Below are 125,233 nucleotides of genomic sequence, written 5' to 3'. Positions count from 1 at the left end.
TACCAGTTTATCCATTCGCCTACTGAAGGACATCCTGGTTACTTCCAACTTTTGGCAATTATGAATAAAGCTGACATAAACACCTACATGCAGGTTTTTATGCAGACATGTTTTCAACTCCTTTGGGTAATCCAAGGAGCACAATTGCTGGATCATATGGTAAGTGTATGTTTAGTTTTCTAAAAAACTGCTATGATTTTTCCAGAGTAGCTGTACCATTTTCCATTCCCACCCACAATAAATAAGAATTCCTATTGCACCACGGCCTTGTCAGCATTTGGTGTTGTCGGTGTTTGAGATTTTGATCATTCTAGTAGGCATGTTTCAATTTGTATTTCCTTGATCACATATGATATGGATCATCTTTTCATGTGCTTATCATCCATCTGTATATATCTCCTTTGGTGTCTAGATCTTTTTCCAATTTTTTAATGAGGTTGTTAATATATTTGTTGAGTTTTCAGAGTTCTCTGTATATGCTGTGTAACAGTCCTTTAACAGTTAAGTCTTCTGAAAATATTTTCTCCTGGTCTGTGGTTTGTCTTCTCATTCTTTTGACATTATCATTTACAGAGCAATGGTTTTTAATTAAATCCACCTTATCAGTTATGTCTTCTTGAATGATGCCTTTGATTTTATATCTGAAAAGTCACTGCCAGGAGTTCTCATTGTAGTGCAGTGAGAAAACAAATCCAACCAATATCTGTGAGGATGCAGGTTAGATCTCTGACCTCACTCAGTGGGCGGGGGATCTCGCATTGCTGTGAGCTGTGGTGTAGGTCGAAGACATGGCTTGGATCCCTTGTTGCTGTGACTGTGGTGTAGGCCAGCAGCTGTAGCTCTGATTTGACACCTAGCCTGGGAAACTCCAAATGCTGTGGGTGCAGCACTAAAAAATATACCTATTTACAAAGGACTGTGTAAGGCCTACGTAGGATAATAAAATATGCACCACAGCTGAAGAAACATTTAATATTGCTGTGGTTGGGGATGAAAGTATCAAAGAAGACTTTCCAGAGAAGGTAATAATAAAAGAAGTTTAAAAGTATACAAATTTGGGGAAAAAGATATAAAATTATCTTTGTTCATAGGTGATATGATCATCTATGTAGAAAATCTGAATCAGTTAAAAAACTGCTGAAACTAATAAGCAATTATAGCCAATTGCAGGATACAAAGTTAGTGTGCAAAAGTCAATTGCTTTCCTATATACCAGCACATTGGAATTACCTGAGGAGTTTTTAAAAATACAAGGCCTGGAATCTATCCCAAGAGATTCAATTTAATTTGTCTGGGATGTGACCTGAACACAGGTGTTTTTAAAAGCTCCTGGAGTTCCCGTTGTGCGTCAGCTATAACCAACCCCACTAGTATCCACGAGGATGCGGGTTCAATCCTGACCTCGCTTAGTGGGTTAAGGATCCAGTGTTGCCACGAGGATGAACAAATGGAATTTAAAATTATAAACACAGTACCAATGTGCTGCTAAATTTAAGAACCTGTGACCTATGGGAATTGAATAAAACTCTCCTTTGCGCCCTATTTTAGTAGATACTCAGGAAAATCCCTTTTATGGGACTTGTGGCTATCTATACTATATATAATTATTTTCCTACTCATGGGAAGCAACTAGGATCAAGAGATGGTGATTATTTGCAATTGTGCTTAAACAAGAATTTGTTTATTTTTTTCCTAGGAAAGCTATATGCCTACTGTGAGATTGTCAGTATTTGCAAACAACTTGTCAAAAGCCTTTATTTAGAAACCATATTTGCTTCTTATATTTTAGGGAGAGAAAGTAGGAAAGAGGAAAAGAGAAAGGATGAAAGATCTAACTCAAATGAAGCAAGTGCACTGTGAACTTATCCCTAGTACACAAGTGTTGCCCAAGAGAAGTAATAAATGGCATTCCATTCAAAGATGTGCAAAGCTGCCTAAGCTACAAAGTTAAAGCCTGGAGCTTTTATTTAATAAGTTTCTAGAATGGTCTTCAGTATCTTCAATCTTTTTTTATTTTTTATTTTTGATTATTAGTATGGATTTTAACTAGTGACAACAAACTTCAAACCAGAGACAAAATTTGGAATGGTTAGTTAAATTTGAACACTGGGGAGTTCCCATCGTGGCTCAGTGGTTAACGAATCCAACTAGGAACCATGAGGTTGTAGATTCGATCCCTGGCCTTGCTCAGTGGGTTAAGGATCCAGCGTTGCCATAAGCTGTGGTGTAGGTTGCAGACGTGGACCGGATCCCGTGTTGCTGTGGCTCTGGTGTAGGCCAGTGGCTACAGCTCCGACTGTACCCCTAGCCTGGGAACCTCCATATGCCACGGGAGCGGCCCAAGAAATGGCAAAAACACACACACACACACAAAATTTTGAACACTGGCCATTTAGGGCACAACATTTTCACCGTTTTACTCTAAGACCATGGTATAGTATCTTCAATCTTAATGAAGATAATTCAGGAAGAAGAGAAGAGAGAAAAAAACACTAGCTGCTCTCAGGAAACAAACCTGACAAGATGGGACTCTGAGTCATCAGTTCAAACTTAAGTAACTGCAATGGGTTTAAGTATAACTCGGCTCCTTGAGGTCAAATTTCCAACAAACAAGATCTCCAGAAGTGAAGAAACGTAGATCTCATCCTCTGGTCAGAAGAAGCACCAGAACAAACCGGAAGCCCTAATTGCAAACTAGAGCAACTAATTTGCCTCAGGTGAAGCAGTATCTGTGCATTAAAAAAAAAATTAAAAATGTGAAGGGAAACAGGCTGGAACTTCATCCTTCTCTTCTGATCATCCTTAAAATCTGATGCTGCCACAATTCAAATAATCAAAAGCCATACATTTCCAGGCAGATGGAGTTAGGCTAGAGGAGAACAACTCTCCCCAATCTCAGCAACTGCATGAAATAGGAACAGTTTTCCAAAAGGAGCCTAAACTAGGGCCTGCTAAAATTAGAGATGCCTTTCTTCTTTGGGCCAGCCCTTAATTTCATTCTTCTGTTTGCAGTGAGATTTAGACTGCAAGATACCAAAAATGGTTTCAATCTTTTACTCCATTTCCAACACAAGGCCAATAAGACCTTTCCTCATGAACCTTAGCTCAAAGGATCTTATGTGAAAAATCAGTAAAACTTGAATTCATCTGGGTTCTCCTAGGTCCTGTATTCTCAGTTGCTATCTCTGCACAACATCATATCAATCCAGCCATGAAAATGAGCACCTCTTTGATACCCCCTAAAAAGTTGTCCCATCAAAATCTCATGTGGGTTTGGTAATTCTGACAAGTTTTGGATGGGGCACATCAACCCTGCACATCCTTTCCCTAACATTGCATTTGTTCTCTGCCTACCTTGACCCCTCTTCTCAAAAGAGTTAATAACCTTTTCATGTGTCAGAGAGTACTTTTATTCCCCCTCTCTGAAGCCTTGGGGCCAAGAGACATATATGCTCCTCAGAGACTCACTTGACTCAAGGGGACTTATCAAGACATCTTTCCTGGGAGTTCCTGTCATGGTGCAGTGAGTTAAGAATATGACTGTACCAGCTCAGGTTGCTGCAGAGGGGGTAGGGTCCAATTCCCAGCCTTGTGCTGCAGCTTAGAAGGATCTGCCCTTACCACAGCTGAGGTGTAGCTTGCAGCTATGGCTCAGATTCAATCCCTGGCCCCGGGAACCTACATATGCCTCAGGTGTAGCCATTTAAAAAACAAAACAAAACAGAAAAAAGACATCTATCCTAACAAAAGTAGAGGGCTTGTTAAGAGGAATTCTCATGGAGGTTAAGAGAAGAAAAATCTCCTTAAATGCTATTTATTGCCCCATACACTATATTAAACACCTTACGTACATTGAGGGAGGCAGTATTATTCCATCTCAGATAAAACAGGCTAAAAGAAGCAAAGAAATCTGCTTGAGAGCATACCAGATAGTAATTAGTGGAACTTAAAGTTTGAACCCAAGACTGACAACAGCCTATGCTAGTAATCACGACTAGAAAGCAGTAACTATGATCCTGACACTTGATGCGGGGAAAATGCAGAATACTTACTCTTGTGCTTTGTATGATATGTGGAATGCAAAAGATAAAAGGTCTCAAAAGCACGAAGGACTTAGTACTTTCAAAAGCAGCAACATAGATATAGAATACGCAAATTGTTAAAATTTATTAACTGTCTGCTACTATGAAATCTGTACTGGTGTTAATAGTTAGAAGCAACTTCCATCATGGAACATAATAATACAGTTGGCTGCGGACTGGTCATGGGAATCTAACAACACAAGCTAATAAGCACAGTTGACCCTTGAACAAGGCAGGCAGTGGGTGAGGGGAATTAGGAACATCCATCCTCTGCAAAGTTAAAAATCTGTGTATAACTTTAGGGTTGGCCCTTCAGTTTCTAATCTTGTAGTACTATAGCACCACTCGCTGAAAAAAAGTCACATACAATTGTACCCGGAGCAGTTCAAACCTCTGTTGTTCAAGGATCAATTGTACTTACTCTGAGGTGGACACTGCTTTGTTTTCTGTGAGGCACAAAATGAATCTTAAGAGATCTCTTTCCTCAAGAGCGCACTCTAATTGGCTTACAAGGCACATATCCTTGAAAGCTATTGCAAGAATACAAGAAGTATACCAAATGTTAAATGAGTGGTCCAGCTAAGTCAGCCCCCAAAGCCTAGAGTGTTTAGAGAGGTCTGCACGGAAAAAAAGTGAAATTTTAGTTAAGTTTTTAAGAACCAGGAGTTGAAGAACTGCGGGAAAAGTAGTACATTCCAGGTGTGCGAACTAAAAACTGGCTCACCGCACCTTGCTCCTGAATACAACACAGATCCTCACTCCAACACGTGGTACATCGTGATCTTTAGCAGAAAGCACCTGGCAGGCAACACAACCATTCCGGGAGTCTCGGGGCTCAAGACCCTTACGGAGGAACTTCAGGACAGCGTCCAACCCCCCCACTTCCGCTTCCGGCTCCTCAGGCTCCGCCTCAGCGGAAATGGTGTAGGGGAACAAGGGGTAAGGCCCCGCGGGCCGCGCCGGCGCACCGTGGGTCGGTGCCATGGCGCTGCCGAGTTCCTTGAACAGGTATTTGCTGCTCATGGCACAGGAGCACCTGGAATTCCGCCTACCGGTGAGTCCTCCACCGCTTTCAGCGGAAGAGGACGGCGCGGTTGGGGTTGGCGTGGGGGTGGAGGCAACCAGCTCATCCTGAGCCCGCAGGGATAGGGGGTGTCTGTGCTTGCGGGAACATCAGGAGTTCCCGCAGTCCTTGGGCCCCGGGACAGATCTGATCTCGGCGGAGGATGTGTAAGAGAGAAGTCCGAGACAGCCTCTCTCAGCCTTACTAAGCATTTTCATTCACTCCCCTGCCCAGGTGCCGGGCAGTGGAGTTAGGCAGGTAAAAATGACCCGTCCTCTTCCTGGAGGAATTCTTAGTCAAGCGGAGAATAGAGACAGCAGACAGAAATCCTCCGGGTAGTGTTTCAAGTATCGAATATTCGGGTCAGATTTAGTGGGGGTGGGAGTGGTGGTGGTGGTGGGTGATAGAGTTAGATGATGGAAAAGTTGAGGAAAGTGTTTTATTTTTTGATTCTGGAAACGTTTTCAGAGTACTTGTTATCGAATGTGCTGGGCCCTGAGGATATAACGGTGACCATGTTTGCCTTAAAGGAGTTTACTGTTTAGGCTAAGGGGTGAGCAGGTGCATAAACATAGCATTATGAAATAACGTTGGTAAACGCAGTGATATATGCAGGAAAATGTCAGAGCATATAGAAGGGAAATCTGATCCACCTGAGGGGGGGAGTGTTGGTCATTAAGATGGCTCCCAGGAGGATATGGCACTTGAACTGTAATCTAAAAGATGAGTAGGAGTTAGCTAGGCCAAAGAGAGACATAAGTAAAATAGAATTACAAGCTGTTCATTATTATTGGATTACCAAATATGTAGCAAGGGATTACAAGAAGAGAGCAGGAGAGGAGGGTAGTGTTCAGAAAATGCAGAACTTTAAATACTCTGGAGCTTGGAAGGGGACTTTATTGAAAAATTTTCAAGGAAGTGACAGAATCAGATTTTTTTAAAAAATCACTTTGGCAGCAAAATAGAGGATAGATTGGAGAAGAATAAGGAGTTAGGAATCTGTTGAAATAGTCTTATTAATAGATTAGGAAGGCCTGAACTAGGACAAGGGATAAGAGGATGGGATCGACTGGGGAAATATTTAGGTGATAAGTCATAAGGGCTTTATGATTGATTGAATGTTGAGGGAAGAGGGACCAGTCAAGGGTGATTGCTGGGATGGATATAAGGGTATTTCTATTTAAAATAGAGGGTACAGGCAGGTGTAAGATTTAAATTTTGGCTATGCTGAATTTGATATGCTGGTGTAGCATCAAATGGAGATGACCAGGAGGCACCGAATGTGAGTATGTGTAGATCTTAGAGTCTCATGGACAGGTAAATAACCTGCATATTCTGCATATGAACACTAGGAGAGAAAATTAAGTTAATCAGAGAAAGCCTAGTGTCAGAAGAGTGGTTGGGCCAAATACAGGTACTTGGAACCATTGATATTAAGGGGACATGGGCAGAGGAGATCATCAAGAAAATAGGCAAGTGTCAGAATAGGAAGTGGGTGAGACCATAGAAATCAAGAGAGTCAAGTTTTAGGATTTTGCTAGAGCTGATGTGCAGTTTTAGTGGGGAGAAGCCAGGTTTCTTGGGTTAGTGGTGGCTGGAAAACGAGGGGAGATAGATTACTTTTTAACATAAGAAGGGAAAGTAAGATTGGTTAATAATTTGAGGGGGACCTAGGGAGAATCTATATCCCTCTTGTAGAAATTGGCTTGTTTGTAGGCTGGAAGGGAAAGGGAAAATGGATATAAGGACATGGTGGGGGGTGTTGATCTTTCAATAGAAGGGGAGCATGGGGGGAGGAGAGCTAGGATGGGTGTGGGTAGCTATCCAAGGGCCTGTTTTCTGGGTAATGAATGAGTCAGGGTTATTTCTTGAGAGATGGGGGACCAAGCAGCTGAATGGAAAAATTGAGAAAAATAGTAAAACTTGAAATAATCATTGAACAAAAGAGGGAGTGAAGAGCTAAACAATTGAATAAAGAAGAACTCAGGTGTTAGAGCAATGCTGAAAACCCAGCTTTGGGTGAAGAGCATATATTTGTAATTGTGCCAAGATTTTGTGATTTTCTTCAGTTTTGTTCAACTCCATGGCCTTAGGAGTTTTGAAGGAAGATTGTGGCATTGATTCAGGACTAATGTCCTGCTAGGGAGGTGCATTGGCAAGGTGGGGGTGCAGGGACATAGATTTTCATGGAGGAAGTAATATTTTAATTAGATCTTAGTTGATGAAGGAGATATTCTGGGGATGAAAAAGACTGGAAAGCCCACTTCAGTAAGAAACTAAAACGAGCATAGAGGCACAGGTTGATTATGGTGGTTTGGGGTGTGGGATGTGTGAGAGAGGAGGATGAAGTAACAGGCAGTAAGGCTAGAGAGGTAGGTAGGATCCAGATTTTGGAGTGTTTTGAAACCATTGGGAGGAATTTTGATTTTATTTTTGTCTTTTTAGGGCTGCGTCCGAGGCACATGGAGGTTCCCAAGCTAGGGGTTGAACTGGAACTGTAGCTGCCAGTCTGTACCACAGCTCATGGCAATGCCAGATTCTTTAACCACTGAACAAGGCCAGGTTTGAACCCACATCCTCATGGTTACTAGTCAGGTTCATTACTGCCAAACCACAATGAGAACTTTGGATTTTATTTTAGGTTTAATGGGGAGGGGGCATTGACTTTTTTTTTTTTTTTCTTTTCAAGTCAGGAAGTAACAAGATTTTTTTTTTCTTTTAAATCAGGAAATGACTAGCAATCATTTGTGTTTTAGAAAGATAATTCTCGAGTACCAGAGAGAGGATACCACTTAGAGGATACTGAGGTGGAACTAGAGAGAAGCCAAGGAGTGTAAGTGCCTATATTTAGGCAATGCAGGGAGAATGGAGTGGTTAGGCTGCAGTCTTCAAAATAACATTCTTAATACTTGCTGATTTTACCTGTTTCTTCCTTCTTAAATTCTTCTTAATAAGTGTCTTTCCCTTGTGCCAGTTCAGTCTCCCAAAAGCTCAGTTCTCTTTTATGTCTTTGATGTCCCAAGGCTGGAACTCTAGTCTGGCATTCCAGACCCACAATTTTCTCCTCTGCACCCTCCTACCCCTTTTCACCACACTTGGTGCAGCAAAAATTGATTCCCCATTATTCCCTCAATTTTGCCCTCTTAATTTGGGTCTTTCCTATCCCAGTCTTCAATCTATTGATTTTTTATAGTCAGTATTCATTTAGATTTATCCACATACTTGTTTATGTTATATTCTTTTTTTTTTTTTTTTTTTGTCTTTTTGTCTTTCTAGGGCCACACCCACGGCATATAGTGGTTCCCAGGCTAGGGGTGGAATTGGAGCTACAGCTGCCGACCTACACCACAGCCACAGCAATGCTAGATCTGAGCTGGGTCTGCAACCTACACCACAGCTCATGGCAACACCAGATCCTTGACACACTGAGCGAGGCCAGGGATCAAAGCCACAACTTCATGGTTCCCAGTCAGATTTGTTTCCGCTGAGCCACGATGGGAATACCTATGTTCATATTTTTTACTTGATTCTTTTTCAAATGTGCAGTTTCCTTTTTTTCATCTTCCCAAATCCTTAATTTTGTCTTTTATCCTCTTCAGTAGACGAAGCACAGTTATGTTAAAGTATGTGACTGATAAAAGTGTCCTATGGGTCTGTTTCTTTCTCTTTCTGTTGTCGTTTTGGTCTTTTTAGGGCTGTACCTGCGGCATATGGAGGTTTCCAAGCTAGGGGTGCAATCGGAGCTGTAGCCCCTGGCCTACACCACTGCAACTCGAGATCCTAGCTGTGTCTGCAATCTACACCACAGCTCACAGCAGTGCCGGATCCTTAACCCGTTAAGCGAGGCCAGGGATCAAACCTGTGTCCTCATGGATACTAGTCAGATTCGTTTCTGCTGAGCTGCAATGGGAACTCCTGTATTGTTTCTCATGGCTCTTTTTCATATGTGTGCTGGGTGTTTTTAAAATATATGCCAGATATATTTGAAAATTTATTTGAAAAAAATGAGGGCTAGGATGATGTAAATCCTCTTGAAGATAGGAACATTAGCAATCTAGGATCACTTGAACCCATTTTCAGGCTTTAAGTTCTGTTTCTGTTCTGATTTGCACACACTGGCAGTGTGCATAGCTTTTGGGAACCCCAATCTAAACTGGGTGCTTTGTCAAACTTCCTTTCTTTCCCGTGGCTGGTCCTGTGTTCTTATTGTTCCTCTAGCTCCATTATGCTGTTGAAAGGGCTGAACACCCTCAAAACTGGTTTTGGAATTGGCAAATGTCCCAGGGAGAGAGTGGCTGCACCTTAAGATTTCTCTCCTCTCCTGGATCTTGGCTTGGTAATGATTATTATCTATTTATACCTTCAAGCAGAAATCAGGGTTTTCTAATTCTCACCAGGGCCTTAATCTAAATTACCTAGTTTGCCATCACTGGAAGTCAAAGTCCTCTCTCTGTATAGATTGTTCTTGTGTTTCAGGGCTTAAGTGAATTTCCACTAAAACTTTTTTCTAAAACTGAAGTAATCTTTTCTTCCTTTTACTCTAATGTACTTTTTTGCTTCTTTAAGAGCACTCACTCTTTTACACGTCACATTAAAGTTATGAGGTTAAATGTTATATTAGTTCTACTAGAGCTTAAGCTCCCTTAAGCTAAATATGTATTTATCTTGACATAGCAGATTAACAACTTGCACATTAGTTGTTTAATAATGGTTGAATTGAGTGGCATAGGATCTCTTTGGAGAAGGCAATCAAGAGGTCAGTCTACACTTTTGTACCTTTCTGCTGTATTAGAACTGCTAGACAGGAAAGCTGCAATGGGAAGCTGCCTTTTTGATTTAAAATGAGAATTAAGAATGCAAGTGTGGTCTGGTTTTACCTCTATGCAGTTAATCAGAGCCAATTTTAGTTGGCAGCTGCCCTGTTGTACTAAAAGTTCAGACACCTGGGTTTTATTGCTGTTCTAAAGCAAACCAAATGGTTGAAAAAGTGGCTAAACTGAAAAGCTCGTGTGAATTAATGCATCAGGTATGCCCCGGATCATGCCATATTTTTTTATCCAGTGTCTGATAAAATTGTTTTGTGCATAAGGTAAAATGATTCTCAACTGGAAAGTGAATTTTCCATATAATGAATAAAGATCTTGTGTTTTGCTTTCCCCAAGTAGGTTGTTGTTGCAATTTAATTTGTGTTTTGCTTTTAAATTTGAAACTTGGGTTATCACATTGACTCTCACTTCTAAGTCCTTGCTTAGATTCTGGGTAGTGGTGCTAATGCTGAGCTATAAAACTTCCAATAATTCTTCACCTTCTAAAAAAAATTCTCGGAGCCTTTGTGCTTTAACTTGTTGCTGATTTTTAACAGTGTATTCCAAGAGCAGCAAGCTTTCATGTCTTAAATGTTAAAGGTGATTTCATAATATACTTTAATATAGAATAAACGGTAATAATTCTAGCCCAAGTAACTCTATAACTTCATTTTTTCTTTTTAAGTATTACAACTTTGTCAGTCTTGCTTAAGTCCTTGTGTCCCTGGACTTTGAGGACAGTGTTGTGGTCCTCACCATCCTGCTTACTGTATTAACAGCCCAGGTTCTTTGCTTCTTTCTTTGCAGATCTCCTTATCTTGTGAGGTAGCTGATTTCTATTTTATATATTTATTTATTTATTTGTCTTTTTTAGGGCCACTCCCTCAGTGTATGGAGGTTCCCAGGCTAGGGGTCCAATCGGAGCTGTAGCCACCGGCCTATGCCACAGCCACAGCATCGCAAGGTCTGAGCAGCGTCTGCAACCTACACCACAGCTCACAGAAACAACAGATCCCAAACCCACTGAGCAAGGCCAGGGATCAAACTCGCAACCTCATGGTTCCTAGTTGGATTAGTTAACCACTGAACCATGACGGGAACTCCTTATTGGTCTTCTTTTAATCATAAGTTAATATTCCACTCATGATTTTAGTTTCTAGAAAAAGAATGGTTCTAAGTACAACTCGTGAACAAATAAAAATAATTTTCTGTGTTAGTAATCAAAAAATTAAATGAAAATTACCAATTTTCATCTATTTAACTTACAAAAATAGTACAATATATACTGTAAGAAGCCATAAAGTTTTTCATATCTCTGTGTATAGTAGCATTACTTATTGAATCTCTGTCCTAAAGAAAGAATCTGAAATATGAAAAAGCCTTATATTTATGAAAATAGGTATTTAGCCTTGTTTAAACTGATAAAATTGAAAACCACCTAAATGTTTAACATAATGTATATTGTTTCCTACTGAAAAACTTGCAATCCTAATGCCAAGGAGGAAAATGTTTATGGTATTAATATTCAAAGGGAAGAAATGAGAATCCTAAACATTGGTATAAACATGTTATTTCTTTTCTGAACATCTCAAATCATCTATTTTATTTTTATTGGTCCATTGTCAGATTTACTAATTTATCATTTTTGTAACTTGCTTTTTCCTTTTCAAAATCTGGGCATTCTGAAAACTTTGTTGTTGTTGTTGTTGTTGTTGTTGTTGTTGTTGTTGCTATTTCTTGCGCCGCTCCCGCGGCATATGGAGGTTCCCAGGCTAGAGGTCGAATCGGAGCTGTAGCCACCGGCCTACGCCAGAGCCACAGCAACGCGGGATCCGAGCGGTGTCTGCAACCTACACCACAGTTCATGGCAACGCCGGATCGTTAACCCACTGAGCAAGGACGGGGACCGAACCCACAACCTCATGGTTCCTAGTTGGATTCGTTAACCACTGTGCCACTACGGGAACTCCTGAAAACTTTTTTTTTTTATTGGTCTACAATTTCACAGAAATTTCATGGTTGTGACTAACATTTTTTTAGAACTCTTTTGTGTGTGTGTAAAATTTTGCAGAAATTTCATGGTTGTAACTATAACATTTTTTCAGAATTCAGAGTTGTAATTTGCCTGGTATTTGACATTTAAATGCTTTGAATAATCAACCCACTCTTTTTAAAAAATTGTAATATAACTATCTCAGTAGACTAAGTTCGCTATGTTAAAATGTATTCTCTCTCTAATATTCTCAATATAGGAAATAAAGTCTTTGCTTTCACTTTTTGGAGGTCAGTTCACCAGTAGTCAGGAAACTTATGGAAAGGTGAGTTTAATTTGTATTTTTTATTAGAGTAGTATTCTTATAAATAGAACTTTGGATTTGAAGAGAAGAGCTACAAATGTTATATTTTTATTTATATTTTTATAGTTACTTGTGTCTGGTTCTAGGAGCAATTGAATAAAAAAGATATTTTGGAAAAATTTTGGTTTTGGAAAGTTGGATTTATTTCCAGTATTCACATATTAGTTTTTAAATTTTAGTTTAGCAGTTGTACCATAATTTATATCTGTCCCTTCATTGAAAAAAGGGCTGTCTTCCCAGAAATAAACCCAAGCATCTGTGGTCATCTAGTCTATGACAAAGGAGGCAAGAACCTACAGTAGAGGTAAGACAGTCTCTTCAATAAGTGGTCCTGGGAAAACTGGACAGCTACATATAAAAGAATGATATTAGAACATTCTCTTACACCATGCACAAAAATAAACTCAAAATGGATTAAAGACCTAAATTTAAGGCAGATACTGTAAACTCCTAGAGGAAAACATAGGCAGAATGCTCTTTGACATAAATCACAGCAACGTCTTGTTTGATCCACATCCTAGAATAATGATGATAGAAATAAAATAAACCAATGGGATCTAATAAACTCGGAAGCTTTTGTACAGCAAAGAAAACCACTAAAAAAAATGAAAAGACAACCCATAGAATGAGAGAAAATCTTGGCAAATGATGCAGCAGACCATGGCCTAATCTCCAGAATATACCTACAGCTCATACAATTCAACAGCAAATACCCAAACAATCCAGTCGAAAAAAATGGACAGAAGACCTAACTAGACATTTCTCCAAAGAAGACATATGGATGGCTAGTAGGCACATGAAAAAATGCTCAACATCACAAATTATTAGAGAAATGCAGATCAGAACTACAATCAAGTACCACCTCACACCAGTCAGAATGGCCATCATTAATAAGTCTACAAATAACAAATGCTGGAGAGGGTGTGGAGAAAAGGGAAACCTCCTTCCTTGTTGGTGGGAATATAAATTGGTACAACCACTATGGAAAACAATATGGAGGTTCCTCAGAAAACTTATACAGTTTCTAAATATAGAACTACCATGTTACCTAGCAATCCCACTCCTGGGCATAGATCCAGACAAAATTCTCATTCAAAAAGATACACGCAATACTATGTTCATTGCAGCACTATTTACAATAGCCAAGACATCAAAATAACCTAAATGTCCATCAACAGATGAATGGATTAAGAAGATGTGGTAGATATACACAGTGGAATACTACTCAGCCATAAAAAAGAACAAAATAATGTCATTTGCAGCAACATGGATGCAACTAGAGATACTAAGTGAAGTAAGGAAGAGAAATGCCGTATGTATCACTTATATGTGGAATTTAAAATATGGCATGAATGAACTTAGTTACAAAATAGAAACAGACTCATGGACATAGAGAACAGACTTGTGATTGCCTAAGGACATGGGGAGAGGAGGTGGGATGGACGGGGAGTTTGGGGTTGGTAGATGCAAACTGTTTTCCATTTAGAATGAATATGTAATGAGGTCCTACTCTACAGCACAGGGAACTATGTCCAGTCTCTTGTGAAAGAACATGATGGAAGATAGGATGAGAAAAAGAATGTATACATATATGTATGACTGGGTCACCATGCTGTATAGCAGAAATTGATACAACACTTTAAGTCAACTATACTAATTAAAAAGGCTTTTATTGATATGGTATTATTGCAATTTAGAATTTAGCTGAATTCTTATAGTGATACTCATTTTAAAATTTGAAATTGTGCATGCATGAGATTGTGAGCTTATGAGCTTTGTATTTTGTATTTGACAGTTTATCAGTGTATTAGAGAATTTTGGAAAATAGAAAAAACATCATTCACAATTCTTCCTTGATGTGACTTATAATTTGGGGATAATGCCTTCTAGTCTTTTTTTCTTTCAGTTGTAATACTTTTCACATACTTTTTTTTTTTTAACCAGTGTAAACTTCTGCATCTCTTTTTAATTTGATAGCATTGATAGGCATGTTTTTCTACATAGCCTTCATCACTACCAGTGCTGTATAATATTTTCCATAAGTTAGCTCTACCATAATTTATCTACTGATTTTATTTCATTCAGGTTGCTTTTAAATTCTTCCCAATAAAAATAACACTAAGATGACCATCTTTTTTCCTGTTTGTATTATTTTGGTATTTTGGAATAAAGACTATATTGGAGTAAAGACTGGGTGTGGCAGGGAAGATTTTTTGCAAAAGATGAGAAAACAAGTTGAAAGTCCCCTAGGGTTAAACTTGTCCTCCTGGAGTTCCCGTCGTGGCGCAGTGGTTAACGAATCCGACTAGGAACCATGAGGTTGCGGGTTCGGTCCCTGCCCTTGCTCAGTGGGTTAAGGATCCGGCGTTGCCGTGAGCTGTGGTGTAGGTTGCAGACACGGCTCGGATCGCGCATTGCTGTGGCTCTGGCGTAGGCCGGTGGCTACAGCTCTGATTCGACCCCTAGCCTGGGAACCTCCATATGCCGCGGGAGCGGCCCAAGAAATAACAACAACAACAAAAAGACAAAAAAAAAAAAAAAAAAAAAAACTTGTCCTCCTGAGTGAATTTCACTTAATTGAGGAGGGAAAAAAAGAGTGTGGGTATAACTGAGGTTGAGAGTGATGAACTGAGATTAGGGTCCTGCTGCATTTTGCTGCATTCTAGCAATGGGTTATCTGGATTGATAGCTTAATAGTGCTTATAATCTTGGGTATTGAAATCCCCCTGATGTACTTGGAACTTTTTTCTTAGATAAGAAAAATAAAACTAAAGAATAATTTAATAATATACTCTATAATTTTTGATCATAGTTATTGGAAAGATCCCCTCTCCCACCCCCTCAGGTGCCCACAACTACCTAGGAAAAAAAGGGACCATTCAAAGAAATACATTATTTAAAAATAAAATAGCTGTGTTATAAGAAATAAACAACAATAAAAACTATGAGATTATACTTTGGGGTATAATATGCATTAATTCTTTTGATTAAACTACATAAGAGCAAATATAAAATTAACCTTAAGTTTAAATAACCTTAAGTTTTTGATGTTTTTATTTATTCATTTATAAAAGTGTTCTGACACTGTGCTATATTATCCTAACGGGTTAACTGTTAAAATAATTTACTGTTTTTTACTATTGGGGTGATTTTTATTTTGGTTAGAGTCATATCATGTGTTCTCACATAAAAGTAGCAAATAAGAATCTCTCCTTATTGACGTCTTAAATGAAAGCACATGAAGCCGTAAAACCTCTTAGAAGTAAGTTGTATGTTGTTATTTCTTTCAGTCTCCTTTTTGGATTCTTAGTATTCCCTCTGAAGATATTGCCAGGAACTTAATGAAACGGACAGTGTGTGCCAAGTAAGAGAAACTTATAATGTTTTCCTGCATGAGTGTAAACCATACTTCTCAGAACTACTCTGTCCTACTTTTATCTGTATTGGCAGAAAGTGGAACGGGTTGATTGTTGGGGCGAGCTCGGTTTAGCTTGTAGTTACATGTAGTTGCCACCAGATGGTGTGGGAGAACAGGAGAGTGATCTGCTACAACAAAATCTCAGTGGTGAAATGAAGAAACACTTGTTTTAGAATATTTTTTTTTAACTTCTGTATTAAGCAAGCATATGGTATAAGATGTAAACGCTGTGTTATTACATAGGATAAATGGCACATTTAATTATAACTGAAGTTTTGAAAACCTAAAAATGTTTTTCTTATAGTTGTTTTTTGATTGGATGAACAGATTGGTGAAATGTAAGACGACAAAAAGCGAGGACTACCCTGAGATATGTTTTACTGTTTTATTTGTTAGAGGAATTCTGATGATCATATCTTGATATGGACTAATATAATGATGTCATTCTTGTTTATTCTGAGTGTTTTCTAGATTTTATCATTAGTATCTGTTCTTTTTTCTTTTCCTTTTTATCTTTTTTCCCATTATTGGAAAATTTTTTTTTTGCTTTTTAGGGCCGCACCCATGGCATATGAAGGTTCCCAGGCTAGGGGTCTAATCAGAGCCACAGCTGCTGGTCTATGCCACAGCTCACAGCAATGTCAGGTCCTTAACCCACTGAGCAAGGCCAGGGATCAGAACCCGCAACTTCATGATTCCTAGTCAGATTCATTTCTGCTGCACCCATGACGGGAACTCCTCAACTAGCATTTTAAAAGTTGAACAACTTGTTATCTTTGAGTTGCTTTTTTTTTGCTACCCTCCCCCTTTATTGAACGTTTTTGATATATTTATGAAAACTTCTTTCTTAGAAATTATGTTTAATAATGCAATGCAAGTAAGAATTGCATCTAGTTTTATTAACATGGTTAGCAATGCTTCATTGTATAGTATGATATGTAATTGCTGTATTATTGAGTAGGCTGTAATCCCCATATTAAATTTACTGTATTGAAAACCAACTGCAGTACTAAATGTAACCTCTTGAATCGAAGCTTGTTAATGGGTCTTACTTATTCAATAAAAATGACCAGAAAATGGAAACAACTAAAAAACATATCCTTTGATTATTACTGTACATTAGCATATTAAAATTTATAGCTTTAAGAGGTATTTGAATTCCAAAGATAAGACTTATAGGTTTAAAATAGCTCCTTGAGAACCAAAACTCATACACTTCCTTCAGAGCTCATATCTTCTAATGCACATACTTGTGTAATGGTGCAATAAATAGTTGTGTAATAATTTATAACATTATGTAATAATTTCCCTGGCTGCTTTTTAGTCTCTGTATATTTTGCATAACTGAGGTTTTATCTTAAGTGATAGCTCAATAAGAATTGTATTACTATAGAGGCCTTCTCTCTTAATTTACTAGAAAAGGGGAAATTCATCTTCAGAGGAACAAATTCACAGTTCTAATTGTAGCATTAATTGCCTGGAACTGAAATAGAGTTTTAGAAGTGTACATTTGAAACGCACTTAAATTCAGTTTTTTTTTCCTGAAAGAATAGTGAGTGAAAGTTGATTTTGTTTGACTTATTTTTAACAGACTAATTTGGGCATATCAGAAAGAGTGAAAATTATAGGTACCTGCTTTATTAGATCTAAACATTTTGAGATATTTGCCACAGCTTTTTTTTTTTAAAGGAAATAAAAACTTAAGGAAATAAAAAAAAAATAAAAAAAGGAAATAAAAAGAAGCCGTTGGTGCTCTCTGTGTACCTTTCTCAGTTCTATTACCCTCCTTCCATCAGAGGATAATCTCTTAAGGCATTTTTATTAGTGATAAAGATTTCACTATTACAGCTATAATCAGTGACATATTTTAGGTCATATTGTTATTATATTAATATGTTGACATCCATGCTTATTTATATAGCACCCATGAGAAATGTGCAATCCATGTAAGTTTTACCATCTCTGAAATAGGGATCATAATAGTGCAGTCATATATATGAAAACTGTTTACTCTGAAAATCTAAATCATAAAAGATATTATTCTAATAATAATATATTATGTTGCAGTTATAACAAGCTTATTATATATCTAACTTTTTTATTTTGCCTATTTAAATATGTTTATTAATATTATCTAAATTCTGAAAAAGATTATATTATTTCATTTTTACTGATTCTAGGTTATCACCACAAGCATTACTTCCTGTGTAATTATTACATACATAATTATTCATTAAGGATAATTATGATTTATGGAATTGTCTGTGCTTCTCTTTCTCTCTCTCTCTTTTTTTTTTTTTTTTTTTCTTTTTTTTGGTCACCCTGCGACATACAGAGTTCCCAGGCCAGGAATCAGATCTGAGCAGAGCAGTTGTGACCTACATGGCAGCTGTGCCAACGTCGGCTCCTTTAACCACTGTGCCGGGCCAAGGGTCTAACTTGTGTCCCAGCCTTGAAGAGGCACTGCCAATCGTGCTGCACCACAGCAGGAACTCCTCTTTTTGCATTTTTATATCTGAAAAGCAGTGTCTGGGTTCTGGAATCAGATGGATTGGGTTTGAATTCTCGCTTCACCAATTGCTGTGTGACCTGAGAGAGTTATTTAATCTTTTTGAGCCTCAGTTTCCTCATTGGTTAAATGGATGATGATACTGGTGGCTACCTCACAGGGTTCCTATGAGGAATATATGAATTAGTATTAAATGGCCTTAGAACAGTCCCTGGTACTTTGAGTTATATTAAGTGTTACTCTTAGTTAAGTAAGAGTACTATTACTGCAGAGGTCCTCTTTCTATAAGTTCAGTACAAGGGAAAGGAGGAATTCATTTTTGAAGGATAATAGTCTAATCCTAACAGCAGCATTATTTACAATTATAAAGTAGTTGAATTTAGATGCACAAAACTGTGCTAATAATATAGATTGAGTTCCATTGCAGCATTCTAAGAACTGTAATTGATTACGGTGAAATTTTGCTTTATTTTTTGTGTCCTTGAAATTGACCAAAGCTTGATTTTTTTTTTATGTAGTAAAAATTTTGCTTTTGTAATAGTCATAAAACTATTACTAAATATTATTAAATAATGGCTAAATATTAATGGCAAATTTTTTTCTGATCTTTTTCCCTTTTGTTTTATGCAGAAAACATTGGGAAAGATTGCATTTCTTGCAGCTTTGTAACTGTTTCACTAAAATAATTTAAGTGATTTTACAGTGTTATTTGTGTTCTAGTAAAAAAAAAAAAGATGATATCGACAAAAACTTCAAAAAACCTTGACTTGATAAATTTTCCTACTTCTGTATAAAGTTCAACTTCTTTGTGTAATTTAGACATTAGCTATATTTGTTTCCAGGATACAAATTTCTCATTTATAGCTTAGAAAACATAGGCAATAGGAAATAATTGTTTTAGTGGACTGAGCATAAAGAACCAGTGATATATAATTGTTACCTATTTCTGTATGAACTAATTTCTTTTTCTTTTTTTTTTTTTTGTCTTTTGTCTTTTGTCTTTTTAGGGCCACACCTGCAGCATATGGAGGTTCCCAGGCTAGGGGTCCCTTCGGAGCTACAGCTGCCAGCCTGCACCACAGCCACAGCCACACCAGATCCTAGCCACGTCTGTGACCTACACCATGGCTCACTGCAACGCCGGATCCTTAACCCACTGAGCATGGCCAGAGATCAAACCCGAAACCTCATGGTTCCTAGTTCAATTCGTTTCCATTGCCGCCACAATGGGAACTCCTGAACTATTTTATTTACTGAGGTTCGTGCTAATCATTTATTTCCTAGGTCTGTATTTGAACTGTGGGGTCATGGAAAATCTCCAGAGGAGCTGTACAGTTCTCTTAAAAACTACCCTGTGGAAAAGATGGTGCGTAGTGCAATATAGTTTTATATAAGCATTTTCATAGTGCAGAATTACTAAACTTAAAGAATTCATCTGCTCTTATTTTAGGTTCCATTTCTACATTCAGATTCTACATATAAAATAAAGATTCTCACATTTAATAAAACACTGACACAAGAAGAAAAAGTCAAACGAATAGATGTAAGTAAATTTAGCAAAAAACTGAAAACCTGTGGGATTAATATAATGTAGCCACTGTTGATATGTAATAATCCTCAATGTCTATTAAATGCTTCTTTTGTACCACATTGTGTACCAAGAACTTAGCATGTTTTGTCTTATTTAATGCTGCTACCAGACTTATAAGATAGGTATTATTACATAAGCACTATTTTTCCTTTTATATTTTTATAGCACATTAGAATTCCTTTTATTTTTTTAGGCACTTGAATTTCTGCCATTTGAAGGAAAAGTGAATTTAAAGAAGCCACAACATATATTCTCTATTTTGGAGGATTATGGTTTGGACCCAAACTGTATCCCTGAGAATCCACATAATATTTATTTTGGTAGATGGGTAAGCATATTCTTTTTATCTGTTTCAGTTTTTTTTTCTTTAAAAGGTAAGGGTTAGGCCTTTGTATTTGACTCTATATCTGCAAAACTTTAAAGGAGCTGAGGAGACAGAACAGCTTTTATGGGAGTTCCCATTGTGGCGCAGCGGAAACGAATCCGACTAGGAACCATGAGGTTGTGGGTTCGATCCCTGGCCTCACTCAGTGGGTTAAGGATCCAGCTGTTGCCGTGAGCTGTGGTGTAGGATGAAGATGCAGCTCGTCTTGCGCTGCTGTGGCTGTGGCATAGGCTGGTGACTACAGCTCTGATCAGACCACTAGCCTGGGAACCAACCTCCATATGCTGCAGGTGCGGCCCTAAAAAGACAAAAAGACCAAAAAAAAGAAAAGCTGTATAAATTAAAATCAGTGGAAAATATGTGGTTATGTGTTTTGTGTTTTTCCAGAGATTCAGATGAAATGCAAGAGGTTTGTTCGATATGGGGCCTAGGTAGGAGGTGGTATACCTGGAAACCTTAACACAAGACTTGTCAGAAAATGTGAACTGCTTTGTTAATAAAGCAGCAAAAAAACAGAGTGCTGTGATGGCTGAGAATTCTCATTTGTGGAGCTCTCTGATCTAAGTCTCCTTTATGAAAAGAAATGAAATTACTGCAAAACAGTTTTGCCCTATTCCTGAGGCAGTAAGTGGGGGAATAGAAGCTGTGGCTTATATTACAGAAATTTGTTACTTAGAAAAAAAGAGATGGCTAGAGTTTACCACCAACCCCTGGAATAATTGCATTCAAATTCAATTCAAATTCACTTCGTAAAGCAAAAGTAAATGGGAGTACACTAAGAAATAAAAGATGCTTGTCCATAACTGTTGCAGTCACATTTTTATGAAGCAGCAGTAAGTGGAAAGAGATTCTCATCATCAAGATACTGTGGTTTTATTGCAAATGATTATCTTAAATCTGCCCTGTGCATTTATACTAATTTGAAAAGTATCTCTGATCTAGATTGCAGATGGACAGAGAGAGCTTATTCAGTCATACAGTGTCAAAAAGAGACACTTTATTGGAAATACAAGCATGGATGCTGGTTTATCATTCATCATGGCTAACCATGGAAAAGTGAAAGAAAATGATATTGTGTTTGATCCCTTTGTTGGAACAGGTATTTTTATTTAATTGTTAAACCGATGTAGAGATGTTACTTGTTTATATGAGTCAAGGTAATAGCAATATTTAGCTAAAAGATTAAATAGAATAGTCTTAATTATCACTAGGTAGTGGCTAAGAGACAACCACATATTTGTGTAATAGCCAGTATTTAACACTTCTGCCACTTCAAAGATGATGCTGAAAGAATTTGTGGGCTTAGAGGAACATACTATAATTGTAGAAGTGTGGTAAAACTATGTAATTAATTTAAATAGGAAACTATACTTCAATAAAAACTTTTTAAAAATGGGAAAACTCTTGAGAAAGACGTGTGACAGAATTTAAAAATGTGTTCATCTCTTAAAATTGATTAATTATGTACTTATATGGAGAAAAATGGCTAATGTGCCTTATCTTTGATTTGGTTTGTGGAAGTTCCTACATAAGTTTGAAAATAAGAACAGTAACAAAGTATCAGTGGGGCTAGAGCTTAGCTGCTAAGGCCATGACCTGGGTTCTCTGAAAACTTGATTGGATGTTCTTGTAACTTTGTATGGAAGTCCTAAAATTCCAAGTTTATTTCTTCTGACTCTGACGTGACATTTTCCTGCTTCAACCCATTTTTCTCCATCTTGCGTGTAGTTAGGGAGTATTCATATTTAGGTTTGTCTGGCTAAATTCATTGCGATTCAGATTGTGTGGAAACAAATTTTACACAGTTAAAGTTTCTCCATGTAGTCTTTTTCCATCAGAAACTCAGAAAGCAGTGATGATGCAGTGCCTACCATGTGTTGAATAGCAAACATGTCAGGTACTGCCTCTGCACTCTAATGTTACTTTCTAGTTTAATTCTTAAAACTATTGAAATGGAAGTACTTTAAGAAATCTTCCTGAGATTGTGGCACAGAAAGAGGTTAAGTGACTTGGCCAAGGTTATACAAGGTATACACTTCATGAGATTCTAACTCAAGGAGTCTACCTCCAGAGCTCAAGCTATTTACCATCACAGAGTGCCTCTCTCTGCATTAGGATCTGCCAGGCTGCTATTACTCCGTAAACTAACTTGAGGAATACAATCACATATCATTAGGAGCAAAAAGAATCAAGGTCAAGAGATTTCTGACTGATGGAATGATCTCCTTTGTTGTTGAACTCATCCACTAGTGAGTCTCTCTTCTTCCCTCTACCATTTCCTCCATATATCCCACCCCCAACATAGGACCTATTCCTTTATTTCCCATCCTTGTTGTCCTAAGTGCCCCCTTTGAACTTTTATAGGAAATAAATTTATAAATAAATTTATAATTCCAAATTTATAGGAAAGTTACAAGAATAAAAATAGAAGAACACCTACATATCCTTGACCTAGAGTAGACTATTTTTAACATTTGGCATCATCTGCTTTATCCTTTATTTTCTCATATTTATATGCACAATATTTTTTTTCTGTACCATTTGGAAGTAAGTTGCATTTATTACATCCCTTTGCCTCTCAAATATTTCATTATGTATTTCTTAAATTATATAACTACAGTATAGAATTCAGTGTTAATAACTATAATATTAACACAATACTTTAATGTTTGTATTCCATTTCTTTTAACCAATCCACTGACATCCCTTATACCATCTTTTTTCCTTTCCAGTCTAGCATCAGGTATTTTATTTTGTTGTGAATATGTCTCTGATCTCTTGATATGGAATATATCCAAAGCCTTACTTTTTCTTTCATGAAACTTGTAATTTTGAAGAATACTCTCCCACCTTTTATTTTTTATCTGGAATGTTTCTAGATTCAGGTCTGGCTGGACCACACTTGAGTGATTTTGTATCCTTGGAGCACCCATATGATGCTTTTCTTCCTCCCATTGATAATGTTAACTTTGATCAGCTGGGTAGATGGTATTTGATTTTTTTTTTCACTGTATGATTACTGTTTTTTTCCCTTACAGTTAATAGGCAGTCTATGCAAAGACACACTCAGACCATGTAAATATTCTGTTCTGCCCATCTAAATCACCTCTCACCCCTGTCTAGTTGGTAGGTTTAACATCTACTGATGATTCTTGCCTAAACCAGTCTTGACTTTGATGGTTACAAAGGGATGGTTTTCCATCTTCAGCACTCCCTTTATGTTCACCAGTTGACATTCATCCTGTTGTCTTTCTTCTTGCCTACATTATTCATTTATCTGTTATGAATTAGTAGATTCTTCCCTCTTTCTCCTAGTGGCCTGTAATTCATTTTTCATTTTTCCCCCTTAATTATTTTGTTGCTTAAATTGTCCCAGATTTTTCTAGTGAGAGTCTTTTCACTTTGGATCTGTCTTTGTGACCTGTTCCTATCTTCTTGTTTTTTTTTTTTTTTACAAATACCTCCCTACTTATGGCTCATTTTCTACCTTCTCAACCTCTGTAATCAGTCACTTCTCCAAGAAATCCTTGTTTCTTTTAGTGGGGAATTGTATTAGGGACCAAGATGTGGGTGCTGGGTATCTTTGTTTCTAGATCCTTTCAGCAGACAAGCTAGGGAATACATGTGTGTATATACACAATATGCTGTAAATGCATAGGCAACATACATGCACATATTCCTACAGATATACGTCTCATATGTGTACATATACATATTTTAGAAATCTGACTTTTAATGTATACTATACATTCCAGTCTATCCCTACAGATTTCTTTCTTGCCTACTCCCATTCCATAGTTGCATGTACTTTCTTCCACAGTGAAAACCCAGGTTCCTATCAACATCAGCATATTTATTCTTTTGTTCATTCCTATAGTATATCTAAAATAATTTAAAAATTCCCTTTCCTATACCACTGAAAATATCCTATTAAAAATACTTTCCAAAAAAAATAAATAAAAAGATGTGTTTTCAGAATACATATTCAGTTCTCTACCCCAAAAGGGGCAGTAAAGTCTTTCTTTACTGTGCTTTCTTCTTTTTCCTCTTCATTTAAAATTAGTTGAATTCATTTTTTTCAGTTTGCCCTCAATTTTAGATTTTTTACTTTTCACATTCTTGTGGTTTACTTTTATTTTTAAACATGTAGAATATTAATTTGTTCTGAAAGTCAGAACACAAAAGAAGGGATACTTAGAGAAGTTCAACTCCCTTCCATATTCTTTATATTCTGTTCCCTTCTACTTATAGGTACTTAGAGGTAACCAACGTCTCTGTTTTCTAATTGACTCTTCCTGTGTTTTTTTTTTTTTAAATAATGATACACAAATATACAGACATTTTCTTATTTCCACTTTTTCCTTACACAAAAAGTAGCTTTTAACTTTGCTTTTTTTTACTTCACAGTATTTCCTGGAAATCACTTCCTTTTAGTTCACTATCTTTATTCTTTTTTGTGGTTGTACTCCATGGGTATGTGTACTGTAAATTATTCAATCTCCTAAGCTTGGATATAGGTAGTTTCCCATATTTCACAGTTACTAATCATGCTTGCAATGAATAATCTTGTTCACAGTGTACTTTCATAATGTTGGAATTACAACTGCAGGGTAAATTCCTAGAATTAGGATTGCTAGGTTAAAAAGTGTACATGTATGTAGTTTGTTAAATGTTGCCAAATTACTGTCCATTATACCATTTTGCGTTCTTGCTAACAATATATGTGGGTCCTTATTGCCCCACCAGCAGAGTATACTGTAAGACTTTTGAAACTTGCCAATCCATTGGGTGAAAATGTTATCTCAATCTAGTAATAATTTGTAGGTCTTTTATTATGAGTGAAGTCTAACAACTTTTTATGTTTTAAGGTGTAGTTTTATAACTTTTTTGGAATTATCTTCAAATCTTTTGCCTATTTTTCTGTATACTTTTTGCTCCACTCACCTCCCATTTTTAAAAAATACTTTGTGTGTTCCCCTTTCTCCCTTTCCCTTTTTTTTATATACAAATGTATAAAATATTTTCTCTCAATTTGCCATTTATCTTTTGACTTCGCTATAATTTTGTTTGTTTTTGGCCAGGCAAGTTTTCCCTACATCTAAGTTATAGACACATGCAGCTACATTTTCTCCTGGTACTTTAGTAGTTTTGTTGTTTTTTTTTTTTTTCTGTTAGATCTCTGATGCATTTGGAGATTATTTTCTTCTGTGTTGTGAAAATGGATATAATATATCTTTTTCCAAATGTTAAATGCTCTATTAATTCTTAATCTTGTTCTTGGACTTCTAAAACCTTTCCCTGTGAAGTGATTCTTTGAGATACGTGCAAGTTTGTGTTTAATATGCACACATACATGTAGACCAGACCATCAGGGAGTTGCCGTCGTGGCTCAGTGGTTAACGAATCCGACTAGGAACCATGAGGTTGCGGGTTTGATCCCTGGCCTTGCTCAGTGGGTTAAGGATCTGGCGTTGCCGTGAGCTGTGGTGTAGGTTGCAGACGTGGCTCAGATCCCGTGTTGCTGTGGCTGTGGCCTAGGCCAGCAGCTACAGCTCCAATTAGACCCCTAGCCTGAGAGGCTCCATATGCCACAGGAGTGGCCCTAGAAATGGTAAAAAAAAAAAAAAAGGACAAAAAAAATAAAATAAAATAAAAATAGGTACCAGTGTGGGTAAAATTTCTCCCCCTTGATGTAAATGAGGCTGAGCATTTTATGAAATGTTAACTTCCATAGCAGTCAAGGTATTGACTATTGACTACCTTCAGTGTGGTAAGGGGTGTGGAGACCTGCCCTTAATTTGCTTGCGGGCAGCTCCTTAGAGTGGGTAGCATATTTTGTCATTAATTGCAATATGTCAGACCATCAATGGGAAATTGCAAGAGGAAGATCTTTGCAAAGATGTTGCTAAACTACATTTCATAATTTTTGTTTGTTGTTAAGCATAGCTTTAAGACTTTAGCTAATTTTTGGTGCTTTTGTTTTAAAAGTGGTAATGACCAGTAATTGTGAATAAGCACCAAATAGTGCTTTTTCCTCTTTCTTGGGCCTTTTGTCTTTGATGGGTAGTACCTTCTGAAGGATTAGAAAAATAAGTAGCCTTGTGCCCTCCTCCATAGTCATAGTTTTTCACAAAGTATTGGATATTTTTTCCTTCTGTTTCCTTTTTTAGTGTTTTTTAAAATTCAAGTGTATCCAATCCCTTTTCCATTTTAAAGATACAAAATCAACACATATTAGTTTCCTAACTGCTTTACCCACAGACTGCTTATGACTTGTGATTTTCTCAGCGTTATAGAGTAGGTGAGAAAGCTTCTAGGAAACTGAAAGGAGAGATATAATCTTTTCCTGCCTAAATACCTTTCCATTTTCTTTTGACAGTCTGCGCTGTTGTCTTGAATGACATTATGAGCTGCAGAAAAGCTTTCATTTCCATCTTAGCAAATACGCTTATTATCATTGTAGTAAGATTTTTTTTTTGAAAGTTGTTTATCTCCATTTTCCCAAGGGTGAAGATACATATTGTGAGTCAGCTCAGTAATTAGGAAGTACTGCTGTTCTAATATGAGCATCACTAAAGAAATGATTAGAATGCATATGTTGAGTATCTATAATGGTACAGGCCAGCCAAGCCAATGATATGATACAAGACTTGTGAATGGTATATAGCTCTTATTAACTGAGTGTGCAGCTTTACCTAATTTGTTTAATAACAAATTTTACTTTTGTTTATCTAAGTAGTAGGCTAGCGAATATTTACTTAAATTGCTGCTGACCTTAAAGGAAGTGGTATGGTATTGACTACCATAGGAGTAAAGAGCTTGAGTATTAATCCTAATTCTGTCAGTTACTACATGACATTCAGCAAGATTCTTAACTTGTCCTTGGTTCCATCATTTTAAAATGATAAGAAGTAATACGTTGGGGGATTAATTGAGGAAATATGTATATGAAATTCTTAGGAAGTTGTGTGATGCATGGTAGACATTTAGTGAACTGTATTATCATTTTTTAATTATTTTGAGTAAGCACTTAGGTGCCTTTTTGGTGAAAGATGTTAGATATAGCGAATATTGCATGGCGATGATGAACCATTTGGCCATGAATTCATTTTCAAGACCTTCTTTGGCTTATTTCTATCTAATTTGTAACTGTTGGCAAATTGTGGCAATAGTCAAGGTAACTGAGGATTAAAATTGTAAACTTCTGATTGTTTATAATGAAAATAATTGGTACAAGTTTCTGCTGATAGCTGTAGATGCTATGGTGGGATTTTATGATGTAGCTCTGTAGTGTTAGCTCTAGCTCCTTTTCCCTTTCCCCTCAAATGAGTCACCTCCTGTAGTAATTGAGAAGACAACTAGGAGACTGTTGCGTACTTCTTGGCCTGTTCCACATTCAAATGGCCCATAGGTGTATGGAAAGGAGTAAAAATTTGAAATTTTCTTATTGCAGAATGATAGACATGGGAGGGAGCAAGGTGTTGGGAAACCCACTGTCCTAGCTCTGGGAAGAAACCGTGGGGAGGAAAAGAAAGTTTGGAGAATGATAATGGATCTCTGTAGGTCTTTGTAGTAATCTCTGGTTCCCCATTCTATCTGCAGCTCTTTGCAGTCCTCTTTTCTTGAGTCTCATAGTTTGGTAGAATTTCTGTTTTCTGGCAATATCCTTTTGCTCAAGCTGCTGGTTAATTTATTAGAGTTCTTTTTCTTCTTTTTTTTTTTTTTTTAAAGATAACATAGGTGAAATAGTATCACTATTTTTCATTGTTTTCTTTCAGCAAAACCAAAGCCCAGTTCTCATTTTCACTCTTTTATAAAACTTTCCACCTAAATCTCTACAGATAAAAATCATAAATTAGTTTCTATATCATAAAGTTCATTTCTGTATCATAAAGTTTATTTTGTCCTTTTGCCTGTAAGATACTACCCTAACCTTTAAGTGGTTATTATTTCAGTAATAAGAAATTAAAACACTGAATTGCCAATCCAGATCACATATGTGCTATTTTTACACTTGATAACATAAGAAATTAGGTTGAGCCAGGTTACCTGCCTCCCTCAACACTTCACCCCTCCTTTTTTTTTTTTTTTTTAATTACTTCTTCCACCAAAAAGCTTCCAAGGAGACTCCAAGTGAGGTAAAACTAAATGCAGAAATGCTTCATTTTAATTGGAAAAAAAGAAAAAAAAACAACTAGATGATTAACAATGATTACTCATTGACCAGTTCAGAGAAGCTCATTTATAGTGATTTTATTTAAAACTTGAAAAGCTTTTAAAAGGCACAGAGTTAACTAACAGATGTAGTCTAACAGATTATTCATCTCCTTTCAGCAATGTATTCTAAATTGGGTCTTCTCAAAACTCACTCTAACCAAATGGATAAGGTTCTGTTTAAGGAAGCGCAGGAAAGCTTTTCTGTTCCCCTTGACAACTAGTTCTTCTAGGTGAGTATCTGCCTTGATTGGCAGAATTGTAGTAATTCCTTGTATTTTGGGTGAAGTGATTTTGTGAGTATTTTAAGTCATCACATGCAGTACCTTTCCTACATATGAACTGTTTCATTTATAGACTAAGCATTATGAAGTCTTACTTTATCTCTGCAAACAAATGGCCTTTTGTAGTTAGTATGAGGGAACCTAGGTTTTGGTTTCTGCTGTACTTTTAGTCTTCTGTTTCTCTTATGCAGGGCTCCACTAGGAAGTAGTCAGTTACAATATTTTTCATTGAGCAAAGTATTTTGAAGTACATGTTACCAAACTATGTTTTAAATGACTATGGAAGAAACACCACTAATTTATAGATTTTGACCCTCTGGAGGCACTACCCATCTTAATTTTAGAGGCTACACTTTGAAAGGATATAGTGGAAAGAGCTCTAGTTATTTCCCCATATCTAAATTTGTGCATAGTCTTAAAAGTATATTTCTGTATATTTCTGATTTCAGTTTGACTGACAGACATTTCTACAGTATAAGCTATTAGGACTTGCCCAAACACTAAGACCGTTTTTAATTTGGATGATTAAAAAAAGTGAAATTCACTGAAAAAGTACAATTATTAAAATAGCAAAAGTATTATTACCTTTTATTTTAAAGGGTTTCATTAATCTCTAATCTTTATTAGGATTTTTCTTCATATGTGAACTGGTCTAATCAAGTTGTGTTGAGACATTTGTTCTTTGATCACAGCCCAGAAAATTTGTTGTGTTAACAGTTTTTGTATATATCTGAATAGTTATTTAGAAATTTGTATTTACAGTTTAAAATGAGATAATTAATTCCACTGGTTATAGGAGTAACTATTTCTTGTCCTTATGTTTTAATTTTTGTAAGGGTTAATGTCTTATATATTTATTATGCCCTCTCTAAGTTATTTGAAGTTCTGACTTCAGTGAGAATTGAGCCCAATTGTCAGAACTTATTGCCAGCTCTTTTTGTAGCAGTCTTATATGCTCATTTGTAAGAAAAGAGCAAACTGCTTTGGTATATGTTTCTCAAAATCAGATGAAAATATCTAAATACATATTATTTTGATCAAGAAAATGATAATTTTCCCTAAGCAGTGCTGTTTATGATAATAATGCCAGGGCATATGTTAATCCCCTGCTTTGTGACTGATGTGATGAACACAGCTCAGGGGGTTGTTTCTTCAGTTCTGAAGCTGCTAAATATGGCCAGGACCAGTGTCATTCTAAGGTGCTCTTCCTGCAGCTAGTTTCTAAGGATCTAGATCAGATTAAGTAGGGGAAAAAATAAGAGCCTGGGACTTTCTGGTTAACAGATTACAATTATGTGACTTTTCAGGTGGCCTTCTGATAGCATCTGCTCATTTTGGTGCATATGTATGTGGGACAGACATAGACTACAACACCATTCATGGCTTGGGTGAGTAGTGGTTCTAGACCATGGTATGGTCTTTGCTCTTTTACTAACTGTGCCTTTAAAATAGTTATATATGATATTATACATCTATTTTTAATATTAAAATACAGAGTTAGGATATAGGTTAGTTTTACTTATTTTAGTAACAATAAGACTTCATTGGGTATCCATTTTTTATGAAGTGATCTAATGTGTACAGAATGACCTCCTGGGGGAACACAAAGATGAATAAGAAAAGCCCTCCTCTCAGAGCTATTTTTGGTCTTAGATTTTGAAAAAGTGGGCAATCAGTAAGGTTGTAAAACTTCAGTGTTGGGAAAGAAGTAGGAGAGGGACTAGCCATTTGAAATCAGCATATTCATGTTAATAAAGCATACAGTTTTTACTTAAAAAATTATCACCATTCTTTTATTCAACAATCATATGTTGAGTATATAATCAATTAATTTCTAGTCTTTGAGTAACATATATGTTTTTAATTTTATAACTGACCAAAACATCTTTGAAACAGTTAAGGTTGCAGTAACTTTAAAGATTCTGCACTAGACTGGGAGTAACTTGACAAAAGCATCTGCTTGCTTTTGAGGCAATTTTGGAAAATACTTTAAAATATAGAAGCTTTGTTAATGAAGTGTGTGACTAGATGAAATTGAATCAAACTGGGAAAGTATTTCTTTATAGCTGTATAGTATTAAAAATATAAAGTTTCTTTGATTTTGAAATTGTATTTATGTTGATATTTCATTGTTGTAACTAGAATCAGTCTATAAAACATGATTTTCCTTTTTCTCATCCAGTGTAAATTGTTATATAGGTGAGAGTTTATCATACTTTCTTTTCTTTTTTTTTTTTTTTTTTTTGTCTTTTTGCTATTTCTTGGGCTGCTCCCGCGGCATATGGAGGTTCCAAGGCTAGGGGTCCAATCGGAGCTGTAGCCACCGGCCTATGCCAGAGCCACAGCAACGCAGGATCCGAGCCGCGTCTGCAATCTACACCACAGCTCACGGCAACGCCGGATCGTTAACCCACTGAGCAAGGGCAGGGACTGAACCCGCAACCTCATGGTTCCTAGTCGGATTCGTTAACCACTGCGCCACGATGGGAACTCCACTTTATTTTCTTTTACTGAAGCAATTTGATATATTGTATTTAATGAACTGTTTTCCTACCATAGTAATTCCTATTACTAAGGAATTTAGTAATATCATATGGAGAAGAGTAACATTTTATAAAGTTCATCTAAATGGGCTAACCAGAAAAAGATAGTCAAAAAGATAGTCTTTGTCTGCAATATGTTAGAGCAGACAAAGTGCTGAGCAGAATTATTCGTTTGCTTTTAGTAGAAGCAGTATGTTTGCTTTAAGGATATTGTCCTATATATTTTATTTAAGTTTTTATTTTTTAGAGTTATGTTTAAAAGTTACGTGATGCCCCTTTTAGTCTTGGATAGAATTATGATTGAGGAGGAGTTTCTTCACAGCCTACCCAAAATGCTGGTAGATATGCCCTCTGATTGCTGTGTTTCTAATCTCTTACTATACTCGCGAATATTTCCAAGTTTCTTCTATTTTAAAAATACAAAACCTTTTCTATCGATCCTGTAGGAGCCCTTCTAGCTACTGCTTTGTTTTCCTCTTCCTTTTGCCAAAGTGCTTCTTAAAAATACTAGTATTTACTTACTATTTCCTCTTCATCTCTGTCTTATGCTCATTATTTCCCGGCTTCTATGCCTACTGAAAACTCTTACCAAAGCCATAGGTCTATAGTATTCGATACTGTTGACCTTCGTAAAGCCTCCCTTGGTTTCCTCAGACAATGGGTGGTCCTTTGATTTCTTTGACTAGTTCATCTCAATTTCCTCAGGGCCCCGGAGTTTTCCTCAGTGTCTGGTTGGATGTGACTTTTCTCCAGGCATCTCTCCGCAGCCCCTTCACCTACCATATTGCATGTTGTGCAGAGTCATGTCATTTTTCTCCTTTTGAGTTTTAGGTTTCATTTTTATTGTGAAGTAGGTCATAATACAGAAGAGTTTATAAAAATAGAAGAAGAGTAATTATAGAACAGACACGTAATTGCCACCTACATTAACGAAAAATGTCATTCATTCTTATGGATTTGATTTAAGTTTTATATACTGATATCTCCCAAGTGTATATATTCTGGCCTCTAACTACCTGCTGAATATCTCTAAATCTTTTGTAGGAACCTCAAGGTGTATCAAGATTGATATATCTCAGATGAATCTCATCTTTCTTCCTTGATTTGTTTTTCCTCTTAGTTTCTCTGATCTTCACTGATGATATCATCATCCACTCATGACTCCTAAATGAAAACTTTTGAACCCATCCTTGAGCCCCCACTTTCACCTTCCATCTCTTGGGTCTCCATTTTTGCCTCCTCTCTTCACGGTCACAGCTCCTGCATTTCCCAAGTTAGCGCTCGCCATTTCTGTTCTGTTTATCTGGTTTATCAGTATTTCTGCACTACTAGAAGAAAGGGACCATGTTCTGTTCCACTCTGTATCTTACTGGTGCTTTGAACTCAAGTACTGAACAGTGGTTTTTTTTTTTTTTTTTTTTTGCTATTTCTTGGGCCGCTCCCGCGGCATATGGAGGTTCCCAGGCTAGGGGTCCAATCGGAGCTGTAGCCACCGGCCCACGCCAGAGCCACAGCAACGCGGGATCCGAGCTGCGTCTGCAACCTACACCACAGCTCACAGCAACGCTGGATCGTTAACCCACTGAGCAAGGGCAGGGACCGAACCCGCAACCTCATGGTTCCTAGTTGGATTCGTTAACCACTGTGCCACGACGGGAACTCCTGAACAGTTGTTTTAAGGCAATTTTATAGGGAAGGATACAGAACAAGATCAGTTAGGTGTCAGTACAGTTTACTGTTCACAATATTTTTTGTAATAAGTTAAAGTGAAAATAATTGTAAAATAAAATTAAGATTTTAAATGAAAGCAAGTTTTATTTGAGTAAATATAGGCGTAGATGTGTTAAACATTACTTTTAGCTAAGTGATGAGAGACATGAATGTGGTTAGTGCTATCTTCACTTTTTCTTTCCCTTCAGGAAAGGCTAGTAGGAAAAACCAGAAATGGAGAGGACCAGATGAAAACATTAGGGCAAATCTTCGTCAATACGGTTTAGAGAAGTATTACCTTGATGTCCTGGTTTCAGATGCATCTAAACCTTCCTGGAGGAAGGGCGCATATTTTGATGCAATCATCACTGATCGTAAGTTTATTTTTATGCAAAAGTAGGAATAGGGTTAGTTTCCTAAAGTCATTTACGTTGAAAGTATAAAATATATTAGCACAACAGAAAAAACCAGCTGTACTAGTGTTTCCCCCCACCCTTGGGAAGGAAATAATTATGAATATAGGGCAGAATGCTAATTTAACTAAGTGGTTTTGTTTTTTTTAAACTATATATAACTTGTCATTCCTTTTTCTCTTTGGATTTTTTTTTAAGACATTCATTTGTTTTATAGTTGACTGTAATTGGTTGTTAGTATATCAACTGGAGCCAAAATATCGTTTGTAATTTTGGTATCAGATTTTAAAGAAGAAAGTTTCCGATATCTCACCTTTCTCTATGTGTAAGCTTTTGTGTTTTTATTTTTTTTGGTTTGCTTTTTTGTTGTTGTTATTGTCATGCCCATTGTAATGGCATCTCCTTTCTGGAGTTACAGGACATGTGGGGTTCTGTAAACTACTGGGTTTCAGGAACGTGCATGAGAACTTGTTTTCCCATGCCTCATGAGTTCTTAGGCTTTCAGGCATCCTATCTAAGATAGATCTGTCTTTCTATAATATTTGGCAGTAAATCTGTAGATAGTGGCAAACTGTATCTCAACCCTTCCATCTCAGACCTTTTCAGTTCTTTGGTAACTTAGATGATCTCAAATCTAACAAAAGAAAAATTATCAAGGCATTATAACATCAGTATGAATATACTTATGAAAATTGGGTGACTGTTTATTATCATTCTACCTTATTATTTGCTCTCACTTTGTGTGTACTTATAAAAATAGGTTATTTTTTTCATGATCAGTTGAGAGTAAGTTGTATACATCATGGCCCTTTACCCCTGTTTACTTCAGTGTGTATTTCCTAAGAATAGGGATAATCTCTTAGCCAAAGTAGTTATCAGTTTCAGTACTTCATAGTTTCTCATTCGGTTTTATCAGTTGACCCAGTAATATCCTTCTTAGCATGTTTTTCCCTGAACTGCAATATCCAGTCTAGTGTCAGATATTGCATTTAGTAATCATATCTTGTAGGCCTTCGTTAATTTGTAACACTTTCACAATCTTTGTCTATCTTTTGTGACGTTGATATTCCGAAGAGCACAGTCACCTGCCTGCCCTTCCAGTGTTTTAAATTGAATGTCCCTTTTTTTATGCATTCTCAGCTGGAATATTGCATAGGTGATGTATCCTTCTCAGGGTATCACATCTGGAAGCACATGATTTTCATCTGCTTCTCGGTGGTGAGTAGGTGACTTTTGACTATCTGTGTTTTCTGTCTAGCTCCATATGGTATTAGAGAATCTACAAGAAGAACAGGGTCACAGAAGGAAATACCAAAGAGCATAGAAAAATGGTAAGTGAAAGTTAAATATGATGTGTTAACTACCTTGAGCAGAAGCATATTTCTTCTTTTCAGTGAACTTAGTTAAATAGTTTTTCACTGACTTTGAAATTTTGTTTTCTTTGTCTAGTCCAGAAAGCCATGTTCCTGTTTCCTTGAGTTATCATCTGAGTGATATGTTTTTTGACCTGTTAAACTTTGCAGCTGAAACTCTCATATTAGGTGGAAGACTAGTCTACTGGTTACCAGTGTACACACCAGAGTACGTAATATTAAATAATTTTACTTTTAATTTCATTTTTCTTATGGTATTTGTATATCTAGCATGCTTTTTTTTATCTTTAATCATATTTAGAGTAAATATCTTTGTATTTAATGTATGTGATAGCCTTCATTTAACAGCATGTGTATAAAACAGCTTCTTCCTCTTATTGATTAAACTGCTTTGAACTTTTTATTTTACATCAGGGATATGGTCTTCAATCTTCATGTAAGGCCCTTGAGCTAAGACTGGTTTTTACCTTTTTAAAGGGCTGTTAGAAAAGAAAACACACAAACAAAAAAGAAGAACATGTCTTAGAAACAGATGTGGCCCACGAAAGTTAAAATATTTACTGTCTGGCCCTTAAGAGCAAAAGTTAGCCCCTGTTGTAATCACACTTAGCTTAGGACCTACATGTCAGCTGTTCAATAGCTCTGTTGCCGGGCCACAAATGTAGGTAATTTTTATCAACTTAGCTGAGTGATTCATGTGTCTACTACTGGTTAGCTTTAATATATATGTATTGGCTATCATGATCACCTTAAGTGCAGTAAAATATTTTTCCAAAGTAGGAAATATGCATATACTTAAAGACCTGATTGTGTTCAACATTATTTGTTTGGGTTTTATTATTATATAGTAATTATAAACGGAGTTGAAATAGCTCTGTTTATAAACAACAATGAAAGAGAGAATGTGTTGAATAAAACAGGATCTTTAGATTTGAAAGGCAATATCAAAGAGTTCCTGTTGTGGTACATTGGAAATGAATCCAACTAGTATCCATGAGGACCCAGGTTCAATCCTTGGCCTTGCTTAGTGGGTCAGGGAATCTGGCGTTGCAGTGAGCTGTGGCGTAGGTCACAGGCGTGGCTTGGATCCTGCACTGCTGTAGCTGTGGTGTAGGCTGGCAGCTGTAGCTCCAATTTGACCCCTAGCCTGGCAACTTCCATATGTCGCAAGTGTGGCCCTAAAAAGAAAAAAAAAAAGAAGGGCAGTATCAAGCTTAAAGTTTGGTTATTTCTTCAATCTGGCATAGAAATCTTTAAAAAAATATTTTAAGGAGTTCCTGATGGCCTACTAGTTAAGGATTTGGTGTTGTCACTGCTGTGGCTTGGGTTCAATCCCTGGCCTAGGAACTTATGCATGCACAGGTGTGGCCAAAAAAGATTATTTTAATTTCTATATTTACTATACCTAATTGTACTAAAAGCATTTTAGAACAGTGTTAATTCATCTGTTTTTTTTTTTTTTTTTTTAAATGGCCGCACCTGCTGCATATAAAAGTTCTTGGGCTAAGGGTTGAATTGCAATTGAATTGCAAGCCTGTGCCACAGCAACACCAGATCCAAGCTGCACTGGTTCCTTAATCTACTGGATGAGCCCAGTGATTGAACCCACATTCTCGTGGACATTATATTGGGTTCTTAACCTGCTGAGCCACAACGGTTACTCCTTGTCTGTCTTTTCAGAATGGTAGGTGGTCCCTCAACAGTTGGAAGCCATGCTTTTTTGTTGTTTGATTTATAAATGTTGTATTGGGAGCTACCATGACCTAGCTTTAGTTGTGCATTTTGTTTATCAGTTAATAAGACTGTGCACATGCATACCCAGATCCCTTAACACTGGCTTTATATTCTCTTGCCAGTGATAATCTCATTTCTCTTAATTTTAGAAATGAGAAAAAATAATTCCAAGGAATGAAATGACTTTTCTAAGTTAAAAGCTAGCTAGTTAATTGGTTTCTTTATTCCTAGTGCTATGTTCACTTAATTCAAGGTCCTGCCAGATCTCAGGTACCTGGTATGTGAAACGACAGATGGGGTTTATTAATTCTTTTAGAGAAGAACACATTTGTTTATTTCTATGCAAAAGTGATTTTTGCCTCAGTAGCAAGCTTACTTATCTTTTTGTTTTAGTTCAAGTTTCAGGACTGGAATTTTTTTTTTTTTTTTTTTTTTTTGTCTTTTTAGGGTCACACCAGTGGCATATGGAGGTTCTCAGGCTAGGGGTCCAGTTGGAGCTGTAGCCACAGGCCTACGCCACAGCCACAGCAACACGGGATCTGAGCTGCATCTGTGACCTACACCACAGCTTATGGCAATGCCAGATCCTTAACCCACTGAGCAAGGCCAGGGATCGAACCCATGTCCTCTTGGATGCTAGTTGGGTTCATTAACTGCTGAGCCACGACAGGAATGCCTTTTTTTTTTATTTTTGGACTGGAATTTTTTAAAAATTTATTATGGAATTAATTTTAAATTTATAGAAGAGTTTCAAATATGGCACCAAAAACTCCCCTCTCTCCACTCATCCAGATTTTCTAACTGCTAATATAATCCTCCTCTACCCTCCTTTCCTCACCCGTTATATTAATCACATACCCATTATCATTAATCTTTTTTGGAACTTTGTGAGAAGATACAGATATGATGCCCCATCACCCCTGCATATTTCATTGCTATTTGTCATAAGTAAGAGCTTTCTTGTCAAACTGCCATCAACCCCTGAAGTCTAGAAATCAGCATTGATAATGCCGCTGTCCAGTTCATGAACCCCGTTCAAATATTACCAGTTGAAATCTATCCAGGAAAATGTGCTATATTGACCCGTTATGCCATTCCTTTACATTCTGGAATATTCTCTCAGTCTTTCCTTATTTTTTGAGTCCTTAACAGTTTTAAAGAGTACATGGCTTATATTAGGAAGATTGATCCTTAACCAGGGTCCATCTGATGTTTCTTCCTTGACCAGACTCATGATGCTCTTTTCGTGGTAAGAATACCACAAAAATGATACTGTGTTCTTAGTGCACTGCGTTAATGGGCACACAAAACCAACTCCTGCTGGAGATCTTAAACTTGATTATCTGGTTATGTTGTTCTTTGTTAGAGTTCCTCCTCTGTGAGTCATCATTTTCTTTTTTGATTGGTATTTCCCCGGGGGAGAGATCCTAAGATTACACCAGTGTCTTATTCCTCATTAGATCACTGCTCACATTGACAACAGCATGTAGACAACCACCATGATGCGTTTCCATCATTCCTTCTGCATTTGAAAGTTGGTATTCTACTATAAAGATATAAATTTATTAATTTATATTGGTATGGAGTCATAGATTCCTATATTATTTATTGGGTTATAATTTATTACTATCATTTTGTTGATCAAATTGTCCCAAATTTGATCATCAAGAGTCCCTTTAAGGTGGATCCTCTGTCCTTTAGAAATATCCCCGTTAGTTTTTATTATAATTTTAGTTTAATTACAATTAAAATTAAATGTAGTTATGAATATCTTTTGTAATTCTTTAATTTCTTTTTATAAAGGGTGAAATTGGAGGTACTTTCATCTATTTTAGTATTTCTGAAGACCTTAAAAAATGGCTGCTGGATATTTCTTAAGTAGCTTTTAATAATTTCGACAAGGGGAAATTCCTAGCTCATAGAAACAAACGGAGATTTTAGAAGTAGAAAAGGAAGGTGTGCTTTTCACTTTTTTAAATTTTATGTGTTTAATCAAAGGACAGATTTCCTCCACGCTAGCACACACGTGGGAAGACTGCTATGGCATTTACTTCCCTGACTTATTTGTCCCTAGCGGGAGTTATTTCCAGGTGGTCCGATGTTCATCACTAGACTTCTGTTGTGCCTTATCCTCCCCTTAACCCAAAGTGATCTTATTAATGAACTTAGTTTGTCTTGAGTTTATATTAGGAAAAGAACTGTTTTCACTTTTGCAGCAAACATAGTCTAAAATCTTAACTCTTTTTTAAACACAGTTATTAGATGAGCTTAAGACTAAACATCTGCAAAAATTTGAAATAAAGTTCTTACTTCTGAATCAGTTTGCAATTACTTTGGTTATGTTGTATTGCAAATAGACTTTTTTATTAGAGTTAAGAATAAAGAATATGGAGTTCCTGTTGTGGCTCAGCGGAAGCAAATCTGACTAGTATCCATGAGGACACAGGTTCGATCCCTGGCCTCGTTTGGTAGATTAAATATCCAGCCAGTAGGTTAAGCATCTGGAGTTACCATGAGCTGTGGTATAGGTCACAGATGCGGCTCAGATCTGGCATTGCTGTGGCTGTGGTATAGGCTGGTGGCTACAGCTCTGATTAGACCCTTAGCCTGGGAACCTCCATATGCCCTGGGTGCGGCCCTAAAAAGACAAATAAATAAATAAATAAATAATTCATTCATTCATTTAAAAATTGTGCCTTAGCAGAGTTTAATTTTAAAAACTTTGGCATTTTTGGTAAAGTGAATGTAGGCTTTTAGTACTACTATTGAATTAATTTGTTCAACCAAATCCTGCTGTATGATTGGAGTTTAAAAATAAGAATTGAACATTATAATCAAGTTCAAGTATTATTCATGAAACCCAGGACATTTTGAAAGGTATAAGACATAATAAAAACAAAATACTACCTAAAAGCTTAGTTATTTGTGAAGAATTGTCAGAACTGATAATTAAAGAAAGATTTTTTTTCACTGTTTGGCAATTTAAATTGTGGTGGAGAAACTGCTACTCAACAGATTCTGCTTCCTCTAATATAGATTCTCCCCACGCTAGTATTTTGGATTTTTGGCCAGCATCAAGACACTCTGTACACTTTACATAATCTGTCCACATTGCTTGATACATTCTTTTCCTCAGCTGTAAAATTCTCACCATCTTTCAAGGTTTAACTTAATTGTCACCACTTCTGTGACACTTTCCCAAGCCTTTCGGCAGAATTAATAACTTCTTCATCTGTGTTCTAGTATTTTACTCCTATCACTCACAGAGACTTAGCACATAAAGTCACTGTAGATTGTTGGTACTTGTGCATCTATTATTCACAGTTTTAACTGTTTGCAAATGACCCTGAAGGTCTGTGAATTCATGTGGGCAGCCCATACATTCAACTTGTGTGTTTGGTGTTAGAGAAGTTTACTAAAGCTATTGAGTGAATGTAGCTCTTTGCCCAGGTTCCACTTATCTATATACTCATCATTTACAGACAGATAACTCTCTTGAAGTGATTGGAAACTGTGTTTCTTTGTGAAAGATGTCCTTTAATAGAAATCTCGCTGCTGCTGCTGCTGCTGCTGGTGACAAAAATGATGACAGTGAAGAAGTCCAATAAAAGTACTTCAAAGTAGATTTGGTGATACATTTTAATTGTGATAAAATGAATTTTGTGCTGGCTCAGCAGTGAACAGAACATGCTTTTCACCTTTCATCTAGGAAACAAACAAACAAAAAAATGATTCTCTTTAAATTGTTTTTAGTAAGTCTCCAGTCAGCACGAAATCTTTCTCAAATGGGAAGTGAAATTCTAGTGATATTTGGAAATAGGCAGGAAGATTCCCAGGAAAATAAATGACTGTCAAAACTGATTGATGGAAAAGCTAGGGACCTATATACATAGCATAGGTTTTTTTTTCTTTTTTTAATAAAAGTTGAAATGTAATGTTTATACCATGAATATCACCCTTTTAAAGTGTACAGCTCCGTGGTTTTTAGTATATCCCCAAAGTTATGCAACCACCACTGTCCAATTCCAGAACATTTTCATTACCCCTCAAAGAAACCCCCTACACACACAAGCAATCACTAAGACTCTTGTCCCTAGCAACCACTTAGCTATCTCTTTGGATTTACATATTGAGGCTGATTAAGATTTTAAATAGATGCTTAGGCTATATAGGGGGATAATAGTGAAAACAGGGAATTAAGATGATACCATATTATTGTAATAGTCTAAACATAATACATATTTATAGCTGCTACTTAAGAGATTGCAGATGATACACTGCTATGAAATATATTAGTAAGTATATAGTAAGTAATTTTTAACTGCTGTTTTAAAATATTTTAGTATGATATTTTGGGAGTACACAGTTAAATTGATTGGCTCATTCATTTAATAGAATAATGGTTAAAAACAAGTTTGTTAACGATAGTGATGACCTAAATAATGTTCCTTCATGCTTAAACTCAAAGATCAAGTCACAAAGATAATCTGTGTTTTCCTGTTGTTAAACCAAATGCCAATGACTTATTTTCACCAGTTTAGCATTATTGATGTCAGAAATATTTTTAAAGTTATATTGATTTTGTACTTTGATTTAATTTGTAAATTTGGTTTTGGTTTTATAGTTATGTAAAATATAACTATATATAAATTGTATAAGCATAAGGAATTTATGTTTGTATACATTTAAGTAACATTTTAATAAAAATATACCCTGTCAACTTTGCCAGGTAATAAGATCTTTTTTCTTTAAAAAAGAGTACATTACTGAATTTGACAGTTTCAGATATCTTTAAACCCTGCTGTTTGCAAGCCTAAGGTCAAAACCATATCTTCTCTTTGTTACCATTATTTTAGTCAACTGTGGTGTAGAATATATTCTTTGATATCATAAATGCTTTTTATGAAAGATTCCAGATTTGAGGTCAGCTGATGTTGTAGGAGCACATTTCTGACTGTACAGTCAGCACTAGAGAATTACTAGGTGAGATGAAATCCGACATGGTCATTATTTGTGGGAAAGCCATAAGGAAGGAGGCAGAGAATGACTTCAAGAGAATTCCTTCCACTGATAGTAAAGTGAGGTACATTCTGAATGTTGCTTGGTAAGTGAGTGATGAAGGTTTTGAGCATGTGTCTGAGGTAACGAGGGAGAGCTTGTTGGAGGTCACAGGGACCTAAAGAAGTCAGTTGAAGAGTGGTGGAGAAGACAGTGTTCATGCATCAGGACAGGCTGGCTGAGATAGCAGTCCGGTACTGGAAGTGCTGATCAGCACCTTTCCCTTTTAGATCAGAGCTTAAAAATTTCCCACGTGAGAAATGTTTGCAGAGACTATGTAGAAAGATAGGAAGATTTGCAAAGAAAAAATAAAAACTGGCAATCATAATGTTCTTAAAGGTACCCATACCCAGTGAGCCCCCTCTCCTGACTGTCCTGCTTTCTAGATGTTACCATCTCCATTCATTTAGTACCTGGGCTGCATAGCAGCAGGGACCACTGCTCGTTATCTCGGCTTCAGTTTTATTTCAGGTTAAGGTGATCAGAGGTGATGTTGTCTGTAGTGCTTATTTTAGTGGTAGTTTATTTGAATAATCTATAACAAAGTTATTAGAAGTCTCAAGATGTCATTAACGTTTTACAGGGACATTTCATGTTCAGGGGAAAGTGTATGCTGTAGTGGACTTTATACTTTGGGTATTTATAAAAATCCCTAGTCGAATCAGTCCCTAATGAGTATCAGGGGGTTATTGTGAAATGTCTGTCTTATGTGATTTTGTGGAATCCTTTAGAGTAGAATCATCTTGTATTTTTGTGGTTTAAGTGTGTGGCATTCTTCAATAAAACATGCTTGTATTCTCTAGATAAAGAAGATTGAACTTTGTTTTTTAGATGTAGTATTAAAATACCTTTTTTATTTTATTTTATTTTTTTTAGGGCTACAGCTGTGGCATATGGAACTTTTCCCAGGTTAAGGGTCAAATGGGAGCTACAGCTGCTGACCTGCACCACAGCCACAGCAACACTGGATCTGAGCAACATCTGCAACCTAGACCACAGCTCTCGGCAATGCTGGATTCTTAACCCACTGAGTGCGACCAGGGTCAAACTGCATCCTCATGGATACTAGTCAGGAATATTTCTGCTAAGCCACAATGGGAACTCCTAAAATACTTTGCTTTTTAAAAATGTAGGATTTTTATGGATTACATGGGCAGCTTGTATGAAATAAAATGGTACCTCCCGTATCACACTGGATAACCCCTTCTGTGAGGGCTCCACATGGGATTGCTAATAACACTTAGCTGGTCTTTCTTCAGATACACTGAAGAGATGGTACCTTGGCACCCTTGCTTGAAACTCATCAGCAACTGTGAGCAGAAGCTTTCTAGTCATACATCGAGGCGCTTGATAACAATGGAAAAAGTGAAGGAATTTGAGGTAAATGATCCTAATGTTTTCAGATAAATTCTGAAAGAATTAGCAGATATTTGTAGTTTTTCTCTAATGAAGTTTGGAAATGTTATTTTTAATTTTTTAAAAAATTATTAAGTTCAGGGACAGGCAGAAGTTGAGGAGGTGACACTTGTTGAGGTTTAGAGTGTAGGAATAGAATATAGAAGTTCAATAGAAGAAGAGAAGTAAAAGTTAACCTTCTCAGGCTTTATTTGACATCCTTGGGCTAACTCAGTTATGGAACAGAGCACTTTTTCTTTAACAACTGTTGTCTAATTAGCAATGTACTCATTACCATTTTTCTCCAAAGGCAGAACCTACTTGACTGCAGACTATACTGAAGAGGAAATGTCATTTTATGTAGAGCAGAAAGAAATTCGCCCCTGTTAGGACCCAACACGTGTGTTCTTGCACACTTTCTCTCTTTCTTATACCCACACAGTTCAGTTAAGCTTGTGAAGAAAGAACAAACATCTGTTATGTCTAGGTCAGAATTGATATAAATAGTGCCTTGTGATGGACCTTAATTCAATCTACAGAATGTTCCTTGGGCCATACTTATCTGAATTGACCACCATGCTCCCATATTCACAAGAAACTTGTGTGAGCCCCATCTTCGCTTTGGATCTATAGGGAAAGCAAAAAAGAACAGGGTGTTAACCACCTGAGGATTTTGTCTTACTCATCTTTCCTGTGCATTTGATTTTTTTCATCTAATTCACAGCTTATGGAATCTTTCACAGTAATGAAAGCTAATGTTCATAGAGTGCCTTTTGCATATATTATTTTACGTATTTCTTATTTTTGTCCTTTTAATTTCCATTTTCTGTCTGTGTCTACTTTAGACTCCTATACCATTTACCTGGTTTATGCTGATAGTCTCCTAAATTATCTGTGTCCATTTTTCACACCTCTAGTTCTTATTTGGTAAATAAATCTTTCTAAAACACTGCATTCATTAATTCACTTCTTTATGCAAAAATTTTAGAGGCTCATTTTTATTACCAAGTAAGAATTTACAGTGTGACAAGCTTTCCTCGATAATTGGGGTCCAGTATTATGACATTTCTGAAAGCTATGTTTGTGTGTGCATGTGTATGTGTGTGTGTGTGTGTGTGTGTGTGTATACATATACATATATAGTATAGGTATGTGTGCTGTGTTTTTTCTGTGAGGTGTTCATGCCAATTATATTTGTTATGGCCCTTATATAATCTAATTAAGTATTGGACCAGTGAAATAGGTATAGAAGAATAAAGTTGTTATTTCTGTAGAAATGGTTATGGGTGGTTTAGAAAGATAGGACAAAGTGAGTTGCTAAAAAAGCATCTTGGATTGAAAATGGTTGAGATAACTCTAACAGTTTGGAAAAAAATTAACTATAATCAAGGTGTCTCTACTCAGATTGCTTTGTAAGAGACTGAGTTCTTGCATTGTTTTACAAAAGCCGAAACCAGAAATCTTTGTAGGTTTTAATTCTGTGTCAGAAGATTAATAAATGAACATACAATTTTTTTTTTTTTTTTTTTGTCTTTTTAGAGCCACACCTGTACATATGGAAGTTCCCAGGCTAGGGGTCAAATTGGAACTGCAGCTGCCAGCTTGTGCCACTGCCACAGCAACACCAGATTTGAGCTGCATCTACAACCTATACCAGAGCGCACAGCAACACCAGATCCTTAACGCTCTGAGCGAGGCCAGGGATCAAACACATGTCCTCATGGATACTAGTCAGATTGTTTCCACTGAGCCATGATGGGAACTCCGACCATACAATTTTTTAAGTTGAAATAAGGTGTTTAATGTATTAATAAGGCATTTTAATGTTTTCCTTTTACTAACTTTCTCAATTAACTAACTATAGTCTACTCAGCCTGCTGAAACAGAATACAGTAGGCAGAGTGGCTTAATAACAATTCGATCTTGTCACACTCTGGAGGCTGGAAGTCCAAGATCAAGGTGCCAGCAGGTTTGGTTTCTGATGAGACCTCTTCCTGGCTTGGAGACAGCCACCTTCTTTCTGTGTCCTCTGTACATAAACACTGCTGGTGTGTCTTCCTCTCAGAAGGACATCGTTAGGGTCCCACCTTTATGACCTCATTTAACTTCACTCACCTACCTTTTACACCTTATGTCCCAGTACAGAAATTTTAGGGATTAGAAATTCAACATATGAATTTTAGGGGCACACAGTCCATAACACTGTGATTACCATTATCTGTCACATTGAATAAGAGGCTTCTGTTGTGTGTTAGAATGTGTGTTTTTCATACCCTCCCAGTCAGTTACTTCCCATGTATTGATTTGTCTTTTAGTATTTTGAGGGAAGTGAGACATTTGATAATTCAAATAGTAGCATTACAGCTCTTAGAAATCACAGCAGTTAATGTATTTATTTGAGTTAGTAATAATAAAAGTAGTAACTAACATTGCCAGCTATATGAACAATAGATATGAAAATTAGATTTTGACATTTTATCTTTAAAATTAGAAAGTAAAGTGAATGTGGCAGACATTAGTGTTCTTTTTCGTAATGAGGTATGATTGATGTATTAGTTTCTCATCTGTACAATATGATTTGATATTTGTATACATTATGAAATGATTACCACAGTAAGTCTAGTTAACATTCACCACGATACATAATTATAAAGTTTTTTTTTTTCTTGTGATGAGAACTTGTGGATCTACTTTCTAAGCAACTTTCAGATATGCAAACAGTATTTTTAACTATAGTCACCATGCTGTGTACTATATCCCCATGACTTATTTATTGAATAAGCTGGAAGTTTGTACATTTTGACCCCCTCCACTGTGTCTCTCCACCCCCACCCCCTGGCTCCTTGACAACCACCAGTCTGTTTTCTGTATCTACGAGCTTGGTTTTTTGTTTATTTTTTAGATTCTACATATAAGTGAGATCATATGGTATCTGTCTTTCTCTGACTTATTTCACTTAGCTTAATGCTCTCGAGGTTCATCCATGTTGTCGCAAATGGCGAGATTCCATTCTGTTTAATGGCTGAATAGTATTCCATTATACATATGTGTGTGTGTATATAGATACATCTCACATCTTTATCCATTCATCCATCAGTGGACACTTAGGTTGCTTCCATATCTTGTCTATTTCAAATAACTCTGCTGTGAACATTGGGGTGTATGTGTCTTTTTGGATTAATATTTTCATTTTACTCAGATACATACCAGAAATGGAATTGCTGGATCATATGGCAGTTATGTTTTTATAATTTCATACTGTTTTCTGTAGTGGCTGCACCAGTTTTTATCCTACCAACAATGCACATGAGTTGCCTTTTCTTTACATATTATTTCTTTTGGATAATAGCCATTCTAACAGGTTTGAGGTGATACCTCATTGTGGTTTTGATTTTCATTTCCCTGATTAGTGATGTTGAGCATCTCTTCAAATACCTGTTGCCATCTGTATATTGTTTTGGAAAAATGTCTATTTAGATCCTCTGTCCGTCTTTTTAATCTTTTTTTTTTTTTGGCTTTTGAGTTGTATGCGTTCTTCATATATTTTGGATATTAACCCCTTATCAGATAATTTGCGAATCTTTCCTCCCATTTGGTAGGTTGATGATTTCCTTTGCTGTGCAGAAACTTTTTAATTTGATAGTCTCATTTGTTTATTTTTGCTTTTTGTTCCCTTTTGCTTTTTAGGGCCGCACATGCAGCATATGGAAGTTGCCAGGCTAGGAGTCAAATTGGAACTGAAGCTGCCAACCTATACATGGGATCCGAGCCTTGTCTGAGACCTACAGCATAGCTCATGGCAACGCCAGATCCTTAACCACTGAGCAAGACCAGGGATAAAAACCACATCTTCATGGATACTAGTCAGGTTCGTTACTACTGAGCCATAACAGGAACTCCTATTGCCTTAGTTTTTGAAGTGAGATCCAAAAGATCACCACCAAGTTTGATGTGAAGGAGCTTACTGTCTTTGTTTTCTAAGAGTCTTATGGTTTTAGGCCTTATATTCAAGTCTTTAATCCATTTTACTTAATTTCTGTGTATGGTATAAGAGGATAGAGTCTCATTCTTTTGCATGTGGCTTTCCAGCTTTCCCAATACCATTTATTGAAGACTTTTTCCATTATATATTCTTGACTCTTTTGTCATAAATTAATTGACTATAAAAGTATGGGTTTAAACACTTATGGGCTCTATTTTGTTCCATTGATCTGTATATCTTTTCATGCCATACTGTTGTAATTGCTATAGCTTTGTAATATAGTTTGAAATCAACACACATGATGCCTCCAACTTTGTTCTTCTTTCTCAAGATTGCTTTGGCTGTTTGGGTTCTTTTTGCAGTTTCATAGAAATTTTAGGATTGTCCTCTTTTTTTGAAAAGCATCATTGGAATTTTAATAAGATAGCACTGAATCTGTAGTATGGACATTTTAACAATGTTAATTTTTCCAGTCCATGAGTATGGAATATCTATCCATTTATTTGTGTCTTTTTCTGTTTCTTTCTTTAATGTCTTCTAGTTTTCAGATCTTTCACTTCCTTGGTTAAGTTTATTCCTGGGTATTCTATTCTTTTTGATACAAATATAAATGGGATTGTTCCTTAATTTCTGTTTCTGATAATTTATTAGTATATAGAAACAGTTGATTTTGTATTCTGCAACTTTACTAAATCTGAAACTACTATTTATTCTGACAGTTTTTTAGTGGAGTGTTTAGGGTTTTCTATATGTAGTATCAAGTCATCTGCAAACAGTAACAGTTTTATTTTTTCCCTTCCGGTTTGGATGTCTTTTATACCTTGTTCTTGCTGAATTGCTTTGACTAGGACTTCCAATACTGTGTTGAATAAAAATGTAAAAATTGGTCATCCTATCTTCTTCCTGATCTTAGAAGAAAAGCTTTCAGCTTTTCACTCTTGAGTTGGGTGTTAGCTGTGGCCTTGTCACACATGACCTTTATTATGTTACATGCAGTACACTCCCTCTATATCAACTTTGTTGAGAGTTTTTAATCATCAATGGATGTTGAATTTTATCAAATGCTTTTTTCTGCAGCTACTGAGATGATATTTTTTTTCTTCATTTTGTTAATGTGGTATGTCACATTGATTGATTTGTGGGTGTTGGACCCTTCTTACATCCCTGAAATAAATCCAACTTGATCATGGTTTATGATTCTTTTAATATATCATTTAATTTGGTTTGTACTGTTTTGTTGAGTTTTATATCTGTATTCATTAGGGATATTGGCCTGTAATTTTCTTTTCTAGTGGTATCCTTGCCTAGTTTTGGATAATTGCCTCATTGAATAAGTTTGGAAGTGTTCCTTCCTCCTCTGTATTTTGAAAGACTTTGAAAAAGATAGTATTAGTTCTTCTTTGAATACTTGGTAGAATCTACCAAGGAAGTCATATGGTCCTCTGCTTTGGTTTGTTGGAAGATTTCTGATCACAGATTCAATCTCTACTAGTAGTTGGTTTATTCAGATTTTCTGTTTCTTCATGACTTAATCTTGGAATGTTTTATGTTTCTAGGAATTTGTGCATTTCTTCCAGGTTGTGCAATTTGTTGGCATATGATTATTGACAGTGGTCTCTTATGATCCTTTGTATTTCTGTGGTATTAGTTTAAAATCTGTTCTTTCAGCTCTGGTTTTATTTATCTGAGCCTTTTTTTTTTTTTTTTTTCTTGCTGAGTCTAGCTAAAGGCTTGTCAGTTTTATTTATGTTTTCAAACAACCAGCTCTTAGTTTCATTCATTTTTCTGTGTTTAGTCTCTATTTCATTTATTTAGATTTTTTTAGATTTTTTAAAATAATGATCTTTATTTTTTCCATTATAGCTGGTTTACAGTGTTCTGTCAATTTTCTACTGTACAGCAAGGTGACCCTGTCACAATACATTATACATGCTTTTCTCACATTACCATGCTCCATCACAAGTGACCAGACATAGTTTCCAGTGCTGTACAGCAGGATCCCATTGCTTATCCATTCCAAAGGCAATAGTTTACATCTAATAACCCCAAATTCCCAGTCCCTCCCACTCCCTCCCCCTCCCTCTTGGCAACCACAAGTCTGTTCTCCATGTTCCATGATTTTCTTTTCTGTGGAAATGTTCATTTGTGCCATATATTAGATTCCAGATATAAGTGAAATCATATGGTATTTGTCTTTCTCTTTCTGACTTACTTCTTTTAGTATGAGAGCCTCTAGTTCCGCTCATGTTGCTGCAAGTGGCATTATTTTCATTCTTTTTTCTGGCTGAGTAGTATTCCATTCTGTATATATACCGCATCTTCTTAATCCATTCATCTGTTGATGGACATTTAGGTTGTTTCCATGTCTTGGCTATTGTGAACAGAGCTGAAGTGAACATGCGGGTGCATATGTCTTTTTCAAGGAAAGTTTTGTATGGATATATGCTCAAGAGTGGGATTGTGGTCATATGGTAGGTCTATGTATAGTTTTCTAAGGTACCTCCATACTGTTTTCCATCGTGGTTGTACCAGTTTACATTCCCACCAACAGAGCAGGAGGGTTTCTACTTCATTTATTTCTGTTCTGATTTTTATTTCCTTTCTTATATTAACTCTGGACTTTGTTCTTTTTCTAGTTTGTTGAGGTATAAAGTTAGATAGTTTAATTAAGATGTGCTTTAATACATTAAAAAACAAATATTGCCTATAGATTTTGCAGTTTTAAGTCTTGATATTAGAAAGTACAGTGAGTGATATCAGCAGTCTTTATTTTGTGGCCTCCATGGAAGTATGATGATTGTGATGGCATGAGTATTATTCCAAAGAATTGGAAGAAGAAAAATCTAGAGAAAAACTTCAAAAATTAGTGGAGCCACATAATAAATCATTTATTTCTGTCTTAAAAATGGCAAAATTAAGACCCATTGTGGATAGTTTCACATTTACTTCCCATGAATTTCATTTGTTTAAAAAAGTGTAGGAGTTCCCATCGTGGCGCAGCAGAAATGAATCCAACTAGGAACCATGAGGTGGCGGGTTCGATCCGTGGCCTGGCTCAGTGGGTTAAGGATCTGGTGTTGCCATGAGCTGTGGTGTAGGTTGCAGATGCAGCTCAGATCCTGTGTGGCTCCGATTGTACCCCTAGCCTGGGAACCTACGTGTGTTGCAAGTGCAGCCCTGAAAAGACAAAAAAAAGGAAAAAGAAAGTGTAGTATGATTTCTGGATTTATAATATTTCCCTAAATAAATGTGATACACAGAAGAAATAGAAAATGATCTAAGGATACTTCTGAAAATATTTCTCCTATATAAAAATGAAAAATAGGAGTTCCCGTCGTGGCGCAGTGGTTAACAAATCCGACTAGGAACCATGAGGTTGCGAGTTCGGTCCCTGGCCTTGCTCAGTGGGTTAAGGATCCGGCGTTGCCGTGAGCTGTGGTGTAGGTTGCAGACGCGGCTCGGATCCTGCGTTGCTGTGGCTCTGGCGTAGGCCGGAGGCTACAGCTCCAATTCGACCCCTAGCATGGGAACCTCCATATGCCGCGGGAGCGGCCCAAGAAATAGCAAAAAAAGACAAAAAAAAAAAAAAGAAAAAAGAAAAATAAGGGCACTCACCTTAGATATTTTTAGCTTTTTAATTTTCTTTACATTTGTAGCTTCTTTTTTGAATTATTTATTTAAATTGAAGTATACAGTGTCATGTGAGTTTCAGGTGATTCATCCTTTTTCAGATTTTTTTCCCTTGTAGGTTATTACGAAACATTGAGTATAGTTCCCTGTGCTCTACAGTAGCCCTGTGCTATACAGTAGGCCCTATCTATTTTATGTATGGTAGTGTATATATATTAATCCCATCCGCCCAATTTTTCCCTCCCTCCCAATTTATCCCTACCCCCTTTGATAATTACAAGTTTACTTTCTGTGGTCTGTGGGTCTGTTTCTGTTTTATAAATAAGTTCATTTGTATTTTTTTTTATTCCACATATAAGCAATATCCTATGATATTTGCCTCTCTCTGGCTTATTTCGCTTAGTATGATAATCTCTGGGACCATGCATATTGCTGAAAATGGCATTATTTCATTCTTTTTTATGAGTAATTGTCCATTGAGTGTGCATATATGTGTGCCATATCTTCTTTATACATTCATCTATCAATGGACATTTAGGTTACTTCCTGTCTTGGCTATTATAAATAGTGCTGCAGTGAACATGGGGGGCACATATCTTTTCAAATTAGAGCTTTCTCTAGATATATGCCCAGGCATGGGATTGCAGTATCATACCATAACTGTTTTTAATTTTTTAAGGAACCTCCATACTGTTCTCCATAGCAGCTGTACCAATGTGCATTCCCACCAACAGTGTAGGAGGGTTCCTTTTTCTCCATGCTCTCTCCAGTATTTATTAGTAGTAGACTTTTTAATGATGGCCATTCTAATCGGAGTGAGGTGATACCTCATTGTGGTTTTGATTTGCATTTCTCTAATAATTAGTGATGTTGAGCATCTTTTCATGTGCTGTTTGTATGTCGTCTTTGGAAAAATATCTATTTATGTCTTCAAGGCAGTGTTCATTTTTGTTAGGTTGCTTTTTATCATTTTACTTTTGTCCTTCCACATTAATTTATAAAACAAGGCAAAACCCTATTGCTTGAGTAATTTTTTGAAATGGTCTTCACTTTATAAAATCAATTTTAATCAGTGAGTTTTAACTTGTATGTGTTTATTATGACTGAAATTACTTTGTCATGTTAAAATAATCATTTTTTGTTTTTAATTAATTACTTCATTTTTTACTTTCTGTTTTCATGGAAAGGAGTGTATATAATTGCAGCAAGATTCCGGTCCTTTATAATGCAAGTGATGACATGAAATTGTCAAACAGTTCTCATACACATCTAACAAATTATTCTCGACCTTGTTCAGTGTTGTTGATTTTGGCAATGGAAGACTATTAATTTTAGATTTTTACACTTTTGTATACTGTGTCTCTTCATTTTTGATTTGTCACTGTTAAGTTTAACTTCAGTATAACTTTTGGCCCACTTGATATGTTATTATAAAGTGTTCTCCCTCTCCCCCCGCCTTTAAAATATAAACATACGCTATAAATGAAAAAACTATCTAAAAATATAGATATTTCATAAAATTTTTTATCTCTACATCATTGGCTATAGTTTTTAGACTTACTGAACATTAGTAATAAGGAAGAAAATTTTCGCTAACCATGTTAAACTTATGAAGATGCCTGATAAGAGAAACCATTTTTTTTTGTCATTATTCCCTGTTGATGAAGTCCAAAAGCTAAGTGAATGATAAATAGCACTTTTATAATGCTTTATTTTTTACAGAGGTTTCACATCCATTTGACCTTATTTTGCCCATGTTAGAGATGAGAAAGTGGCTTAGGACTAGCCCAGTCCACTTAAATAGGAAGTGACCAATTTGAAACCAAAATTCCTCTTTGTAGCTGAAATTCTATGTCCCTTTTTTTTTTACATCATGTTGCCTCTTTATCAAAACACAATTCTACCTTTAGTATATGCCAAGATTAAAAGGCAGATATTCTTGAGTGGCATGTAACAAGTTTCTTTTAAAGATAGTCTTTCCTCATTGATCATGGGGTTATGGTAGAAAAATGTGATTTGTTTTACTAGGACTCATTTTTCCTATTGAGAGAACATGTAGTCGATGCTGCTATATGTAGTTGTGGTCACTCCTGTAAAACATTTTTGTCATACAAAATTTATAGGAGAAAAATGCTGATCTCTAGAGATCAGCACGTGTTCAGAATATGAGTTGTCCAGAACATTTCAGAATACAAGGGTAGTAGTTTGTCTTCAGTGAAAGTTGCCTAAAACAATACTCTCGATGTTTTATACCAGTATACTTGGACAAATGAATGTGTACCCAAAACAGCCATTTTCAAGACTTCCTTGACATTTTTTTGAAAAACATTCATGCAACTTTTATATGCTCTAGTACTTGGTTAAATATAAGAAAATTATCTTAAATTGCCATTGCACTAAATGGTTTATCATGTGCCCTGCTTGTTTTGTGGCTTATTTACTTGACATGCTCCCTTACACTGCTAGTAATTTGAGAAGTACTGAGGTATAGGCAAGTTTAATTTTAGATATCATATGGACATTAATTAAGCTAAAGTTATGCTATTGTCTGAATCAGTTGTCATTTTTTTATAACTAGCTAATATAGTTCAGATGATAGGGAATATTGGGAGGTCATAGTGGCAGGTGATGAAAGTTAATTTAATGTTTTATTTTGGACTGAATGAAAGAGTCCAGTAACATGAAGCCTATGAATGCTTCATTAATCAGAATGGACAGTGGGCAACATTGAGAAACTTACTAGAGGACTGAAAGATTTTGAAGCTGTGGAGGCAGAAAAAAAAAAAAAAGATGAACCTTATAACAACAGTCTTTTAAATGGGGAAGGGAGAGAAGAGAAACTGAGTTCACTTGTCTGAGAAAATGACTTAAAATTGGCTTGAAGTGAAAGAAATTCATCTTTGTGTAAGAAGTTTATATAGTGGAATGACAGTAGTGTTGCAGATCAGAAACTGGTGTTTTGCTGACGTAACACCTGTGCCTATTTCCACTATGCGTTAACCTTTCCCGGGATTAATGTTGTTGTTTTTCACTTGGCAGCCATTTGAATTAAAGGTGGTTTCTTCCAGTTGATCTTTCTTTCTGAAATATTTTTGTTTTTTGCCTATCTCTTGCCAGGACAGTTGGGTATTTTCCTTTTGATTAGAGCAATTAAAGGTTAGAGGTTAGGTATGAAATATGAGAATTAGGTATGAAGTATTTCGATCATATAATATTCCTGGTAGAAATATGTGCCACTTCATTTATCAGTGAGAAAAATAGGACGGTGATACTAAGTGAGAACATGGTAGCTGGATATGAACTCAGTCTAGGTCTTAATACAGTCTTCATTACCATCAAAGTGTGTGTCTTTCTGTGTGTGAGAGAGCAATGGTGAAAGCTGGAGAAAGCAAGAGAATCTTTTTTGTATTGCAAATCAGAAGGAAGATTTTTTATGTAAAAATTTTGTTTCAGAGTTCCTGTCATGGCTCAGTGGTTAACAATTTTGACTAGGAACCATGAGATTGTGGTAGGTTCAATTCCTGGCCTCGCTCAGTGGCTTAAGGATCCAGTGTTGCCCTGAGCTGTGGTGTAGGTTGCAGACAGGGCTCGCATCTGGCACTGCTGTGGCTCTGGCGTAGGATGGAGGCTACAGCTCCGATTCAACCCCTAGCCTGGGACTCTCCATATGCCGCGGGTGTGGCCCTAAGAAAAGACAAAGACAAAAAAAAAAAAAAATGTTTCAACTTGAGATATTTGAAAGAGGCTTATAAGAGCAGATAGAAATCTGATGATGCTGATTATAATATTAATTCAGTTTTAAGGATCACATCATCTACTTAGTTCTGAATGAATTGCTTTTGCTGTTAGCGGTACTTTTCCTTGAATTTAAATTTTAGAGGGTCATTTGACATTTTCTTTTATACTTCTACAACTAAATGATTTTGCCAAACTGGATTTTTTTGTTAAAATAATGCTATCATAATAGTTTTAAATTACTGTTTTTGGTAAACCAGAAGAAAGCAAAAAGTCTATCCCCTACTACCTCTAAGAAGTCCTTTTAAGATACCTGAATCCTTCTACTTACAGTGCTATTTGGATATGATTCTTTTATTTGCAGGAAAAATCAGTTCTTTGAAGGCAGAGAGAACATTCCTCTTAATGTTTCAGCTCTAATGCTCATATTTTCAAACCATGACAGTAAAGCAGGCTTTAATATGCTGCTGTTATAGAATCTTAGGCAGAAGTCAGTTGAAATATATACAGTATCATCTGGGAGTCCAAGGCATGATTGGTTTAGGGAAATGGGAAGTTTATGTACAGAGTCAGCATAATCCTCTAGAGCTTCCTTTATAATTTTCAAATAACACATTTTGGGGGGGGTTGTATTTTTTATTTATCATATAGTTATCTAATTTAGAATTATCTTTCTAGTGTTTTTCTTTTTTTCTTTCTTCTTCTTTTTTTTTTTTTTTTTTTTTTTTGGTCTTTTTTTGTCTTTTCTAGCACCGCACCTGCGGCATATGGAGGTTCCCATGCTAGGGGTCGAATCGGAGCTGTAGCCTCCAGTCTATGCCAGAGCCATAGCAACGTGGGATCTGAGCCGTGTCTGCGACCTACACCACAGCTCAGGGCAACGCTGGATCGTTAACCCACTGAGCAAGGCCAGGGATTGAACCCTCAACCTCATGATTCCTAGTCAGATTCATTAACCACTGAGCAAATTCAGACCCAAACTTGTGTCTTCTCACATAACCCACCATGAACCCAACCCTGAGATTTTTAATGTGTATTTTTTGCCCAGTACCTAAGTGTACAGTGTAGTGAATAATTATAAAGCCAATACCTCTGTAACCACCACCAAGGTCAAAATTATAGCATATTGAAGCACCCTCTTTTGTGGCTGTTTTTGATCATAAACGCCTCCCTCTGCAGGTGTAATCACTAATCTGACTTTTATGGTAATCACTTCCTTGCTTTCCTTTGTAATATCATTGCTATCAAAGTAATTTTGTTTCTGATCTTTATACAAATGCATGTGTATTTTTATTAGTTATCCTCTTAATGGATTGTGACAGTTTAAAAAAAAGTCACCAAGGAAAAGACTTGTCTTCAAATTAAAGCGAGAGAGTAGGTATGTTCATGTCTCTGCATGTTTTGATCTATTACTCACCCTTTGCTGCTTAGGGTACATAAGATTCTTCTCAACTTTAATTAACTATTAGATATCATAACTAATAAGCTGTCATTACATTTTTATCCTGTGTATTGGCTTGTGTTTTAATGTTTGAGGTTAAGTTTTGAATTGCATGAAGTTGTAGGTTTTAGTGGGGAGCATGTAGAAAGTACTCATGGTTCTGTATCATTGTGATAGCACAAATAGAACATGATGGTCTTTTTACAATTACAAAGAAATTATGTGTTGAGTGCCAGATATCAAAGTTCAGTCATTAAATGTCATTCATTTTCAGAACTCTAGATATGGAGATTTTTACATCTATTAAAATATTTTGACAGGCTTTAGGTAACTTAATATCTTGCAGAGCAATTAAATTTTTTTACAAGTACAGATTATATGTAAATGCCTAATTTAGGGATGAAGATTTCTAACCCTTACCTTGTTCCCATTAAGAATAATGCCAGAGGTTTCCCTTAATAGTATTGGATGCCAGACTTTTGACCTGCTTGTCCTTGGTTTGGAAATGGCCTAGTGCTGTTTAGGGTTGTATAACTTTAGCACAAGTGGTTTCTATAGCTACTGTCTAGTACCAGATGTAGAACAGTGGGAAGCTTTGATAAGGAGAACAGGATTTTTAAACAAAAGCCGGACATGGGTAATTACCCTGAAGCTGAACTGAGGTCCATTATATTCAGCACTGTCATTTATATTTCATTTCACTCTCTGCTAATATACAAGAAGGAAAATCTACTCACTATTTTCCTCTTCCATCTCTTTGCCTTCTTCCTCTCACCTTGTTAAAGAATGTATATTATACCTCTAATCTGTTTCATGAATCCAGAAGTCTTCCTTGACAAAATAAGATGAGCATCACCAGTTTGATGGCTTTTACTATGATGATAGCATCATTGGTTTCCACTTATCACAGAATAAGTTTCATAAGCCATTTGTATTCAAGTGTTTGCAGTGAAACTGCTGTTTTGTATAAACAGCTGCCACTTTTGAGAATATAAATGACTTAAGGTTAATACTGGTGAGGTAGAAGAAATCATTATCTCATTATCAGGAACTGTCAGTAAGTAAAAGGACAACTTAAACCTGACCTATAATTAAAATAGAAGTCCTTTGGTTTTCTTTTAAATGGTTTTCAACTTCATCCCTAAAGTGATACTTTTCTAGGGAAAAAATCTCTTGATTTCAAACAGAAATTTTTATAAATTGATTTTTATAAGTTGTTTTTTATAAATCCTTAGGTATATTATTGGGGGATTATTTAAAAATAACTCTTTTATGAGTTCCTTTATGACACAGCAGATTGGGGATCTGGTGTTGTCACTGCAGGCCTCTGTGGCGCGGGTTCATTCTCTTGCCTGGAAACTTCCACATGCTGCAGGCATAGCCAAAAGAAAAAAAAGAGAGAGTTAACTCTTTGGACAGTAAAGGGATTCTCTGAGAGAATTTTGACTTTAGTTAGAATATGGGAAGGGAGGGGTGTGAGAGATGAGACTGTAGACTTAAGCAAGGGGAATCCAGTTTCTTATAGATGTTGAACTGGGGCAGGGAAGTTGAGGAAATTCATACCTGATGACTCCTTTATTTTCTCTGTAAAGAAGGATGTTAGTATTGAGAGTGAATGGAAAAGGTACTAGGAAAAAAGAGAAAGAAAACTGTCTTTTACTGATTTTTTACAATCATGTATAATTTTTTTTTTTTTTTAAGGGCTGCACTTGTGGCATATGGAGGTTCCCAGGCTAGGGGTCCAGTCACAGCTGTAGCTGCTGACCTACACCACAGCCACAGCAACACTGGATCCGAGCTGCATCTCTGACCTACACCACAACAGTTCACGATGACGCTGGATCCTTAACCCACTTAGCAAAGCCAGGGATCAAACCTGTGACCTCGTGGACACTAGTCAGATTTATTTCCGCTGAGCCATGATGGGAACTCCGTATATTTTTGTGTGTTTCTCTTTCTGACTTCATTACCTGTTCCCTGAGGGGAAAGCCATGGCTTTTATCACTCAGCATGTGTTTATGGAACCATTTGTATCAGGTGTTGAGGCTGAACAGACTAATAAAACAGTCCTTATCCTTAGAGAACTTGCACATTGGAGAAACGATGGCCCAACTCTTCCAACGGAATGTGCTTGGTTCTGTAGTGACCTGTGAATACCAGAGAGCACCTTCCTGGAGAGATGGTGATTGACTCAAGAGGCCAACATTTTTCAGCAGACGTACAGAGACATGAGAGGGCTTGGGTGCATTCAGGGATATTTCGGCATGACTAAAATACTAAGTGTTTGGGGGAGGAGTGGTTGGAGATGAAGAGGAAAGCCAAAGGCTTGCCTGGTTTTAGGTCTTTATATACCAAAGAGTTTCAAATCCTGTTGACCATGGCAGGCCCTGAGGATGGGAGTTAGGAGGGTGGCAGAAGTTCTTGTTTTAGGAAGGCCACTCAGACTTTAATATGCAGGCAAATTTGAGTTGTGGAAAGATGCTTGTGATACCAGCATGGAGGCTTCTGGCATGGTCATACAAAGATGATGAGGCTGTCAACTAGGAAGGGTAGAAATTGGAGATTGGGGGTGAGACAGTGGAACTGAGAGTTTCAGGGGAAGTAGGTGTAGCAGGACCTGATGAAAGGGAGACAGGAGTTAAGGATAATTTTTCAAAATCTGTCTTGGGGTAAAAAGTAGGTGGTAGTTTTCTTGCATATATTTTTATCCTTCCCCCAACTTCTCAAAGGACATGGTGCAGTGCTGCTTTCCTGGGCTACTTCACTAGTCTTCCATCTAGTTTCCCTGTTTCTGGAGTTTCTCCTACCATTGCATTTCCTGTACGGTAGGCAGAGTATCTTTCAGAATATAAATAGATAATGAAATTCCCCTGCTTAGAAGTCATCAGTAACTTTCTGTGGAATTTAGACTAAAATTCAGAATTCTTCACCTAACCTTCAAGGCCAGGCTGATCTACTTCTGGCCTTTCTCTCCACTTTCATTTTATGCCACCTTCCCTTTAGTTTTCCAGGCCTTAGCTGCACTAGCCTGCTTTTAGCTCCCAAAGTGTACTTACCGCTTTCTAGTTTGAGTCTTCTCATGTTGTGTTTCCTCCTGGTTGTGTTCCCTGGAGTGCTTTCTTCCCCTGTCTCTAAGAGTAAATTTGATTAATCCTTTAGATATCAGGTAAATGTCACTTCTTTAGGGAAGCCTTTCTTGTCCATTCTCTTCTCCCCCATCTAGGTAATGTCTCCTTATATTCTTATGGTACTCTTTTCTCCCTAGTGTTTAATCACAGTCTGTAAGTATATGTTTGTATTGTTTAATGTCTGTTTCCTGCTACTATAAAAGTTCTGTGAATTCACACAGCTTGACTGTTTTGCTCACCACTCAATAAATATTTATGGAATGAGTAGTAACAGTTCAGTGATTGTTTGGGCCCCTCTAGAATAAAAACAATCAAAAGGTAGTTATGGCAAGCCAAAAGTTTTCTGTTTCAAAATACATTGGATTTTATCGTTACCCTGACATTACTCTTCAGAAGTCAGTATTACACAAATACTTTAAATCCTATGGTACCTAGGCCTCATTTCTCATGAGAAACAAACCAAAAAAGCAACTGAATCGCCTTACTGTGGAAAATCGTAACACCTTCTTCTGCTTAAGGAGGAGATGATAACAAAGAATGGCAGATTTCTGGGGAGAAGGCAGTCAGTCATCAGAGGACAGTTTTACCTAAGTGGAGTTCTCAGTGGAGAATCTTCAGTTGTTTAAAGTCTGAGTAGTTCTATAATGCTCAGTTTGAGAATGCTTTTATATATATGTGTTCTCCTGTTATAATCCAGAGTGACATTAGCTCCATTTAAAGTGTCAGCTTCAAATGTTACTACAAAACATACAGTTTTGTTTCTTCAGGATTTCTTCCCCTTTACGTTAACATTTATTCAATTCTAAGTGACTAAAGTACTTTCCTTTTAATGACTCTTTTGTTCTTTTTCATGCTTTTTTTTTTTTTTTTTTTTTTGCTTCTTAGGGCTGCACCCAAGGCATGTGGAGGTTCCCAGGCTAGGGGTCCAATTGGAGCTATAGCTGTGGGCCTACACCACAGCCACAGCAACATCAGATCCAAGCCAAGTCTGCGACCTACACCACAGCTCATGGCAGCACCAGATCCTTAACCCACTGAGCAAGGCCAGGGATCAAACCTGCAATCTCGTGGTTTCTAATTGGATTTGTTTCCACTGTACCACCACGAGAACTCCTCACGCTCTATTTTTGATCTAGAGTTAGCAGAAATTGACAGAACATTGTAAATAAACTATAATAGTAAAAATAAAAATCTTACAAAAAAATTAAGGATTAACCTGAATAAGGTCTAGTTTATGGACGTTATTTTTTCAGAGAATAACTTGCAATTCTAGGTTGGATGTAAATGACATGATAGACTTTAGAATCACTAAGGTAAATATGTATTTATGTATTTCCACATTAAAAAAAAAGATATAGTGTGAATAATGCAAATGTCTCTTGAAGGAAAATGACCATCTGGATCATGTTGGTGCTATGTGACTGTAGATGCTTGTAGCAATTAGGACTCACACACTGTAAGGGAAACCGAGTGCTTCTGACTGACTGCCGGATGCATAGTTCTGCTTTATGAACTGTCAGTGAATACTACTGGAAGGATTTGTCTGCTTCATCCAGCAGAGGGCAGTGTACACATAAAAGTACACTACCACTTGCAAGGCTTCCTTTGATTTTTTTTTTGGCAAGTGTATTAAAATTCCTCGAGTGGTTTATGTTTAGAATTAGCAGTACTGATAGGACAGGAAATTGGCTGGGTGGGACAGTGGTTAAAGGGGTTCTGTCTAAAAGTTTAAATCTGAAATTTGTGCTACCATAATGTTGCTGTTCCGTGAAGAATGTCCTTTAAATGTCAAACTCCATTTTGAATGACCCACTAATCTACCATGTGGAAAGTTAACTCTTTAACCATTGTTTTGATGTAATTTCTACAAAAAAAAAAAAAGTGAGGTCTGATCTAGTCTGCAATTCTGGCAATACTGCTTACCAGCTGTGTGACTGTGGCAGGTTATTTAAACACTTTTAGTCTCTTTCTGTATCTGCAAAATTAAGATAATCTACTGTGGAAAGATGCAGAAAATTAAGTAAATATGTAAATAAGTAAAACATGTAGTTTGTAAATATATATCAGTTGCTTTCTTGAATCAGAACTTATATATTATTGTCATATTTATAATTGCTGTTTATCTTAACAAGGTTAAAAAGTCTGAAAGCTGCATATTTCCATTATGTAGCCATCTGTAGCTAAGACAAGTTTTCCTACAGAAATTCTTAATTTCTGGTTATAAAAATGATAAATGGTAGTGTAATCAACAATCTTAATATTTTATTCATCTTTCCTTAACTACTGCATGCGCCAAAATTTAACTAGTAGTTATGAAAATTGGGAAAGGTGGTCTGTAATCTTATATTACCATCATTTTCTTTCTTGGCATTTCCTAATTCTTTGTGTGTTTTTATTTTCCATGAAGTATTTCTTTCTTGCTTACCAGAAATTGGCACAACTCAGGTTTTATGATACATAGATGATTCGTGACCGACAGTGATGGACAGATTTGGAAGTGCTAGAGAAACCATAACTCAAACACTGAGACAAGCTTGAGTTACTGAGGGACATCAAGGGTTGTGTTGCTGAGGACACTCTTCTCCTTTTAAGTAAACACTTGAGCCTTTGAGATACTGAGTTGAAAAAAAAAAAATCTGTAGATATTCTCGGTTGAGATGGGCAGGGAATGTGAATAGACAAGAGTTATCAAAAGGTGATGAAAAATATGTTGAGTTGAATATCATCATCTCAAGTGTGAGCCCTGGCAAACTAAACTAAAGACAAGATGAAAGAGAGAGAGAAAAGAGAAAAAAATACTGATTTACCGTTTACTTCAGCATCGAGGTAACATAAGTTCTGAATGCCCTGAATGGTATATTTCATATGGCCCAGAGTATATTTAAAATGCATATTGTTCATAGGTATGCTGTTTACATGTATGATATGTATGTGATAATGTGTGGGCCATAAATGAAGTTTCATGTGGAACAATTTATGAACCATGTCTTTTCCACTTAGATGAAAATGGTAGTCAAAATCCCTGGAGGGTCTGGCTTACCCTGAAGCAGAACTTATGCTGCCCGTAATAGAACCACTCTTGCCAGATCCCTGGCTGCTCGAGAGATTTGGAGCTTTGGGTTCTCCAGGAGTTTTTGTCGTGAATATCTTATTTTACAATCAGGGAGCAATCAATCTTTCCGAAGAAGGCTTTCCAATATAGGACCCTAATGCATACCTCACAATGATTCTTCTCTACTCCCTGGGAGATAAATAAGATTTCCACCCCACCCCCAACCCCTGCCCCAGAGGTTGCATTTCTAAGGTTAGTAGTCTTTCCCCACTTTTCCAGCAGCATGTACTTCTCTGTCACTGGTTCCCTGTAGCACTGACTATATAGTCTGTTAGGGGCTTATTTTGCTTTTGCTATCTTCTCAGGGAATCTTGAGGTCTAAGTTATTCAGATAAAGAATGTTATAGGTAAAGAATGTCATAAGTAGTACATATTTTCTTGATTATCCTTAATTAATATAGGTTTTAATCATTACTTTTGGGTTCTCCAGGCTTCTGCTTTTCCTTCTCAGTCTCTGCCCCGATCTTTATATCCTCTTCTTTATTATCAGTTTGCCCTATTTATATCTTTTAAATCAAAGCAAGCTATTTTGTTAAGCTTTTTCTTCAGTCTGTCCATTGTGCTTCAGCTTTTCTCTCCTGCTTTCTCCAGTGAGCTATGTAATTGACAGTTTAGGTGCGCTAGGCACATGAGCAACTGAGCCTGAGTTGGTCCCCAGCCTGTCCTGGTCCTTGGCTGTCTTACCAGGCCTCTACCTTTTAAGCTTGCATGCTGGGATCACACGTTTCTGTCCTGTCTTATCTCCTCACCACTGCAGTCCTGGGACATTCTGTGACATAGTCTGCAGTGCATTTTGATGTAGGGGGGATCTTTCATTGCTTAGAGGGGTAAAAGAGAGAATAGAGGACTGGAGGCAGAGCTGGGAAGGATCTTATTGCCTAATAGTGGTTTTTTTGTTTGTTTGTTTTTTTGTTTGTTTGTTTTTGTCTTTTTTTCAGGGCCGCACCCGCAGCATATGGAGGTTCCCAGGCTAGGGGTTGTATCACAGTTGTAGCCGCCAGCCTAAACCACAGCCACGCAACACCAGATCCGAGGCATGTCTGTGACCTGTACCACAGCTCACAGCAATGCTGGATCCTTAACCCACTGAGCAAGGCCAGGGATCAAACCTGCAACCTCATGGTTCCGAGTCGGATTCGTTTCTGCTGCGCCATGATGGGAACTCTGCCTGATAATGTTCTGATCCCTCTTGTACAGAAGAGGAGAGGACATTCAGCAAACTCATTGAATTGAATCGAATCTCACTCCCAAATATTAAGGGAATTGCCTCAGAATTGGGGAAGGTTTGAACCAGGAATATTTGGATTTTAGCCAGAAATGCTAGTATATTAGATTTGCATTTGAATAACTTGCATTTGGTGTCCCTATGGAGAATGGACTGGAGAGGGCTCCACTGAAGACAGAGCAACTGGCTGTTTAGGGGGAAAAAAAAAGCCAGGAGAGATGTGGAAGGTTTAAACTGTAGTATGGGAATTATGGATGAAGAGGAGTGGATTTGAGAGAGTTGGTATGCAAAGCCTAAAGATTTAGGACTGACTAAATATAAGAGGAAAAGGGAGAGAGTGATTTGACTCAGGTTTCTGATTTTGATGACTTACTGGAGAATGATGCAAAGAGCTGTGAGAAGTAATATAGCAGAAGATGTCAGCATTTGGACATAGCTTTAAATATAACCAAGTAAAGATATTTCTGCCAGGATTAAGCCAGGGTAGTTAAGAAAGTAGGCTCGTGTTCTGGTGGTCTTATTTGATATAGAGCAGAATGTAGAACACCTGGAGTAGCAATGATGGCATGTTCCTTCCACTCCTATGACTCTTCAGTCATACTTTGGATAAAAGTTGAAATGTACAAGGTGAGGTTAAATGCTAGACCATTGTTCTGTATTACTGCTCTCCCAGGTATAGTTCTGAGATATGGACCAGACTTGTGTCCTCTTCTCGAGTTGACTGTACTCCTAGGGTAATGGTACTCTCAGGCATCCCATGGCCCCTTATGTATCCTCTTAGAATGAAAATTTTGTGTCACTGAAATAATCCTCTTAGTAGAACTAAGTTGGTAGCATTTCTGATCCAGTTCTCTTCCTTTCTGGGAAGGCAGCTCCTCTATCAAAGACTTAGGTTAGTTCATTACATGTTTATTCCCAATGATACTCTTACTTCTGGAATTGAGGAAAAACTTTGCTCTTTTGGGAAATAAAGTCATCATGTTATAGTTAAAGAGTGTAGTCTTTGGGTCAGGTAGCTCTGTATCTTACCATCTTATTATCTTGGGCTTGTACTCTTAAAAAAGTCCTCATCTGTAGATAGTGATAACCATGTACTTATCTCTTAGAGCTGATATGGATTTATATTACATAGTGCATATAAAGCATTTAATGCAGTTTTTTGCCCATAATAAATACACAGTGAATATTACTTTCATTTGGTATTTTTTAACTTTATAACTACTGATTGACAAGATCATTTTTTTTTTTTTATCTTTTGGTGATTATGTATAACTTTTTTTTTTCTTTTTTTTAGGGCCACACCTGCAGCATATGGAAATTCCCAGGCTAGGGGTCCAATTGGAGCTGCAGCTGCCGGCCTACACCACGGCCACAGCAACCCCAGATCTAAGTCGTGTCTGCGACCTTCACTGTAGTTCATGGCAATACCGGATCCTTAACCCACTGAGTGGGGTCAGGGATTGAACCTGCGTCCTCATGGATACTAGTTGGGTTTGTTACTGCTTAGCCACAATGGAAACTTGGGAATTATGTATAACTTGGAAGTTAGTAACCATTGGCATTTTTGTGTTTGTGCTTGTGAGAATTTGGAACTGTAATATGCTTAGTGCTATGAAATTTAAGTAGCCATCCTTGTTTAGAAATGAATCAGGAGTTCCCATCGTGGCTCAGCGGAAATGAATCTGACTGGGATCTATGAGGACTTAGGTTTGATCCCTGGCCTCGCTCAGTGGGTTAAAGATCTGTCATTGCCACAAGCTGTGGTGTAGGTTGCAGGCATGGCTCAGACCTGGTATTGCTGTGGCTGTGGTGTAGACCAGCAGCTACACCTCTGATTCAACCCCTAGCCTGGGATCTCCCACGTGCCGTGGGTGCAACCCTAAAAAGACAAAAGACAAAAAAGAAAAGAAAAAGAAGTGAATCGGAAAATCTGGTCATGTTTAATGATTTGGTTTTTTGTATGATTAAAAAATATTCTGTGGCAAAATCATTTCTGAATAAACAAATCAGCCAACCTTATTTTTGCTAAACCTTGGTTTTTACTAATCGAGTATGAGAGAGAATGTGGGTGTTCACCTCATACAGGAATGAGAAAAAATACAAAAATATTTTAAGGATTGTTATATCCAGGTATATCTGTAGATACCTTTTTAGTACTGAAACCAGGATAAAGAATTAGGCTTCATATTTTCTAATTGTCTCCACACCTACTCTCAAAATCACATTAATCCATGTGCAATTAAATATGAATTGACAGGAGTACATGGGAAGTGAAATTTTATTTTGAGATGACTAGTGACATTCGGCTGATATGCTGATATTTCAGTGTATTCCTCAGTTTTCTAAGCTGAAACATGGCATTCTAACCCACGTTAATATTTCCAATTTCCAGATGTCAGTCTGAGCACTAGTCCTCACCTGTCTCTGAAGACTGAAAGAGAGGAAATCCCTTGTTCAGCCTGTATCTTCATCTGCTGAATTTACTTAAAGTTGCCAGGAATAGTTTATTTCATTAACTTAGCATGGTAATAAGCCCACACCAGTTTTATTGATCTGTATGGCATCATACAGATGCAGTAATTTGTTGCACACACCATTGGAGTAGAAGCTTCCTTGTTTGATAATTCTTATGGTCACAGATGGTTTCCGTTTGTGCTGAACTAGGAATTGGAAGATGCATGTGGTTGTCTCCACTTGTTGCCTGGGATGATTCTTTTTGCCCTCTCTGGGTCTCCATTTTCCTAGTAAAAGTATTTGTGCAGTTTATGCAGAGGACTTTGTGGATCAAACGAAGTAAGTAAAAACACTTTGGATACCCAAGCATGATACATATATAAATTGGTTGTATATTTCTAATTCAGGTAGTAGAAGAAAACAAATGTGTACTAGAGAGATTTCGCGTAAAGTGACTGCTTTGGCTGCAGGCTAACTAAAGAAATAACTCAAACATCTTTATTTTCTGTATTTTCCGACCAACCAGAACCGGGACCAGTATTCACATCTGCTGAGTGATCACTTTCTGCCATACCAAGGTCATAATTCCTTCCGTGAGAAATATTTCAGTGGGGTAACAAAAAGGATTGCCAAAGAAGAAAAGTCTAGCCAGGAGTGAAAATTAAGATTTTGACAATGGAGAAAGAATAAGGATTCGATAGAAAAGACATCTGGGATGTGACCTTTCGTATAAGATACAGAAACCATGTACTGTTTTGAATAATTTTATATAACATAATACATGCCACAAAGTCAGCAATTCTTTTAGTGTTAGCTTTGTTTTACAGACTGTTTTGTTGTATGTGGTCTCTTGAACTTAATTTATATTTATATTTTCAAGTATTATGGAAATTGAAAACAGTTATATTTTTGGTAATTAATTTACAAAGGGAACTAATAGTATTGATTTTTTAAACAGATACGTTATGTATATGCTGGATATGTTATAGGCCGTTAATAGTGGTTGAGAGTTTATTCATTAAGTAGATGTTTTTAATTTGGTCTTTGATTGTAATTGATTTACATTTTCACTAATAAAACTTATTGAGGATTCCTAAAATTGTGTAGTATTCAGTGCTTTTCAGGGGGGATATGATGAAGGAAATGAATTATTATTTATAAATCCCAGACAAGTAATAACAGTGATAATGGTGATAATGAGAAAGGCTAGGACCTGACAACCTAAAAAGATTCCAAACTCCTTGAGGCCTGTCCACATCTGAAGCTCGTCTGTACCTTGGATTTGCTCCTGCATTCCTAAACCTTGACTGTCGGTCAACTTAACTACCCACAATTTTTGGTTTAGAAAGTAACCGATAGTTAAAAGCAGTAACAACAACACAAATCCTTGATGGTTCCCTAATGGTATTAGGTCTAATCAGAGCTCTTTGAAATAGAAGCTATATTTTTCTTGAAGGAGAAACTTTGCTGAGTCTACATTGTGTCCATCATGAAAATATCTTGTTTGGAAACCACCATACCCATTAATTCAGGATGCTAATAGCTTTCCTGCCTTCGGTGGTCAAAGTACCTCAGCAGGGCAGCAGTAAACGAATCCTCTATTTCTAACCAGAGCCTATTTTTATTTATACTATTATTATTATTACATTAGTGTTACTGCTGGCTTTTATGGGCTCACAATTTGAACATGCAGAGCTTAGGACCTCTGGAAGACCAGCGCTGCCCAAGCAGAGAGAGAGAGCAGACCATCTGCTTAGTTCTCCTCCTTTTCTCATCCTGCAGCTCTGAATTTCAGCAGCCGATCTCAAACATTTCAATGATTGTTTTGTTTGGGTTTCTGGATGTGATTTTGTACACTGGGGAAAATCTAAAAGTATTCAAGGATGATTTATTTTCAGTATTTCTGTTGTAAGCCATCTTATTTAAAATTGTTTGAGGTTATGTGGGGAGTGGGTTTGAAACTTTGTAGCTGACTAAATTTGGAATATGAGATTTTAACATTGTTTTATTTTTTTGGTTGTTGCAAAAACTAGTATAAATTAGATCTGGAAAATTTACAGCATTCACTTTAGTTACTCAGTTCTTGAAAGTTGTCCAACATTTAGAAAAATATTTCAAATTAATTTTGTCTTAGTACCACTCACTAATGGAGGCTTTCTAATCTTTAATTCTTCAATACTGTGAGGCTCATTTTCATATGTATCAGTAAGTTCAGTCTCCCATTTCTGAAATGTCACTAGACTCAAAGTGTGAATTTGTGCAGTTATTTTAAGATTGGTACCCAGAAGTGAAAAAGAAACCCAATCACTTTCAACCAACTTTGATTTTAGAGCAGAGGTTACACATCCTCTCATTCTAAAAAGAGAGATTTTATCTTTTGGCATCAGGATTTTATCATTTTCTCCATAAGTTAGAGAAACAGTTCCAGGATAGCTTTCGTTTTATGTATATTCCTCATGTACTTACCAGTAGAAATATCATCCAGTAAAATGTCTGCATGTTAGGTAGTCCTGTGGTAAGAATTTACAGTATAATTTGTGAGTGAACCCTAGGTGGTCTGTGGGCCGGCCTATATAATGGTTATAATATGATGGAATCTGTAATTTTGTTTCTGGCGTATATTAAAACATCCATAAAATCCAGACAGTTACCTTGGTGGTGTTTGATCATAAACAACCTCCTTCCTATCCATTCTGGCGGATTTTTTTTTTTTTCCTCTGCTTTGATAGCTGGGCAGGAATAGTGGAGTAGGTGGTCTTTTGAGGTATTTAGCCAAAGTGGCCAGAAGATTTGAAAAAGTTTAAAATCTGCTATAGGTTTCTAGCCGCTTCCTGCCCTGGGTGACCCACGTTTGGGCCAGTTTGCCACTAACTTCCTTATGACTAATTCTTTAAATACAGAGATTGAGCAATAAAACATTTTCAAACCATTTAAACTCTGGGCAGTAAGTCAGTGTAACCACTGTTTTCCTTATGGAGAAAACTCACTTAAAATTTGGTATTCCCTACATGTTTAAGAAGAGTGGTGATTACAACAAACGGACTTTATTTCAAGGTTGGTAGGGAAAAGTAGAGTTTGTGCTCACATACGAGGTGCATTACAGATGCACAGATGCTTTTAAATGTGTTTATGTTACTGGATGAAAAATAGGCTTTAAAAGTTTGGGACAGACAATTTTGAGGTAATATGCTTTATACTCTTACAATGAAAGAATCAGGAATTTGGCTTCTTTTTTTTTTTTTTTTTTTTTTTTTTCTGGCCACACCTGTGGCATGAGAAAGTTCCTTTGCCAGGGGTTGAACTTGCACCATAGCAGCAACCCAAGCCACTTCAGTGACAATGCCAGATCCTTAACCTCCTGTGCTGCAGGAGAACTCCTTGACTTTTGTTTAACATCAGGAAATTAGATGTTAAGGTTATATTATCTAGATGCCAATATAAGCAAATTTGACTCTTGAATCAAAGGCCTTAGTCATTTTGGGTTAAAAAACTAACCCATGCTGGAAGTGTTATCAAGTATTGCTAATCCAAAGAGAAGAGTAATAAAACAATGTTTATTTGCTGGACACTGGAGGTGACACTTTTGCAGGGAAGTGATCTTTCTATGCCATTCTAATCTCCCTTGATAAAGCACAATGGAACTAAGCTGATGTTAATGGTACAGGGAAAAAAATCCTTTGTAGATAAAACATAAATAAATAAATTCATTCATGGAACATAGGGGTGGAAATGGAGGTGGATGTTGCTGAGGAAATGATGACCTTACTGTTAATTTTTCCTGTTTGACCAAAAAGGAGTAAATTACACCAGAATAAGGACTTTGGCTCTTTTTACAAGAGCATGGTTTTGCTCCATTATAAAGTTATTTAGAAAACTAAACGCTTGTAAGAATCTTTCTTCTTAGAAGAATTGTATTCATAGAATAAGTGAAGTCTACTTTGATTTCCAACTCACCCACTCCCTTTTTTCTCAGATATTTATCAAGTAATGTGGTTTATAATCCAAACATTAAAAAGTGCCTTAACCCAGAACATACACATGAGCACAATAACACTAGACTGATGATGTTTGTACTTTATAAAACACTGAGATCTTCTCTAAAACAGAGTGGTTTGAGAACATAAGGTCTAGAGTGTAAAGAATTGTAACGGAATGATAAACATATCTGTGATTCTATCGAGCCATAGAATCAGAGACAGCACATTCCTGGCTATCCTTTGGCCAAAGCTTACTAGGGAACCTGACCCTATTCCCTTAAGCAGAGGTCTGCCTCAGGATGTTCATATGCTTCACTATGTGGGATAAGCAAGTTGACATTTAGACATAACTGAGGCCAACCTGGAATTTGGCTCTTATCCTTTCCTTCATGAGCCATTGTAGACAGGCTTTTGGGGGGAGAGGGCTAAATTCTCATGGCAGTCTCTTAAGAAGCTGGGATCATAAAACAAAATAGGCTTAATAGATGACTGTTAAGATAAACCAGCTTCACTTTGTGTAACTGCTAGTCTTATTTCTTGGAATATTAGGATGTGCTTAGTATATTTTTGTTCTAGAATTTGAATGTTCTTGCTAAGATAGTCATATCACAATGATGCCAAACTGAATCACCCAAAATGAATCTGCTTTGACCTCAGTGACTTTAAAATCTCTCTTTTAATCAAGGCTTCCTGACTCTCTCTTCAGGGCTTATCAGAAGAACTCTTTATTTTGTCTAACATCTAGCAGTGAAGATTAGTTGGGCTTATGTGTGAAGTTAGTCAAGATTTTTTAAAGGCAGAGGAGAAAATTAAAATTGGAAATGAAATGGTACTTTGCTTGGGCTTTAACAGACTGCCCACATATTGTCGGACTGCCCATGTATTGTATCTAAGGAGTACATTTGTGAAATGGATCATGATGGTCAGAGCTGGTATTGGTGAGCTTAAAAATCTGTAAAGGCTCTTTTATATTTTGTTTGTTTATAAATCGTGGACTGGAATATCTTCACAAGTCTGAGTGCTTCCAGCACAAATAGCAAACTTTTTGCATTATTTTTCTATAGTTTTTACTTGTTGGGAGTCAATTCGCCTTAGAAGTCTTGCATTTCTGTGTATCTTATTAAGGAGGCACTGACACCCTGTATCCTAGACTGTCTTGGTGGATGGGTGAGCATCCTTGGTAGAGAGAGGGTCTCTACTTCCTCTCCCTCCTCCAAAGCAGAAAAACACCATTAGCAGAGTTCCCATCGTAGCTTAGTGGTAACAAACCTGACTGTTATCCATGAGGATGTGGGTTTGATCCCTGGCTTTGCTCAGTGAGTTAAGGATCTGGCATTGCCGTGAGCTGTGGTGTAGGTCGCAGATGAGGCTCAGATCTGGCGTTGCTGTGGCTGTGGTGTAGGCTGGCAGCTGCAGCTCCAATTCAACCCCTAGCCTGAAACTTCCATATGCCCCAAGAGTGGCAAAAAAGAAAAGGAAAAAGAAACACCATCAGCAAACTACTCTCATCAAAACTGAACACCTGAGCCATCCAACCTCATACTTCCAATGTGGAGTGGATCAAATAGACTCACGATTACCAAGATGAGAAGAACCCAACAAGCCTCACTTGTCAGATGGAACTAGTATATTCAAGAATGCAGCTGGCTTAGACTTTGTTGCATCTTGGATTTACATAAAAAAATGGCTGCTATCCATGAAGGGAAAATTGATCCCCCATTCCACTGCCTGAAATGAAGGGAATGGCTCAGTGGTGTCTTTGATTTATAAAGGTTTCATTTGGGAGGGTTTAAAAATACATTTAAGTTATAATCAGGAGATTCCCCTAAAAGCCTGCTGCTTCTTTCACCGATGGATTGGCCAAACCAAAACCCCATGGTGTTCAATGAGCTGCTATGGCTGCCTCAGTCTCAGCACCAGGTACACTGACCTGAAAATGCATGTGGTTGATCTGATCCATGGGCAGAACTCAAAGCTGTTTTCGTTACTTCAGCCAGTACCCTCTGTGCTGAGCCTTGTTATGTTTTTCTAACTCAGGCTGTTGCTAACGACCTGCAGTTTGGTCTGTCCCTTGGAAAACTACAAATTGGCAGGTTAAAGACACACTTCCTTAGGGGCTACAAACAGTGGAAACAGATTGTGGCTGCTGACAGAGCTGTCTGGATCATTCCCTGATGAGACCGACTAGAATGAAGATGTTGGCTAGGTCAACAGCACCCAGATTGCCATGACTGTCCTGCACAGGGCAGCACATCCACCAGTGTATGGCTAGGACACAAAGTAAAGGACTGTGTTTCTGATGCAGAGCTACCATTTGGTGCCAGACTTGAGACTCCTGCCAAAAGTAGACCTGATTGCTTTGCGGTAAAGGAGACCACATCGCACAGAGTGTTGGCCAGCCTACTTCTGGCAGACGATTATTTCAGATCTTTGCCCCCACTCTCAGAGCTGTTGGTTGTATGTCACTGCTGTTGGCACTTTCTCAGGTTACAGTGTTACTGTTCCAGTCTGATTAGTTGACTTCAGCCACACCACTTTGGAACTAATCGGTGTCACGTGTTTGGCTTTCTGGACCATTTGGTATGACAATGGTATTATACCTTTTATTGCAAAAGCCACTCAACCATGGGCTGATAGTCAAGGTATTTGATAGACTTTCCATGCTTCCTACCATCCACAGGCATCTGGAATTTTTGAGCTTTGGAAATTTTCTCTACATTGTTCGGTGTTTTCTCTGGCAGTCATTTATCAAGCCTTCTCAGAAAGGCTTAGTACATCACTCCAGAGTTAGCTCTGAATAGTGCAGTATTTTGTCCTCTGTCTGACACCTAAGTCTTGTAATTGGTGGGTTTCAATTCAGAGACAGTTTGTGATCAATAGCTTGAGCCTCAGGCTGGGAAACCAGTACCGAAGAGGGAGCTGTGACTGTTTTGTCCAAAATAAGACTCCTCTACCTGGTATGCTTTATTCATTTTGAAGCAGGAAAACCAGTATTTTCAGCTGATTTCTCTTTAATTTTTCTTCTCTTTCCATCTTCCTCCCGATCCCCCCCAAAATGTAATTTTTATTCCTATTTTGTTTTAATGGTAACTGCTATTCCCTGTACAGATAGGTGTGCTATAGTTCTTTTCCTGTTATACCTGTTCTAAGGCTTGCCTGCTGGTGATTGGTTGATGCAAAGGCATAGAAAGATCATGGTGTGTAGGGAATTATGTACAATTTAGAATCACTTAAGGGTGGTGTGTGACCTGGGAATCAACAAAGTAAGAGAGATTATGGCAGGGCTTTCTGCCCCCAACCCCCACCCAGGATTTTCAGTGGGAAGTGGGTATTATCAGGCTTGGTCTATCACCATCATTCCAGTGATAGTGGCTTAGAATGGAGGGAGATAGACTAGAATCTGGAATGCTAGTCAGAAGGTTGCTGCAGTCATCCATCCAGGTTAGAGATATAATGATCTTAACTAGAGCAGTAGTAGTAAGGATTGAATGTGGGATATTTGGAAGTTGAAATGAGCAGGTGCTAGCAATTGATTGGACACAGGGATGAGTGATGAGTGATGTCCAGAGTTCCAACTGGGTGACTGGGTGGATGGCAGGACACAAGCCGGAAGGTGGAAAAAGCAAGTGTTTAAGATTGGACATCTTGGAAATGAGAAGCCTATGAAACAGGCACAGAGAACTGCACAGCAGGCTGTTGAGTATTCAAGACCAACAGCTGGAGAACGATTGCATATGTGACCTGCATGAGACAAGAGCTACTCTACAGCTCTAAGGTTCATTCTGTTGCATTGTCGCCCTGAATGATATGTATGTTTAGCAAAGAGAATTGGCATGACCCAGTACCCATGAGACTGGATCAGGCAATTCAAAAATTATTTCAGTAAGATTATACTCGTATTACTAATGAGATGAAGTCACTGCATTACACTGTACTGGAAGCTGCAGAGAACAACACTGGCTTTGGGGTGATGTGCTTCTACCTGTGCTTCTACCCATGCACATAGATAGGTGCATGCATTCCATTTGTTGTTGTAACTCATCATAGAGTTAGAACTTAAAAAAATGATGAGCTGTTGTTAGTTTCTTGCATGACCAGCCTGCTAAAGAAACACACAGGCCGCCACTGTTTGGACTTTGGATGTAGAAAAGGAAAAACTCAGGTTTTTTGTTTTTGTTTTTGTTTTTTTCACTCTAATCCTTCTCTTTTAAAATTAAAAATACTTCTCCTTTCTCTTTTTAAAATAACTCTGTAATAGCTTTGGGGAAGCAACATAGAATTTACAAAGTAGGCCAAAAATGGGGAAATTTTTAATTAGATTGGGGGTTTTGATTTTTTCACTTACTAAAAACTGTTGGACCCAAATCCCAATATCTCTCTACCATCTTTTTATTTATTCTTATGCATTTGGCAGACTTCAGGACAAAACCTCTTCCCAGCTGGGCCAAAAATCTTTTCTGAAGCTCCTACTAATTTGGATTAAACTGACTACTTGAAAGCTTCACACAGAAATCCTGCCAGGAAATGTCATGAGGTCCCTTGACAGTTAATTCTACAAACAGTCATCTTTTGGAGCAAAATAGACAAAAGTTTATTTAAAAATTTTTGTCTTTGTTAGCTTGCTTGCTTTCTTAGTTTTGGAGAAACAGATCAAGAACCTAAAAATGACAGAACTTTGTTTTTGCCTCCAGTTTGGCTTTCTGAACCCAAAGAGAGGAATTTGCACGATGCAAAGTGGGTTCCTAAGGAAGAAGGGCAAGATGAGTGCCGTGAAATGAGTGAGGCTTCTATGGGAGGCCATGATGTGTATCCACGAGCTGTGACTGGTCCAGGAGACCCAGCCCTCAGCAGGTGCCACAGAACCCAGAGCTAGACCTGGAAGCCTATCAAGTTGATCTCTGTATACTTTGCTGCCGTTCTCAACAATGAAAAAGACACAGCCCCATCCTCTATGAGCTTATAGTCGCATGGGCTACAGATGGTAGTAAACAGAGGTAAGTGGTCAATTCAAATAGCAGTCAGTCTTTCCAGAGGCTAAGTCCAGGGTGAGTACAAGAGGAGCAATTAACCACTTCAAACAGTGTAGGTGTGTTAACCATATGTTTCTGTTATTTTGACTTGTGGAGCCTTGCTGACCCAGCAGAGACTGCTCCTTCCAGGCCAGCCAATTCCTAGAGGTAGTAAAGGACTCCTGCAAATGTGCCTCATATGCGTTATGCAAACAAAGCAGCCAAGAGCCCAGATATGCCTCCCCCGCACCCCCAACCTCAGGCTCAGGTTCTTACACTCTGGGCCACCATTCCCATGTCATAATCACTTGAGGGCTAGGTACAGGCATCTAGGGACAGACCCTACACCCCAGAGACCACTGAAACTATTTACACTAGCCAATCCCCAGCCTGCTCACCCTGCTTTGCCCCTTGTTACTATGGGAACCCCAATAAAGACTCTTGCCCACATTTTCCCCTCATTCCCCTCTGCCCTCTGACCAACTTGTGTGACCCTGCATGACAAGGCATGCCCTCTTGGGAACTTTGAGGAACAAACTATCTTTTCAATGGCAATTGTATTCTGAGCTGTTGGTCTCACCATACCTGAATAATCATAAAATCTCCTTTTTTAAATACAAGGGGTGGGAAAGGATTGGATCTAGGAAGACTTTGAGAGAGGATGACATATAGGTAGACTCCTGAAGAAGGAGGAGTAGAAATTTCCAAATGATGTCGGGGGTGAGGGCAGAACAGAGATTCCATGCAGAAGGATCAGCATCTGGAAAATCACATTTGGATAACAATTCCAGTAGTTTGTATGCCTGGAGCTAAGCTCAATGTGTTGGATGAAGAGAAGAATTGAAGCTGGAGAGGAAATTAGGGCCAGATCATGAAGCACTTACTTGCCTTGCTAGAGAGTCTGGGCTTGAACCGGGAGAACTCCCTCTCTGTGATGACTGTTCCCTTATGCTGCTGTCAAAGCTCTTCAGGAAGTTTTAGCGTCTTACAAAATGGCACGCCGTTGAGGTGCATGACTTCCTTGACAAAGGTCCTATGGTGGTGGAGTTTGTGGCTTTGCCCTCGCTCGAGGGTCTCTTCCTCCCTTGGTTCTGGGTCTCAGTTAATGACCTCTGAGTGCAGCAAGCCACATACTCAAGGCGGCTTGAAGCAAAGCCTTACCACCTGGGAGCCTCAGTTTCTTCAGCCTAAAGCCTTCCTAAGTTCCCAGTTACACTGTGTGAGAGATTTCCTGGCTAAATGCAGCCCAAACCTCCCTGATCCTGACTGACAGATACTTGCCCCAGAGCCAAGAAACAATCTTAAGTTGGCCTCCTGCATTGAGGGAGATGATTTTTATTGGTTTCACTCTTCACACAGTGCTGACGGTGTGGGCCTGCAGAAGAGCAAGCTGATGAAAATAAAGACTGAGTTGCCAGCTCGTATGTGTCCTTATTTCCAAGGACAAACACAAACCCTGTCTCCGGGAGCTGCTTCTCTATTCCAAGACAAATGAGCTGTTGAAGTGTCATGATTTTGAAATCCTAGCAATATACATAAAGGATATTTTACTGATCAACCTCAAGGAATTTGTCATAAATAAAAAATGTTTTGTGATTCAAATACTGGTGCTTTGTTTTGGAGCTTTGCCTTGGGGTCCATTGTTCTGGCATCAAAGACATGGAGGGTTCCCTGAAGGAAAATGGCTCAGAATTGCCAGCACTTCTCTTTCCCATCTCCTTGAAGTAACCTACCAAGAGCATCCAGCTTTATTTTTTCCTTTTGGTCATCATATTCTGATGACCCTTTAAAAACCCAACCATAATGACGAAAGGGAAGGCAAGATGAACTCCCCATAGCAGTCCTTGTTTGTCATCCTTCTTTACCTTTCTGGTCCCTTTCCCTCTATCATTTACTTTTTGCCTCTCCTTCAACACTTACTGCATTTATTGCATGCCTGATACATACCAACCACCAACCACACTGGACAAAAAGATGTTATAATGTGTCTTTCTTGGGCTGAAAACTTCATAGTCAGTCTTTGGTTAAGCTCTTTTTTTTTTTTTTTTTTTGTCTTTTTGCCATTTTCTTGGGCCGCTCCCGTGACATATGGAGGTTCCCAGGCTAGGGGTTGAATCGGAGCTCTAGCTGCCAGCCTACGCCAGAGCCACAGCAACGAGGGATCCGAGCCTTGTCTGCAACCTACACCACAGCTCACGGCAATGCCGGATCCCTAACCCACTGAGCAAGGCCAGGGATCGAACCCTCAACCTCCTGGTTCCTAGTCGGATTTGTTAACCACTGAGCCACAACAGAAACTCCTGGTTAAGCTCATTTTTGTTACACTATTAAAAATCATATTTATTCTGTGTTCCAAATTCTGGTACTTAAAAAGAAAAGCAAGAATAGCAAACAAAAAAAAGCTTGACTGTAGCACTTTCAGTATACTTTTCTCTTGCTGGGGTACTAGTGAGGTTGGGAATGGTGGGGAGATAGGCTGGGGATATATTCACTCCTAAAAGAACTGAAAAAATTTTTCCTTTGGTGTGTATTTCTTTTCATGCCTTAACCATTTTCTTTACATGTTCGTATTTCCCCGTATAAAGCTCTACAATCATCTTTTTTACGCTTCCTTCATGTTCTATAAACTTCTCCAGTTCTTAAAAAAAAAAAAAAAAAATTTCAAAAGGGTATACCCAGTGAAGTTTCCTTCCCTCCCAGTGGGTCCCTTAAGCACCCAGCTCCCTGCCCTGGAGACAGCTCCCATCACAGATGGCTTAGCTCAATGTCCAGTAACATAGGACAGTCCGACTGCGAAGCCATGATTGCAACACCCATGCGGAACCACAGCAAGAACAAAGTGTGTGACTGACCCTTTCCGGTCTCCCCAACCGGGGTCTTCCTGCCCAGTGTGGTTCGAGCCAAAATGAGACTGAATTCAGTTCAGAAGCAAAGGAGAGTTTTATCCTTTGATCAGAGAATGGAGAGATGAGAGCTCCCGGAGTCCACATCCTCCCGGGCCAGCGGGTGCAGCAGGGCTGCTTGGTCGGGTCCTCATGGGGAAGCGGCGGCAGGGGGTGGGGGTGGGGGTTGGGCAGTGTTCGCACAGGTCTGGCGCAAGCGCAGCTGTGCTGCTCGGGGCTCCAGACCTTAGCTCCGGGCACAGATTCTCTGCCCGCGTTCGCCGCCATCTTGCATTGCGGTGTCTTGCGCCGCTGCACCTGGTCCTGAGCTGAGGCATTAGCTCAGCCCTTGCTTGGTGGGAATGCTGGTCTGAAGAGACTGCCGCAAGGCCTCTGCACGGAGCACCTCATCAGCAAGTGAAACTAGGCTAAGCACAAAGGAAAAGGACAAAGGTTAGATTTTATTTTGTTACTCAGATTCTATTTTTATTTCCCAGGAGTTGTCGACAGGCTTTGCTGGTGACAAAAGGACCAGAAGTTAGGAAGTCCATCCCAGCCCCATCTGGAGAGCTCTGACTTCATCCGTGACTATTTCTCACTGTTCACCTAAAAATAATCATCTCTCCTTAGCTATTTCCCCTGGAATGAGAGTCTATTGACAAGATATGTATGAATGCATTTTGAAAGATTATTCTGTAAGGGAAGAGGACACCCAGAGCCTAAAGCTAAACCCATCAGGCGTGTTTGTCAGGGGAAGGAGTCGGATTGTCCAGGCTCTTGTCTAAGACAGCCTTTCATGTAATTTCAAAGCTTCCAATGAAGAGATGTGGAGGGGTGATTGGGCCCAATAGGAAAAGATAAAGGCTGGATTTATTTCCTGTCAGTTTTCAAATCCTTTCTTGAGCCCTCCCATCACCTAACAGAAGCAGTGTCCTGCCGTAGGTGCATAACTAAGCAAAGAATGCGACTTCTTTTGTAGCTCTCTGAGCCTCCACCTTTGGGGTCAGCTGAGGCTTGTTTCCTGGGCTGCTTGACTCCTTTCTGGTTCGCAGAGTGAGTGGTTTCCAATCAAGAAACGATCTGGTCAAGGTTACTTTGAAAAACGGGTGAGTTGGGAGAAAAGACATTCTGCTGTAGGGCCGTTTCTTCAGGATGGATGTCACCATCCTCCCTGAGGCAACGTACGCCCTTTTCTTTCCGAGGAAGCTATGCTTCTGGAAGGAATGCAGACTTGCTGTGCAGTTGAATATGCATGTGTGAAGAGAAACTGGCCTGATAGCTGGGGCTGGAGCCCTTGTTTATCCGCAGAAGATAGGAAGGGGGGAGGGAGATAAGGAGAGCTTTGACTTGTGCGTGCCTGCACCTGGCCCCCGGAAAGGCTATGTCTAGTGCAGATAGCAGCTCAGGGTAGTCAGCCCCCTGAGTCTTGGGTGGTGCCAGAGAGAGCCCGTTGTGTACGTGGGCAAGACCAATGCCCCCTGGTCAATGAACTCCAGGTACTTTTGTCAAAGGGAACCCTCATTTTATGTCCTTCATAGATTTCTTTTTTTAAAAAAGAGACCATTATTAACATGTGGAGAGTCGATAAATGATAAACGTGTTTTGAGCATTAATTTTCCTTTACAAGGAAGCCTAAGCAGAGCCCCAGGATGTCTGGAAGAGTGTCCAAGGTTGCAGGTTTTTACCACCTCCTTTCTCCCTCTTTCCTTTTCTCCATTTCTCTGTGGCAAGAAATAAAGGTTACTCCACAGTCTGCTGGTGCCTGTGGTCTGTCGTGACTTTCTGATGCTGGGAATCGAAGTCCTATGTGTTAAGCTTTCTTTGAAGTTATTTATCATCCGTATATTAGGGGAAAATCAGACGCTTTTCAAAGAGTGTGTTTTGGTGAATTATATTGTGATGTCTGGGTGGAGACACTGTTTCTATTCATTGCTCAGTGAGGGGATCTCTGGGGAAGTTTAGAGTGCCCCACTGTTTGGAAGGGATTGGTGGCTTTTTGGTCAGTATTGAATAGAAGTCAGAGCTCTGAACACCGTGTTCTAGGAGAAATCAGAGTAATCAATGAACCAAACAGGCTTGATTAAACACATTGTTTTAAATGCATAAACACCAGGAGCTTTGTAATGGGTTTGGTAATAATTAAAATTGTTAAAATGCTTCTGCCCAGGCAGCAGTTAGTCTTCAGGAAAAACACAGAATATGTGTCATTTACACCATTGTCTTCAGTCAGTCAAACCCACCATCTGTATGTGGGATGGTTTTAGCTTTTTGACAGCAGTGGAGTTCAAGGAACCTAGGTCAAGACCTAGTGGCCTAAGAGATTATGTCCTTATGGGCCTGGTTGTCTTCAAAGTCTTTCTACTAGAGCATCTTTGCTAAAGGGCAGGTGAGGATTGAGAGGCTTAGCTGGGCAGTTCCATCTCCCCAGTGGTATTTCAAAAGGATAAGGCCAATGCAGATGATGGAGTTGGCTGGATTTTGTTATTGTACCTCAGAGGGGTCTAGGAGCCTTCCTTGGGTCTTGAGGTTATTCCCTTTTATGCCTCTGCATGTACTGGATCTCTGCTCTGCTCTCTGTCAGCACCACTGTCTCCCTATTGATGGCCAAAGATGTGGCAGGTAATAGCTTTACTATAATTTAAGTTAGTTACTAGATGTCTGTGTTTCTCTTCCAAAATTCTGGACCAAGAAATATCCCAGAGGTGGTGCAAGCCAATCGTATAGCACACAATTCAGGGCATTCCTCCTTACTCTCTCAAAGTGTTTTGTACTGGGGATCATGTGGCTAAAATGAGTGTCTATGGTAGCTCTTATAAACAGGACAAAAACATGAATAGTAGGGAAAAACAGTGAGTGGATAGAGGCAGAGGCTGGGTGTGAGGAAATTTAGTGGGCTGCAAACTCTGATGATAGTAATTACTAGTATATACCAAATATTTAATAGATTGATAATTGTGATAAGTGCTTTTTATGGAATACTTATCTTCATGGTCATTCTATGCCCCAGGAATTATATCCTTTTTACAAATGAGGAAAATGAAATTCATAGAAACAAAGTGAAGACAGTGGTTTAATGATGAGTAAGGTTAGAGATAGGATTTGAACCTGCCACTGACTGACGAGGTCTGTACTTTTGACCCTTACACTCTGCTACCAATAGCTATTAGCTGTTGTCTCCTATGGACTGTAAGTTTTTCCAGGGTTAAGGCCTCTGGCCCATTCCTCTTGGTGTTCTAAATACCTAACCATAGTGTTTGGCTGTATGGAATTAAATCATTTTCTCAAGAAACTATAAGGCCTTTATATTCAGAAAATTTATATAGAGGGCAGGAAGAGGGAAAAAAATCACAGTCAATGGAAATGTGGATGAGAAATATTTCTGCTGGCTATGATGTTTCCATGAGCCCTCTGCTCACCAGCATTCTAGTAAAAATGAATAGTCAAGGACCATCAAGACTCAGAGAAAGATGATATAAACCCTAAGGATTTTATTTCAAATGCATTACCACTTTTATTCTTCATGAGCAGGTTCTGTTTTCTTCTTCCTTTCTTCATGCCATTGACCCAACCTAGACCTGGTTGTAAGATTTTTTTTTAATTTCTTAAATTCAGAACCTTAGGTCAAGAAATCAAATTTAAAAATGGAGAAGTTGCTTTCCCCTTAGGATTAGCTACTCTGCTACCTACAAGCTCTAAAAATAATACTTCGCCTCAGAACCTGACATCCACTGTTTCTGTTTTACTTTTATCTTATCACTGGCTCTCCAGCTCTAGCTGTCCACAGAGGGAAGTGAAATGCCAGAGGGGGTGTGTATGGTGCCCTCACTCTCCTTCAGGCAAGTAAGGCCAAGTGTGCTACAAGAACACTGTTGACTCTGTCTCTACAGAGAGAATAGGCCATTCACTCCATGTTCTGTCACTCAGTGCATCTGTGACAAGGTGCAGATAAAAGCACCTCACAGCATCCAGAGGGTCTGGGTTGGCCCTGCTCACAGGATGTAGCCAGTCACTGCCAGAGGTGAGGACAAGGCCTGGGCTCTGTCCAGCAGGCACACAATAGATTTGTTTCAGAGTTCCCTTTTTCCCTTTGATCGAGAAATGAATTCCCCAACTCCGATGACAGACAATGCCCCATTTTTAAGGGCTGGTGGTAAGTCAGTATATTAGAATTCCGAGTCAGACAGCATTTTGAGAAAGCAACATAAACCACTTGTGGTCTGCTTTTTAGGTCACAGGACACTATGTAGAGTTATGCTCAGGGAAATGGGATCACTTGGTGTCTCAGTCTGTTTGGGCTCCTATGTCAGAAAACCACAGACTGGGTGACTTATAAATAACAGAAATTTATTTCTTATAGTTCTGGAGGCTGAGAAGTTCACGATCAAAATGCTGGCAGATTCGGTGTCTGGTGAGAGCCAGACATCTTGTTCACAAACAGTTATATTCTCAATGTGTCCTCACTTGGCAGAAGGCAACTCTCTAGGGTCTCTTTTCGAAGGACACTAATCCTATTTGTGAGGCTCTCATCCTATGACCTCCCAAAGTCCCCACCTCCTTATACCACTGCATTTGAGGTTAGGATCTCAACATATGAATTTGGGAGGGATGCAAACTTTCACTCCATTGCACTGGTATAAATGAAATCTGTAAGACTCATGTTCATGGGCAGTTTCAATCTCCTTCCCCACCATATCTTTCTAAAAGTTGCCTAAGTGACCTCTTGTTACTGGAAGGGTTCGTGAGGAGTGCAGGGGCTGGATGAGTAACTGTATAATGTGAGAAGAGACACATCACCACGGGGGAGCTGCAAGGTAGAAGAGGCTTAGTCCCCAGGTACTTGGCTGTTCAACAGAATCACCCTGGGGCTTGTTAGAAATGCCTAATCTCAGGCCCCATGTCAGACCTGCCAAATCAAAATCTTCATCTTAACAAGATCCCCATGTTTTAAATGAACATTAAAATTTGATAAGCACTGCTCCAAATTCAAAATAAGTTTCCATTAATACCACATATGTTACAACTATTGTCAAATAGTAGAAAAGAAAGATGACTAAAGACATTAACTTTGTTCTCAAACTTTTGTTATCAAGGGTAATTGTTTGTCTATTTAAATTAAAATGGCCTACTCTTTCCAAAACCACTTATTATGTATCAGTAAATCACAGGTATTTCCTTCCGCCCCCTACACGCTCAGTTTTCTGAATGAACCAAGGATCAGTCAATTCTTTCAGCCACTGATGCCTGTAACCAGGTCAGTGTGATACTTGAATATTCTGGTGTCCTTCTTTCTCACCAATAACCAGTGTGTAGCCATCTCACTGTTGGAAGAAAACGATCACAGCTGTTGGTTTTGCCTGTTCAGATGCCCATTTCCCCTTTGTTAACATCTTCCTCGTCAGAGGCCCCAGGTTTGTGTGGCTGTCATCAAGGTCCTCTCCCCTCCAATGGCCAAATGGGTTGGCTTGTGACCAAAACAAGGCCAAGTCGACACTCTCTGATTGTGAGACTGAAACTCATTTATTCTATCATGCTGAAAGGACCACTGCTACCTAGATCCCAAAACTTCTGAATTACCATCCTAAGACCTGGCAGATCAACTTTGTCTTCTGTTGCTATTCTATTCCATGTTATTAAAATACTGTCCATTTTTATTTGTCTAAGAGAGCCAGAGTTCCTTTCTGTTGATTCAAACCAAAGAACCCTGGCTGAGAAAAGGAATCTGAATATGGTTTGTGTTGTGGAAAACCAATTTTGTTTTTAATGATGAGGGAAGTCACTTATGAATCACCACAGCTTTCTACTTTGTTTCATTGATGGGTTGTGTTCTATAGAGAGGTGTAAAAGATTTTAAGATTGTTCAAATGTTATTTGTAATTTTTCTCCCATACCATGTAGTTTATTACATATTCGTATTTCTTTGCCAGGACTAATATTGACCAGTAGTCACCAGAATACAGGTGGTTGATAATTTTGTGACAAATTCAAGTGTGTTTTTGGTTTTTAAACTTATGACTTTGTCTTCAGGTGCTCTTAGTACGTCCCAAGTGAGTTAAAAATTAACCACAGGAAAAGAAAGAATGAATGTATAACTCATCAGTCTATTGTATAGAAAATAGTAATGTTGCTATAGGCCTTTTACTTAACGACCTTTCACTTTATTCATAGTACTGCATAAAAACTCATACACTTTTCCCACACATGTATTTCCTAATTTGATTTATTTATTCTAATAGTGATTTTTATTTTTTCCAGTATAGCTGGTTTACAGTGTTCTGTCAATTTTCTACTGACCAGCAAGGTGACCCAGTTACACATACATGGATACATTCCTTTTTCTAACATTATCATGCTCCATCATAAGTGACTAGATATGTTTCCCAGTGCCGTACAGCAGGATTTCATTGCTTATCTATTCCAAAGGCAATAGTTTGCATCTATTAACCCCAAATTCCCAGTCCATCCCACTCCCTCCCGTTTGTCCTTGGCAACCACAAGTCTGTTCTCCATGTCCATGATTTTCTTTTCTGTGGAGAGGTTCATTTGTACCCTATATTAGATTCCAGATATAAATGATATCATATGGTATTTGTTTTTCTCTTTCTGACTTGCTTCACTTAGTTCTATCCTTGTTGCTGTAAATGACATTATTTTGTTCTTTTTTTCTGGCTGAGTAGTATTCCATTGTGTATATATACCACATGTTCTTAATCCATTCCTCTGTCAATGGATTTAGGTTGTTTCCATGTCTTGGCAATTATGAATAGTGCTGCAGTGAACATGCGGGTGCATGTGTCTTTTTCAAGAAAAGTTTTGTCCAGATATGTGCCCAAGAGTGGGATTTCTGGGTCATATGGTAGTTCTATGTATAGTTTTCTAAGATACCTCCATACTGTTTTCCATCATGGTTGTATCAGCTTACATTCCCACCAATAGTACAGGAGGGTTCTGTTTTCTCCACACTCTCTCCAGCATTTGTTATTTGTGGACTTATTAATGATGGCCATTCTGACTGATGTGAGGTGGTACCTCATAGTAGTTTTGATTTGCATTTCTTTAATAATCAGTGATGTTGAGCATTTTTTCATGTGCATGTTGGCCATCTGTATATCTTTTGGAGAAATGTCTATTTAGGTCTTTTGCCCATTTTTCCATTGGGTTGTTGGCTTTTTTGCTGTTGAGTTGTATAAGTTGTTTGTATATTTTAGAGATTAAGCCCTTGTAAGTTGCATCATTTGAAACTATTTTCCCTCATTCTGTAAGTTGTCTTTTTTTTTTTTATGGTTTCCTTTGTTGTGCAAAAGCTTGTCAGTTTGATTAGGTCCCATTGGTTTATTTTTGCTTTTATTTCTGTTGCTTTGGGAGACTGACCTGAGAAAATATTTGTAACGTTGATATTTTGCCTCTGTTCTCTTCTAGGAGTTTGATGGTGTCTTGTCTTACATTTATGTCTTTAGGCCATTTTGAGTTTATTTTTGTATGAGGATGTGTTCCACTTTCATTGATTTATACATGGCTGTCCAGTTTTGCCAGCACCACTTGCTGAAAAGATTCTCTTTTTCCCATTTTATATTCTTGCCACCTTTGTCGAAGATGAATTGACCATAGGTGTCTGGGTTTATTTCTAGGTTCTCTATTCTGTTCCATTGGTCTGTACATCTATGTCTGTTTTGGTACCAGTAACCACACCATCTTGATGACTGTGGCTTTGTAATATTGCCTAAAGTCTGGGAGAGTTATGTCTCCTGCTTGGTTTTTGTTCCTTAGGATTGCTTTGGCAATTCTCGGTCTTTTGTGGTTCCATATAAATTTTTGGATTGTTTGTTCTAGTTCTGTGAACAATGTCATGGGTAATTTGATAGGGATTGCATTGAATCTGTAGATTGCTTTGGGTAGTATGGCCATTTTTACAATATTAATTTTTCCAACCCATGAGCATGGAATATCTTTCCATTTCTTTGAATCCTCTTTTTTCCCTTGATTAATGTTTTATAGTTCTCAGTACGTAAGTCTTTCACCTCCTTGGTCAGGTTTATCCCCAGGTATTTGATGTTTTTGTGTGCAATTTTCTTGATTTTATTAGTGAACACAAAGGAATGAAGATAATACTAATTAATGATAGTATTAATGATACTGCTTTATAAAAAAATCAATTAAATCAAGCCCAGAAGATAACTGACATGTAGTTACTTATTTTAAAATGCTTTTGGGAGTTCCCATTGTGGCTCAGTGGTTAACGAATCCGACTAAGAACCATGAGGTTGCGGGTTCGATCCCTGGCCTTGCTCAGTGAGTTGGGGATCCGGCGTTGCCGTGAGCTGTAGTGTAGGTTGTAGACAAGGCTCAGATCCCTCGTTACTGTGGCTCTGGTGTAGGCCGGCGGCTAGAGCTCCGATTCGACCCCTAGCCTGGGAACCTCCATATGATGCCAGAGCGGCCCAAGAAATGGCAAAAAGACAAAAAAAAAAAAAAAAAAAAAAAAAAAAATGCCTTTGGAAAAATACAGAAATGGATCATGGTGAAACACTGGCTGCTTTAATGTCATTAATAATAAATAATCAATTATCTTCAGCCATTTAAAAAATACTGTAGATTAATATTTATGGCACATGTGTTCGTAATAGATAAATAAGAAAGAGTAAGTACCAGGTGATTGCATTTTATAATCTATTATTTATAATATTACATATACATAGTATTCTAGAGTCTTAGAGTGGTTATCTCTGGGTAGTTTTGTTTTATGTCTTATGTTATTTATTTGCTTTATTTTCCTTCCAACTGTGTATATTTTCTGATTTTTCTATAAAAACACATTTGCTTTTATAACATGAAAACAGGAAAATGTTATTTTCAGTTAAAAATAAATTAGAGGAGTTCCCATCGTGGCTCAGTGGAAACAAATCCGACTAGGAACCATGAGGTTGCAGGTTTGATCCCTGGCCTTGCTCAGTGGGTTAAGGATCTGGCGTTGCCGTGAGCTGTGGTGTAGGTCTCAGACTCAGCTTGGATCTGGCATTGTTGTGGCTGTGGTGTAGGCTGGCAGCTGTGGCTCTGATTCGACCCCTAGCCTGGGAACCTCCTTATGCTACAGGTTCGGCCCTAAAAAGCAAAAAGACCAAAAAAAAAAAAAAATTAGAGACTCAGTGGACTTTGTGTGTAAATTATTTACTATGGGGAGGTATGTCAAGGATTAGATATCTAGACTAAGCCTTATTAATACCATCTAGAAATTATATAAAAATACTAAATTTTCCGGAGAATGTGGGAAAGGTCTTATAGCTTTTATTTTTAATTAATCAAGTTCAGTGAAACTTAAGAAATTATTTCTGCAACAGTTCTGATTTTGTAAAAACATTCTGCAATTGGGGATTTTAAAAAGAAACTTTGTTAGAACAGACATTTCTGTTTTCTAGACCAAAGCTTCTCAGATTCTAATGTCAACCCCCCAGGGATCTTGTGGAAATGCAGAGGGGTCTGTGGTGAGTCCCAAGTTTCTGTATTTTTGTTCTGCTTCCAGGTGGAGCATGATGCTCCTGGTCCTGGGGGTCATACTTTGAGTGGCAAGGGTCTCTAGACAGAAGTTGTTATCCTTAATGACACTGGAAATCACCCTGGGCCAAGAAAAAATAAACAATTGCTGAGCAAAAGCTTTTATAGTCCAGGGCAGAAAGCTGGGAGGACTTGAGGCTTCCGGGTCTAGGATGTGACTGTTTCATCAGAGTGGAGCTGAGGTCAGATCAAGGAGTAGCAGTGAGGGGTGAAATGTTGGATCGGAACATATGGAGGTGGGCCCGGTGGTGTCCTACTGATATTTTGTTTTATATCAAACCCTAGTTCCTATGCCTAATGCACAGTGAGGCCAAACAGACCAAAACGTGGGAGTTTGAAGCAGAGAGAGGTTTACTGCAAGGACCAAGAGAGGAGAACATCTGACTCATGTTCAAAAGGCCCAAACTCTCTGGTGGTTTGAGGGGAAGAGTTTTTATAAGCAAAATTTAGGGAGAGTGACCTTCCTCTGATTGGTTAGTGGTGAGGTAACAGGGTAGTGTTCCAGGAATCAGACTTCTGGCTCCAACCAGGGGGTCCACGTGCTCATGCTCAGCCTGAAGTTAAAATCTTCCACCTGGGCGGAGGCCTTAGTTCCTATGGAACTCAGAGATATCACTCTCCTCATTAGTAATTGTTTGAGTCTGCCTTTTGGAAATCATGGAAAGTCTAGGAGGCTGAAGCCTTTTTCCTACAAACCAGAAATGGGTACACAGAAAGGCTTTTGTTCCTGAGAGGGCCCCACAGGGTCCTGCCTGGTTTCACTGACATGGTTGTTCCAACAATATTATTTGAAATAACATTCTTGAAGGTGCCACTGATGGTCTCCTTCACCCAATGGATTAGAAAGAGCTAGAGGTTGGCAGCCTTTGGAGAGGATACTTTGGGGGAAGTGGCAGCTTGTGAGCATGGGAAGAGGGGAGGTCTGAACCTTGGTGCTGACTCCTGAGCAAAGGTGGGCCTGCTGTGGAGGGAGAGACCAGGCAACAATTTGGAGCCTTGACCTGTGGGGTATCTGAGACAGCCCAAAGCAATTCTGAAATTCTGTCTGTGTGCTGACACCTTGGATTAAACCAGAGCTCTGTGGACCCCTTTTAAGAACATGTGAATAGGAGTTCCCGTTATGACTCAGTAGGTTAAGAATGTGACATAGTGTCCCTGAGGATGCAGGTCCCATCCCTGGCCTTGCTCAGCGAGTTAAGGATCTGGCATTGCTGCAAGCTACGGTGTAGATTGCAGATGCAACTCAGATCTGGTGTTGCCATGGCTGTGGCATAGGCCTGCAGCCTTGGCTTTGATTCCACCCCTAGTCCAGGAACTTCCATATGCCGAAAGTGCAGCCATACAAAGAAAAAAAAAATTAACAGTTCCAGAAGGATTAGTAGTGTCTCTTCTCAAAACGGGATTTAGACTACATCTATTATACTGCTGCCAGAGTAGCAGAACTCTGGGCTCCTGGATTGAGGTTGTGTAGGGAAAACTGAGGCAGAATCTTGCGATTGCATTGCCTGATCAACTCACATCCCGAATCTGGAAAGGTAGTCTCATGAGAAAAAATTAATTTGCTTTCAATATATAATAAAAATTGCAATTAAGGGTTAGAGGTAATTTGAAACTTTGTGTTTAAAAAACTGACAATTTCTGACAAGATAATAATGCCCACTAAACCATAAGGTGCCAATTCTACTTTGAGAGCAAATACCAGGTCAGAAACATGATTTCTGCAGGCCAAAAAGTCACATAAATTAGGAGGCCCAGGGGTTTTAATTCCATCTCTTAATTGTTTATTTAATAGCTTTGTTTTATGTTTGCTTGCTACCTTTGGTGCAAAGCAGGAAATTACAAAGGAACATTAACTTGATACTAGAATAGGACTTGCATTTACTTTGGAGGTGAAGGCTGATCCCCAGGCAGGGGTGGGGCCCCTGTTCGGAGTCTAGGAGCATCCAGATGCACACAGAGATCCTTCTCAGCAGCCAGTACAGAGTTACCACATACTCTCTAGGAGATAGAGATGACAGGAGGAGAAACTGAGAGAGTAAACAGCATAGTTCCCAGAGCTAGAAACCATTGACTATGTATAGTTCACTCATAAAAAAAAGTAAACTATGTGCCTATGAAAAGGAGCTCTAAAAAACCAAAAAATTGAATCTGAAGCTGCTTTTTTTATTGAGTAAATAGCTTGACTAGACCACCTACTATAAAGGGAATCTATTAACTAGAGTAGTGTAAAGGAGAGACAACAACTGGTCAAGTCATCTGTTTCTTCTGTCGTGGTGTCCCCGGACCCTGGAGAAGATGCAGCAGGACGGCAGAGCTGAATCCCATGGAGCCCTGCTACCTGTCAGCATAAAGGATGGTTCCTTTGTGTTTTATCCACTGACACTGACCTTTTCTTGGTCCATTAGAAGACTCCAAACCAGAAAACAAAATAACCTATCCTTTAACTCTGAACAACTGCTGGCTAAACTGTGACTAATTAGACTTGGCTCAATTGCTGATGTCTCCATTCACTACTTTCAACACCTTACTCAGTCCTCCCTGTGCTTCAGTGTTTGTTCTTTTTTTGTTTGTTTGTTTGTTTGTTTTTGCTTTTTAGGGCCTTATCCATGGCATATGGAAGTTCCCAGGCTAAGGGTCGAATCGGAGCTGTAGCTGCCAGCCTACACCACAGCCACAGCAATTCAGGATCCGAGCCGAGTCTTCTACCTATGCCACAGCTCATGGCAACACCAGATGCTTAACCCACTGAGTGTGGCCAGGGATTGAACCTGCATCCTCATGGATCCTAGTCGGATTTTTAACAGCTGAGCCATGAAGGGAACTCTCTGTGCTTCAGTGTTCTTGACTGTGAAATAGGAATAATCAGAGTGCCTGTCTCACAGGGTTGTTCTGAGGATTATAAATTTAACACATGTAAAGTACTTAGGGTAGTGCCTTCACACAGTAAGTGCTCCATAGATAATACTTTATAATCAAAATTATATTATTATTGCTCTTCAGCTATGCATTTGTGGGCAGATTGCACTACTTCTCTGAAGTTGCTCCTTGTGTGTATAATAATGATAATAGTACCAATTTCATGAACTTATTGTGGGTAAAAAGAGTAGAAACTGAAACAGATGCTGAGACTATAGACAGTTGGAACTCAGATGGTGTTGGACTGTGTTGCCTGCACATTTACATTTACATAGAAGAGGAGACTCCTTAGGGAAATGACCTAGGATTCAGACCTCTTCCCTTATTGGATGGCTCCAAAGAGCAAGCCCAAGGCCACGTTGTGAAAGAAGGTAAGCAAGGAGGACCTCTGGAAGAAACATACTTTGCAGACCAGAACCAAGGCTGGCCTCTACCCTTGGGCCAGGGTGGGGCAGAGGTGCCTTGGGGCCAGTGCTCATCCTCTCCAGACTTGCAGTGAGTCAATCATACGTCCAGGCCTTTTGGCATGGTTTTTTTGTGGATTGAGCATACTCCTCAGTCAGAATATTCGATTCTCTTGCCTAGAGAGATGGAAGCCCCAGGTGAATTGTCGGACATGCCCTGGGCGTGAGGCAGAAGGCACAGTACATGGTGCAGTAGAGGTGAAGCTTGAAGTTCCCTCCACCTGAACATCCAGAGCATTGGCTCCACCAGCCACAGTGAAAAGAAGATGCATTGCTTAATGGCTGGAATGTTGTGGGCCATGAGCCACTCTCTTTATAACTTTTATTTTTAAAATAATTTCTGATTTGTAAAATATATGCAGTAAAATGTATAAAACATAGGTGTATTACTCAATAAAGTATCATGAAGTAAACATACAGGACTCATGTAACCATCACTTAAATCAAGAAATTTTAGAATTTGTCCAAACAGGGAGCTATCCACGTGCCACTTTCCCAGTACAGTTGCCCTGGTGCCTGCTAAATGGAATCAATATCCTGAGCGTTCATTTCATTGCTTACCTTAGAGTTTTACCACCTAAGAATGCATTTTTAAAATCATTATTTATTTATTTTATTAAAAAAATTTTTTTTGTCTTTGGTCTTTTTAGGGCAGCATTTGTGGCATATGGAGGTTCTCAGGCTGGGGGTCGAATTGGAGCTGGAGCTGCCGGCCATAGGCACAGCCACAGCCACAGCCGCAGCCACAGCCACAGCAATGAGGGATCTGAGCTGTGTCTGCAACCTATACCACAGCTCACGCAATGCCAGATCCTTAACCCACCCACTGAGCCAGGCCAGGGATTGAACCGCGTCCTCACGTATACTAGTTGGGTTCGTTAACCACTGAGCCATGAATGGAACTCCTAAAATCATTATTTTTGAAATTGTTCTTTTGTTCAACACTTTTGTAAGATTTTTCTATATTGTATCAAGTCAAAGTTTGTTCATGTTCTTTGAATATACTATAGTTTACTGTATTTTTCACTTTTAGTAATAATGGACATTTGGGCTCTACAGTTTTTGGCGTTCATGAATAATCTGCTGCCAAAATCTTTTATATGTCTCTTAGTAAACACATACATGCATTTGATTGGGTTTATACCTTGGTGTTGACTTGCTCTTATACTGTATGTGTGTTTACAACTTAAACCATTTATGCCAGATTATTTTCCAAAGTGATTACACCAAATTATGTTCCTGCCAGGAGTGATTAAGAACTCAATTGTTCCATATTCTCACCAGTACAATATTTTTAATTTTAGTCATTTTTGTAAGTGTGTTCCAATTGTGGTTCAACTTTTTAAAATAACAGTTTTATTGAGATAGAATTCATATACCACATAATTCACTCATTTCTTGAATATACAATTCAATGATTTTTAGTGTATTCACAAAATTATATAACCATTGTTTATTGCTTGTAAATTTTATTTTCTTGATTTTTAGTAAATGAACACCTGTTTACATGTTTACAGATCATTTGGATTTAATCTGTGATGTGTCTTTTTAAGTCTTTGCCTAATTTAGGGGGTGAGTTCTCTGTCTTTTTTAAATTGTTTCATTGGTTTTCTTAAAAAATCTGCCTGTGAGCCTTTTTTCAATTTTTGGCTTTTTACTTGTGTGATATTATTATCTGATAAACAGATGTTTTCATTTTTGTTTCATATAAATTAATAATTTTTTTCTTTATGGTGAGGACTTTGTATGTCCTGTTTAAGAAATAGAGTATTTTTTTCTAAGTCAGGTCATTAACTTGGACTCCTGTATTATTAGAAAATCTGTTGCTTTACCTCTCACATTTGGATCTATGATTCACTCGGGAATGATTTTCATGTATGGCGTGAGTTAGGGAGGTCAAATTTTATTTTCATTCTGTTGGAATAATCCAGTTTTTCTAACACTATTTATTCAAAACAGTATCCATTCCCCACTACTCTGCATGGTCACCTTTGGCAAAAGTCAGGTATCCTTTTATGCATAGGTCTGTTTAGAGCTTTCTTTTTCTACTCCACCTATAAAATTGTGTATATTTGGGCCAATACCACACTGTCTTAATCACTATAATTTTAGAATGTGATTTAATATTTGATGTTTAGAAAAGAAGTCACCTTTTCTTCTCTTTCTGTTTTCATTCAAAAGCATTTTGACTATTCCTGACTCTTTGCATTCCCTATGAATTTCAAAGTCACCTTGTCAAGTTCCACGAAAGAGATGTTAGAATTTTGACAGGAAGACTTTCATTTTTACAAAGTGGCTCCCAGGAAAAAATTGTTTCTGCTCACTTTGTGAGTGACAGTATTCCAGATCTACCAGTTCAGGTCCGCTGTAGCTATGATGGTCGTGACTGTGGTCTGGGTTTGGCTTCTGTAGGAAGTTGTTCAGACTTGAGGGCTGTTTGAGTTCCTGACCTATGGGAAGAGCCAGGACTCATTTAGGAGCTGAGTCATCATATCTGGGGATTTTTGAACACTTGAGAAGAGGACTCCAGGAAAAGAAAAGAGTCTGCCAGTTTGGGGAGGGAGAACTTGACGTCATTGTAACTTAAGGTATTAAGGTGTGTGTCTGAAAGCTGGTGAAATCCAATCATTCTGATTCCTTGATGACTAAAAGAGTGAAGGGTCACGATGAGCACCAAACAATGCCAAGTCACAGATGTTCAGTAAATAAGTTATCCTCCTCTCTTCTCTTGCTTTGCCCTAACTACCTGTAAGGCTGTCCTTGACCGAACAACACAGCAGGACTAGGCTACAAATGTTGAGCAGCACACTACAGCAGCAGTAAACTAATGGCAGTTTGTGATCAGAGATAGGGAATTCCTTTGAGCGGATGTGTTGTCTGCAATGCCAGAGAGACAAAGCTGTAAGCAACCACTAAAATGCCAAATCTGTCGTGATTATGCCTTTCTTTACCCTTACTATTTTGGGGAGAATTCTGAAAACATCGCCAAAGCAATATTCATTTGGGTTTTTCTGGCTTTTACCTAGCTTTCTTTTTCTTTTTTTTTTTGTCTTTTTGTCTTTTGTCTTTTGTTGTTGTCGTTGTTGTTGCTATTTCTTGGGCCGCTCCCGCGGCATATGGAGGTTCCCAGGCTAGGGGTCCAATCACAGCTGTAGCCACCGGCCTACGCCAGAGCCACAGCAACGTGGGATCTGAGCCGCGTCTGCAACCTACACCACAGCTCACGGCAACGCTGGATCGTTAACCCACTGAGCAAGGGCAGGGACCGAACCTGCAACCTCATGGTTCCTAGTCGGATTTGTTAACCACTGCGCCACGACAGGAACTCCGCTTTCTTTTTCTTAAAAGAAGCAAACTTCTTAAGAAATAACAAAACTCCAATGTTGAATTATATCTAGATATTCTTGCTGGTGTAGTTGCTTTGGACCTCTGACTGAGCCCAACAATTGGAGACAGCCTTCAAGCTGTGACGCTGCATGTTATCCTAACTCCCCTTTGCTAACACCTTCATGCTGGGAACTCTCCATCTGCTGCTGCCAGGGTGTCTGTTTCCGGAACTTGTCATCCAGGACTGCCAGCATTTAGAAGCATCATCTTCTCAGGTTTTTGGAAACTTTTAAGGAACAGCTTTTCATTTGTTTTGGAGGGCTATAACTATGGACATGAGGAATAGATTGACAACAGTGATAACTTTGGTTTCTGTAGATGGAGATTTCTTCTTAGTTTCATTAAAACAAAAGGGATCTGTCACAAAAGTCCTGTAAAAGTTACCTTTGTTTTTGAAGAGTCAAATGGAGGAGTTAAGATTGGGGTTACTTCCTCATGGATCCCTCTGGGGGGATTCGGGGCAATTAGAGGGTCTTATAGAAGCAGAACCATGTGGATCAAAATAAAAGCAAACAGAACAAGTGACACATTAAATAATAGTCATGGGTTCCCTTTCCTTTTCTGAATTCTCTGGATAGAAGCTCAATCAGGGAAGAAAGTCTATCTCTGGAGACAGTGATAAGAGATTTTCTTCCCATCAGAGAATGAAGAAACTGTCATTTCTTTTGCTTTCTCTTTGGGATTCCCATAACAGAATCAAGAGGCATGTTGGTTTCCATAGTGGTTTCCCATGTACTGCTTGTGGTTGGCGTCCAGAGAACTTTGGAAGCGTGCAAGGCCTGTCCTTGCTGCACAGAAACCCTCTTGTTTTTTGTTTTTGTTTTGCCCAATTTCTTGTATCTGGTACTCTCACATGTTCTTTTTCTCCAAAATTTGAAAAAAAAAAAAGTCTTTCAGATCTTGCCTTAATCCTAAGGGAGATGTTTGCAAAACCAGATGGATTCATGAGATCAAAAACCTAAAGCAAAGGAATGAAGCTCTGAAGGTAGAATTAGGTCAGTTGGTGGGAAAATTTGAATGGTTTTTCTCTCCTTCCCTCCCTTTCCTCCTTCCTCCATTTTCTCCAATAGAAGTCATAGACCTAGTGGTTGTCTTCCAGGAATTAACATTCTAGTCGGTGACACCATCACACATAAGCCAAATTTGAACAATAATGACAACATAACAGCACCACTTATTCAGCATTTATATAAAAAATGTTCTAAGTGTTTTATATATTTTATCACATTTAATTCTTATTATAGTTCCGTGATGTTAGTACTATTATTTATCACATTTTTATAGCTGTGAAGCTGAGGCTTAGAGGGATTAAGAGTTTGCCTAACAATCACACACCTTAAGCTGAAGATTCAAGCCGGACTGACTTTCAGCTACTTTGACAATTCAGCCTGACACAGTGCCTCACAGGCCATAATAATTTGGTCTGTAAGAAAAGAAAATAAGGAGTTCCCGTGGTGGTGCAGTGGAAACGAATCTGACTAGGAACCATGAGGTTGCGGGTTCAATCCCTGGCCTTGCTCAGTGGGTTAAGGATCTGGCATTGCCGTGAGCTGTGGTATAGGTCATAGACACAGCTCAGATCTGGTGTTGCTGTGGCTGTGGTATAGCCTGGCAGCTGTAGCTCCAGTTAGACCCCTAGCCTGGGAACCTCCATATGCTTCAGATATGGCCCTAAAAAGCAAAGCAAAGAAAATGCCAGTGAGTGAAACTTTGTGAAGTTTATAGGACTTGAGTTGGTGAAGAAAATGTGGAGGAAGTGGGCAAGTGAGTGTCATGTATGGCTTTATTATGTCCTCAATTCTGATTAGTTCTTTCCTTCAGAAACAATAGTCATTCCCATTCCCATGCATGAGTGTTTGGAGTGTAGTAGTTTTCCACTTTGAGTAAAAAGTGGTTGTCATTAATCACTGTGTGCAACTCTGTTTCCTCTGGGGGGCTTCTTTTGGATGCCAATAAATCTTTCTAATTAGCTGTAAAAATCATGAAAAGTGGACGTCATGTTTTTATCATAAGCCACTTGGGCCATTGGCATTCGTGTGATAGCTTGAATTCTTATTTTCCTTTACCAAATTGCTTTTGAGTTAATGACATTTTTTAGTAGATCTGTAAATCCATACAGCTAGGATTGCAAAAGCTATGCATTGTTTTCAGTAACTCAGTCATAAAAAAGCAAAGCAAAAGAAAGCATTGACACATTGTCAGTGGTTTATTTTCCCGTATGTTGGTGGGATATTAAAGATCTCTGAGATCTTTGCAGATAATTCAGTGCAGGCCTGGTTCTAAGAATAAAAGCTGGCATACTGACCAGTGAGGGAGAATTTTTTTTTTTTCTCAGAAGCTATAATGAACTTTTCCAAGAGTTGGGGAGAAGAATATGGTTTAGAAGTCACACTACAGTTGGCTTTTAGAGTTAAGAGGTAACATCAGATCAGGTTCAGAACATAATGGCCGCAGCTGAAAAAATCAAGTCTCAGCTAAAGTTTTCTCCATATCCTGGCATATCAGTGGTTCTTAAACTTCAGCCTGTATCAGAATCATCAGGAGGGTTTGTCACAACACATGTTGCTGGGCCCAAGGCTAGAGTTTCTGACTTAGTAGATCTTCAGTGGGGCCTGAGATTTTCAATGCTGATATGTTCTTAGGTGAAGCTGCTGCTAATTTGGGGCAGGTACCAAATTTTGAGAAGTTAATTTACAGTCCCAGCTTCAAGCCAACCAGCTGTGTGATCTGAGCACTTCTTAGTGTCTTGGGTCTTTTTCCTTGAATCGCCTGCACCTAGTCCAGTGCAGGTTTAGTAATCACGTTAAGAATGACTGTGATAGGAGTTCCCGTCGTGGCGCAGTGGTTAACAAATCCGACTAGGAACCATGAGGTTGCGGGTTCGGTCCCTGCCCTTGCTCAGTGGGTTAACCATCCGGCGTTGCCGTGAGCTGTGGTGTAGGTTGCAGACGCGGTTCGGATCCCGCGTTGCTGTGGCTCTGGCGTAGGCTGGTGGCTACAGCTGTGATTGGACCCCTAGCCTGGGAACCTCCATATGCCGCGGGAGCGGCCCAAGAAATAGCAACAACAATAACAACAACAAAAGACAAAGAAAAAAAAAAAAAAAAAGAATGACTGTGATATATCTAATAGCATCTGCTGGGATCCCAGCTGATAAAAGTATTTATTTCAGGAGCTCCCGTTACGGTGCAGCAGCAACGAATCTGACTAGGAACCGTGAGGTTGCGAGTTTGATCCCTGACCTCACTCAGCGGGTTAAGGATCTGGCATTGCTGTGAGCTGTGGTGTAGGTCGCAGACGTAGCTCGGAACCCATGTTGCTATGGCTCCGGCCTAGGCCTGCAGCTGTAGCTCTGATTAGACCTAGCCTGGGAACCTCCATATACCTGGGGTGCAACCCTAAAAAAAACAATTTGTTTCATTGTTCCTTCCAGTTTGAGAGGTATCTGCTTTGCTGGAAATATTGGTGAAGATGTTCTATTTCTGGGGAACTCTGAGATATTTTTCAGTATAAGGTTGTGTTGCAACACTGAACATAGTGCCTGAAGCTTGACAATTACTTTTAGCACGTGTATTTTGAAAAGAATATGTTGTTGTTTGTGAAAGTCACTCACTGGTGTTCTTGTCTTTGTACATGCCACAGTACCTAATAGAATGTCTTTAGTTTAGTAGGTGGTCAATAAATGCTTTTTTGAGTTGAACATTCAATTTTAAATTTAAACTTGGTTAAATTTAAATTCATCTGTAAAATAATAAGCTTTGAGTAGATAGGAATAATCCAAATTTTGTACACTTGATATGTGAATTAGAATTTATACAGAATTGGGAGAATGAATTATCTGTCTTCCTTAATCTTTATAAAAGTTGGAAGTAGGGAATTCCCATTGTGGCTGAGTGGAAATGAATCCGACTAGTATCTATTGAGGCTGAGGGTTTGATCCCTGTCCTCGATCAGTGGGTTAGGGATCTGGCGTTGCTGTGAGCTGAGGTGTAGCTCGCAGACGTAGCTTGGGTCTGGTGTTGCTATGGCTCTGGCACAGGCTGGCAGCTGCAGCTCCAATTTGACCCCTAGCCTGGGAATTTCCATATGCTGTGAGCGTGGCCCCAAAAAGGGAAAAAATAAAAAAGGTGAATAAATGATTGAGGGTCTGGGACTCAGATCATAGAGAATCCTACATGAGGAGTATCAGTGTTCCTCTGACCAGGATTTCTAGGAGTATCGTTCTGGCTCTGTGCCACTTTGGCAGTCATTTCCCTTGTAGCCACTGATGACTGGATCCTGAACATTTTTGAAAATGCAGGTTTGTGTTGTAGCAGAAATGCTGTGAGCCCCAGTTGAGTACCACCTCACAAGGAGCTTTGCCCACTTTCAACCCCGAACCCAGGAGAATGAGCACTCTCCCTGAGTCTTCATGAGTGAAGAAGGCTCAGCAAGAGATCATGGAAACCACTCTCTTGTAAAATAGTCTGAATCACTGGACTCAGCACATCAAATACATATGGATAATTCTGTTTTCCATTTTTAAATGTCAGGGAAAATTCCTTCATTTCTCTAGTTACTAAATGAAGTCCTCTAATGGGACATTATGTGTGACCCACTCTTATTATCCATTCTCAAATTGTTTATGAATTGCAAAGTTACAACATAAAACCACTTTGGAAATAGTTCCTTGCCTAGAAACAATTAATGTAACATAAATATAGAATAGGTCCTGTTTTATTATCCTATATACAGTTAGTGAGTATCAAAAAGTTAACTGGTTAGGTTATAAACTGATACTTTTGTATATGAGTATCTTATTCTGTTCTTTTTCAGTGTCCTAGGAAGATATATTTTTTAGATAGGAGTATCAGTGTTTTTCCTGAACAAATGGTTACTTTTAATCTTAAACAATGTGAAATTGTAGGTAACCAAATTTCCATGCTCACAGTAGCTATTAGACAGTTTGGGCCCTATTTGTGACTAAATCAGGTAATTTATGGGATAAGTACTTTTGCCTTTGTGTGTGTGTGTGCACGTGCGTATTTACTATTCCTTTCTTATCTACTTTATAGAAAAGACTATGCTTGTAAAGTTATTCATGTCTATCTTAGACTAATTGGAAAATATGGAAAAGCAAAAACCACACACCCAGAATATTTTATAGTCTTTTTCTATGAATATGTACGTCTTTCTTGTTCAATAAGTTGTTATGTTAGTATATGGCCGTGGTCTTAAAACACATCTCTCATCACTTACTCTTAATTTTTTCTATTCTCCTGTGTTTATATGTCATTGTAAATTACCTAAAATCTTTTCAAAACAAAGAAGGATATATATACAAATAGTCATAATTTAAAAAACAGACAAACCTGTGTCTGGTGACTTATACAGGTTGATAAGGAATGATCACGATCAAATAAAAGGCAAAAAATACAGTGAAATCCCCTTGAGTTTCTCTAATCAATGATGTTTGTGATGGAGAAATGAATTAAGTATATACCCTTCACCTAGAAATCAGCACCCTTCATATCAAGATACATTACTGACCCATCCTCAAGAAAATATGATCTCTGAGTGGTGTTTTCATGAAGGTGACAAATTGGTACCACACTTAGGTCTTGACACAGCTGGAAAGAGGTCCCCTCCACAGTCAGGGATCCTGCAGTTGGAGACCAGCTGGAAGCTCACCGATCCACACAGGGTTGGATCTTACTAGTCCCATACTAACCCTTGGAGCCAGTCAGCTTAGCCTATGGTCACCACCTGCCACCACCTGCTGGCTGTCTTGGGGTTCCTGACAATCCTTGCAAGGGTAACAGCATGAAATGGCATATCTCAGCTTCCTGGGATCAGTTTGTGGGCACCAAGGTTTCAAACCAAGGATTCATCCAAATGCTGGGAATTGCCCTTCCAAGAGGTAAAGGCACAGCTTACTTGGTTGTAAAATCATGTCTTTTGAAAAGATGCCCATGGCTGCAAGTGGATTCCTGAATATTCCAGGGCTGATTACATTAAGAAATAAAATCAACCAATCCTCCTTATTCTGTTTACCTCTGTGCCTGACTGTGCTTTTTGCCTGCAATGCCCTAACTTTGCATTTTTACCATGTTGGTCCCTGAGGACAAGCTGAGGTGTCTCTTCCTCCAGAAAATCTTGTCTGTGCTCCTGCTGCATGTACTCCTGTGGCATGTGGCTTACACAGCACTTAGTACTTATTACACCATAATTGCTCATTATCATGTTCCCCATCGGAGAGCAAGCTCTTTTAAGTCCAGAGTACAGGCTTCCTTACTTATTATAGGAGCACACTGTTTGTTTAATGAATAAATGGTATGCAGATTTTTCTAATAAAAGTGGACTTCTTGGGATGGGAATAAGCATATATAAGCTAAACTACTTTGAATACTACCTATAGCCAAAAGAAGTTATTAGAAAGTCCATTAAAATGAAAGAAAAGACACTGGGGTTTAGGAGTTACCACTTTTTTTTCTTGTTATTAGATCCCCGGGACAATGTCTGCTTTTCTACCCTATTAGTGTAAAATCTTTTTCCTTGATTTTTTTTCTTAGGAATTAATTTTTTTACATGTTCTTTTCCTCAATCATAGAGAATATGCATCCAAAAGTGACAACTACTTAATTTCTTATTTCAATGAAATCTATATAAATAGGAATTTAATTAGAATCTAACTGGATCCTACCTCAACCAAATTTTAGGGAGCAAGCAATTAAAGGATTATTTTCAAGATAAGCTGCCAGAAAACGTCCAAAGGTTAGTACTTATTCTATCCATGTCTTCATTTATTGAAGTGTATAAAAATAATCAATTTTCATAGTGATTTATATTATAAAAATTTCTTAATGTTTAAAAAATACTGGTTAATAACAGAAATAATACATTTAGAAAGATTCTCAGTACAAGTCAAAAAATCATTTAAATATCAACAGAATGTCCTATTTAGGGAATTTAGTTTCCTAAGTTAAGTTCTAAATGCCAATTAAATGCTTTGTATAAAGAAGATATGGTCGGGAGTTCTCTTGAGGTGCAGTGGGTTAAGGATCTGGCATTGTCACTGCAGCGGCTCCAGTCACTGCTGCTGTGTTGTGGGTTGGATTCCCTGGCCCAGGAATTTCCACATGCCTCAAGTGCAGCCAAAAAACAAACAAACAAACAAACAAAAAAATCAAACCCACTGTCAACAAATTAATTATGGAGACATATGCAAGCCACCTTACAACAATTGTTTTTCACTCTCTTATTAAAGGAAACTTATCAAATTTCCGATTTTAAGAAGTCAGAGAGTAAATGACTATGTGAGACCCATAAATAAGGCTTTATTTAAATAGTACCTCTTATCTCTGCACTGCTAAGAAATAGTAACATATTAGTTAGGTATTAACCCTAGCTGTTGCAACAAGCAAATCTCCAAATCTCAGTTACTTAATAAAGGTTGTTTCTTGCTCCCATGAAGTCCAGTTTGGGTCTGGGAGTCCTTCTCCACCTGGTAGCCATCCCATGGGAACCAGAGTCTCCAAAGGCACTCTTGTAAAGAAGGAGGAAGAGGGGGAAGGCACATGGGTCTTAGTTGTCTTGGCCTAGAAGTGACACATGTCACTGTGGTTCAGAGTCTGTTTGGCAAGATCTAGTGACAGGCCCCCAGATAATTGTGGGGGAGGCTGAAACATGCCGATGAGTATGTGGATGATTGGTGAATATTAACTGCTTATGTCATAGTATCCTGGCAATTAGATTTCACCCACTCCCTTTCTCTGCCTGCTTAGTGTGCTACTAAATTTGATGGGATGGGGAGCAGGAGGTGGGGAGAAACTAAGGACCAGAGGACAAATGTAGTAAATATCTACTATTTCCTCTAGTAGCAGAACCTACATTTCCTTGGGAGAACCAATTGTCTCCTAATTTTGGCTCATATAATTCTGACTTTACTTTTCCTTTTTCTCCTGGGCTGGGCGTGGGCCCTACGCCTGACCAAGCAGGGATAGCCAGAGGACAAGAGAGCCCTTCTTTCAGGTCTCCTTAGAGCTCAGGGTTCTGTGTGACTGTAACACCAATAGCTGTGCCAATATAGGCCACCAGTGGATGTATCTGCTTGAAAATGACACCAAAGAGATTGTAGAGCGAGAGAAAAGTGACAGAATTTGGATGACATGATAGGACCTCTGGAACAAGCAGTGCTAGTTCGTGCCTTGACGTTACTAGTTCTGTAATTCATATATTCTCTTAGTTTGAGCTAAGATGAATTGGGTTTCTGTAACTTGCACCTAAAGGAGAAGAGCTAGTGGTTATCATTCTACAAAACTCCAAAATAGCCTCCTTATACCTCTTTGTCTTTAAACCCCCCAAACCCAGCAGTTGCCTAAGAAAATACTGATAATTATAACCCATACATTTACATCACAGAATTATTGCTTTTGTAATATAGAGACCATATAAATGAAGAGTGACTAATTAATAGTCCTATATGTGTTTCTTCTAATCTTAGTTCAACTATTAGTTTTTCTAATTACCAGTTGGCTGATTACTATCTGAATCAACTTCTTTCTTATGACAGGTCAAATACTTAAATCAGCTTCAAGAATATTAAGGGATAACCTCCCCTTCATCCCTATCACCTCCACAAAAATCAGACTATTAGTTAACAGAATGTTTTGCAGATATCTAAAGTACATCTGAGTAATGTTTTCTGTGACCATAACAATGCAAAAGTATAGATCCCACGGCCAGAACTAGACTTTGCAGAATGTGTCAGGGGATTTGGCCCATTTGTCCTATTTAACCCAACACTTCTGGAGAAAAGTCGGAAAGAAGATAGGCAGTAACTTTCTGGTGACCCAAACAATGGTAACCTCAGCCTCTAAATCACATGATAGTTGCTTACTTTCTTTCCAATAGGCTGATTAATTATTTGTCTTTATTTAGGATTCTCAGTCAGGAGCCAAAAGAAGTTGAAGCAGCTGGGCCAATTTTTAAATTTAAAACTAACAGCAATTTGGCTGTCTGAGGTGGAACCAAAGATGACTTTTCTTTAAGATTGTCATGACCACAGTGTCCAACCTGTTCTGTTTCAGATGTGCAACATCTGGGCTTTGAAGAGTGTGATTTGGAAATCAAACAAGACGTGGACATCCAAAACAGATAAGGGGCTCCAACAGATCACTTTCCTATGTAGTTTCTTTCATCTGACTCTGTTAAAGTTTGCTGGAAACCTCTACCTAGAAAGCAGAATTCCTCTTCTTTTACAAGCAAGGCAGAAAATGGAAAGTTTTATTGCCCAAGATAATTAAATGAACTGAATGAGAATCCACATGAAAAATGCCCTAAATCCCTCCCCATAGAATGTCCTCAAGTAATATGGTGAATTCAACCAAAATCATCTTACTGGCTGGATAGAAAGTGTTACTGGCCCTAGAGTGGTATGTGGGAGGAATCAAGTTTCCTCCTAGAAGACGTGTCCTTTCCTCCCAGATTGGGGCTGTTTTTCCTTCAACATATATAAACATTGTTGTCTTCCTTATGTTAGAGTAGAAATTTTACAACTCAGTTGACAACCTCAAATGACAGTAATTGATATACAGCAACTTCGACTGGGAAGAGCTAATGTTAAGCTTTAAGTAGGATTATCTAGGTGTAGACAAAGTGCTGATCATTTGACTATTAGCCAGTTCTTCATTAAAACACTCCTAAGGTGGTTAAAATAATCACCTCATGTCTAAAAAAATCCTGAAGTTACATAAACTAAGCCTGGATTGAAGCTGATTATCTCAGTTGAGTATTAGCATAATCTTAATGGTGGAGCATATGTCCTTTGAGTATTTCTTGAAGATACTCTTTATGCTCAAGTGATACTAAGTGAATGGGTGCAGCAGATCAAGTCTCTACCTTGTTCACAATCTAGTTGCTGAGAAAATGCTAGCACAGATTAAACAATGGTTACTAGTAAAAGGCAGCATACCACTAAGTCTATGTTATGTGATATAGACTAAAACTCTTTAAGAGCTGAGAAAACAGTCTGCATTCATGATAAACTGACAACAAGAGAGAGAAATTTTATGGGATTTAAGAGGTCTAATCACAGACTATGCATTTCACCTCTTATGTGTGACTGAAAAATTGACACCCTTAGTCACAAGATAGATGGATTTGGGAATACAGGAAGCTCCATGCTAATGTGTTATCCCCACCAAAGAAACAGCCTTTGTATCCTACTTCTTGTGGCTTTGTTGCATAAATTTTATGCTCATTGGATAGGATATTTATCCATAATCTATCCTGTCCTTTCTTATTCTTATACAAGGGATCTTTGAAAGGAAAGATAGCCACTTTTCTGAGGAAGTACAGGACTCAGTGATGGAGAGGGCACTTTGGGATTGGGAGAACTGCCTGTGAAATCAAATTTAGGTAAAAAGATAGCCCAGCAGCCATATGTAAATTGTTCCCTCATGTAGAAACAATAGTGTGCAATGGATAATTCAATAAAAAACATTAGCCATTTATCATCCTTAATTATCAGTCATCTCTAACTGCATCTGGTTTACATTTTTTATTAGAAAGTTGGTTGTTGTTTTTTGTTTTTTTTTTTTTTTTGAGTTAGAACTGGGCATTTTTTTCTTCTGTTCATGATTTCATTTTGTTATTCTTTTAAAAATTCCATCACTAATTCCCACAATATGAGGAGGTTTCTATTTCATAAGGCACAATAAATCAAGCCGCTCGTCTGTTGTAACACTGTCCTCACTGTGCATTTGTCATAGGCTCTGGATCACTGAATTTTCTTAAGGTTAAAGAGTCAAGCTACTTTAAGGACAAACTCAGCCAGTGCTGAGAAGTATGCACGTAGCCCCGCCAGAGGAGCTAAAGGTATACAACTTCAGTCAACTTGAGGGAGAACAGCTGCTTCGGAAAAGTCAAGTGGCAGAAACTGACCCAGGACATTTGGAAGTTTGCATGCTCTTGTCCTGCTATTCTGGGGTGCACGCTTTTGTGCAGAATTGATGTGTAATAGTCATCTCATAAAATAATGGTAACAACTAATATTTCTCAAAAATTTTCTATATGCTCTGCATTATGCAATATACTTTATACATTATTAAATTTAATTCTTAAAACTACCCTTGGAGGAGGGTAAATATTATTGACATCTTTCAGATGACCAAACTATGACCTTAGAGAGGTGTAGTTGTTTGTCCATTTTTTAACTGGGGAGTTCTTGGACCATAAGTATAGAAGAAGTCAGAACCTCAAACCTGCATGTGGTAGTCAAAAAGAGAATCATTTTTACATTGAAAATTCCCAGGACAAGATAGGTGAGCTTCTTGCCTTTTCTCCCCAAGGTATGGAGTTTCTTTTTAGTGACATCATAGGTAGAAGAGACATAGGAATCATCAGAGTGCATTGAACTGCGGAGATCTTTGGTGGTGGCCAGTTGATCATGGTGTCTCTAAGAGTGAAATAGATGAGTAGTCTACTAGCATATTGCTTGATCTATATAACAGAAAAACTGTTAGCCAAAAACCTGATTTGATTTTCCCTAATGGAGAGTAAGGGCCACTCACCAAGTTTTCTAACTTGATCCAGTTCAGATTCAGAGCCCCTTGATTGAAGACCAGGTCCCTCTTAAGGAAGGACCCTCAATTTAGATTATAGGAATGAACATAATTAAGAGCCTATATCTAGTAATTCCTGAAAGATCTGGGTATTTAAAAAAATTTAAGATTTTTTATTGAAGTATAGTTTATTTACAATGTTGTGTTATTTTCAGGTAACAGCAAAGTGATTCAGTTATACATACACATATATCCATTCTTTTTCCCATATAGGTTATTTCAGAATATTGGGCAGAGTTCCCTGTTGCATACAATAGAAGGACCTTTTATTATTGCTTCAGGTAAACTCTATAGACTTCTGGCAAGTGTTTTCTCAAAGGGACCTGCAGCCATTTGATAGAATGTGCACTGTGGGAAAGGAAATACACAGATGCGTATTTGGGCTCGGATGGTCAACTGACCCATCCTGTAGTTATTTGTCCTGAGTGTGTAATTGGAATAAGTGGAATAACAGTCAGAATCTCTGCTTTGGCTCTCTGACCCATGGAGAAAGGATTATTATAATAGCAGGGGCAAAGTAGAAGACCCTGGATCTTCCCATCCCTGCAACTATAGTAAACCAAAAGCAATATCACATCCTGGGGGAAATTGCAGAGATTAGCGCTACTACCAAAGACTCAAAAAGTACAAACTGCCCACTCACAGGCCCATTTAGTTCACCTGTTCGGTCTGTGCAGACATTGACTGGATCTTGGAGAAGGGCTGTGAATCATAAACTTCAATAGGTGGTACCTGCAACTACAGCTGCTCTCTCAAATATGGTATCTTTACTGGAACAAATAAACATAGGCCTGGAACTTGGAAGGCAGGTGCTCCTCAAATTCATCCCTTTTTCTACGTATGAATTTCTACCATTATCGTTCATAGTCTCTATTTATTGCTCTGATCACTGCAACTACTTTATCTGTTCTCCTTGTCCGCAATCTGTTTTTCAGATCACAGCAATATGAAGCAAGATCATGCATCTTCTTACCTGAAGTCTTCCATGATTCCATACTGTCTATAGAGTGAAGTTCATGCTTTTTGTTACCACATACGTTCATACTTGTTTCTTGTTCATCTCTCCAGTTTTATCTTGGGTCACTTCTTCTATACTTTAAGCTTCATGATATCTTGTGACATCAGGCCTTTGTACAAACTCCTTCCTCTGCCTTAGGTGATCTTTTCTCTCTTACTTGTACAACTAAAACCCTTTGCTTTTACTATAGTTGAGGCACTATTTAGGGATGAGTTTACCTTCCCTCTGGGCTTGTCTTAGCTCCCCATGCTTACCTTTGTCATGCCATTATTCACATTGTGTTTGAGCTCTTTCTTTATTTTTCTACCTCCTCACCATCCCCCAAAGAATTATAAATTATCTGGAGGCAAGAGCTGAGCCTGATTTGTGCCTAGCCCGGTGCCTGATACAGAGGGTATCTCAATAAACATTTCTTGAATGAGTAACTTAATAAAAGGGCTGGAGCATACATCCCAAAGTTTCCTATTCTTCTTTAGTTCACAAACCTAGTCAAGTTAGTAGTTTACCAATTATAAACCATCATAAGCTCTATGCAGGAACTCACATTTGCTCTAACTGAATACACTGCTCTTCAAAGACACAAATGACATTAAAACTTTGTAAATGGAACCCACAGGAGTGCGAGAAGGAGTATTATATTGGAAAACATTAAACAACCTGAAACAAAAGGCTGATCATTTCCCAACCACAAATTGCAAAGTAAATAAGAAAAATCCTCAGCCAATATTAAAACCTACTTTAAAGAAAATACTGCTGGCATTTTAAAGGGAGGATACAACCAAATCCAGGGACCAAGCCTGTAGATGGAAGACAAATGGTAAACTAAAAAACATTAGCCAAGAAAATAAAATGTCAGGAAACCCAGTTGAGTAATGAGTGAAAATGAAATAAACTCAAGAGTGTTAAAAAATGTCTTAATTTCTACAGGGTTTTTCCATTCTTTTTGGTTTTGCTTTTCCCTGTAAGAAAGACCTTTTCTTTGCAGAGAGAGGCCAAAGCTGTCCTTTTACCAGGCTGTTTTTGTTTATAGCCTATATAGACACCAAATTATGAAGAAAGGAGAGCCTCATTGGAGGCCAGGGGGAGGCTGAGTATGCTTTTAAACTAGGTAATGATAAATAAGCCCAGCTAGAAAGATGACTTGAAAAATGGATTCTTCCTAATGTATATCCCTCCAAAAGAAATGCTGAACTTCTTTCTCCTTTTCTGTCTGCTTTTATGAATATTACCCTAAGATCTGTCTCAGCTTCCCTTGAAGCATTCCCCAGAAATCTGACCACTTAATTCATTTCTCCTGACCTCCCTGCGCTCTTTAGAATCAGACTATTCAATTATTTGTATTATTTTGTTATAATTATCGATAATTGTGTTTTTCTGTATATTGTCTCGCTAATCAGATTATTCCGTCTTCCAAGAACAGTGTCATTGACTTAAAAAAACATTTCTGACAGTTATTAGCATAATGTACAGTGTACATAGCAAGCACTCAGGAAACATTGCCATTAAATTGAATTAAAGAGATTTTATGATGTTAATTTCCCCTTGCAAAATTATTAATGGAAAGAAAAATCAAAACATGACCATCATCAAGTGTGCCTGTATATAACAAGTAGTTTCTCTTCTCTCTTTCTTGAGAGTTTTCAATATTATAAAAGAGCATTATGCCACACCAGTGGTTTTAAATCTTGAGTGTACATTTGAATCGAGTGGGAAATTTAAAAAATGTTCATGCCAAGGCTGCTATCTAGACCAGTTCAACCAGAAGACACAGGGGAACATAAAGGGATCCCCAGGTGATTTCAGTATGCAGCCAGGGTTGAAAAGCACTGTGTAATTACATCAATTGATGAGTCAGTCAGTCGACAGTGCTAATATATTAAGGTGTCTGTGGAAACTGCTCCTGCGGGATTCTACTTGTTGCCTTTTTAAGTGTGCCATGCTGTTCATGAGTTCTCAGGGCTTCTTTAATTTCTCAGTATCTCCCTCTTTGGTGCCTAGGTGCTTTTCTTTCATTCATCCATTCACTTACAATTTATTATATTGTAATAAACAATATAAGCAACTTTTAACTAAAGCATAAAAGGTAACAACCAAAATTCAAGTTTAGGAAGTTCAGTGAGAGCAGAAGTTTAGATTGCTTCTGTACACTTATAGAATAGAAGAGAATTGACTTACTTTGCTAGAAAAATCAAACCTCAAACTGTTTTCATCTGAAACCCACATCATTTTTAACATCTAAAATAGATAGTTATTTCTCAAAAATGAGAATTAGTTCTCAATTTCTTGGATAATTGCATAAACTCCTAGTTTGGCTTGCAGTTACAGACCAGTATTGTATTGTCTTGTTTGTTCTTATTTTTAAATCATTTACTGAGATCTTACTACATGCCAGACTCTCTGCAAAGCTCTTTACATATAATCTCAGTTAATTATTAGACTCTCTGAAGCATGTATTGGCATCACGCCTGTTTTATACACAAGGAAATTGAGGCTTAAGAAGAACCTCATACCCAGGATCACATAGTTACTGAAAATCAAAGGCATGATTCAAACCCAGGTGGGTGTAGGTCCAAAGCTCTTAACCTTTCTTTGCACTGTGCTCCAGGTATAACTTCTTCTACCTGGTGCTCTTGAGCAAAGTACTGAATTAAATACTTAATCTGAAATCCAAAGGTGTTGGAAAAGAAATAAATTGTAGGAGTTTCTTCCTCATTTAAGTCCAACTGTAAGTCAATTGTGAATTTATGTCTACTGTAATTGTGTTTGTAACTTTCCACTAGAATGTGTTTTGGATGATCTTGTATAATTTCAAAGGAAATTCATGGGATTTTTTTCTCAGTATAGAAAGATGAGGAAAAGTAGCAATGTGGCTTCAATGTATGGTTTATTTCTAAGGAAATTATAGAATATACTAACACAACTGTTCTATGTTTAAATCCAGTGATAGTTCAACTACTGGTTCTTGAACATGCTGTGATGGTTCATGCCTCTGTGAATATACATATTCTGTTTGCTCTACCAGCCCCAGTACCTTCCCTCCCCTTTGTCACGTCTACTTATCAAATTCCAGTGAGTCCTCCAAGATGCTCAAGCATCTTTCCCCTCGTTGAACTCTTTTCACTACTACCTTCAACCCCACCTTACCCAGAGGCCCAAATAACATTTTTTCTTTGTATCCCTAATTCAAAATAGACCTTATGGCTTTTTCTGTTGTAGCTTCTGTAGTTCTCCTGGCAGTCCTTTCTCACCTGTCTCTCATGAGGTAGAAGGCTTCTTTGGGGCAGAACTGTATCTGACTCTTCAGCCCCAGTGCATAGCACATGGTATGTTCTTGAGAGATGGTTGGTTCAATTTTTGAATGAATTATGATTTAGACAAATTGGAATTGACCCCAAAGCATTGACCCATGCTATGAAGGTTAAGCAAAGCTTTCATCCACTTCTGTTTAGATTTCTATCCTGCTCAAAACCTTGTCACCCTCCAAAAAATTCTTTTAAGGTAAATACAGGTGTAACATATACAAAAACATGTTTACTGTTTAGCGCAGAGAAAGCATTATTTGAAAGCAATTAGTTGATTTATAGTGCCATTGGTAGCAAAGTTTATGTGTGTATGAATGCCTTTGTCTCATGTTGTCTCAGTTAATCTCTTTAATAAACGAAGATATCCTTACATCACTGTTTCATCTAGTATGTAAATAAGACTGGTTCATCCTGACATTCATCTGTGTGATTTCTGTGAGTAACATAACCACTTTGGGAGAGAATTAATCCATACATGTGGAGTGTGGGTGTTAGTTTATTAATATGGGAAACGATGCTTTAATCAGCCTTTTCAAAGCTTTTCTTTGAAACAGATGTGCTCTTTCATACTGAGCAAGCTATTTGGGGCAATTTCTCTTGGGTACAGTGGGTCATGCCCCATTGGTCTGCCCCCCCTGCCACCCAAGGGTCCTCAATCCTCAAAAGGCAAAGATAATCTAGTGAGGCAACTTTAGGAGCACAAGTTATCTTCTTTGGGGTTGAAGTGGTACAACTCAAACAGTTCTCTCTCTGTCTACAAGATGTTGTGCATCTTGATGACACATTGATTGCTTAAAATGACTGTATGGAAATTCGTTCAATATCTTGAGATGTTTAATTTGCTCAAATTCTGGCTTCTTAATGTGTTAATTCTTATTCCATGTTTTAAAATTACCCAGAAGAGAAGAGTTAAAAATAACTCATCACTTACATTTATGAGTCCTAAGAAACATTTAAGTTATATACAATAATATGATTTCAAAATTTAAGAAGCTGTGCAAGAACATGAAATGACCAGTTAAGGTGGTTATTCAGATGATTCAGCTTTAGGCTTATAAAAACTTTATTTGGTGTGATTAATCATAATTACTTGCTCATAGTGGTTGAATTCTCTGTGTAGATTTAATTTCAATTTTTAGTACCACACCTGGTTTTCTAACTGTTAGGAGGAACTGAGCACATGGTGAATAAAATCTGGGGCCTTTTTCTCTTCTCAGTGATTGGTCCATATGTTTATTTATTTTCGTTATGATATTTGCAGTCTGTGAACTCTTGCATTTGTTTGTCTTGGTGATTTCTAGAAACTTCAAGAACTTCCACCAATTTTGTGGTTCTGCTTCCAAAGATTTATTTCCTAGGTAATCAACTGGATAATGGAATTCTCAAAAATAAGTAACAATGACACACTCTTAATTAATGACTCAGTTAAGTATGTGAGCTCTGCCAGTCTTGGTGGAGCCAAATGATCCAGTTCTAGAAACTGTGAAGGAGTTCTAAGTTTATTCCAATGTGCTCTGGACCCCTTATTCAAATCTCATATATGCTGGAGTTTGTGCGAAAGGAATCTTATATTTTAATCTGCTCCATAGACTGTTTCTTACTTATGAAATACTTTCCACATTGCTTATTTAATGGAGGTGGAAAGAGGGAGATATTTTCCTAGAGCGGTATTAAATTATTTCTTTAAAAGTCCAGATATAATTTTGAGAGTTTTGTGAGTTATCCTCACATTTGGTTGATCGTAAATCTGAGTTATGTGGGTAAGATAAAAACACATAACAAACTGGTGATTTCTCCTAACATGTTAACTCCATCACATTGCTTAATTTGAACTTCAGACACCTGAGAGGAAGATGTAAAACACTATTTCCTCTAGACTTCCAAACCACAAGATTTCTTTCCTCATTGCACACTCTCTGTATGCTATGTATCCGGAATGTCAAGATAAATTGACTATAAAGATAATTCCAATGTAAGCATATAGGATGAGAAGTTTGGAGACCAGTAGAAGGGACTTATAACTGGTTTTTTTTCTGAGTACGATAAGATTCCAGACACACTAGGGGTGATGCTGCTTCAGTCTTAAGTACATTGGCCAAGATTGTTTCATTTGGTATTCTGCAGAAAATAGGACATTTCCCCCCCTGGAACTGACTAATCAGTTGAGTGCTGGAACTTGCTCAAGAACTTAGAAACAGAAAATAAGATTAACTCTGTTAGATAGTTGTGGGAGAGTACAGTTGATGAGTTAATTGAATAGCTTGAGGTCTACAAGACATATATACCTCCTAAAACTAATACGTTTATTTAGCAAGTTCATAGGACATAAAATCAACATAAAAATAAATTACATTTCTAAATACTAGCAGTGAATAATTACAAATTTTCTAATTTGGCAGACTTAGCCGTGATGCTTATTCAGCTCTACAGTTTTTTCCAGAGTATGATGTGAGAAGCAGAAAGACTGAATGCTTTCTAGAATTATGTTTTTGAGCTAACTTTCAGGGTAGTATTTTCTTCAACAGTTATTTCTTGATTCATGGTTATTTAAGTGGTGGGAGAGAAAAAGTAGTTTATGCATGGGCCACCCCTAAGCAAACTATCTGTTGAGTTTTTCTCTGAATAGTATGTTTTTGATTAAATACGGTGGTGGGGGTGATGTTCTTATATGCATAGTCGTTTAATTTTGTTTGTGCTTCTCAGAATAATAAAATCTCATGTATGGTTTTCAGCATGGTTGTATTCTTAAGTCCTGTGTAGAGGTAGAAACTCTATCAAAGAGGAGCATATATCCAGTAGGACAGAGAAGGATGTTCCTTTAGAAGGGAAATTTTCTCCTTTAAAATTGTTGCCATGTTATATGGGACTATTTTATATATTTATGTATCAGTGTTGACGTAATATCAAGCTTTAAAATTACTTCCCTGATTGCCTGGATTCAATTCTTTTGATTTTGCCCCAGAGAAATAGAAAACTTTTGGTTTGTTGTGCCTTCCAAAGGCTTTCTGCCCAAATTTTGGGACACAGTTGGCATGTCATAGGAAAAGTTGTTCCCTGGTCGATGAGCATGGAGAATATCAGGGATCTCATAGGCCTGACCTGCGTTTGACTGTAGAAAGAAATAAGACAACAGGAGTTCCCATCGTGGTGCAGTGGTTAATGAATCCGACTAGGAACAATGAGGTTGTGGGTTCGACCCCTGAGCTTGCTCAGTGGGTTAAGGATCTGGCATTGCCGTGAGCTGTGGTGTAGGTTGCAGACATGGCTCAGATCCTGCGTTGCTGTGACTATGGCGTAGGCCAGCAGCTACAGCTCCGATTCAACCCCTAGCCTGGGAACCTCCATATGCCGCAGGAAGCGGCCCTAGAAAAGGCAAAAAGATAAAAAAAAAAAAGAAAAAAAGAAATAATAGACCTTTTTTACCTTTTAATTACTGTGTGTGAGCTGAATGTTCAAGAACATGTTTAGGGTGAACACTGCTGGTCACATTAACTGTGGTCCATTTTCTACTTAGTAACAAGTACGTTATATAGTGTTTGCGAAGAACACTCACCTATGTTTATTTTACCAACAATGCAGTGATTTTGTAAGGCAGGTGGAGATCTGCCATTGAGATAGTGAAAGAAGCTAGGATTGAGAATCAGATCTAGATTCTAATAACTGATTTTATGCCCTCAATTTCCTCATGCTTAAAATAACATGCTCGTAAAACTCTCATTATTTCCATTCTTTCTATAAAGTCATAAAACAGAGAGAGTTATTTCTCCAAGATCATACTTTTCCATGTAGTTAGGGCTAGCTCTAAGCTCTAGAATTTAGGAACAACAGCTTGAAATGTCAGATATTAGCAGTGTTTGTAAATAAATACTAGTATTAATGTGTAATGAATGAGACTGGCTCTCTTATACGATCATTTAAGCATTAAGTTTTCACTGAGCTGTGCAGATCTAGAAAACAACCTCTTTGGTTATTTTGCCTGCTGAAGATTGATGAAGAGTTAAATTATTTGTAGGAATCTGTCAAGGTTTTAAACATAGTCTAAGGGAGAAGAAGTTATAGTCACTTTGGTCCTTGTGTGAGGTAGTTGTCTAGAATGGAGTTGACTGCATAATGCTAGAACTGCTGGATGACCCTGTTTATTAGAAATATTTAATTCCCTTGCTTTTTTTCTTTGTTTGCCAACTTGGCTTTTCATGTAGACTCACTTATTCAGTCAGCAAAATTTTTTTGAGTCTGACAAGTTCTAAGTCTATATAAGTAGAGTTGAGAAATGAGGGCTCTGTCCTTGTCCCTGTGGATTTCATGGTCTGTTTGGATTGGGGAAAGGGAGGATAAACCAAACATGTAAAAAGTTATTTTAGAGTGAGTTACCAGCTATAACAGAGATATGAGAAGATTATAATGAGAACAATGAACTCCTCTGGGCCCAGGTTGAAGTGGGAAAGAAAGAAGAAGAAAATTTTTCACATAGAAGTCTTACAGTATGAAGGGAGAAGGGGAGAACTTTCTAAGTGGAACCATTTGTTAATGCATGGAGGCATGAGAAATCATAGCTTAATAAGGAAAGAATGACAGATTTTGTGAGATTGGAGTTTGGTTTTTGGCGGGTTATGGCCAGGTATGGGAGAAAGAAGAAATAAAACTGGAGTTAAGCTGACATCAGACAATAAGTGACTGATTTCTAGGCCAAGATTTTTCTGCACCAAGTGATGAGCCAGCAGAGGGAGGAGTTTGCTATGTTTAACCAGTAGGAGAATTCTGGTTGTCTAGGAAGCTAACTCTTGACTGCAGAGTAGAATATTTTGGTTTTTAGTAGAGTCTTTCTTTTGGGCCAGCTCCCTCATAGAATTCCAGGTTTATCAGCAACGTTATAACTTGATCTGTGCATATAGGTAAAATGGTGTTCTAGTTTACCATTCAGTCTTTTCTAAGTCTTGTTACTTTCAGTCTCCTCTGGGCCTGATCAGTTCTGGGTGATTCTAGAAAACTGTATTTTTCTGGATCTGCACAATGGAATACCTTTCTGTGGATCCCTTTGTGATGTTTCCTATATCCTCAATCAGCTTATCTGCACTCTCAGTTGGTAGCAGATTGAGGTTACACTCTAGATTCTCCTTAGTTCTTACTGATTGCTTATAGAGGTCATGCTTTGTCTAGTTTTAAAGGCCCATGTCAATTAGATTTCAGTTCTCCTGAGAAGTGGATACTTTAGATAGCATGGTGATCATGACCAACATTGCTCCTGCTTGTTGCCTTGTATTTAAGCCTCTGTAAATGGAAATGGGTTTTATTAATCTTTGTATCCCCTTCCCCACCATCATGCCTAGAATGGTCTTGTGTATGTAGTATGAGCTCAGTGACCGTTTACTGAATAAGTCCACAATCATATTTCTTATGTAAATAATTTTTAGATTGCATCTGGGATCTGTCTCTTGCTATTTTGCATTACCTATTAATATGAAATTGATTTAAATTGATCTAACTTTCTTAGAGAATTTCCTTAAAAAGAGGCTTGTTATATCAGGGCTATGAAAGGCTAAAATTTGGAGAATAGAACACAAGGCAGTGAGTCACTGCTGCAAATATAAGCTTGGGGTTTATAACCACAGTCAATGGCTGGAACCATTTATAATTACAGGGAATGTTATTTGTTTCATCAGACTATTCCAACTTGCAGGCATTTCTTCTCAAACAGCTTAACTTTTATTTGATGTTAATATATCAAAACTAAAGATAACTAGGTACATAAATGAGTGGGTTTATATTTTCCCCCAAATATATGATTTGACAGTGATGGCTATGAAACAGAGGAATTCTGATGGAATAGGAGAAAAGCTATTAATTTCAGGGTTCTAATAGAGTATCTAGATTGGAAAATGACTTTTCCACTTGGGAAGGTAATCTTCCTGCCTCAGCCTCTCTGTTAGAAGTGATGGTCTCTCATTAGCTACTAAAAAGCAGCAGCAAATAATGCTTATGTCATGGGACCTACATTCTGCGTTAAAAAGGCCGTATGGTAATAAATGGTAATTATTTTGAATACTAGTCAAGAGAAAGCAAACTTCCAGAGGATAAATTTTCAGTGTTCCAAGCTGATGAATAAAAAGAGCATTTTACATCATTTTAACTTTCCTTACCTTAGGGCAATGGTATATTATGGTGCTTGTCTGAGAAATATGACATAATTTTTATTTTATTGCATGCATATTGAGTGTGAAACTTTCCTGTATTTTTAATGGTTTCTGAAGTATAATTCAGGATTTTTTTTTGGTAATATTCTGGGTGTTCTCAAACTTTTTAATCAATTGAAATAAAAAAAATCTGAACTTGAACCAAGATTTTTTTCATCTCATCTTTACTTCTTTTGCCTTTATAAGTTGGCTTATAAAGACTAAAAGTTGTTTTAGCTCTTTATTTTTGAACTCTTTCGTTTCTTTACATTTCAATACATGTGTGTTCTTGGGGCAAGGACTAGGAGTGTGGGCAGTAAATAGAGGAAGTGGAGAAAAGCACTTAAAAATGCCTGTTACCCTTTTAAAGAAACATCCCCAAGCTCTCTTTATTTATTCTTATGGTAAGTGGTTTTACAAAGTGCTGGGTAGGATAATTTCCCTGAAATTATCCCTGGATTTTAATGACCAGAAGAATTATTCAAAATTTCTTCCAGAACACTAAAATGGAAGGGCGTGTGGTCTGGTATAGTCTGGAGTTTCCCCACTGTTTTTCTGGACAGATCACACCTCTAGACTCAGCAGGCCACCCCAGAGGAGACGTCCTCCTTTCCTTTCATTGAAGAACCGGATAGTGCCTTTCTCCCCTTTGCCTCCCTTGCCCTCTAAGCTATTATTTGAGATAATTACTCATTGTATTTGGTGTCCACTCATCTCTGCTCCCCTCCATGTCCTCTTTGCTGCTCCCCTCCTGAGTGAACTGCAGCACAGCCTCTGGACAGGTGTTCCTTTGCCTCTTTGGCAAGCTCTCTCCCAATCCTGCCTACTCCAAATTTCCCTTCCCTCATTATAGTTTGTCTCAGGTGTCATTAAAGAATTTATTCAATGTGAATCATGTATACTCTTCTTAGACATACTTGTCCTTTTTAACTTTTATTTTTTTAAATTACTCAATGAATTTTATTACATTTATAGTTGTACAACATTCATCACAACCAAATTTTATAGCATTTCCATCCCAAACCCTCAGTGCATCTCCCCCACCCCCAACCTGTCTTATTTGGAAACCATAAGTTTTTCAAAGTCTGTGAGTCGGTATCTTTTCTGCAAAGTTCATTGTGTCCTTTTTTTAGATTCCACATATAAGTGATAGCATTTGATCTTGGTGTCTCATTGTCTGACTGACTTCACTGAGCATGATAATTTCTAGGTCCATCCTTGTTGCTGAAATGCTGTTATTTCTTTCCTTTTAATGGCTGAGTAATATTCCATTGTGTATATGTACCACATCTTCTTGATCCACTCCTCTGTTGATGGACATTTAGGTTGTTTCCAAGTCTTGGCTATCGAAAGGAGTGCTGCAGTGAACATTGGAGTACATGTGTTTTTTCAAGTCATGGTTTTCTCTGGATAGATGGCCAGGAGTGGGATTGCTGGATCAAATGGTAATTCTATTTTTAGTTTTCTGAGGAATCTCTATAGTGTTTTCCACAGTGCTTACACCAATTTACATTCCCACCAACAGTGTAATAGGGTTCCCTTTTCTCCACACCTTCTCCAGCACTTACTGTTTGTAAGTGCTTTTGGTTGATAGCCATTCTGGCCATTGTAAGGTGGTACCTAATAGCGGTTTTGATTTGCATTTCTCTAATAATGAGTGATGTTGAACATCTTTTCATGTGTTTTCTGGCCATCTGCAAGACGTACTTGTCTTTTAATGGGTTAGATTCATTACAGTAATGCAAAGAAATGAATGGTTCATTTGTGTTCATGAATGTCTGTGCTTTTTAAGTTTGCCTTATATCACTCCGTGTAGGCCATATTTACCATACAATCCTTTAACATTCCTACCCCAACCTGCTTCTCTCCTTAGAAGCAATTCTCTTTCTTCTCTCCCCGCCATGGTTGCAATCACTTCCTTTCTTTAGCCTTCCTGTTAGAGAAATAAGATTGATGGAGAAGAGGGGAGCATGACAGGTTGGAGAACAGTACAGTCAATAGAAGCTTCCTAAGGAATATTAATATGTACCCTCACTTTAGCCATCACTTGAGCATCAGTTTCCCTGTTGGTTTAATGGGTCTACATAAACAGATGCCTCCCTATACCATGTTGCCCTTTTATGTTTCAGTAGCTTAAAAAATGACTAAAATGGGGTTTTTTTTTTTTAAAGGATTGGGGAAAAATGATGGGTATAAGCTACTAATTAATTCAACATTCATTAACTCTACAAGTATGCACTGAGCACAAGTTATGTGTCAGACACAGTTGGCAGATAATTAAATTAGGCAGCTGCTCACATAGGATTAAATCTACCCAGGAATTTCTGCCCAACCTCCCTCTTTTGCGAGTTACTTCTCATTGCTAGGAACTTACTAGCATCCTTAAATTATTTGTAGTTAATGCCTATCATGTGGTTTCCCTTCAGGAATATATTACATTTGTGTATACTGCTTCGAGTGCATTGTGGTTTGAATTGAGGACAGAAAATTTTGCCCTACTCAGGTGTAATGTTAATACCACACTTCTTAGCTTTTACTTGCATATTCTCTATATTCACTCCACCTGCTCAGCAAAATACTCTGTCTAGAAGTCTTGTTCTATATACCCTTTGTTAAAATGAACATAAATTTTGTTCAAAACTATTTGAGTTATAATATTGTTTGATTTTGTGTATGACAGTGATACTGAAATTTTTATTCCATTTGTAATTTCTGTGTTGTAACTACTATAAAGTTATTTTCAAAAAGCCTGCTTACAATACTAAATCTGTGTGAAGTTTCTTTGCCTCCTATCTAATTTTAAAAACTCACTCCTTTCAGGTGACCTCTATAAATGTTGTCTGATACAATTTCAGACAACATGACTTTGTTCAAACTGAAATAAATGGCCTGCAATATGAGAGATTTTGTAAGGACTTCAATATATGATGATCTCTTATTTGTGAAGCATAGTTTTTGAGGAGGAAAAAAAAGCTAGGTTTATATTCATGAATATATTGTAGTTCGAGAATTTTCACTTCTGAAGAATAACTTTAGTAACTTATGGATATAAAATGATGTGGAAACTTTATATCAGGTCCAAAGGATTCTATAATGTCTATATGATCCAACTTTTGATTTTAAGCTCTTTGCTTACAGTGAAGACACCAAGACCAAAGATAAGATGTTAACAGCATTTCTTGGGTAAGAAGAATGAGTGAAATAGTACATGGAGAGTCAAACCTGAATGCAAGATATATTATCAAAAAAGGAGACACAGAAGTTGTCCTTTCTAACTCTGCTTGAAAATCATGATGAGAACAGACATTGCTCTTCATATGAGTACACCTTACGCCCTCTATTTCATGCTTCTTTGCTCACATCTGACAAATAAAAAAAATGTGCAAGGGGTGGTAGCATACCTTACTTCTCTGAGGTCAACAAGAATCCTGACCTCTGCCTATGAGGAGTGAACCACACTGTGACATGATCTGGGAAGTAGCTGGAGGAATATCAGAGCCAAACCAACTCACTTTTTTGGTAAAGATCTTTCAGTTTTATATGAGACACTCTTAAGAGCTGAGTATGTGCCTGGCACTTGGTTAGATATTGGACACTGGTGGTGGTGGATATGGTTTGACTCAAAGGAAAATAAATATGCTCTTCCAGTTTTTAAGGAGCTCATGGTCTTGGAAGGGGAGCAAGCCTCAAGATATGAGCTATGAGAGGGATTCCCAGTATCTGCTCTCCAGGAAATGTGTAGGGAATGTAAGGCTTAAGGCTTAAAAGTACAGGTACTTCAATAAGGTAAGACAGACCAGGTAGCTACTCTGGGAAAGAGGTGGCATGAAGGAGGGTGGAATATGGGTAGCTCCAGAATCTAGGAGGGAAGTGGCATAAGCCTGTGTTTTTTTTTTTTTTTTTTAAGTCCCAGAATCCCATAAATTGAAAAGGAAAGCCATCAGACTTCTGAGGTGATCTTTGGGATTGGGAAGAAATATGTGATGTGGTTCTGGAAGAGATGGGCATCTGTACCAGTCTGGGCAGAGAGCCTATGGAGGAATATGGGCTTTGGGAGGGACTGGCTGCGTATGTGCACTGGTTTGGCAGCCTGTGTGGAGTGTGGTGCAGAGGGAGTGGTGATGCTGATGGTTTCTCCTCTTTCCAGAGGCCATGCCAACCTCTAGCACTTTTTGCCTGCTTTGGACTGGAAGTTAGGTGACCCTCCTAGTTGTTTTTTTTTAAACCTGAGGTTCTCAGATGATGCGGAAGGATAAGTAGGAGAAAAGATGAAGCCAGTATAAGATCTTTAAGTTAGTTTTAATTGTTCGTGGTGGAATAAGAGATAGGATCTCATTTGTAACCAAAATGTGTATAAACATTTCAAACTAATTCCATTTTATATATCAGGATTAAGATTGTGATTTCTTCAATGTCACATGACTAGTAAATTACAATTCTGAGATTTCAAACCAGATATCTTAGGCAGTCTCATTTCTTAACCATTAACATTCTTTCTTTTTGATATTCTCCCCATTTTGAAATTCTATTTTTTTATATCCTTATCTCATTATTATCTCCCATATGGTTTTAGAAATCTTTCTTGTTGCAGGTGACAGAATTCCAACTTGAACAAGCTTGAGCAAAACAAAATTTGCTACGAGGAACTTTCTATATGGATGTGAAGGTTATTTCACACATTCTGAGGGTAGGAATGGGGCTAAACCTCAGGAACATTGTCCCAGTCATCTGTGGCCAGGTGGACTCCTGCTATACCAGCAGGGTGGCTCCCACACCGCAGATGAAATCCAGGCTGGGGAAGGGGAGGGGAAAGCTGAGGCCACAGTTTCCAGAATGATGTTATCTTCTTTGGCAGGCAAATGTTTATTTCAGTTAATAATAATTTTGTATTTATTATAGTATATGCCTCATTTACTTACAAAATGATTCATGAAGCTAATAGCAATGATGATAGTGATAATAATAAGAATAAGAATATTGTTTTATAAGACTATACAGTCCTTCTTTGACTTAAAATGGGGTTTGTCCCAATAAACCCATCGTAAGTTGAAAATATTGTAAGGTAACCTGCGCTTAATACACCTAACCTAGCAAACATCATAGCTTAGACCAGCCTACCTTAAATGTGTTCAGAACACTTCCATGAGCCTACAGTTGGACAAAATCATCAAACACAAAGCCTATTGTACAATAATGTGTTGAAGATCGCATGTAATTTATTGAATACTATACTGAAAGTAAACAGAGTGGTTGTGTGTGTCCAGAATGCTTGTAAGTCTATCAGTTGTTTACCCTCCTCATCACATGGATGACTGGGAGCTTTAGCTCACTGCTGCTGCCAAACATCATGAGAGAGTATCATATACACATCACTTGCCCAAAAAAAGATAAAAATTCAAAATTTGAAGTACAATTTCTACTGAATGCATATTGCTTTGGCACCATCGTAAAGTAAAAAAAAAAAAAATTGTAAGTTGAACCATCATGTCTTAAGAGACTGTCTATGTACAATAAATGATCTAATTCTTAATCACAACTATTTGATGAAGTGGCAGGTGTGACTGTTCCCATTTTATAGATGAGCAAACTGACATGTGGAGAGGTTATAGTTTGCCAAGGACATACAGCCAGTAAGTTATAGAGCTGGAACTCAAGCCTTCTCCACCTCATCCTCCTAGAGGCTTTAATCCTCAAAATAAATCAATTCTGTTATTCAGGTCTTTTTCATTTATTTGAAGGAAGCAACATTCTGGATTAATTTTAAGTGAAGGTACCCTGAAGGTACACTGAATTTTCAGACTTGAACAGCTGATCATCTGATGGAGCTGTAGTGTTTCCATTTCTCTTTTGGTTGGGAGAAAGGTCATTCTCCATACTTCTTTTTTCTTTTGATTTCCTGTTGGCATTTCTATTTCCTTCCATACTTTTCAACATTCAAGCTAGGTGCCAATTGTCTGTATGAAGACATACTGCTTCTCAAATATACCAGTATGCCAAATGTATGTGTAATATTTGACCATATGTGAATATTTCAGTAAATTCCTGGGGACTTACGTTCCAGTGTTAGCACCGAACAGTAGACTGTAAATTCCTTCACTTAACTAGAAGACTCAGATTTGCCTCATATTTATACCTTCTCAGTAGATGTAATGCACTCTAAATTTGACTTTTTAGTATGATAGAGATGTTGTATGCTCTCTCCATGGAGGCAGTGACAACTTGCAAAAATACAAATTGATGGCACTTCATCAGGTTATTGCTGCCATTGATTATAGCAATTGATTTTTTTCTGGAGAAACTTGTAAGCAAGGAACATTTCTCAAGATGGATCTTGAGAGAAGAGAAGAATGTGTAAGTGATAGGTAACAGATTTGTTACAAAAAAAAAAAAGGTTGACCTAGCTGGACCAGGAAAAGTCCCCTGAGGCTGGCCACTGTAGGCTTAAATTCTGGAACTTCAAGCAAAGCATTTTAAAGGACGTAGGAAGAAGACAGAATTTTAAGAAATGTCTCTAATACCACCCCTCCAACCCCATCCCAGCTCCTGAGATGCTGACCTAATCATATTTTAAAAAACAAAAACACAAAACAAAACCACTTTAGGAACGTTTACTACATGCAAAGCTTTGTTTGAGACCTGTTGAGAGTTAAGAAGATGAAATAGAGAGGCCTTTGTTCTCAGGTCACTCATGGTTTAGTACAGGGAATCCCCATTGCCATCAAGAGTACCTAACAACACCAAGCAGGAAGCTGGAGTGGAAGGCAACATTTCTTTGGAATGGCCCCAGTATTGGGAGAGAGGCTGAGACTCTTAGCTTGCCTCTGCGTTGGCTAAAGGATCTGGGAAAGAGAGTTCTTTGATGAACTGTACTTTTTTTCCTCTAGCAGGTATTATTAATCCTGTTGGTAGTAAAAGAGCAAGTATTTAATAGGCATGTATAATTTAGCATGTATATGTGCTAAGCACTTTAATTTTTTTTTTTCATTTGACTTGCAAAACAACCTAGTGGGGAGATACCATTCTTATTCTTATAGTATAGTGAAGGGTTTTGAGGTTTCAAAGATAATATAACCTGTCAAGGTCATATAAGTGTAGTGTAATTGTTGACCCCATAGAAAATTGCATTTTCATTCTACAGAGATTGGGATGTTTTAACCATTTTCTAAACAAGGTGTACTTCATGTCACAAATGTGTTACTTTTCATCTCTGCCAAAGCAACCCTATTCATTCTGTGGGAACTGTGGGATTGGCTCATTGGCATCAGAGCTCTTACTGGGACCCAGTGACTTCTCTTTCCAAAATGTACCTAGAGCACTTATGCCTGCCTCATTTATTTGGCAATTAATTATGAACTGCCCTAAGCTAACTCATTTATCATATAGTACTAACTTCATCTAATCTTTCCATCTGGATTGTAAACGTCTTCAAAGTTGGTGATTTTGTCCTAGGAATTAAAAATAAGTCTCCTGTAGCATCTACTATGGTATATATTATAATCTTTTTTAGGTACTTATTTGAATTAAAGTTGTAGTCATTGTCTATTGCTGCTTAACAAATTACCACAGACATGTGGCTTAAAAACAACATACATGGAGTACCTGTCATGGCGCAGTAGAAACGAATTCGACTAGGAACCATGAGGTTGCAGGTTCGATCCCTGGCCTTGCTCAGTGGGTTAAAGATCCGGTGTTGCCATGAGCTGTGGTGTAGGTTACAGATGCAGCTTGGATCTGGTGTTGCTGTGACTCTGGTGTAGGCTGGCAGCTACAGCTCTGATTAGACCCCTAGCCTGGGATCCTCCATATGCCATGGGTGTGGCCCTAAAAGGACAAAAGACAAAAACAAAAAAACAACAACATACATGTGTTATCTTACAGTTTCTGTGGGTCAGAAATTGGCCACGTGCTAACTAGGTCCTTTGTAAAGTCTCAATTGAGGTGTCATCTGGGGCTCACTTCTCATCTGGAGGCTCTGTCTCCAGTCTGACTCAGGTTGTTGGCAGGTGTCATTTTCTTATGGTTGTAAGACTGAGGACTCCAGCTTCTTGTTGGTTATCAGGTGGAGTCCACTCTCAGCTCCTGTGGGCTGCCCCCAGTTCAATGCCACATTATTCTTATTCATAGACCCTCTTCCAAAATTGCGGTTTCTTCCTTCAAAGCCAGCAACTTAGAGTCTCTGAAGTGAGTCTTTTAGTAAGATGGAATCTTACACAATGTAACATAATCATGACAATGACACCCATCACTTTTGCCATATTCTATTGGTTAGAAGCAAGTCACACATCCTTCCCACTATCAAGGGGGTAGAATTATGCAAGGGCTTGAACAACAAGAACTGGGGATCATGGGAAGACCATTTTAGAATCTGTTACACAAAAGCGAAAGAAGCGAATCTGTTACACAAAAGCGAAAGAAGCGAATCTGTTACACAAAATCTGTTACACAAAAGGAAAAGCACAAATACTTGAGACTTTATCAAATTTACTTAGCATATCAATAATAATACTTGAAATAGAATTCAGAAATCTGATTCTGATCCTCTTATTTTATTGCTAAATTGTCACCATCGATAGTGACATACACAGCCAGTTCTGGCTTGTGGAGGTAGAGCCCAAGATATGAATTAACTAGGGGTGTGTTGAGGGAGATAATTTGCTGTGAATAAATAATGTCCTAAGGGTGTGGTCAACTCAATCTTGACTCTTGCTGGAGCTAAAATACAAGGTCATCTATCCAGGAGTGGATGGCTAGGTGCATTAGAGTTGGGGTTCATTCAGTCTCTCAGGGAGAAAAGTTAGAAAAGTCCAGGTAGTTTGTTAGGACCTCAGCCTGGAAGGACAGGGATAGAGCCTAGTGGAGGATTCAACTGCTAATTGGAAGCTGAAGTAAAGAATGGAGCAACACATAGGTGGGGTGGAGGTCGGATTGTGGCTGATTGTGCCATTCCTTGCTCACAGGATGCATTTGGCTGCATCTGTGGGCAGAGGGCAGAGTACATCCTAAAGTACTCCCTGTGGTAGGCCTCACTGAAGGGAGGGACTGAGAATTATCTTGAGGAATCTAGGCTCTGATTCCATATTGATCAAATTTGTCAGATGCAATACATATTTTCATTTTTTCTGTAAATATAAGGCACATTTTCTTAATTATTTTAAATAAGATTTTTCTTTTTCCATCTGCCTTTCTCTTCTTTCCTTATTCTTTAAACACTTTAACCTTCATTAAGATTCTTAGATTTCTATCCAGTTATTCTTTTTTCATTGAAAACCTAATGATAAAGATATAATCCTATCAATTGAATAAATTGGATCAGATATG

The 125,233-nt window shown here is 38.0% G+C and overlaps 1 protein-coding gene across 8 annotated transcripts; it reads left to right on the top strand.

Annotated features, from left to right (window-relative positions):
- Nucleotides 4,991-76,213, top strand: TRMT11 (tRNA methyltransferase 11 homolog). 8 transcript variants are annotated; one of them, XR_002343018.1, is made up of 15 exons: nt 5,073-5,136; nt 9,364-9,481; nt 12,203-12,268; nt 15,598-15,671; nt 19,519-19,600; nt 19,685-19,777; nt 20,019-20,153; nt 21,153-21,309; nt 28,545-28,657; nt 30,016-30,096; nt 33,171-33,335; nt 34,633-34,705; nt 34,824-34,955; nt 42,799-42,919; nt 66,168-66,740. XR_002343018.1 is itself a non-coding variant. In XM_013992582.2 (14 exons), exons 1-13 carry the CDS (start codon nt 5,065-5,067, stop codon nt 65,930-65,932), a joined length of 1,332 nt encoding a protein of 443 aa, XP_013848036.2. In that variant the 5' UTR covers nt 4,991-5,064; the 3' UTR covers nt 65,933-65,980; nt 66,168-66,289. The 8 variants fall into 8 exon arrangements, 6 of the variants coding, with proteins under 6 accessions (XP_013848036.2, XP_013848035.1, XP_001928696.1 ...); XR_001305933.2 differs by lacking the exons at nt 9,364-9,481; nt 28,545-28,657; nt 66,168-66,740 and adding exons at nt 74,310-74,612; nt 75,987-76,197 and having other exon boundaries at nt 4,991-5,136; XM_013992582.2 differs by lacking the exons at nt 9,364-9,481; nt 28,545-28,657 and adding an exon at nt 65,852-65,980 and having other exon boundaries at nt 4,991-5,136; nt 66,168-66,289.

This window comes from Sus scrofa, chromosome 1, assembly GCF_000003025.6.
Source record: "Sus scrofa isolate TJ Tabasco breed Duroc chromosome 1, Sscrofa11.1, whole genome shotgun sequence".
Lineage (NCBI taxonomy): Eukaryota > Metazoa > Chordata > Mammalia > Artiodactyla > Suidae > Sus > Sus scrofa.
The sequence above is the reverse complement of the archived record's forward strand: the minus strand, read 5'-3'. Positions and strand labels throughout refer to the sequence as shown.

Bases quoted from the DNA above. Each gene is read 5' to 3' on its own strand.
- TRMT11 (XM_001928661.5), top strand. From the start codon at position 5,065: ATGGCGCTGCCGAGTTCCTTGAACAGGTATTTGCTGCTCATGGCACAG. The intron at 19,601-19,684 runs GTGCGTAGTGCA...CTCTTATTTTAG, and splicing joins ACTACCCTGTGGAAAAGATG to GTTCCATTTCTACATTCAGA. The intron at 34,956-42,798 runs GTACGTAATATT...GTCTTTCTTCAG, and splicing joins TTACCAGTGTACACACCAGA to ATACACTGAAGAGATGGTAC.